The sequence below is a fragment of the Phodopus roborovskii genome, unplaced genomic scaffold (assembly GCF_943737965.1).
Source record: "Phodopus roborovskii unplaced genomic scaffold, PHOROB, whole genome shotgun sequence".
NCBI lineage: Eukaryota > Metazoa > Chordata > Mammalia > Rodentia > Cricetidae > Phodopus > Phodopus roborovskii.
Window position 1 is genome coordinate 11,478,794 of NW_026126546.1, and position 103,600 is coordinate 11,582,393.

General features: G+C 46.8%; 3 protein-coding genes across 12 annotated transcripts; 2 read left to right on the forward strand and 1 right to left on the reverse strand.

Moving 5' to 3' along the window:
- The first annotated feature begins 233 nt into the window (after nucleotides 1–233).
- Nucleotides 234–20,009, forward strand: Nipsnap1 (nipsnap homolog 1). 2 transcript variants are annotated; one of them, XM_051200239.1, is made up of 10 exons: nucleotides 248–446; nucleotides 9,293–9,420; nucleotides 9,690–9,735; nucleotides 9,979–10,073; nucleotides 15,108–15,178; nucleotides 15,309–15,449; nucleotides 15,716–15,747; nucleotides 16,023–16,117; nucleotides 17,366–17,449; nucleotides 19,047–20,009. In XM_051200239.1, the coding sequence occupies exons 1-10, from the start codon at nucleotides 349–351 to the stop codon at nucleotides 19,109–19,111; spliced, it is 855 nt and encodes a 284-aa protein (XP_051056196.1). In that variant the 5' UTR covers nucleotides 248–348; the 3' UTR covers nucleotides 19,112–20,009. The 2 variants fall into 2 exon arrangements, with proteins under 2 accessions (XP_051056197.1, XP_051056196.1); XM_051200240.1 differs by lacking the exons at nucleotides 15,716–15,747; nucleotides 16,023–16,117 and having other exon boundaries at nucleotides 234–446.
- Nucleotides 20,010–20,683: 674 nt separating this feature from the next.
- On the forward strand, nucleotides 20,684–53,153 carry Thoc5 (THO complex subunit 5). Of its 2 annotated transcripts, XM_051200190.1 has the most exons (21): nucleotides 20,684–20,756; nucleotides 23,660–23,773; nucleotides 27,397–27,540; nucleotides 28,615–28,728; nucleotides 28,864–28,961; nucleotides 30,554–30,700; nucleotides 35,213–35,327; nucleotides 36,935–37,067; nucleotides 37,761–37,793; nucleotides 39,040–39,117; nucleotides 40,290–40,330; nucleotides 40,519–40,618; nucleotides 41,208–41,316; nucleotides 43,648–43,749; nucleotides 44,356–44,452; nucleotides 44,971–45,085; nucleotides 46,308–46,411; nucleotides 46,526–46,613; nucleotides 49,359–49,474; nucleotides 50,202–50,392; nucleotides 52,962–53,153. In XM_051200190.1, the coding sequence occupies exons 2-21, from the start codon at nucleotides 23,678–23,680 to the stop codon at nucleotides 53,023–53,025; spliced, it is 2,085 nt and encodes a 694-aa protein (XP_051056147.1). In that variant the 5' UTR covers nucleotides 20,684–20,756; nucleotides 23,660–23,677; the 3' UTR covers nucleotides 53,026–53,153. The 2 variants fall into 2 exon arrangements, with proteins under 2 accessions (XP_051056147.1, XP_051056148.1); XM_051200191.1 differs by lacking the exon at nucleotides 37,761–37,793 and having other exon boundaries at nucleotides 20,685–20,756.
- A 6,345-nt stretch (nucleotides 53,154–59,498) lies between these two features.
- Nefh (neurofilament heavy chain) lies at nucleotides 59,499–70,216 on the reverse strand. Of its 8 annotated transcripts, none has more exons than XM_051200175.1 (7): nucleotides 69,196–70,216; nucleotides 67,051–67,250; nucleotides 65,926–66,050; nucleotides 61,504–61,933; nucleotides 61,288–61,341; nucleotides 61,216–61,233; nucleotides 59,499–61,179 (listed from the first exon to the last, which is right to left on the reverse strand). In XM_051200175.1, the coding sequence occupies exons 1-7, from the start codon at nucleotides 70,076–70,078 to the stop codon at nucleotides 60,025–60,027; spliced, it is 2,865 nt and encodes a 954-aa protein (XP_051056132.1). In that variant the 5' UTR covers nucleotides 70,079–70,216; the 3' UTR covers nucleotides 59,499–60,024. The 8 variants fall into 8 exon arrangements, with proteins under 8 accessions (XP_051056132.1, XP_051056134.1, XP_051056135.1 ...); XM_051200177.1 differs by having other exon boundaries at nucleotides 61,288–61,323; nucleotides 61,522–61,933; nucleotides 69,196–70,215; XM_051200178.1 differs by lacking the exon at nucleotides 61,216–61,233 and having other exon boundaries at nucleotides 61,288–61,323; nucleotides 61,522–61,933; nucleotides 69,196–70,215.
- Between the last annotated feature and the right edge of the window lie 33,384 nt (nucleotides 70,217–103,600).

Genomic DNA, 103,600 nt, shown 5'->3' on the forward strand with positions numbered 1-103,600 from the left:
CACCCTAGTAGGAAGGGAACTGACAGGCACACATAATTTGTATACAATTTTGAGGGTATGCAGACCCTCTTTAGTTTGTCCTCCGAATGTCCAGGATGTTCACATTTACCCAGGTGAATTCTAAGGTACAGAGTGAGGAAAGGGCTGATCAAGAGAACGGAGCCAATTAGCTGCATAGCTCCAGGAGCTCAGAGATGTGGATACAGATTTTTCAGCTATGGATTTGGAGGACTCCCATATGGCTGTGCTTGAAAGGGAGGCTGGTGGGGCGAAGGCGTGGCTTTCTCTAGCCCCGCCACCTTCCACTGGGCTGGGGCGTGGCCTTCCTCCGACCTGCTCCGGTCCAACATGGCTCCGCGGTTGTGCATCATCTCTGCATCGGCCCAGCGGCTGCTGGGGAAGCCGGGACCCCGCGCTGGGGACCTCGCGGCTGCGGCTGCTGTGCGGTGAGAGGCAGACGGGGTCGACCGCGTTCCTGGAATAGGGGCAGGGAAGGGGGCTGGAATGAAGAGCAGACTCTTGGGTTTGGAATTCAGGGGTTAGAGGAGGAGCTGCCAGGATGTAGGCCCGAGGAGTGTAAGAAAGAATGAGGGAAGTGAAAAGATATGGGTAGGATTTTGTTTTTAAACAGGCTCACACTACCTGTGATTCGAACTCGGAATCTCTTGCCTCGGCCTCCTAGATATTACTGGTTGCATTACCATGCCTTGCTGGGCAGGTTCTTTGTCCTGTTTGGGACCTGGGTCTGGGCTGAGAATAAAAAATGAGGTGAGTGGGAGGGGCAGGTTTTAAGCTCTGGAGTGGGGCGAAGGCGGAGGACAGTGGTAGAAGTCTTCTAGCCTGGCCTTTGTGGTTTAGCACGCGCTGGGGGTTCTAGGGCCAGGCAGCTCCTCCCTCAGGAAGTTCTAGGAGGAAGGAGAGGAGGACTGGGGTACAGTGGGAATTCCCAAGGTGATTCCTCACCCTGCACTTTACTGTGGGTCAACAGAAGGGAGTGAGAGTTGTTCAAGGTCAGCCTCCGAGCCATGCAAAGGCTGCTCTGGATGTAGGACCCAGGTCTCATGATGCACCCTGCACTTTGCACCACGTTGGTGGCCTGCTAGGAGAGAGGCTCAGCTCCCTGTGGAGGGCCTGGCTTCCCCTGACTGGCTCTGGGCTGCTCCTCCCTCCTCGGGGCTGCCCTGTGCTACCGACTCTCTGCACTCACCCTGACCACTTCTGACCCCGAGGTAACCTGTCGTTCCCTAGTCGTGTTCCTGTTTTCATAGTCCTGCACCCTCACTGGTTTGAGAACAGAGTAAGTTCAAAGAACATTTGCTAAAGAAGTGAGAACACTTGTCCTCAAACCTGTGGAAAGGAACCCGTGCTCCTCCTGCCCCAGCCAAGGAGTGAAGCCATAGAGTCCTAGATCACTGTGACCTGGGACTTTTGGAAAGCTGAGATAGCAGAGCTGGACACGTGCCCTACACCTCCATGCTTGATAAAGAGGGAGAGGTTGACATTGGAGTGTACCTTGTAAACAGCCTTTTGTGGAGGGATGGCCTTGGGTAGAAGGAAACAGGATGTGTCTGATAGGACTGTTCTGTGTTACTAGGAAAAGAATCCAGGAGCTCAGGTATGCTAGGCTAGTGCGCTTCCCACCAATTAAACCATAACATCTCCAGACCTTATTTGGATTGTTGAGGGTTGAAGAAGCCATGCTTGTGTTACCCATTGCCTATACCTCAAGCAGTTTCTGTCATTGTGAGAGTTGAAAGGGTATCCAGGAAAATAATCTGTTATTACATTAAAAAAAAAATTAGTTCAAGGCAGACAGTGGTGATGCATGCCTTTAATTTCAGCACTGGGGCAGCAGAGGCAGGTGGATCTATGTGAGTTTAGGTCAGCCTGGTCTACAGAGCTAATTCTAGGACTGGCAGGACAACACAGAGAGGCCCTGCCGATGCTTTAAAAAATAGGGTGTAGGTCAGAGGTGGCCTGCTCACTTGGGATATGCCAGTCCCTGGGTTCTGTTTTAGTGCTGCAGGAGCCAAAAATGACTTTTTGTTGTTGTTTTTCAAGACAGGGTTTATCTTTGGAACCTGTCCTGGAACTCTCTCTGTAGACTAGGCTGGCTCAAACTCACAGAGATCTGCCTGCCTCTGCCTCCTGAGTGCTGGCATTAAAGTTGTGTACCACCTTATAAAGGTTAAGGGGCAGATAAGAAAAGGGGTGAAATGTGAAGAAGATCCATTGGGAAGTTAGAAATGGCCATGTTACCTGTACTGTCATGGTAGGCCTTTTCTCCAATAGTCACATTCCTTTACCCCCTATTGTATAGAGAATGGTGAAGCTAAGCTAGCATTAGAACCTGGGTTTGTCAGTAACACTGACAAGTTCTTTAGTCTCTTGAGCACTAATTCTGCTGTGGAATGGAAAGGCGTCTGAATCCACATTCTAGGTCAGGTGCTCTCTTTAATCTATTTGTCTATCTTTCTATCAGTCTGTCTGTCCATCCATCCATTTTGCTTCTATGCCCCAATCCCATTCATTTATTTTCCAAAAATAGAGGATGAGCTGTGTTAACCTTGCTCCAGTTCCTGGAGACACAGCAGAACACAACAGATTCAACCTTGTATTGCTTCATCTGGTAGGAAGATAAACAATAAATAAAGTGTAATAATCAAACAAAACAAAGGTTTGGGGTTTTTGGGTTTTTTTGTTTTGTTTTGGTTTGGTTTGGTTTTGGTATGTGTAATTCTTTTTTGTTTTTCAGTGCTGGAGATGGAACCCAGGGTATCATGCATGGTAGGTAGGCAAATATTCTCCCATGGGTCTACATTCCTACCTCAGGCATGGGGCTGTAGATGTTCCTGTAGAACAGCAGTTCTCAACCCCTTTCACAGGGGTTGCATATTAGCGATTATATTAAGATTCATAACAAGGGGCTGGAGAGATGGCTCAGCACTGGCTGCTCTTCCAGAGGACCTGGGTCCAATTCCCAGCACCCACATGGCAGCTTACAAGTGTCTGTAACTCTGGTTCTAGGGGATCCCGTGTCTTCACACAGACATGCCTGTGGGCAAAACACCCATGTACATAAAGTAAAAACAAATTATTAAAAAAGATTCATAACAATAACAAAATTACAGTTATGAAGTAGCAACAAAAATAATTTTATGGTTGGGTCACCACAAATGAGGAACTATGTTAAAGGGTCTCAGCATTAGGAAGGGTGAGAAACACTGCTGTAGAACAAAACAAGGGAGCAGAGTGAGAAAGGTTGGTCAGGTCAGGGTAGGAGAACAGCAGGGATTCACTGGAAAAGTAAATGTGCACTTGAGGGCTGAAGAGATGGCCCAGCGGTTAAGAGCATTGCTGCTCTTGCAGAGGACCTGTGCTCAGTTTCCAGTGCCTACACAGTGGCTCCTAACCATCTGTAACTCCAGTTCCTAGGGATGTAATACTCTCTCCTAACACCCAGGTGATATACAGACATACATTCAGGTAAACACTCACACAATAAATAAATACATCTTTTTAAGAAAAATATACACTCGAGGGTGTTGGCTTGAAATTGAGACTCACTCCCCCTGGGTCTGAACAAGTCCCTTAGATTTTACCTATATAAAAGATCTTCCTTCCTGTGGTTGGAGAGATGACTCTGCACTTAAGAGCACTGGCTACTCTTCCAGAGAACCGGGGTTTAATTCCCAGCACCCACATGGTGGCTCACAACTGCATGAAACTCCAGTTCTAGGGGACCTGACATCATCTTCTGGCCTCCAGGGAGCCAACATGGTGCACACCATACACACACACACACACACACACACACACACACACACACACAGGCAAAACACCCATATACATAAAGTAAAATTAAAAATCAGTTAAAAAGAAAAGACCTAGGGGGTGGGCTGCTGTGTCTTGCTCACTCAGCGCATTGAGAAGCTGACCTGCAGGAGGAATTAGAATGGCAGGAAGAGAGGGAAGGCTTCAGAGCTGCCGGGACCCTCCTTCCCTCCCAGCCCTGAAGCCTCTGTGCTTGCTCTTCAGGACTGGCCACTGGGTATTTGTCTTGGCCACTCCTGATACTAATGAGTTACTGAGAGCCTAGCTCTGGAGCAAAGGTCTTGGTGGGCAAATAGAACCACTTTCCTCCCTGTCACGACCTGCTGGGGAAGCAGCCCCCCCCCCCCCCACTCAGAGCAAAGGCCATGGCCTTCAGAGCCCACCTGAGGGACTCTGGTTTTCCATTTGACCTTGGCAAGTTCCTGAAACTGTGAGCATGCGCTTCATCCTGAAGGCGGCAGTAGCAGAGCCCACTTGTCATTTTGCTTTTTGCTAAGTGAACAAATAAATGTGCAGTACCTGAAAGAGCCCATGAGTGTAGTGCTTAAGCTAGCATCCTTTTTGCTTTACGAAAATTTAAATCTGGCCATCTGTATCTTCTCTCTCCCAGGTGAGCAGCATAGATTCCTCATTTGCTCTGGGTCACTTGTCTTCCTGTGACCAGATACCTGAGGAGGAGCAGCTTAAGGGAGAAGGGCCTTTGAGTGCACAATCCACGCTGTCAGTCAAAGCCTGATGTGGCTGCTCAAATTGTGTCTGCAGTCAGGAAGCAGAGATGAATTCAGGTGCTCATCTGGCTCCCTTCTCCCTGCTTTCTTTTATTCAGTCTAGGTCTCTAGCCCCTGTGTAGGGAGTGTCTTCTCCGTTAACCCTCTCTTGAAACCCCTCATAGACATGGCCAGAGGTGTGTCCCTAGGTTATCCCAAACCCTGTGGTCGCACAATGGAGATTAGATATTATACCCTTTACTTCTGGCTCCTCTTCTGTAATTTAGTATCTGCTAGCAACTCTTGTCAGAAAATGTGAGATGGAAACTTCCAGAACACTTTATTACAGAATAATTATTTTAGTTTATCATTGTTAATTTCTTACTATGCTTAGCTTATAAATTAAATTTCATCATAATTGTATAAGGTGAAAGAAGATGCATTACTTACAGATTAACTTTATTATAAGTTTGTGCATATAGGAAAGGAACATAGTTTATGCTATATGAAACACTTTTGGGGAGGATGATGGCTCTGCTGTAAAAGAATTTACCAGAGAACTTGCTGAAATACACTGCAAGAAAGCATGAGTTCCCACCCCTGAAAGGGGATAGAAAGCCTTTTTATAATAGCTACAGGGATGCTACTTGGTTTTACCGTCATGAGGCTCTTGTTCAGGTTCATATTGGGGGGAATAGATGGACCTCTTATTCTCTTCTGTGATAGTAAATCTTGTGGCTCAAGTTGTTTATCTTGAACTGGCCATTTGTGTAAGGTTCCATGAGTCATTAGGGATCTGGGCCATAGGGATCTGGGCTGGAGAGATGGCTTGTGGGTAAGAGCACTCACTGCTCTCACAGGCGGCCCAGGGCCTGTTCCCAACACCCACATGGTGGCTCCAGCTGATCAGGTGCTTTCCTTCTGCTCTCCATGGGTGCAGCATGCAGGTGGTGCAGTTACATGCTGGCAAAACACTCATAACCATTCACCAAAATATTGGTGTGCTATCACACACCTGTAATCCCAGCACTGGGGTGTCTGAGGCAGGTGGATCTCTGAGTTCAAGGCCAGGCTGGTCTACAGATTGAGGTCCAGCACAGCCAGGACTGCTCAGAGAAACCCTGTCTCAAAAGACAAAACAAACAAAAAAAGATGTCATAGATCAGGCCAGATTGTTGAGTGGGGATTTTGTTTTTATTTTGGCTGAGCAAGGTCAAGTCATTGACAAGAGATGAAGATCCCTCTTCTGAGCTCTGCAGAGCTAAGTGGGGGCATCACAGGGCCCTGGCTGGAGCTGCTGATTCAGTCACATTAGGACTGCAGGGCAGTAAAGTACAGGAGGCTCTGGAGGCCCCTTTTTGTGAAACGGAAAGGAGTGGCTATCTCAAGAGGTAGAAGTCCAGACTGGCATCATTTGAAAATTAGCAGGTCTTCAGAGGTGAGACAGGTGTGGCTGTTGATGGTGATGGTTGATCTCCCTGAAGACTATACAGTCTGGAGCTTAATGGCCTACACTCTGTAAAATAGTAACTGTACCAGAAGGTTAAGTAAGCAAGGGTCAGAAAAGAAAGGATTAGGCTAGTGAGCTGGCCAAGAGTGATAGTAGCCATGAAAGCCAGCCTCTGTGCCTGAGACTGTCTCTTAAATTCGATGTCTATTGTATCCTTTAACCTGCAGTGTGTACTGTGCTGATGATAGGTGTAGCTGCAGAGTCAGCCACCACGCATAAGTCAAGGACACAACAGGTGTGGAGCATTATTGAAACACCCTGGTCCTCAAAGATTGATGAGATATAGCTCAAGCAGCGAACCCAAGTCTACATCTCCTAGTATCTACTCCTGCTATAATGCCTAGTCCTGGTAGGAGGGGTTTCAGGTGGGCAGCTCTCCTAGGTCAAGAGACCCCCCTAAAAGAGACACAAGAAGGCCGGATGGGTTAATGAAGGCAGGTACCAGTGCAATAAGCCTGAAGATAAACTTTAGTTCCACATAGAAGAATTACTTTGAGGAGCTTAGGTACACGGTGGTGTTTGATGGAAAGTTAATGGTCAGATGTTCCACAAAAGAAGGAGGGATGAAATGAAGTGGAGCCTGACTGTTTAAGGGGGTGTTGGAGCTGAGCTTGTTGGGGGCTGACTCTGTTTTCCTAATACAGATAGAACCATCAGGGATCTATTAGGATCCAGTGTTGGTTATTGGAGAGAGGAGGTTTGGTTTGTCACAGAGATGTGTTGGGACAAACAGTTGATCAGGGGTGACTTGAGTTCAGAGTGTTTCTAGAGTCTCCATCAGGCAGGCCAAAGAGCAAACACCTGTGAGACCTGTACGTTGTCTTGGAATTGGGGGTTTGACAAAGGTACACTTTTTTTTTTGTTGTTGTTTTTTTTTTTTTTTTGAGACAGGGATTCTCTGTGTCTTTGGAGGCTGTCCTGGAACTAGCTCTTGTAGACCAGACTGGTCTTGAACTCACAGAGATCCGCCTGCCTCTGCCTCCTGAGTGCTGGGATTAAAGGTGTGTGCCACAATCAACTGGGTCAGAGGTACACTTTTTATGTCTCTAAGAGAAGGGTAGAGTTGTGATTAAAGAATGCCTATGGGGCAAGTTGATGGTGGCCCACACCTTTAAATCCAGCACTCAGGGCAGAGGCAGAAGCAGAGGCAGGCAGATCTCTGAGTTTGATGCCAGCCTGTCTACAAAGAGAGTTCCAGGACAGCCAGGACTACATAGAGAAACCCTGTCTCCCCCCCCCCCAAAAAAAAAGATGCCTATGGGATAGGACCCTTTGTGACCTCAATTCAAGCAAGCCTGGCTTAATAGGTAGGTTGACATGTGACAAGATTTACACACTAACCTGGTGAGTGAAAAGATTCAAAGAAGTGGATTTATGTTCATGTTTGGCTGTGAGAGTGTTGGAACAGTGTTCTATAGAAAGGTGTATGGAGAGAAATTATTAATTGGGTCCATTCGAATAAGTGGCTGAGTAGGAAATGCACTCTAGGTAGGCGGTGAGGGCAAGCAAAGGCAGCAGCCTTCCACATGGCAGCTCACAAACACCTCACTCCAGTTCTAGTGGCTCTGAAGCCTCTGCTGACATCTGTGGGCTCCTGTAAGCATGTGGTGCACAAACATACACTCAGCACACATGCACATAAAACTAAATATATAAGAATAAAAAGAATTGTTAATCATAAAGAATTGTTAATCAAATAATAACATTACTAACCAAATAAAAAGAATTATTGACCAATAAAAATAAATTAGCCATTTCAGCCTTTTCAGATGATAGAGAGTTGCCAAACAGGCATGGAGATCATACCTAATATTGAGGTTTTCATTTATTCCTTAATACTGAAAAGGAAAGCTGAGCATTGTCAGACTGTAGGCACCATTCAAGAGAACTGTGGTGGCCTGTGAGGGTCTTTCCTCCTCTCTCTCCTCTCCTCGCTTTACAGGAATTTTCTTCTTCCACTGAGTGAAGGTACCTATCTACTGGAACTATTATATCTCTGGCCATCATGCTAGGGGGGAAGTGGGTGAGCTTTATTTGGGCTCTCTGAGAATGTGGAAGAATGGGATTGGGATTAAGATGAAGTGGAAGCCTGTTGATCAGTTTAGTTGTTGTCCTAAGAACTGTCAAGAGTGGGCCTGGCAATGAACAGTGGCCGCTTCAGTTAGAAGCCAGCTAGTAGGGCCAAAATTTCTGAGACATGCTACTCGGCAACATGGGCAGTGAGGAGACCCCTTTTTTTCCAGATTGTGTAGACATGCATTACCTGAAAAAGGAGTTAATTCCTGCCCTTGGTGAAGACAGTTAGTTCTGCCTTTGAGCTTGTTACCCAGAAAAGGCCCAGATTCTGTGACCTCTGTGATGCTATGTCCTGCCACCAAAACTGCCACCATTTGTGAGCCAGGTCTTCTGGGTGTGGGTGTTGTGAGGGGCTCTAGGTGAGATCTGACAGTAAGTTTTGTCCTAAGTTCTGGAGTTTCTGCGGGAGTATGGTATTTGTTGACGCTGCTGAGATCCAGCAGAAGGCTCTTGAACCCCATTGTCAAGGACCTGCTAGAGCATATAGACTATCATCCTCGGTTCCAGAGTTAATTTAGAGGCCTTTCCAGTCAGAAGGGCAACAGCTATCCCATGCCACTGGGTCTAATGACTTGGAAGAGTAGATGGTTGGGCTCTCAGAGGGCCCCAGGATCTGAGTCCAGAATTCTGGGAATTTTGTTCTCTCTTACTCATGTACATTCTGAGAAAAGGGCTTGGCGGGGTAGCAGCTGAGGCTGCTACAGAAGTCCTGTAGGATTTTAGGGGGTAGGAAGGAGCTTGTAACGGTTTATCACAGAACCCAGAAAGGCAAAACAAGAGTCTTGGCTGCTTGTGGGAGTAGTGATTGCCTGCTTGCCTTAGGAGTACCAGGGTCTTTGTCATCACCAGGGTCCTATCTAGTGGGCATCAGGCAGAGCGAGTTTGGGGGTTAATCCTCTTAGCTGGAGAGAGGCAAAAAAAGGCACAGCTTCTCGCCTGGCCTCCTAGGCTACAAGGATACAGATGCGGACTGGACAGCTGGGATGGCTCTAGAAGGCGCTGTGTCCACCCAACTCATGGCATTTCACTCTGTAGCTGCTGTGGGATTCCATGGCCCTGTTTCAGAAATGTAGGTCATCAGGCCAAGGGAGCAGCGTACCTGAGCAGGGGAATTGCTAGGGCTCCTGTGCCTCCACGTGGCCCTCTCAACCCCTCTGTCCTACAGCTTCTATTCCAAGGACAGTGAAGGCAGCTGGTTCCGCTCCCTCTTTGTTCACAAGGTGGATCCTCGGAAGGACGCCCACTCTACTCTGCTGTCCAAGAAGGAGACTAGTAACCTCTACAAGATACAATGTGAGTAGCTGCTAGATTGCCTAGCTGCACCTCAGGCTTATTTTTTTTTATATATATGTGTGGGTGGGTTTGGGGTAAAGAGCTGTGATACTGGAGATGAGAGAATGAAGAGGCCCCATGCTGTCCTGGGAGCTCTGGCCCTATTTGGGGCCTGTTCACACCCGCCCCCTCCACACACACACACAGGCACGCACACACACACACACACACATGTGTGAGTATTGCATGCACTTCTCCTGCTCTCTCTCTCTCTCTGTCCTGTGTTGCAGTTCACAATGTGAAGCCTGAATGTCTGGATGCCTACAACAGTCTGACGTGAGTGTCCTTCATCTACTGTTCCCAGCCATTGCTGGGAGGTAGGCCCTCTTTCCCAAGAAACCTTTAAAAAATCCTCGCCTCATCCTCCTGCCAAAATTAAGGGGTGTAGGCTCTAGAGCTGGAAGCCTTAAGGATGTCTTCCCCCACCAACGCTTCTTAGAGAGGAGACAAGCTCAGCCCTGCGGCCCAAGTTGGAACCTTTATCTCAGGGCCGTGCTCCTCCCTGTGCCCCTCCCACAGGGAGGCTGTGCTGCCCAAGCTGCACCTGGACGAGGACTACCCCTGCTCGCTTGTGGGCAACTGGAACACATGGTACGGGGAGCAGGACCAGGCAGGTGAGTTCCCCTTGTCTCCAGTGCCCCTGTGGGCACCCAGCCTGCGTCTCCAATAGCTCTCAGATCCCTCTGCAGCGTCTCTGGGAACATGGGGAAATGTTGTTTCTTTCCTACCTCATTGCCCTGCTCAAACATCTGCTGTGGCTCCTCAGTGCTCTCAGGCAGCCCATGAGGCCTGTGAGTCCTTCCTAACCCAGTCCACAGCCTTATTCACTACACGCTCTGCTCACTGTTTTGTCCTGCCTCTGACTCATCAGTTCCCCAGACAGAACTGCTCTACTCTCCGCGATAGGTGGCCAACCTGAATTTTTTTTTTTTTTCTTTCTTTTTTTCTCCCTTGCCTACTTTACTTGGTTTGTTTTACCTCTTTTTTATTTTGTTTGAGACGGGGACTTACTGTGTAGTCAGTCCAGGCTGGCCTCTACCTGCCTCAGCCTCCTGAGTATGGAAATGGTTTGATCACTACTCTCTTTTGTTTTGTTTTTCAAGACAGTGCCCTAGCTATCCCGGAACTCACTCTATAGACCAGGCTGGCCTTGAACTCATAGAGATCCACCTGCTTCTGCCTCTCAAGTGCTGGGATTAAAGGCATGCACCACCACACTTGGCTTATTTGCTTGTCTTTTAAAGTTATTTTCAAATTTATTCATTTATTTGGGGTGCATGCCTGTATGTGTGCAAGTGTGTGTGTGTGTGTGTGTGTGTGTGTGTGTGTGTGTGTACAGGTGTGCATGTGCTGTGGCATGCCCGTAGAGATCAGTAGATGGTTCTTGTTTTCACCTTGTTGAGGCAGGGTCCCCTCTGTTTCTGCTGCTGCACTGTGTGTACTCCAGGCTAGATTACAGAAATGCATGTGAGCTTCCGTACTTGGCTTTTCCACTTGGGTTCCAGGGATCAAGCTCCCGTTGTCTGGCTTGTGTAGCAAAGGCTTTTACCTGGCGAGCCATCTTACCAGCCCTTGTCTGTCTTATTGTTTTATATTTTGGTGTAGACATGCACCCTTCTTAAAGACTAGATTCTTTTCATTTTTGGTGGGTCAGGTACTGTCCTGCTGGGTCAGTCACTATCCCTGGCTTTCTAACCTCTATTACTTGCCTCTTCATTCCTTGATCATGTATCCCTGTAGCTGTCTGCATTCTTATCTGCTGTCTCCTATAGGTAGTGAGTTTTGGAAGTCAGGGCTGTATCTCTTTGTAATACTTAATAATCAATATAAATGTTTCCTCTCTTTACTAAATTTATGCTGGGGTGTGGGGTGGGGCTAGAGGGATGGTTCAGTGGTTAAGAGCACTGGCTGTTCTTCCAGAGGTCTCAGGTTCCATTCCCAGCATACACCTGGAGGCTAACAACTGTCTGTAAACCAGTTCTAGGGGAATCCCACACCTGCTGCCCTTCATAGGCACTACATGTGCACAGGCATACATGTAAGCCAAACGCCTATACCTGTAAAATGAAATAGTCCTCAAAAAATTATTTTTAAAAAAATTTATGCTGGGGCCTACAGAGGTGGCGCAGCAGTTAAAACTACCTTTTGCACTTGCAGAGTACCTGATTCATTTTCAGGCATCCGACCATCACCCAAACATCTACAATTCCAGCTCCAGGGGATCTCTGTCCTCATCTGACCTCCATGGGCACCAGTCACACACATGGTGCACATACATGCATTCAGGCAAAGCACTCATACACATAAACTTAATCTTGAAAATTTTTTACTTTGTAAAAGCTCATGTAGCTGACTGCTGTAACCCTAGAATTCTGGAGATTGGAGCAGGATTACTGTGAATGAGACCATGTCTCAAAAAGTTAAAACCAAACTTAACCAAAACATTTCCAGTATGGCAGAGTGCCAGTTTGGATGGTATAGGGTTAGACTGTGGCATAGCCATTACAGACAGCCCTCTCAGCTCTCCATACATACTCCCAACAGTGGGAGCTCACCACCTCAAAAGCTGACCTGCCTCGATCCTGATAAATGTGTGTCTAATTAAGAAAAAATATCTAAGCCTAGCATAGCGGTACACATTTATTTACTTTAGTTTTCTGTACACTGGTGGTTTGCCTACATGAATGTCTGTATGAGGGTGTTGGATCCCTTGGAACAGGAGGTAGAGACAGTTGTGAGCTCCCATCTGGGTGCTGGGAATTGAACCCAAGTCCTCTGGAAGAGCAGGCAGTGAATGCACTTAACTGCTGAGCCTTCTCTCCAGCCCCCGGTGGTACACATTTGTAATCCCAGTACTTGGGAAGTAGAGGCAGGAGGTTCACCATAAGTTCAGGCCAATTTGGTCTACATATCAAGTTCAGGCCAGTGAGGGCTTCATAGAGACCCTGACTCAATAAATAATATCAGGAAATCTGTACAAAGAGAAAGACAGAGCTCTATAATTATCTGTTGTTCTGTGTTGGTGATAGACATTAACACTGATAATCAAGAGACAAGCCATTTACCTTCTACGTAGTACCATGGTTTTTTTCAATCTCTGCTCTTGATGGGCAGTAGCAGAACTTCCTGGATTCTATTAACTAGAGTTTAAAGGTTGTGCCAGGCAGTGGTGGTGCATGCCTTTAATCCCAGCACTTGGGGGATAGAGGCAGGCAGATCTCTGTGGATTTGAAGCCAGAACCACAGAGCTAGTTCAGGATAGCTACAGCTGTTACACAGAGAATCCCTGTCTAAAAAAAAAAAAAAAAAAAAAAAAAGTTTACTGGTTGAGCTAGGTTTGGTGGTTTGTGCCAGTAATTCCAGTTCCTGGGAGGCTGAGGCAGGGGGAGCAAGAGTTTGAGGCCAGTCTGGAACTATTTAGTATAAAACCAAAAACATGCTTGCTAACTGAAATGAATTTTGATTTATAAAGCACATTCTACATGATCTACACCTTGAGATTTATCAACTCTATGTGGAGTCATCTAAGGATCTGGCCATTACAGTCAGGCTCTAGGAGCAGGGCACAGGAATATACATTTGAATAAACTTGTCAAAACCATCGATATGTCTTCTCTAGGGGTCACTGCGATTATTAGACTTCTTTCTTGGCCAGTGGTGAGGTCCTCTTAACGCCTCACATTAAGTTGGCCCCTTTCCCATGGCTCAGCTTTCTTGGTTTGCCATATGACAGACTGCCATCCATACAAACATTAGGTACTTCCCTCTGGAACAGGCCCTCTAAGTCGTAGGGTCAGGCCATTTTGCAAATGGGAAAATCAAGGCACCCATAAAGTCAGATGAAGGATAGGCTACCTTGGGAAGTAACAGAACCTGTTATCCTCACCTCTAGTACGCCTCACTCTCCTGGGGGCCTTCCTCCCTCCACATCTGTGATCCCCACCATTAGTGTTCTGTCGTTCACCAGTTTCTTTCTCTCCTCTTCTGTCTGTCCCACCATCCCCCTCCCTCTTGCCCTAGGGTGGTTGACCTAGGCCTCGAATATGCTAAGTACATGTTCTCTTACTGAGCAACACCTTGGCTCATGGTTATCTTACCGGGAGTCACGTTAGCTACCTAGGGCTGCCATAATAAAAAACCACAGACTCCAAGAACAGAAGTGCATCCTTCAACTTTAGAAGCCGGAGGCAGAAATCAAGACATTAGCTCTGCCTGGGCTTCCTCTGAGACCTCAGGAAGGATGCTTCCTGTCTCTCACAACTTCTGGCTGTTAGGAACCCTTGGCATTCTTTGACATGTGGACACATCAGTCTGAGCTCTGTGTCTCCTGAGTCACATGGTGTTCCCTTTGTATGCACCCTCTGATAAGGACACCAGACTGGTTTGAAGGTCTATCCAGTATGTAGGCTTAACTCAGTTATCTACAGTGATCCTGTTTCCAAACAAGGTCACATAGTGAGGCTCTGGCAGGGCATGGATTTTTGAGGGGCTACTATTCAAGCCAGCAGAGAATATAATAGTACCAAGAGTTCTTAGTGAAAATGAAGAAGCTACCCTCTCAATGGAGGCCCAAGGGGTCTCTTGAGTAACCCCAGGAGATCATGTGTACATTGGCATTTCTGTATGTATCCTCCTACCCCTAACCACATGCTGTTGTATCGAGGTATCACAGTCTTTAGCTTGTTTTTCCTTCTTTTCCTCCTTGCTACCTTCTCCCACCCCACCCCCCTTTTTTTTTGAGACAGGGTTTTATGCAGTTCAGTCTGGCCTTGAACCTTCTGAACCTCCTATCTTTCTGTCTCCACACAAATGTATTTGGGTATTATGCAGGATTGGGGATTTGAACCCAGGGCTTTGTGCAAGCTACCAGCTGAGCTATATCCCCAGCCTGCTTCCTTCCTTCATAATGTGTGGTCTCCCTCTGTTACCCAGACATTGGCTTAAAGCATCATTCGGCATCAGCTTCCCAAGAGCTGGAACTACATGTTCCTGTCTCCAAACATAGCTGCAGGGTTTTTGTTTTGTTTTGTTTTTTGTTTTTTCTTCATTATCTTAAGTTCACTGCATGGAACATTCTTGTTTTGTAATTGTTTGGTTGGTTGTTTTGTGCAGTGCTAGAAATGGATCTCCTCCTATTAGACAAGTGCTCTACCACTGAGCTATGGCATCAGCCACCTCGGAGTGTTCTGTTCATCCCCATGTCTGCTGGTGTTCCTAGGGTGGGAGACACTCATGTCATCTTTTGTTTGGCTTTGTTTGTGATGCTCTAGGTGAAATCCAGGCCCTTCTGCATGCCAAGCACATGTATAATCAGTAGCCACCCCATCCTCATCTCATCCTCTTATTGCTGGTATTTTGAGAATGTGGGTGAAGACATTGAGTCCTAGAGGGGTCACAGGCTGCCAGACACAGCAGAGCTAGTGGTCTCCTGGCTTTGCATCTAAGATAACCCCCCACCCCCCACCTAGTGCTATTCCTCACCAAGACAGAAGGAACCAGGAGCCACACACACACACACACACACACACACACACACACACACACTCTCTCTCTCTCTCTCTCTACTGCCACATACACAGTGCAGCCTTGGTGTCGGTTAGTCAGGTCAGCTCCCTGTAGTTCCTTAACCCTTACCCCTGTCCCCACAGTGCACCTATGGCGATTCTCAGGTGGCTATCCAGCCCTCATGGACTGCATGAACAAGCTAAAAAGCAACAAGGTATCCCAGAACCTGTGTGCATGTTGCTTCCAGCCCCAGCCCTGTGTGGAGGGGAGTGTGGGGGCTGCCACCCACAAAGCACACGGATAGGGCACCGTAAAGCCCATGGCCTATGATGCCCTGCCTTCAGGAGTACCTGGAGTTCCGGAAGGAACGGAGCAAGATGCTTCTGTCCAGGAGAAACCAGTTGCTTCTGGAGTTCAGCTTTTGGAATGAGCCACAGCCCAGAGCTGGCCCCAACATCTATGAGCTGAGGACATACAAACTCAAGGTACCTGGCTTCTGACAGAGCCCCTCTTTCTTGCCTTCTACCTTCCCCGCTGTTGTGTTGCAAGAGCTCAGGTTAGGAGGGCCAGACGCTTCTCCTTATGGGCTCACAGCAGAGGTGTGTGTATTCCTGTGTATAGCTGCACAGGTGTGTCAGGGCCCATGAATGGAGCCTCTGGCACTGGGGAAGGCTAGTTTCCCATCCCTGCCCCTATGGCGTTGGGAGTCGAAGGTGGTGCTCACTTCCTTCTCCCTCTGGATCTCTTTCAGCCAGGAACCATGATTGAGTGGGGAAACAACTGGTAAGTGGTGGCGCTAGAGTTGGGAATGTGGTGGTCCCTGCTGTCCTGCCCCATTAGGCTCCCACGGGGCTTGTCAGGATGCGTTACAGGGAACCCAGCATGCTTTGCTCACCTGAACAGTGCAGATTCTGTAAAGTGCTGCCAACCAGCTGGCAGCTGCACTTCCAGAATCCATTCCCTGGGTCTCACTTTGACCCCGCCCCTAAAGTGTGGCCAAGCAATCAGTCTGCGCCACCTAGGCTGGACCTCTGTTCCATGTTCTCTGCTATCTCCAGGGCCCGGGCCATCAAGTACCGTCAAGAGAACCAGGAGGCAGTGGGAGGCTTCTTTTCACAAATAGGAGAGCTCTACGTGGTACACCACCTATGGGGTAAGTTGGAGACACTCCTGGAGCCTGTCTGTGCCATCACCTCATAAAATGTGGATGCACTGGTGTTCCTATCGCTCTTACATCCCAGCAGGGGGAGATGCACCCTCAGACAAACTAACAAAAAGGACTCAAGTTCACACAATGACAGCTGCTGCAGGAGACTAGGCAGGGGAAGACAGCAGGAAGAAGCAAGGGACTTTTAGTGGCTTGGATAGACACGGTCCTTCTGAAGGGTAAAATGTGACTCCTGAGCTGAATGAAGGGTGAGGAAGCCAGCTGGGGGATGTCACAAGCAGAAGGAACAGTGTGTGAGCCTTTGCTGAGGGTAGGGGGAGGGGAATGGGGGAACGGGGAAGAGTGTGTGTACATGGGATGGACAAGGACAGCCACCAGATCGAAGCAGACCTCAGGGGCTGTGGGAATGGATGTGGTGGGAGGAGGCAGCAGCAGCATGGCAGTTCCCAAGCTGCCATGTGCTTTGCCAAGAGTGCCTGGTGGGGAAGCAAGGTTGGGAACTAGGCACGGGAAGTGCGGGCAGGTGGCCATGAGCTGACTTCAGGCAGTGGCAGAAGCGTGCCCAGACAGATTCATCGCTCTAAAGATTGAATCGGTGGGGCTGGAGAATGAATTGCTGGAGGAGAAAGGAGAGCTGTGTGTTCGTTTCTAAGACAAGGAGGTCTAGGGGAGGAGCTAGGTCATGGGATTGGAGTAACTCTGGAAGTGTTATATTTAGGGTGCCGTTGTTGGGCCAGCCAGATGGTGGTATAGGCGTTTACCTTTACCTGACAGACTGAGTTTGATTCCCAGGACCCACGTGGCAGGAGTAATCTGACTCCTGCAACTCATCTTCTGACCTCCACATAGTCCCCACCTTGAATAAATAAATAAACGCAATAAAAAATTATATGATACAGATGCTCCCAACTTGAAATGTCACATGGGCACCAAATATAGGAGTCCACAGGAGAGTTTGAGACTGGAAATAGGAAGGAGTTGCCAACATACAAATATGCTTCAAAATCCTTACCATGGGGCCTTTGTGCATGCATGTGCTACCACTGCCCAGTTGAAATTCATCGTTTCAGTATGTGTGCCTGAATGGTATTGACGGCAGTGTTTGTTGACAGTCTAAGGAGGAGGTATCTGAGGAGGAAGAGATCATAGGGCAGGGTTTGGGGCAATGGAACGGTCCCTGTGCTGAGGAAGGGATCAGATTCTCTGAGGAATGAGCCTGTGCTTTTCTCACAGCCTACAAAGATCTGCAGTCTCGGGAGGAGACTCGAAATGCGGCCTGGAGAAAGAGGGGCTGGGATGAAAATGTCTACTATACAGGTGGGTGTCTCCTCTGTGGGGCAGTGGCGCCTTTGCAAGTGGTCTTCTGGGAGACTGAGGACTCAGGTCTCTGCAAGGCCAGCTAGCATCACTTGATTACATCCTGTGTGGGAACTCACTGTTCTATTTTTTTGTTGTTGTTGTTTTGTTGTGCATCCTACCCACCCCACCCCCACCTTTTGAACCAGTGTCTTGCTGTATTGCTCAAGCTCATCTTGGGTGGATCTTTTCCCTCAGTCTTCCAAATTGCTGTGACTGCAGGCTTGTACCACTGTGCCCAAGTGGGAACGTCCTTTGACTTACGTTAGTGGGGTTTTGTCTTGGTAGTACACATTCCACGTGATACAATCTGTCCTGAGACTTAGGACTCACACAGGCAGGTGATCCCAGTGTGAGATGTGTTCCTCACAGCAGCTGCATCTTCTTCATCAGATGGTAATGCAGATGCTGTCTCTGCTGCAGGGAGGACTTGGAGAATTAACATATGGGCAGTGCTTTGCCTTGATCTACCATCAAAACACACAGCAAATTACTTGCAATATTTTCTTCAATGTGTCACCACTGCTAGAAGTCCAAAGAACCAACCAGAGTCAGTATATACTGACTGAGTCTTCACTATGTGAAACTATTGGGTGGGTAGCGCAGGCATACACATAAACAATAGTCTGTCCCCAACCTTGATGAGTTTGCAGTTGATCTTCCACACATCTACTTGGTGTGGGCAACAACATGTCTGCTGAGTAGGTGCATGAGCCGTGCTATTATTCCAAGTGTGATCCCAGCTGACAGTACTGGCATCCACTGGATACATCAGAAATGCCTAGTGAGCTTCTCCCAACCTTGTGTGAACTAAACATATGGGGATTTGTACACACATTAGAGTCTGAAAGTTAAGCACAGGAAGCAAGAATCTAAACTCTGAGCTGGAGAGATAGATGGCTCAGTGGTTAAGCATACATACTGCTCTTAGTGAGGACCCACGGTCAGTTCCCTGTACTCATCTTGGGAGGTTCCCAGCTGCCTGAACACCCACACACACAACCCCCCCACTCCCCACCCTCCACCCCCGGGCTCTGAAGTATTCTCTTGGCCTCCATGGGCACTGTACTCATGTGCACATACCCACATATAAAAAAAATCTGACCTCCTGTTTGTTGATACCCCTACTCCCATGGACGTGGCCTCCCTCGCTGTATGAGGGAGAGTTGCACTAAATCAAACCTCAGCCCTTGTAGTACTTTCCTTGCCAGTGTGTACCACTGCAGTTCTCTTTATTTTTGCTTGTTGGTGGGGCTGGGGATTGAACCCAAGACCTCACACATGCTAATCAGCATTGACCTCATCACAGAACTACACCCCAGCCTTAGAATTACTTTTCTTCAAATCTTAAGTTGTCCCTAATGTGCCTTTGTCCTTGCTTTTATATTATTAGGCTTAGTGTGTTTTGTTTGTTTTGGCTGTGAGGCTAGAATCCAGGGGTTCATATATGCTAGGCACTGAGCTACCTCTCTACTTTATGCTAGCTTTTTTCATATACTTAAGAAAATGAATTTTAAAAAAATATTCAGCTCATTACCTCCTAAATCTCTCTCCACAGTCCCCTTGGTGCGACACATGGAGTCACGGATCATGATCCCTCTGAAGATCTCTCCTCTCCAGTGAGCTGGCACTGCCCTACCTCCTTCCCTCTCTCCTTTGGAGTAACCTGGAACAGAGCAGCTTCTAGGCCTGTTGGCATGGCCTTCTCTTGGCTCTGGAAGAATTCTGATGGGTTGTGTTCAGCTTGGAAAAGATGATGTTTTCTTACAACTTACAGTTTTGTCTATACCTGCCCCACCTCTCTCCCATGCCGGAAAGATGTTTCTAATTTCCCTCATGAAGAATAGCAACCTTTTAAGCATTCATACATTTCCCTGAGACTCTTCATCTCTTGGCCATCAAGTCCCCAGCTAACACTGTGGACATGGCTTAGTTTCCTAACAGGTGACTAGTTGTTAAGAGATGGGGTGTGAAGAGATATCAGACCAGATATGGCATCCAGGAACTCCCTGGTCTCTATTTGTTAAAAATGTAAGTTTGAGCCTTAAAAACCTAGAACAGCTGTAAACTCTCAAGTCATCAAAGTCAGGAGGAGACCCAGAATTCCATTCGGAGGGGCTGGGAAGGGAGGAGGATTTGAGAATGTAAGACAGACTTAATGAAGGAATCCTGGAGAAGCTGAAACATAGGACTTAACTTTTGGGTTTGAAATACAGGCTTGGAAGACAGAACTGAGATGATGGAAGACCTTAGGGAGAGGACCCTGAGACAGATGGAGAGGCTTAGCTGTTTTCCCCTACACACCTGTATTCTCATATTGAATTCCTTCTTCCCCAATTTGACATTCTGTCAGCAAACCCTCATTTTGCAGAAGCACCAGGCCTGTGGCATGGGTTCAGTGATTCTGGGGTCTCCTCAGTGACCTCCATACCTCATGAGTCCCTGCCTAGCATGGTTTTGCTACCATACCAAGGAAATGTACTGGGATAGTTGATGGAACAAAATTAAATATTTACTGTAAGTCGTGGTGTCTTCATCTGCAAGGAACCTCAGCAGCTGTCTAAGGCAGGCCAGTGTCCAGTTGGCTGGGGGATAGTGTGCCCTTGTTCTCTCAGGGAAGAGAAGGAACTTTCTGCATAACCAGATGTTCATACACGTTTCAAGGCACCAAACAAGCAGTATCCATTCCAGAAATACCTGGGGTTTTCAAATACTGCATTACAGTAGCGATTTTTGTCTTTGAGAAAATCGAGTTTAACATGGAGAAACACTGATGCACTTGTGTGAAGGGGGATTACATCCGCCTAATTAAGTGACGCCTTTGGTGCAGTGACTATTAGTCAAGGTAGAGCCGGGCGTGGTGACACAAGCCTTTAAGTCCAATGGGGCCGGGACAGGCGGGTCTGAGTGAGTTAGAGATCAGCCTGATGTACAAAGCGTTCAGGGCCAGCCAGTGCTCATCATGAGAGCCTCTCTCACAGTCAGGAGGCAAATCCACTAGGGTCCACGCTGTGGCACAACGACACTCTTGTGCTTTCTTGAGCACACCACGAATTCAAGGGACTCGGCAGAGGCTCCCGGTCCTCAAGGCCGCAGTTTTCCCAGTTTTAGAGGGTCGATTAGAAGAGTTGCCCAGCCGCGCACACGCCCCTTCCTTGCTTCCCAAGCTGCCTTTGTGTTTCACTTCCGGCCGGTAGCTCTTTTCTTCCGCTTCTCTATGGTCGTGAGCCGGAAGTGGCTGCCTGGCTGGAAGGCGTGAGGACCATTGTGGTGAGCGAGGGTAGTGTCGCGGGCTGGGGTTGCTGGTCGGCACGAGGCGCGCGGGGCCCGAGGTGCTGACGACACGACGCGTCTTTCCCGGGCTGGGGTTCTCCCCTGCCGGCTTCCCCGGGGCTCGTGGCTGTCCCCTCCGGGGAACCAGCCTGGCCGCAGCAGCATCCCTCAGTCTCCGGAGGGTGCTGATGGCGGCGGCAGTGGTAGCCTTGCTTTGCTCCTTTCGTGTGTGTGTGTGTGTATGTGTGTGTGTGTGGGAAACGCTCCTGTGTGACGCTTGGGATTTCCCAGGTGTTTGCAGCCGCCTTTGTGGCTTCTGTCAGATGAGCCCGCCACTCGATTAACTGTCACTCACAGCCGCCTGAGGCCCTCTGAGACCGGCGCTCTCCTCACCTAACGCGCCGCAGAAGACTCCAAGGAGTCGTAGCGAAGGGAAATTCGTGCATTTATCGTTGGAGCGTGACGTGTGGACGTCAGGAGAGGAGGGGAGCTTGGCTTTCCTTTCTAATGTCCCCCGTTGTCAGCTAGCTGGCCTGACTTGGTTTAGTCGTTTCACTAAATATTTTACTTATGTTACTTTTAAGGGGAAAAAAAGTCTTTTTTTTTTTTTCTTTAAAAGTTACACTGCAAAGGCCTGGTCAGTGAGAAAAGGTGCCACCTGCCCTGTTCTTATGAATTTGAATGCTGTCACTATAGTCCATTCTGGCCGGTAGCTCCCCCTGCTGGCTGCCCATTCGCGAAGATCTTTCTGCCTCAGTCGCTCAAGTGTGGTTACCAATGTGTACTAGTCTGTCTCTGCCCAGCCTCCCTCCAGTTTTCCCTTGGAGACAGGGTTTTATTATATAGTCCATGCTGACCTCTAACCCTGCTATATATAGCAAAGGATGATCTAAAACTTCTTATCTTCCATCTTCTACCTCCAAAGTGTTATCATTTCAGGCATGTTCCACCACCGTTTTGTAAGGTCCAGGAGTTAAAGGCCTTTGAGTATGTGAGGCACACACTCTACCAGCTGACTTGCATTCTCAACTTCACAGTCACTTTTTAAACTTAAACTTACTTTGGTAGAAAACTTGAGGTCTGTGTACCATAAACAGAAAAATGGTTGCACTTGTCTTATGATAAAGATAGAATTGCCTAATATACATAATATAATGAAAACAGATAGTTTTTGATAAATTCTGTCTTGGTTTCCCCGTCTAAGGCTCTGAGAGAGAATCCATTTCTGTTTTTGTTTGTTTTTCAAGACAGGGTTTCTCTGTTGCTTTGGAACCTGCCCTGGAACTCACTCCATAGACCAGGCTGGGCTGAAACTCACAGAGACCTACCCGCCTCCGGAGCACTGGGATTAAAGGCGTGCTCCACCACGGCTGGGCAAGAACCCATTTGTAAACGTTAACGACAAAGTAGGAAACTACATGTGCTTGAAGCCATCAAAATTTTGTGTGGTTTTTGTTTTTTGAGACAGTGTCTTGGTATGTAGACCAAGCAAACTGTCGTCAACCTCACAAAGATACAAAGGCCCACCTGCCTCACCACCCCCCCATTAAGGTGGTTACCATCATACCTGGCCAGATTTTTTTTTTAATTGGAAAGGGATGGCACAGCATGATGACCCATACTTATAATCTGAGGACTGGTGAGGTTGAGGCAGGAAGGTCTCCCAAGTTGAATTCTGGAAAATCTTGCTTGTTTATTTGAGACAGGATCTCCATGTAGCCTGCTGCCTTTCATTTGCCATGTAGGTAGACCAGGCTGGCCTCAGATTCACAGAGCTCTTCCTGTTTCTGCCTCCTGAGTGCTGGGATTAAAGGTTTGCACTTTCATGCCCAGCTTAATTCTGGAAAACCTTAAAGCTTTATTTATTTTTATGATGTTTGTGAGCGACCCAATGTGGGAACTAAATTCAGGTCTACAGCAAAAACAATACATGCTCTTAACCGAACTGTTGAGCCATTTTCCAATCCCTGACTCTGGGAAATCCTTTCTCTCTCTTAAAGTCTCTCTAGTGAGCCTCCGAATTTCATTAGAATCCACGGGACATCTACTTTTATTTCTTTTCCTTTCTTTCTTTGTTTGTTTTTGGAGACAGAGTTTCCTGTGTAGTTTTGGAGGCTGTCCTGGAACTAGCTCTTGTAGACCAGGCTGATCCATCTGCCTCTACCTCCCAAGTGCTGGGATTAAAGGTGTGTGCCACCACTGCCCGGCCTGTTTTTATTTTTAATGTCAATTAATTTAGATCCATTGGGGCTGAGTGGCAGGACCTGGTGGGACAGAAAACATTCTATACCAGCTGTGTCTCCTTTGGTTAGTTTGGCTAAGATTTTGGCTGTCTGGTTTGTCTTTCTTAAGAATCAGCTCTCTCATTGTCATTTCTTGTTTCTCTTTTTAAAATTTTTACATGCATTGGTGTTTTCCCTGCATGTCTGAGGGTATTGGACTTCCTGGAACTGGAGTTACAGACAGCTATGAGCTGTCATGTGGTTGCTGGGAATTGAACTCAGGACCCCTTGAAGAACAGCCAATGCTCTTAACCACTGAGCCATCCTGCCAGCCCTTTTCTCTCTTTAAAAAAACCAAAACAAAAAACTTTTGATAATTCTTTGAAAATGTCATACAATATATTTTTCAAGTTTTTTTTTTTTAAAGTGTATGTCTGTTTTGCTAACATGTATATCTCTGAACCACGTATGTGCTTGGTATTTGCAGAGATAAGAGGGCATCAGATACCCTGGAACAGTAGTTCTAGATGGTTCTGAACTGTCAGGTGGGTTCTGGGAGTTGAACCTGGGAGTTTCCAGGTTGAACCTGGAAAAGCCACAAGTACTCCTAACTGCAAAGCCATCCCTCTGGCCCCTCTGGGAAATCATTAAAAGCTTTCTCTTCTTAATAGCTCTCTGACCTGGAAGAGCAACAATGTCATCAGAATCCAGCAAAAAGCGGAAACCCAAAGTGATCCGAAGTGATGGAACCCCAACTGAAGGGAAACGGAACCGATCTGACACTGAGCAGGTGAGATTAGCCAGGGTTCCATGCTGCTGGACAACTAGACTGTGACCATGCAACTCCCCCTGAATGTGCAGGAGTTCAGGGGCACGTGTCTAGAGACATACTTTTGGTTGCTGGTACTAGACCAGGTGACTAGAATTCCCATGATTTGACAAAAGGTGAACATCCACGTCAGGGGCAAGCCTATTGGATGTGATTAGTACCTCACAGAGCATATTCCAGCACGCTGTTCCAGCGTTCCCATGGTCCTAACATTTGCACTAACTGCACAGCTCTAGAGCTTCTGGGAGATTTCATTCTTGACACCAGAGTCATATGCCCACAGGACTTCTGCAGCCCAGGAACTGTTGTCATCAGCAGGGTTTTCTATCCCTTTTATCTAGTTCTCTGTCCTGGAATCTGTCAAGGTGATCCATGACTTAGAATGTAGGATATTTTGCTTTATTTTGTTTGTCGAGACAAGGTCTGAGGTAGCCCAGGTTATCCTTGAACTTGCTCCGTAGCTGAGGGTGACATTGAGTTCCTGATCCTCTTGCCTCCATCCTATCCCAATAGGCTGTTCTGGGTTTTTTGGCAATTTTTAAAAAAACATTTCACGCATATAGATGTTTTGCCTGCATCTTTGTTTGTGCACCACATGTATGCAGTGCCCCTGGAGGCCAGAAGAGAGCGCTGAATGCCTGGAACTGGAGTTAAGATGGTTGTAAGCTGTTGTGCAGATGCTGGGACTTGAACCAGGTTCTTTGGAAGAGCACTGATTCTTTTTAACTGTTGGACCATCACTGCAGCCCCAGGCTGATTGGTTTCTGTTGTTTTGAAACAGGGTTTCACCATGTAATCAAGGTTAACTCCAACCTTGTGTCATCATCTAGATATACTGGGATTGCTGGTGTGTGCCACCATAACTGGCTTGTTGTTTGGAGCAGACTGTAGGAAACAAATCAGTTTAAATTTAAATTAAAAAGCAACATGGACTTGTATGCAGCTTGTGTTCAGACTGTGCAAGACCTTGGACTAGAACCTCATCAAGAAACTGAAAACATTTCCTTTTTTTTTTTTTAAGATTTATTTATTTATTATGTATACAGTATCCTGCCTGCATGTACGTCTGTAGGTCAAAAGAAGCCACCAGATCTCATTACAGATGGTTGTGAGTTGCTGGGAATTGAGCTCAAGACCTCTGGAAAGAGCAGTCAGTGCTCTTAACCTCTGAGCCATCTCTCCAGCTCCAGAGACATTTCTTTTAGCATTTGTGTATTTGTTTAACTTGTAGGCATAAACTTATTTTTTTAATGATTTATTTATTTTTGTTTTATGTGCATTGGTGTTTTGCCTGCAAGTATGTCTGTGAGAGGGTGTCAAATCCCCTAGAACTGGAGTTTGAGACAGCTGTGAGCTGCTATATGGGTGCTGGGACTTGAACCCTGGTCCTCTGGAAAAGAAGCCAGTGCTTTAAACTGCTGAGCCATCTCTTCAGCTCAGACAGAAGCTTATAAATAAGTGAGGAAAATAAGTTCCCTTTTACCACCCAGAACTCATTAAAAACAAACAAACAAACAAAAAAGGAAAACCCAAAAACTCATTTAAGCCGGGAGGTGCACACCTTTAATCCTAGTACTCAGAAGGCAGAGGCAGGTGGATCTTTGTTAGAAGCCAGCCTGGTCTACAGAGCTAGTTCCAGGACAGCTAGGGCTGTTACACAGAGAAACACTTTTTTTTTGTTTTGTTTTGTTTTTTTTAAGTTTTTTTGCCTATATCATGTATGTGCAGTACCTGCAGAGACCAGAGAAGGGTACTGGTTCCCTTGGAACTAGGGTTACAGAGAGTTGTGGGCCACTGAAGCTGGGTCTTCTGCAAGATCAATAGGTGCTCTTAATCACTGAGCTATTCATTACTCCAGACCCTCTGAATTGATTCTAATACATGTAAATGGGAATTTATGGAAAGAATATAGTAAAGAGAAAGTGAAACAACTTTTTCCCCCCCTAAGTTTTAGGAAATCAAAATTAATATAGAGATTTTTTTTTTTTTTTTTTTTTTTGCACTGATCAGAGCATTGTTAATTTGTTTGTTGTTAGGGCTTATGCTATAGTCCAAGCTGGCTTGAAGCCAACATTGCCCTGCCTCCATCTTAGTGCTATGATTATAGGAATAAGCCACTATGCCTGTTGAGTAGTGCTTTTTAATTTTTTATGTGTATGTAGGTTAACGTGTGTGGGTGCACGTGTATATAGGTGCACATGTATGTGTGTGTATACACACATTGTGTGTTTGTGTCTGTAGGCTCACAGTTAATATTGGATATCTTCCTTGACTACTCTTCACCTTATTTATTGAGGCAAAGATCTATATTTTTTGGGGGTGAGAAATTATCCTGATCAGCATGGACAATGTGATCCTTTCTTGTTTGAAAATAAAATAAAAAATCCAAAGTATTCACAACGAAGTTGTTTTGGGCTGAGGAGTAAAATTATAGACAATTTTTAAAAATGTGTTGTATTCATTTGGGGTATGTGGCTATGTGACACATACAATAGTGAGAGAACCACTTGTGGTAGTCATCTCCTTCGGGTAGAACTCCTCCAGTCCAGAATTGAGGCATCAGGCTGACCCACAGGCCATGTTTTACTTTGCTTTTGATATTTAATGAATTCTTGGCATCAGGCATGCATTACTCTGTAATCAAAAAGAGACAGAGGTTCCTATTTTATAAATAAGAAAAACATTTTAGAGGTTGGAAAACTGTCTCAGCAATTAAGAGCTCATAGTATTCTTGCAGAGGACCGAGGTTAAGCTCCTAGCACCTGCGTTTGGTGGCTTAAATCATCTAAAGCTCCAGTTCCCAGAGTGTCCAATGTCTTTGGCTTCCACAGGCACAAAATCACTCTCAGATACACATATATGCATAATTTTAAAATAATTAAAAATAAATTATTAAGCCAGGTGTTGGTGGCCCGTGCCTTTAATCCCAGCACTGGGGAGACAGAGGCACGTGGGTCTCTGTGAGTTTGAGGCCAGCCTGGTTTACAGAGCTAATTCCAGGACAGGCTCCAAAGCAATGCAGAGAAGCCCTGCCTCAAAAAACCAATAAATAAATAAATATAAGTTATTGACCAACCTGGTCTACAGAGTGAGTTCCAGGACTGCCAGGGCTATTACACAGAGAAACCCTGCCTTGAAATCTATAAATAAATAAATAAATAAATAAATAAATAAATAAATAAATAATTTTTTTGAGAATTTCTGGGCAGTGGCATGGCACACTTCTTTAATCCCAGCACTTGGGGAGGCAAAGGCAGGTAGATCTCTGAGTTCAAGACCAGCCTGATCTACAGAGCAAGTCTCAGATAGCCAGGGTTATACAGAGAAACCCTGTCTTGAAAAAGCAAATAAATAAATAAGAAGAGGACCATAAGTGACCTGATTTAGAATTTCCTTGTAATGTTTTGTTTTGAGATTCTCGCTGTGTAGTCCTTGTTGGCCTGGGGTCACTGTGTAGACCAGACTGGTCACACACTGGCAATTGTGAAGTTCTTACATATTATTGGAGGTTCTCATTCTTATTGTCTGTGATCTTGGCAGGGAGACTTTTACCCTCTACCCAGGGCCTCTCTTCTTTCCCATAGGAAGGCAAATACTACAGTGAGGAGGCTGAGGTTGACCTGCGGGACCCTGGCAGAGACTATGAATTGTACAAGTACACATGCCAGGAGCTACAAAGGTTGATGGCCGAGATCCAGGACCTGAAGAGCAAGGGCAGTAAGGATGTGGTAAGGAGAAAGGCTAGGCAAACTGAACCTGGTCTACACAGCTGGGGCTCCTTTTGCAGTCACTAGGCCCTTCCTGATCTTGTCCTCTATCCCAGCCATGATTAGAGTTGGGGTCTGGAGGTTCCAGAGACCTGTCTATTAATTTGTTGAGATTGGGCCTAACAGCTCAGTCTCCTATTATAGTAATGAAAGTACGAAATAACTTTTTTTTCTATGACTATAATTTGATTTTTATATGTCATTCATTTTGCTAAGTCTTGAGAAGTATGTACAAGTAAGTCATAGAGCCCAAAATGAAATTATAATGGATGTTAAATGAATTAGTCAATCAGATAGAAAACTAAACAATATATCTAAAAAGTAGACAGATGAATTAAAGAATGAATTTTTCCCAGCAGCCTTACTTATGTTCATAAATGTTGATCAATATTGGTAAGATTATTACATCCTATAGCTCTGTTACTATAATCAAGCTTTATAGTTATTAATTTTATTACTGTCATAAATTATTTATAGAGGCCAAATTTTATGGTAAGGATCTCTATAAGATCAGTAGGTGTAACCAGGTAGTGGTGACATATGCCTTTAATCCCAGCACTCAGAAAGCAGAGACAGGTGTGTCTTTTTGAGTTCGAGACTGACCAGCCTGGTCTATAGAGTGAGTTCCAGGATAGCCTCCAAAGCTACAGAGAAACCCTGTCTTGGAAAAATGAAACCAAACAAAAAGATCAGTAGGTGTAGATATTATTATGCGAGGTAGTTGCATGTGCTTTTTCCTTCCTTCTTCCTTCCCCCCTCCCTCCCTCCTCTCCCTTTCCTCCCTCTGTCTCTTTCTTTCTTTGCCTTTGAAACTCCCTGTGTAGACCAGGCTGGTATTGAACTCTTGCCTCTGTCTTCTGAGTGCTGGGGTTAAAGGCATGTGCCATCATGCTTGGCTTTAGTCTTCCATTTCTTTCATGGTGTTTCTTACTGTTCCAGGCTCCCTGCTTTTGGCCCTGAATGGGGTTGGCTTGGCAGCAGTTAGGGTCTGACCCATCATGTTTTGGTGGTCTTTACCATTTTCTTTGTGCACAGGCGATTGAAATTGAAGAGCGAAGGATCCAGAGCTGTGTGCATTTCATGACTCTAAAGAAGCTTAACCGACTAGCCCACATCAGGTTAAAGAAAGGAAGGGATCAGACCCATGAGGTAGAGTTGAAGTTAATAGCCTGACTTCTCATCTCCCTTCCTTGTCGCTGCTTTGACTGACCCTTTACCTCTTCTCTGACTTTGCTGCTGCTCAGCTCCCCACCCCACCCCCTGCTTACCTCATCTTTCCTTCAGGCCAAGCAAAAAGTTGATGCCTACCACCTGCAGCTGCAGAACCTGCTCTATGAAGTGATGCACCTGCAGAAGGAGATCACCAAATGTCTGGAGTTCAAGTGAGTTTGGGAAGACTTATTCTACATAGACCGGTGGGAGCTATTCCTTTATAGTAGTGTCAGTGGCCTTGGAAGACTGCAGGATTTGGGGAAAGGGCCAGTAGATCATTTTGAATGGGAGAAGCTCAAGCAGTCATTTCAAGTTACACAAAGAACCATGGAAGCCTCTTTGACCCTTTTGAGTTTTGGGCTCAGCACTTGTTAAAAGCAATTCTTTCTCCTCAACATGTATTATTATTATTATTATTATTATTATTATTATTATTATTATTATTATTATTATAGTCATCTGCTGTGGTATAGAATACCAGCACCTACTTGCCCTATTGAAAAAATAATGTACCTGTTGTTTAGCATCTCCCTCTCCAGTGTTATTTGTGACACTGTGACTGTTGAAAAATGTATAAACCAACAAGAAAGAATGTGATGCCCTACTCTATAATTGCTTAGATGGAAGTTGGCGAAGTCAGAATGTAATGGGACTCAGGCAGGTGGCCACAGAGGAGGATCATGGGCTCTGGAGTTAACTTCCAGCCTCTGCTCCTCACTAGCTGTGTGATCTTGAACACATTTGAAAAATGGAAAAAGAGCCAGGCTGTGGTGGTGCTCACCTTTAATCCCAGCACTGGACAGACAGAGGCAGGTGGATCTGTCAGTTCAAGACCAGCCTAGTCTATAGGGTGAGTTCCAGGACAGCCAAAAAAACAAAAAAATTAATAAACAAAAAAGATGGAAAAAATAAAGTATAGCTAAATTATATAATAAGTAATCATTTTAAATGGAGATAAAAATGTCCATCTCTTAAGTACTAGATGAGGTGAGGATAGCTTGTAATAGGTACTTATTTATTTTATTTTATTTTTGGATTTTTCTAGACAGAGTTTCTCTATGTAGCTCTTACTATTCTGAAACTTTCTTTGTAAACCAGGCTGGCCTTGAACTCATAGATCTCCACCTGCCTCTGCCACCTGAGTGCTGGGATAACGGGTATGTGCCATACCACTATGCATGATGCTTATGAATGTATGGTCACTCTGAGGCTTATTTCTCCAGGATCTGATCTCTCAAGTTATGTTAGCCAGGTAGAGAATCAGACTTTTCTTTTATAAGGATATCTATAAACAAGCAGAAATTGAAGCCTCTAGGTTTTTTCCACACCAGTTCTGTTTTTTTCTCATTTTATATTTAGTAAAATGCCTTAAAGTTAGGTATAGACTCTGGTTTATTCCTCCATGTGACATGTCATGTCTTGGTTTCAACATGACGGCATAAGCCTAGGCTGTGGGGCTTCTGAGTCTCTTAGCCAGTAGTTCTCCTGTTGGGCCAGGAGGCATTCCTAAATTCATTAAGCATCCTTCCTTCTCAAGCCTTCAGCTAATTCGTGGATGAATAGGTTGGGCAGCATGGGCAAACGACCTTGTGCTATGTCATTAATAGCCTCTTGTCATACTGAAATGTCTGTGTTTTGCTGAGAGACTTCCAGGATCTCAAGTAGCTATAGGTAGAGCTGCATAAGTTGAACAGCTACCCCTGCTAAGCCACAATTTGGAGTCCAGAAAATGGCGGCCTGATAACTTAGTTTTTGTTTATAGGTCCAAGCATGAAGAAATTGATCTGGTCAGTTTAGAGGAGTTTTACACAGAGGCCCCACCAAACATCAGCAAGGCTGAAATCACCATGGGAGACCCTCACCAACAGACCTTGGCACGTTTGGATTGGGAATTGGAGCAGCGGAAAAGGTAGTGCTTCCTCCTTCCCTTCCTCATCAGCCACACAGTAACCCAGGGTTAGATGGAATGGTCTCCAGGGTGAAATCCCACTTTCCTATTAATTCAGACTTGACTGACTTCTTTCTGGTGGTAGATTTGCCTATCGTGCACAAGGCTCTTCACTTAATTTTCAACACAAGGGAGAAAAAACCAACAGCACTGGAAGATGGTTCAGTAGGTACAGTACTTGTGCGAGATTTGGACTTGAGTTTAGAGCCTAAAAATGTGAAAAAGCTAGATGAAATTGTGTGAGTCTGTGGCATAGAGATGGGTTGGTCCCACAAAGTTGCCAGCCAGCCAGCCCAGCCTAATCAGTGAGCTCCAGGTTCAGTGAGAGACCCTGTCTCAAAAGATAGACAGAGACTAGATAGCTGGATCGATGTCTGGTGTCTACATGTGCATGCATAAATGAGTATACTCAAATACATGTGTGTATGTGCACCCACATACACAAACAAATTATAGATAAGGGGAGAGTCGTAGAGGAAAGCAGGAGTGGCAAATGACAAGCTATAATGACATATATGTATGAAAAAGTCACAGTGAAACCCATTTGTTTGGTAACTGTATTAGTTATTTTCCTTGTTTCTGTGGCAAAATCCACAAACAGAAGCAACTTGAGGGAAAAGGTCTTATCTTGGCTCACCTTTGAAGATGAAGCAGCTGGTACTCACTATGGTCCTAGTCAGGAGGAGAACAACACATTCCAGATTGCTGGCTTTCTCTACTGCTGGCTGTTAAAGCTTTCTGATATAAAACAAACAAACAAACAAACAAAAAAAAAAAAGCTTTTTTGGGGGGGATTTTTGAGATGGGTTTCTCTATCTTTGTAGACCAGGATACCCTCAAACTCACAGAGATCCACCTGCCTCTGCCTCTGCCTCCTGAGTGCTGGGATTAAAGGCGCCTGCCACCACACCCAGCTGCTTTCTGACATTTTAACTGTGTGTGTGTGTGTGTGTATGCATGCACTCTCTCTCTCTCTCTCTCTCTCTCTCTCTCTCTCTCTCTCTCTCTCTCTCTCTCATCATATGCATGCAGGGGTCAGCCAGCAGGAGCCAAAAGAAAGCATCAGATCCCCTCTAGAACTGAAGTTTCGGGTAGTGGCTATGGGCTGCCTAAAGAGGGTGGGTACCTGAAACTGAACCCTGGTCTTCTGCAAGAGCAGAGCAGCAGGTGTTCTTAACTGCTAGGTGGCTGTCCAGCCCTGTTACCCTCTTTTAAAGTGAGTTTTCCCACCTCAGTTAACCTAGTCAAGATTCTCCCTCAACAGTATTCCAGGAGCCTCATCTCCTAGGTGATTCTGACTGTGTGTGAGGGAGGGAGTGCTTACACATGTGGAGGTCAGAAGACAACTTTGTTATTTATCTCTTCTACCATGGATTTTGGGACTTGAACTCCAATCAGGCTTGAGCAAGTACTTTTTACTCACTGAATCATGTTGCTGGCCCTCTTAGGTGTTTCTAGATCTTCTCGAGTTGGGACAATATTAACAACCCTATCCTTTGTCAAGTTGACACCAGGTATATCTCTAGATCTCTTTTAGACTACAATCTCCTATCTCTTGTAATCATAGGCTCATGGTCATTCCATAATGCAAAATATATTCCACCCATCTCTAAATGTCCCCATAGTTTTTAACATTCTCAGCACTGTTCAAAATCCAATGTCCAAAGGCAAGACTTTTCTATATTGCCTAGACTGGCCATAATCTACTGCTCAAGCCATCTTCTTGCCCCAGTTTCCCAGGAGCACATACTAGGATCCCAGTTTAGTTCTATCATCTATATCAGCTAGCTCATACCACCTGTCCCTCCAGCTATAGGGATCCAATGTCTGTTCCTCTTTGGACACCTGTACTTAGGCACATATACCCCCAACAAGCACACACATATAATTTAAAAATAAAATCTTAAAAAATGTTAATAATTGAGGATGAACTCCGTTTTTCCCTTTTAAATGATTACTATTTATTTTGGGCTTTTGAGAGAGGGTCTCTCTCTATGTAGCCCTGGCTGTCCTGGGACTTGTGATGTAGACTAGGTTGACTCTGACTCTCAAGTGTTGGGATTAAAGGCATGTTGCCACCACCATCTGGCATGAACTCCTAATATTGTTTTAAATTTTGCCTGTTATCCCTGTGTGTATGCATGATGTATGTGGGTGTATGTAGCATAATGAGTGTGTGGAAGTCAGAGGACAACTTTGGAGTTGGTTCTCTCCTTCCACCTCTACATGCCTTCTGGATTGATCTCAGGTTATCAGGTTTGCAGAGCAAGCATCGTTATCCAAACTTTCTGTGTAACCAAGGGTGAGTCTGAGCTTCTGCTCCTCCTGCCACCACCTCCCAGGTGCTAGGATTATAGGAAAGCACCTTGACACCTGGATTTATGTGGTGCTAGGCAAGCACTCTACCAACTGAGCTGTATCTTAAACACCTAAATAAGCTCCTGCTATTGTGATAGAACACTGACCAAAAGCAGGAGAGGGGTTATTTCAGCTTACAACTCTCAGGTCACACGCTGTCACTGAAGGGAGCCAGGCAGGAAGCTGAGTCCTTAACTGGAGCAGAGACAATGGAGGAATGCTGTTACAGGATTGTTACTCTTGACTTGTTCAGCCTGCCTTTTTTTATACAACCCAGGACCACCAGCCTAGGGTGTGGCATTGCCCATAGTGTGCTGGCCCTCCTCCAGGCCAATCTGATGAAGGCAATTTCTCAATTGAGGCTCCTCTTAGAGGACTCTGGTTTGTGTCAAGTTGACAGGGGGATAAAAGGGAATCAATCTCGATCTGTCTCTCTCTCTCTGCCTGCAATGCTTTGGGTCCAGTCCAAAGCCTCATGAGTATTAAGCAAGTGCTTTACCACTAAGCTACATCCCCAGCCATGTAGATCTAACTTTGAACTTTGTATTTTCCACATCTGTAAGTGTGTTCCTGTGCTAGCCTTACAAAGCTCTGTGAACATTGTTTCAGAAGGTTGTACCACAATCCCAGGTATAAAAAAATCACAAAACCATTCTTCTTTCAGTCGTTTTAGGTTGTTTCCATATTGTACTGTCATAAATAATGCTCTTTACGAGGTGTTTGTTGTTGTTTTCTGGGGGGGGGGTGGTTACGGATTTTGGTACTGGACTTTGAACTCTGAACCTCACACATGTAAGCAAGTATTCTGTCACTGCATTGCATGTAGATAGCCCCAGACTGTTTACAATTTACTTGGATTTTTTTGGGTTTTTTTTTTGTTTGTTTGTTTTTTTGTTTTTTTTCCATGGGAGACAGAGCCTTGATGGTGATCAAGCTGGTCTTGAACTCACTTTGTCATTCAAGTAAGCCTTGAATTTGGGATCTTCCTGCCTCAGTCTCTTGGGAGGCTGATGTTACTGACTTACACCCTCAACTTTTTGTTGCTGTTGTTGTGCTGGCTAATTTTTTAAAAAATATTGTTTCTGTATGACTTTGCATATTTTAATATTTATATATTATGTGCATTGGTGTCAGTGTGAGGGTACCAGATTCTCTGGAACTGGAGTTACAAACAGTTGTGAGCTGCCATTTGGGTGCTGGGAACTGAACCTGGGTCCTCTGGTAGATCATCCAGTGTTCTCAATCACTGAGACATCTCCCCAGCCCCCTGCTGGCTAATTTTTTGTCAACTTGCTAGAAGCTAGAGTCATCTGAGAGGAAACAACCTCAACTGAGAAAATGCCTCCATAGAATGGCCTGTAGGCAAGCCTGTGGAGCATTTCTTGATGAATGATTTATGTGGAAGGGCCCAGCCACTGTAGTCAGTACTAGCCCCGGTTAGGTGGTTCTTGGGTGTATAAGAAAAAAAAGTCAGGTAGTGGTGGCACATGTTGTCTTAATCTCAGCGTTCCAGGAGGCAGAGGCAAGCAGATACCAAGTTTGAGGCTAGTCTGGTTTACTAAGTGAGTTCCAGGACAGCCAGAGATACTACACTGAGAAACCTGTCTTGAAAAACCAAAGGGGGAAAAAAGGAAAAGAAGAAGGAAATGAGAAAAAAGGAAAAAGAATGATGAAAGGAAAAAGAAATGTCTGTTGCCTGGGAATGCTGGCACACATTTGTAATCTTGTCACTTGGAAGACTGATGTAGGAAACAGTTCAATGCCAGCTTGACCTTGTTTCAAATAAAGGGCCAATGACCGAGCTTATGGGATAATTACTGCCGAGCTTGATGTCTTGAGTTTGATCCCACATGTAAGCCATGATATACATACCCTCTCTCTGCCCCACACATAAGTAAATAAATGTAATGAAAATGTTTAAGTCGACATATTTGAGGATTTATGCAGTTACTAAGTATGATAGTGTTTGTATGTAACTCACCAGAGGATTTGGCACATAGTAAGTATTGGCAGTCACTAGAGTAGTCACAGCTGTTCCAGGTATGGTGTGAGTGAACAGCTATGTTGAGGTATCTCTGCAAGGCCTTTGTGACAGTGCTGTGTGTGTCCCTGTAGGCTGGCCGAGAAATATCGAGAATGTCTGTCCAACAAGGAGAAGATCCTGAAGGAGATTGAGGTGAAGAAGGAGTATCTAAGCAGCCTCCAGCCTCGCCTCAACAGCATCATGCAGGTGAGCATGGCTCTGCCTTCACCTCAGTCAGACCGGAGGCAACAGAGCCTGCCTCACTGTGTGCTTCCCAGCTCTGGCATTCTAGTCCGGTTACACTGAGAATCCTTTTACTGGGAAGGACGGGTTATGTTCCAGAGTAAAGAAATATTGAGCTGCTGTGTCAGGAGCATTCACACATGCCTGGACTGTTGTTTATCCATAACTTTGAGGTAACACTAACAGATTTAAATAAGTTCAGGTAACCCCTTCCCTGGGTGCTCTTCACCTGCCTCCTGTCCCTAGACATTTAAACTTGCTTCCTGAGAACGTCTAGAAGGTTCACTCAGTACCTCAGGAGCTGATAGTGAAAAGTGGATTGATCTCTGAAAAGAACTTGACTCAATTTAAAAAGCTCCTGCTTTACCCATTTAGAATCTCCGTCTCTTTTGCTCTGTCTGTCTATAAAATGTATATGTGTGTATATGATCTGACTTTTGTTTGTTTATGAAGCCAGATTTGGTCTAAATCCTTTTAGTTTTATGAAGCAAGATAAATGGCTAATATAGAGGAACTTTGTAAAAGGATTCTAGAGAAGTTATAAATCCATTTTTCTAGGACTTCACGAGGTCTGCTCTTCTTTCTTATCTAGGCATGGAATTAGAACTGTTAACAAAAATATATTTTTCTTGTAGAACTTCATAATAAGAGAAAAAGAACATGGAGCTTGGCTGCTTGCTGGTGGGCCTGGGAAGTTGAGGCAGGAAGATTGTGAATTTGAGGAAGGCTTGGGCTGCATAAAGGGCAGACTCTAGGCTACTTACTTAGACTACATTGCAAGACAGTTTTTCAAAAAACCAGGAAGCTGGTATTTTGCCTTGAGGTCAGCCAGGTCTGCACAGATGTTCCACTAGCCTGGTCTACATAGTGAGACTGTCTGAAACACGCAAAAGAGAGAAGGGGAGAAATGGAGATGAAGGGAGAGGAGTGTGAGAATGGAAATGAGCAGTTCCGGTTATATTGAACACTCCAGGCCCTCTGCATTGCTAGATAGTATATGCCGTGCAACCTTATTGCCTGATAGGTCATTTGAAGTGTAGGAGCATACCATTCATAGAATAACCAGATAAAAAGAGCTATTACTAAACAATTCTAGTACTGTTTGTGTGTTTCGGCTTGTAGTGTGTCTATATGGAGATTATATGTATGCACGAGTTTTGTGTGTACTTAGTAAAAAACTTGTAGTCACATCAAACCAACTGGGAAGTTTCATTTAATAACATAAACTCGAATATACTTTTTACCTTTTTTCCTTTCCTTTTTTTTTTTTCTTTTGAGACAGTCTCTCTACACAGCCCTGGCTATCCTGTAACTCCCTATGTAGGCCAGTCTGGCCTCCAACTCACAGAGATCTGCCTGTCTCTCTCTACATTCTGAGTTTTTTAGTCCCAGCACTTGGGAGGCAGAGGAAGGCAGATCTCTGTGAATTCAAGCCAGCCTGGTTTGCAGAATGAGTTCCAGGATGGCCAGGGCTATACAGAGAAATCCTGTCTCACAAAAACAAACAGCAAAATAAAACTATTATAAAGCATCCATGTGTGTAGACTAAAAATGTTTTTTGTTGCTTACAGGCTTCCCTCCCAGTGCAAGAATACCTGTTCATGCCATTTGACCAGGCACACAAGCAGTATGAGACTGCCAGGCACCTGCCACCTCCCCTCTATGTGCTGTTTGTGCAGGCCACTGCATATGGGCAGGCCTGTGGTGAGTATGGGGGCTGGGCAAGGAGGGGCTCTGGGAGAAGGAGCTGTAGTGGGGAAGCACTGCGTGCCCAGGAGAGCTCCCCAGCTCTGCCCAAGAGCCCCAGGTGACAGCTGCTGCCTCCCCTTTACTCCTTCAGCATGGCTGCTTGAACCAGCTAGCCTGCAGCTTGACGAATGTGATGAGCCTTTCAGAGGGGATGGCTTTGAATCTTTATGAACCTGGCTGCATAGCTTTGGTACAGTGCCCAGGCCACCTGTGTAGGTTCTCAGGTGCTCGCTCCATCAAGATATACTTGGCAGGTGGATCAGTGTCTCCTTTGTGTTTTGGGGGTGGAGTGCTTGGTGACTTCAGGTCCTAGGCAGCACTCCCAGGCTTTCACGTGCCCTGAATCAGCTTGCATGATTTCGTGGTGAATTACCAGGTGAAAGGATGAGCCCCTAGTGTGCTCAGGACGCCTGAGTCTCTGCTAAGGTTTTTAAAGTTTTTCCATCTACTCCAGTGCAGCTTTCACTTAGCACTAAACTTATCTTCCTTGTTCACATCTTACCCCATGGCATCAGAGAAACATAGACAATACCTGTGCATGCCCCTGCCCCAGCTATGGCACCAAGACATTATTGTGTCTTTTCTTCTGTCTTCTTGGTCCGTCTCGTCCTCTCCTTCCCCTTTGTTCTCTCCCGTTGCCATCATCAGCTCATATGAAACCCTCCCAGCCCCCTAGACAGGGTGAGTAACTTTCTCTTGTGTTTAAAGTTCTACCGTTTCCACTTCTATTTTCCTGTCAAATTCGAGACTAAACTACTGGAAAGAATATTGTAGGTAAGGAGTGTAACTGTGGTAGAGTGATTGTCTAGCATGTGAAGGGTGAATTTGATCCCCCAAGATAATCTCCAGTGCTCACTTGGGGGTAAGCAGCTGGTTGATGCTTGGCTGGACTGGTTTGTGTGTTATTTCCAGGTATAAAGCAGTAGTTGGCCATTGGGGGAGGTTTTCTTTCCTTTTTGGCATAGATAGGCAAATACTATTAGAGTTCCATGACATTCTTACCCTTAAGATGGAAGAGGAGCTGGAGTATAGCTTAAGCCCTGGATTCCATCCCCATCACCATCAGGGGAAAAGTAAAAGGACAGAGAAAGTAGAGTGTAGCTTCTCTTGCTTACTTACTCATAGCAGTAGGACCCCAGAGTTCCACATCAGGCAAAGCATGTGGAACAGATTGTTTACTAAGTGCTTGAGAGCCAAACCCAAGTGAATCAACCTGGAGAGGACTCTGGTTTATCTGTTTCCTGAGTGTGGCTTCTCACCTCACTGAGCATTAAATTTCTCTAAATGTCTATAAGTATGCCCTATGTTGTTGTTGTGAGCTTTGGGAGTATATTTTTGCAGGGCAGTAGTGGTGCACACCTTTAATCCCAGCACTCGGGAGGCAGAGGCAGGCAGATTTATAGATATGGAAACTGAGCCTCAGATCAGCAAGTAACTTCAGGTCACAAATCCAGTAGTGAGTGGGACAGGAGTCAGATCTGGGACCAGGCTGCAGCATCCATGTTCTACCCTACTCTTCTCCACTGCTCTGTGAAGTGAAACAGTGCTGACCAGGGGCTCAGTGACATGCAGAACACAGACCTTTTTTCAGAGAGTGGCCCATCATCTCTGGGGTGTGGATGGGTGTGGGCTTCTGGGAGAAGAGGGCTTTTTAGAACAGATGGTGGAAGGGTTCTGTGGGGTGACAAAGCCAGGGTTTGAGTTCCTGGGCTTTGCACCTGGGAAGCAGTACTCTGGATTATTTGTTCTTAGCAAACCATAGAGAAAAGATTTGTGTTTCTGTCTCCTTCCTCTGTGTTGAATGAGTCTGCCCTCCCCCGTAGTCAGCAAGAAACGGGGGCAGGTGTAGAAGAAACACAGCTGCCGAGTTGGCTTGCACTCAGCAACCTCCCAGCAGCTTTTCCAAGAGGCCTTTTCTTACCTCCAGATAAGACATTGTCTGTGGCAATTGAAGGCAGTGTGGACGAAGCTAAAGCTCTCTTCAAGCCCCCTGAGGACTCTCAAGGTAACATGGTGATTGGGATACCTCACCCAAGGATACTAAGTCACTACCGGAGGACCAAGAGTTCTTTGAGAAATAGCTGGACTGATGCAGTGTAACAGGAGGCCTGACCTTAATGTCAGTTTTAGGGTAGGCCCAAGAGAACTCAGTTTCCAGAGTCACCAAATGCAGCCTTTGGATCTTAACTCTGCCACTTACTAGTACTCGCCAGCACTTTGAGCCTAAGGAAGGCAGGTAACATATTTGAGGCTGTTAACACATTGTAAAAGGTAGTGGGAGCTGGTTACAGGTTAATGCTTATAATACCCAAATTCTGGAGGTTGCAGTAGGAAAATCGCTACAGGTTTAAAGTCATATTGGTCTATAAGGCAACTTCCAGGCCAGCCATGGTAACATATTAAGACCCTGTTTCATTGTCCCCTGCCATGCCCAAAAGAAGGATAAATTCCTCACATAGAATTATCATGTGGATTACATGAAAGAACAGTCTTAACTTCTGCACACAGCAGCCCTCTAATTATACAGGCAGCTGCTGTTATTTATGCTGCTTTTACAACCATACCACCAACAAAGGGCTTTATGCTCCATAGAAATGGCATTTAAAAGACTCTTGAACAACAGGATTGGAGGGCGGGGAGATGGCTCAGCAGGTAAAAGTACTTGCTGCCAAGATGAAGACCTGTGTTCTGATCCCTAGCACCCACATCAAAAAAGCTGGGCTTTGCAGTGCATGCTTTTAACATCAGTGCTGGGGGTGAAGTGATCCCAGGAGCTGGATGGCCAGCCAGTCTAGCCAGAATGTCCAGCTCAGTAAAACATGTGGGCCTGGCACACCTTTAATCCCAGTCGCAGAGGGAGGGGCAGGGGCAGGTGATTCCCTGTTAGTTCAGTCAGGGCTATATAGACCCTGTTTAAAAAAAAAAAAAAAAATGAGGTAGGAAGATGACTGATAAGTGCATTAAGTGCATTCTGAGTATAACCCCTGACCTCCTTATGTGCCCATATGGGCAAGCTCACACACACACACACACACACACACACACACACACTCTCTCTCTCTCTCTCTCTTATGAAGGTCAGTCTGGGTGGCCCTTAGTCTCTGGGGTTGAGGTTTGTCATCAGGGAGCCTGTACAGTTATCACACTTCTCTCACTACCTTCTCTGTGTGGCTTCAGATGATGAGAGCGACTCAGATGCTGAGGAGGAGCAGACCACGGTAAGTGCCATTTCCTGGTATGGGAATATCGTGCAGCCATGCTGATGTTTTAAGTGTCTGCTGGGACAGGAGCCTGGCCGCTGGGTAGCTGAGGCAAAAAAGTCTCAGGCAGCAGTGCTGAGCTCTGGGAAGCAGACATGCAAACGGGAGATTCATATAACTCATGCTTAGGTATTTCTTTTGTCCAGAAACGGCGTCGACCCACACTTGGGGTTCAGTTGGATGACAAGCGCAAAGAGATGCTGAAAAGGCACCCACTGTCTGTCTTGCTTGATCTGAAGTGCAAAGGTCTGACTGTACTCATTTAATTCCCATAGTTCCTAAGAGCTTAGCCAGTTGTTGGTGCAAAGAGTTTAGTAAGCTTTGCCTATAATACTTCAATCTCCTTTGTCTATTTTTCCTCTTTTAAAAATTTTACCATGTTTTTATCACGCGTATGTTCCTGTGTGTGTGTGTGTGTGTGTGTGTGTGTGTGTGTGTGTGTGTGTGTGTGTTGCATGCACCTACCACTGCAGCAAGCACTTGGAAGTCAGAGAACATGTAGGAATTGATTCTTTCTACCATGTGAGTCTCAGAAATTGAGCAGAAATTATCAGGTAGCAAGTGCTTTTACTCCCTGAGCTGTCTCACTGACCATTTTTCATTTTACATGGAGTCTTTTTTTCTTTTTTTATCCTTGTGAGACATGCCAGGGATGGGGGTCTGCTTCACTATGTAGCCCTGCCTGTCCAAGAACTTGCTCTATAGACCAGGTGGCCTTGAACTTAGAGATCCTCTTCCTCTGCCTTCTAAGAGCTGGAATTAAATATATGCACCATCACGCCTGGCTTCTGATATGTTGGTTCATAAATGATCTCTTATCTCCCTGCCTCTCCAGACAACAGTGTGCTTCATCTGACTTTCTACTATCTCATGAACCTCAACATCATGACAGTGAAAGCCAAAGTGACAACTGCCGTCGAACTGATCACCCCCATCAGTGCAGGGTAGGGGGAAGGCACTGGGGACCGGGCATGGTGGAGCAAGGGGTGGTGGTGGTGGTGGTGGTGGTGGTGGTGGAGGAAGCAGAGCCCCTGTCCTCCAACCCTCCCCCTGACTATGAGAGGGGCCTTTGCCATGTTGACCTGTTATTGTATCCTCACGGCATGGGAGTCCTGGCACATCACTGAGATTTAGAAGTGGTCTCTGATTAACATTTGTGAAGCCCTCTTACTACACAGCATATTTTGCTGTGTAGGGCAGAGCCATTGGCTTTTGTAGCCAGTAAAATACATGGAGTTGCATGAAAGAGGTATGGGAGACATAAACCAATGGACAAGTTTTGGCCCTTCTTTTCCCATTTCTTTCCCAAGGTGTCAAGGATTTTAGTTTCCCAGTTGAGTTCAGTCCCCAGGTTTGTCCTTACCTTGGTGGTAAGTAGAGGACCATAAACAGGCAGCGGCAGCATCCCCAGGAAGCCCCTGACCATGGCAGTCCTGTTCTGCATGCAGTCCAGAGTAGGAAGAACAGAGAACAGAAAGAACCTGAAGTAAACTAGCCCACCCTTAGAGGATTACTTCCCTAGCCTGGCCCTACCTGGCCTGGTCCTGCTGTCAGCTGGAGACAAAACGGAAAGGCACAGGCCTGGTGCCTAATGGAGCAGAGCTCTTCCTACCCCTTCTCCTTCTTCCAGATGGGAGGAGTCTCCTGCAATTAGGTCTACACTCTCTTCAGGCCCCTGCAGCCTTTGAGGGGTAGTGTTGAGCTACCTGGGGGCATGCTGGGTGCAGTCGACCATGTTTCCAGCAGAGGGAATCCAGAGCTTCGTTCCACATCTCAGCAGGTTCTTTAGTTCTCTGATCAGTTCTAGGATACTCTTTTTAGAGGGGTGTCACTGTGTAGTCCTTGCTAGTCTGTCTGGAACTTGCTATGTAGACCACACTGGCTCCCAACTCATGGAGATCCTGCTGCTTCTTGAATTCAAGGTAGTGGGGTTCTGGGCAGTTAGTGAGTTCCAGGCTAGGATACATAGTAAGATAAGATCCTTGTGTGTCTGCCTCCTCAGCAATTGTAGGTGTCGGATGTACCTGATTTTTTTTTTTATGTGATGGCGGACACTGAACTCAGGCTATCATGGTTGTGCAGTGATCACTTTACCAACTGAGTCACCTTCTCAGGCCCACTGTATAATTCTGGAGGGATTGTTTGTAAAATGGAGCAAAGCAGAACAAACCAGGAAGATGGCTTATCAGTAAAAGCACTTGGTATGCAAGTCTGATGACCTGAGTTCAGTTCCTAGAACTCCTACAAAAAGCTAGATATGACTGCACCTGTTCTCCCAGAAAGTTGGGAGTTTGGGGCAGGAAGATTAGCTAGAAGCTCACAGCCCAGCTTGCCTGGAGTACACTGTGCATGGCAGAAGCAGGAAGGACCCACCTCAATAAGACAGAAGACAAGAAGTGGCTTGTAGATGGATTTTTCTTTGGGCCACCAGCTCACAAAAAAAAAAAAAAAAAAAAGAGAGAGACTTCTTTTTAATTATAAAAGCTTGGCCTGTAGCTTAGGTTTATCCCACTACCTCTTATAACCTAAATTAGCTCATTTCTATTCATCTACATGTTACCCTGTGACTGGTGGCTTTTACTTCTCTTTCATGTCTTGCTCTCTCTGCATCTGGCTGGCGACTCTACCCTTCTTCTTTCTAGAGTTCTCTGTCCAGAAGTTCCTGCTATACCTCCTGCCTAGCTATTGCCTAGTTAGCTTTTTACTAAACCAATCACAGTGACACATCTTTACACAGTGTAATCAAATGTCTCACAACAGTGACATCTTCTATGTGCCACAGTACACATGCATGAACACAAAATAAAGAAAAAATGCTATCTTTCTGATCAGATAGGATGAACTTTGGCCTCTGTACTTATTAGCATCATGAGCTTCAATGTCCTACCTTTGGAAGCCTTGAGTTTATACCTTGAGAAATGGGATGATAATCCTTTCTGTTTCACAATGTTGTGTGAGTCCACTGGCTTGAAGCACAGGAAGCAGTCAGTGAAAGATGGTGGTAGAACCAGGTGTGGTGGCGTACACCTTTAGTCCCTGCACTGGGGAGGCAGAGACAGACGAACCTCTCAGTTCCAGGTCAGCCTGGTCTACAGAGGGAGTTTCAGGACAGCCAGGGCCACACAGAGATAGCTTGATTTCAAAAACAAACAAAGACAAAAAGATGGTAGTTGACATATTAAGAGCTTAGTGGCACATTGCCACTCCCAAATGCCCAGGTCCATTTTGAGGCACCATGTTGGCTGGCGTTCTCACTGTGGTCTTTTCTTCTGTAGAGACTTGCTATCTCCTGACTCGGTCCTGAGCTGCTTGTATCCTGGAGATCATGGAAAGAAAACGCCAAACCCAGCCAATCAGTATCAGTTTGATAAAGTTGGGTGAGTAAAGCTTTGCATTATTCTGTGCCTATATCTGGTAGTTCAGGCCAAGATGGAGACCTGTTAGGACCAGAGGCCTTGGAGCTGGAGGGGACATCTTCCTTTTCTTTTATAAAAGGAGGGGACGTCATGGAAAGATGAAAACTTGGGGAATATAGGGACATGAGGGTTAGGGATGTGGCTCAGTAGTGGTGTGGTGGCTTAGATCCCTAGTACTGCAAACAACAATAACAAAGCAGTATCAGCAATAAAGCAAGTGGCATTTTAATTCCCTTGAATATTCAAGATTTGAAAGGTATTTTATGAGTGGGTAGAACAGTGAAGAGGTCAGTGACTGCCTTTTTGAGATTTGCTTTATGAGGCAGAGGTTTTAAGGCAAAAAGAGTGACTATTGGAGATGAAGTTCTAGGTAGAGATTTTATGCAGTTAAGGAGCTTCAGCTTGTGGGACTGAGATTGGCCTGTTTTGGGGGCCCTGGGGGGATGCCCCAGTGTATATAGGAGGACTGTGTTGGGGCCAGGCAGTGAGCCTAGGGTCTGTGTAAGGGCTCTGCTCCTCAGCTGCATTCCCAACTCACAAAATTATTTTATTCTGTCTTTTCTGCAGCATCCTGACTTTGAGAGACTATGTACTTGAGTTAGGTCACCCCTACTTGTGGGTACAGAAGCTGGGTGGCCTCCACTTCCCTAAAGAGCAGCCCCAGGTGTGTATTGTGGCCCTGCCTCCTTGGCTGAGGAGCTGTACCTCTCCTTTTCCTGGACAGATTCCAGAAAGGCCCCTGATAGCCTCATAGGGTTTAGATCTAGCAGAGTATCTCCCTTTGCGGCTGTGATCTGACCTCCATCTACTCAGGGCACCAAAATACCCTACCTCGTCTTCACGAATTGAAATGACTTGGCCTTCCCTGTGAGCTTGGTAGCCTTATAAACCAAAGATAACTTGGTCTTGTCGCAGGTATAGCCCAGGAACAGCTTTTGCTGCTACAAATGAGAATGGGTTAAAATCTCAAGAACCAGGGACCATAGAAGCCTGCCTTTTTCAGGAGCTGGTCAAAGCCCCGGTATCTTGTGTTCTTGCCAGTGGGTCAACACTGCCATTCCCAAACAGCACCCACCTTGCCACATGACCGTGCAGTCTGGCTAGTCCAAGAGAGATGGAGAGGTCCCTGAGGGAAGGAAAGGGGAGCTCTCATGTGTACCCTTCATTGTCCTTCACTATTAGCAATCTGTGATAGCAGACCACTCACAGAGTGCCAGCCACATGGAGACCACCATGAAACTGCTGAAGACCAGGGTACAGTCTCGCCTGGCTCTCCACAAACAGTTCGCATCTCTGGGTAAGCTGGGGCAGGAACTAGGGGCTGACAGCCACTTGATCAACATAGGAATGAAAGCCACCTCCTTTCCTTCCTACCTTGTAAGTCCTGACTGTAGATCAAAGAGACCTGTGTTCCTGGCCTTACTGAGCAGTGGATGGTAGGGCCGGTAGGGAGAGCTGCAGGCCCATTCAGGCAGAAGTCTGAGCTCCCTCAGAGTCAGCAGTTCTACGCCAGTCCTCCCAGAGGACACATAATCACTGGCACTAGTTCACAGGTTCGTCAAGGCGGCTTATCCTAGGTCCATGCCTCGCAGACTCATATATGTACTTGGCAGGTATTAATGAGGCTCTAATTCATGCTGGTACCCATTCAGCCTGAAGGGAGGACAACAGGACCCTTGTATTTCCTGAGCTCGCATTCAGCCCACTGATTGTAGCTATACAGGGGCCACCCCATTATCCTTTCCCTAAGACCTACTCAGCTAGTGCTGATTATGATGAGTCACTGACCTAGGGAGTAGCCACATGGCTTCTTTCCGTTCATTCAGTAAAAACTCGTTGGGTATTTACAAGACATTTGTAGGGTGGTTTTGGAAGGAGTCAGATTTGGGGTATTAGAGTCACTGTCAAGCTAGGCACTGAATTTCCAGGACCCAACTGGAGACAAGACCCCTCTTCTCCCCACCTCCAGGCCAGTTGTTTGGTTTCATGCAGACACTGATCTCCAGGACAACATCACCTATCTATCTCTCAGGCCTTGCTCTCCACTCAGCATTGCCAGTATTAGCAAGGTTGGATGGCTGTCGTCCAGACAGTGTTCCCTGTGCTGGCATATTTGTTCGCTGAAACACCAGCAGGGAACTGACACAGAACACTGCAGTTGGTTTTTCTGTCAAGGTCAGCCGAGAAAACACAGCCCTCTCAGCTATTTGATCTAATTAACAGTTCCTGCTGCAGAGACACTGATGCCAGTTATGGCTACAGGGATTTGTTTTGCTAGACATTGTCTGCATTAAGGATAAAGCACCTATGAAAGCAGGCTCTGGGTCTGACCGCAGGCACATAGCCCTGCATGAAGTGGGCTATTCCTGGCATTGATGAGCAGGTACTTCTTGAATAACCAGGTATATGGACAAGTGTCAAGGTCATGGTAGCCCTCTAGCAAGCCACAGGCAGATTCTGATCCCCAGCTGTGGTACCTGATTTCTACATGCAATGCCTCCTGCCTTGCTCTCTTTTAGAACATGGCATTGTGCCAGTTACCAGTGACTGCCAGTACCTCTTCCCTGCCAAGGTTGTGTCTCGTCTGGTAAAGTGGGTGATAATTGCCCATGAAGATTACATGGTAGGTAGATCTGCAGCCCCTGTGACCATGTCACCCATCAGCTCCTGTCCCCACCCTCTGCCATCAGGGCAGAGGCTTTAGGGGAGTAGCAGCTCACCCTGGTTCTTGTTCTAGGAGCTGCATTTCACTAAGGACATAGTAGAGGCTGGACTGGCCGGGGACACCAATCTCTACTACCTGGCGCTTATTGAAAGGGGGACAGGTAGGTGATTGCACGCATGCCTGGGGGTTTCCTGAAAGAAGCAAAAGGTCCTAGACTCCTCCATAGAGATTTACAAACACGGGTGGCCAGGGAACCACCCTTACAGTGAGGACTTGTTCTGCAAAACGGGCACACACCGTGTCATGTTGAATCCTCACATAGTCACTATGGTGATGGGCTCATCCCATCGTAGAGCTGAGTCAGTCCTGGCCAGATCACAAGTTTGATCTCACTTCAGCTTGGTCTTGTTTTTTGTTTTAGTTCCCTGTAGCAGCCTACCTCAATTCTACCTCATATGCAGAAGGGCAGAGCTGTTACTGATTGTAAAGATTGGGTAGCAGGACCTCCCTCCCTCTAATGACACCTGACCATGCTGGGCCTTCCACTGGAGCCCTGAAGATGCCGTGCTTGGGTGATTAGGCTATTATCCCACCCCAGCCTCAGTAGCTGGCACTGCTCACTCGTCCCAACCCCCATCCGCACAGCTGGGACTCCTGAGCTGAGGAGTCTGTGGTCCTGTATTAGTCAGTATTTTGAATGATGTAAAATTCTTGGGCTGGGGATATAGTTCAGAGATAAAACACTTGCTTAGCATACTTGAGGCCTTATATTTATTCCCCAGTATCATAAAAAGAGAAATAAGATAAGTAAAACAAAATTAAATCACCTAAGCTGGAAAAGTTATAAAGGAGATCTTATTTACTCATACACTGGTGAGTATACTTGTTAACAATTTTTGTTACATTTATTTAGTGCATGTGTGTGTGCACTCGGGTCTAAGCAACACACACACACACACACACACACACACACACACACACACTCCACGTTATCAGAGGAGTCAGTTCAGTTCTTTCCTTTAACCTTATGGACTCCAGGCTTAGGAACAGCCACCTTTACCTACTGAGCTATCTCGCTGCCTGCTTGTATGTTTTGTCTTCTTGAGAAAGATTCTCACTGTGTGGCTTTAGCTTCTCTGGAGCGCACTGAGATGTAGACCTAGCTGGTCTAGAACTCACAGAGATCCATCTACCTCTAGAGTGCTGGGGTGAAAATTTTGCACTACCTCATTGTTTTATTTTTGTTCATGAAATTAGCTCAAGCTGGTCAGAAAACCCATTATGTAGTGCAGGCTAGCCTTGAACTCCTGATCTTCTTTCTTAGCCTCCAGAGTACTGGGATTGCACTCACGGGTCACCATGCCTGAGGTAGCTCAAATATTTGAAGGCTAAGAATCCAAGATGACCTAATGACTCTCTAGTGAAGGGCTTCATGGGTGGTGGAAAATACAGAGATGTATGGAAGAAATCACGTGGTAAAAGAAGAAGCTGGAGTAACACCTTTGGGCACTAACCAGAGTCTCATGAGAAATACCGTAATCCTTTCAGAAGTGCCAATCAAAAGATGTCTGGGAGCCAGAAAAGGGGCTCAGTGAGTTAAAGCCTAATTACCTGAACTCAATTCCTGGAACCTACATAAAAAAGCTGAATGGAGTGGTGTGCAGCTGTAACCCCAGAGATGGGAGAATTTTCTGGAAGACCCAATAAGTAGCATAGCTGTGGAAGGAGAGCTCCTGCCTCAAAACAAAGTAGAATGAGAGAAGTGGCCTCTGAGAAACAGTCTTCCGGCCACATGCACCCTGTGGCATGCTCCTGCACTCAAACACATACACACAGTACCCAAGTTAACCTTAACAACAACAACAGGGGTCAAAAGTGTCACCTGGGAAATTAATATATGGAGATATATTTTTGGGATTATGAATGCAGATTTGATGGCAGATAGTTCTGGTTCTACTCAGTCTTGTGCTTTTGTATCTGTTTTATGATAGGGAAGTTTCTGTCAGAGCGTCATTTTCCTCATATATAAATTGGATTTGGGAAGCTGGGAATATTTGCCACCAGTCCTAGTTGGGAATCAGAAGCAAGAGGATCAAGAGTTCAGAGTCATTCTTGGTTAAATGTTGAATTTGAGGCTAGGCTGGGCTATGTGAGACTCTCAATAGCAACAACGAATTCTTTTTTTTTTTTTTCTAAAAATTTATTTTTCCTTTTACATACCAACCCCAGTTCCTCCTCTCTCCCCTTCTCCCACCCCCCTACTCCTCAGAGGGGGCCAGGCTTTCCTTGGGGCGTCAACACAGTTGACTGGCATACCAAGTTTGAGACAGGACCAAGCCCCTCCCCCTGTATCAAAGCTGAGCAAGGCATCTTACCATAGGGGATGGGTTCCAAAATGCCAGTTCATGTACAACAGCAATAACAAATTCCTTAAAGAGGGGTGGGGGTTGCTGGAGAGATGGATCAGTGGTTAAGAGCACTGGCTGCTCATCCCAAGGACCTGAGTTCAGTCTCCAGCACCTACATGGCAGCTCACAACCATCTGTAACTCCAGTCCCAGGATGCATTGCCTTCTTCAGGCTTTGTAAGGCACTGTATACATGTTGGTGCAAAGATACCTGGAGGCAAACAACCAACCCCCCCCAAACACACACACACACACACACACTGTGTTAAAAATTTTAGTGACACTTCTTGAAGTAGACCAGATTTTGGAGGAAGCAAAGTTACTATATCTTATACTCAGCAACCTGGTAGTTCTACTTAGATTCTAAAACAGTTAGTACCAGTATACTTGGCAGTACATAAATTAATAGGAGACATTTGTGTTGGCTTTGGTACAGTGTGGAGACCACCATGGGAAGCTGGGTGATCACTGATTTTTCTCCCTTTCCTCTGTTCCCAGCTAAACTTCAGGCTGCTGTGGTATTGAACCCTGGCTACTCTTCCATCCCACCCATTTTCCGACTTTGTCTAAACTGGAAAGGGGAGAAAACCAACAGCAATGATGACAATATTCGGGTAAGGCCCTCACGTGTGCTGGGAGGGACAGAGAGCCCCTAGAAAGGGGTAGTGCCCATGGCTGCACCTAGTGAGGCCATGGGCCTCTGTAACTTACAGGAGTTATAGAATGTGCTAACCCCTTAACTTCCCTGAGGCCCACAGCTGTTTTTAGTCACCAAATAGCATTGTTGACTGGGTACAGCCTCCTTGGACCTCACTGAGGGCAGTGAGGGAGAAAAGACAGACACACAAAAGGCCGAGAAAGCTGGAATCCAGTGGTCTCAGTTGGAGAAATCTTAGTCCACCCCTAAACCCAGCATGTTTATTACATAGCGTTGAACATGGAAGCAGGGTCATGGTACACAGATGGACCAAGGAGGCAGGTTTAGATAATCCCAGTAGGAGCAGGCTCTGTAGGGAGCCTGGCCATAAATATCCAAGGGGTATAAAGTTATAGTTGACATTTTCTGAACACACTGTCAACATCCACTTGGATCGGAAGGGAAGGCATTGCCATTCCTCAGCCTCATGTTGGGGAGGGGGAGGTTTTGTCATACCTGCGTGGGTCGGAGGTTAGGGTCCTCACATAGACCAGCGTGTGCATGCTTGCTCCCACACATGCACTGAGGTGCCAAGTGTAGGTCTTGTGGTGTCCTCAGGTACAGCTATGAGGTAAAAGCCTGGCCAGTGTGCCTAGCCATACTTGGGAGGGAAATGCTGATGTGCTGGCTCCCCACCCACACAGGCTATGGAGAGTGAGGTCAACGTGTGCTATAAGGAACTATGTGGCCCTCGGCCCAGCCACCAGCTCTTGACCAACCAGCTGCAGAGGCTGTGTGTGCTGCTTGATGTCTACCTGGAGACAGAGAGCCATGATGACAGTGTAGAGGGTCCCAAGGAGTTTCCCCAGGAGAAGATGTGCCTGCGGCTTTTTAGGTGAGTAGAGGGCTGGTCTCTAGCAACTCCTCATGAGGACGTGAACAAAGATCAGAGTTCTCCCAAAGACTGGGTCTCATTGGACAGGGCCTGGCACAGAGGGCACCTGTCTTCATTCATAGCAGAAAATTGTCCTGCCATATCTCCAGGAAGAACTTGTTTGCTCCTTCCTGAGACTTCTCTGCGTCTGGCTCACCTGTTCTTAGTTTCCCCCTAGAGAAGGCCAACAAACCAAGGGAATTGCACCAGGCCATGGGAAAAAGTTTTGGCTGAACTTTCAGTGTTTTCTGTGGAAACAGCAGGGCCTGTTTACTTTTGATACCCAAGTGAGCACTCACACAGCGCCCCATAGTCCTAATGAGCTTGCTGGCATCTTTGAGTGCTCTTCCCTCAGTGAGAAAAAACAGTGGACAGCCAGGTAGCATAGAGAAAACAACAAAACAAAACCACTTCTAGAAGGCTGGGAGGTGAGCACACTAAAGACAGAGACAGAGCAGTCTGTTCTGCTGAGCCCTGCGCCTAGGCCTGAAGAGGAGGAGGAAAACCTTCCATGGGGCTAAGGGTGACTCAGATCATTTGTGTGAAGTTTCCAGACGATTCCTGCTCCAAGTTAGGGCCTCAGAGTATGTTAGCAGGTCTGAGCAACGTGCTGTTTAGAGTGTCTGGGCTTGCAGTATCTCAAGCTGGTTTTCTATTTTCTTGGTTGTTGGGGTTTTCTTTCTGTTTGTTCCCTAATGTTTTATTATTATTATTATTATTATTATTATTATTATTATTTCAAAATTCTAGAGATTACTTTTAGATCTCCCTTCTCTCTTGGGCAAGGGAGTGAGGAAGGTGGGAGTGTTTGGACTATAATTCCTTATCAGGCCTGATATTATGGCTCATGCTTAAAATCTTAGTACTTGGAAACTGGAGGCAGGAGCATTGCTATGAGTTCCTTTGGCTATAGAACAGATAGAACAAAAGAGTTCTCACCTTGCTCTCAGTCATGTTCTTGAATAGACAGTTCTGACATTCGAGAAGTATCCAGCCTCTTCTTTCGGGTCTGGCCCCTCCACTGCCCAAAGGAGCTACAAGGAAGCAGAGCTGAGCACCAAATGCCAGTCTGAGGCTTGTTCCCTCCAGTGGGTCTGTGTGAGATCTAAGCTCTTCCCACCTCTCTGCCTACTCTAGCACATTTGCAGGATGGAAGCCCCACACAGCCTGTGCTTATTTTCTCTTAAATGGTTCAGAAGACTCATTTCCTGAAGTGTTGAGCTCTGCTAGTGCTCTGGGAGGTGATAACATAATTGATGGATGGGGATGCAAGGTCTTGACCGAGAGTCCAGCCGACTACAAGTGCAGGATGCTGGCTGGTGTGAGCAGTAGTAGACCTGCAGCTTGGCCTGAGACCTGGCCCCTCTGCCTAGGTGTACCCTCTGGTTGGAGGCTTATAATGCCATGGATGGGTCCTAGCTCCCACATATGAGATAAGTGTCTCTGACCTTATCCTTCAAGCAGTACATACTACAAGAATTGATGGAAAGATTAAATTGAGATGGAGAATGTTACATGCCAGCACAATGCAGGCTGGATAAGCCCTCTGCCACTGAAGAAAAGAGGGTTTAATAACCTTCAGTCCCTGGTGAAGAATTAAAACTTTCCTCATCGCTTTCCACTCCCCACTGCTAACTCACATTCCCCTAGTTACTTTTCTGTTGTGATAAACATGTGGCCAAAAGCAAGCTGGGGAGGAAATGGTTCACTTCAGTTGTAGTCCTTCCCAAAGAGAAGACAGAGAACTGAAGAGAACTGAAGCAGAGACCATGGAGGGATGCTGCTTACCACTTGCTCACTCAGCTTACTTCTTCCCATTTGACTCTGACGTGTGTAAGCTGACAAGAACAACTATCCTGTACCCATCCTTACCCTCGTAGACCAAGTCCCAGAGTGTAGCTGTTGTTTGGATGTCAATCATAGACAAACATGGAGAAGGAAGACGTCCTTTTTGTAGATGTTTGTCTTTGTGGAGCTGTGACTCTTTGTCTGAGGACCTACCTTCCTGCTAAATCTTCACAGGCTGGAAGTTTGAACATAGGTCTTGCTCTGCCCGGCTGTGACTCAGTCTTCCTGGAACAAATAGGCTTTGGTATCAGACCTCTGGTTTTTGTGTCAGTTACTTCCTGGCCATATACTATTGTGCAAAATTTTGCCTCCTTTGCTTGTGTCTTCAACTTTAAATGTTCTCTTCATTTTTTCAATTATAGCAATCTAGTGTTTGATGATAAAGTTGTAAACAGTGATCCAAAAAATGAGAATGTTCATGTACTGTCCCCAAAATGTCTGCTGCATTGAGGAATCTTCCAGGGTCACACATTTGCAAGTATATAGAGGCACTTTTACAAAAATGATATCACACCTTCACCATTGTGATCTGATTTTTCTCACTGTGCCCTGTGCCTGAACCATGCAATTCTGACATCTTCCCCCATGACAGCTCCATGGCGTTCTCTTGTGAGTAAGCTGTAATTTGTTTTATCAGTTCAGAAGGCACATTATTAACAGTTCTCTTTTCTTGTTTCTCTAGGGGTCCAAGTAGGATGAAGCCATTTAAATATAACCATCCTCAAGGATTCTTCAGCCACCGGTGATGTCCCTCTCTACCTGTCATTCTCCAACGCCCAACCCTGGGTCCTGTGTCTCTGCTCTTTGCTCTGGACACGTGTAGTTCTTCATATTTTCCAAAGACACCAGCTGATTAAAATGTTACCTGACCACATAGCCTTTGTTTGTACCTACTTGGGCTGTCTGGAAGAGCTGGTGGGACCAAGGCAGCATAAGGACTATTTCTGGATTTTTTTGTTTTGTTTTTCAAAATAGGGTTTCTATGTGTAGCCCTGGCTGCCCTGGAACTTGCTTTGTAGACCAAGCTGGCATCGAACTCAGAGATGCCTCCCGAGCACTGGGATTAAATGTGTGTACCACCACCACCATCCTCCAGCTTGAATGAGCTTTTTAAAGGTGGCTGAGGGGTATTGGTTCTAGAGAGGTGTCGCCTGTTTGTCCACATCTACCTTGCTTAGTTTTTTAGGGACAAAGTATCTCAATGCTTATTATCCTAGATCTCTACTTATCAGGAAGTTATAGGAAAAACCAAAGTCAGCAGTTTGTTTCTCAACCCTCACTCTTTCTGCTAGACCTGTTTTTGTCCCTTGATGACCTAATACTTGGCAGTTGGATGTTTTAAATGCCTAACATTACAACAGCCTTAAATAGAAAGCAGATAGACATCACAGAGAATAATTCTAAATATTTTGATTTTTATGGTCAGTGAGACCAGTGTTGGAGAGTCTTATGCAGATCTACTGACCAGTGAGTGACAATACCCTGTCATAGCAAGACTGAGGCCAGTCTTTGGCCACACTACCCTGGACATGCACAAGCATATCCGTGCTCAGAAATTAAGCAAAGTTAGGCATAATTAGCACCTATGGATAGGAGAGTGAGACCAGGTAACCCTGGAGGATTTTTATGACAGTGACTTGATTATCTCTTTACTTCAGGACTTCAGACGTGGAGACAGGCAAAGGTTCCCAGTGACCCTTGACTCCCGCATCCATGTCAGGCGGCTTACAACCACCTGTACCTCTAGCTTCAGGGGAATCCACTGTGTCTGGCCTCCACAGGCACTGATACCTATGCACACACCACCACCACCCTACACACACTTAAAGATAAATTTTTAAGACACACTGGGAGACTCCAAAACCTGCCAAGGTTCCTCATTCCAGCAAGAGGAGATTGGTACCTTAGGGTAGCCTTAAATGTCTAGCACCACTCAACACTTCTCCACCCCACACAGACTTTTCCCTCTGACTACCAGAGGAAGACACTCTCTGACAGAGGCTCTCAAACTACAGAGGACTTACCTGTCTACAAGCTGACCAAAAAGCATTTTCCCAAGAGACCAAAGATGGGCCAAGGAAGTATATTTTAAATGAGTTCCCCAAATGCATTTTGCCCTCACCTTTCTTTGAAGGCATTGTACTTTTTTGTCCCTTCTCATCCCTCATTTTTCTTGGTGAGATGGAACACAGGAGAGCCAGTTTTTCTAGGCAGCTCCTTCTCTGCTGTCTTAGGTAGCTTGAGCATCTGGGTGCTTCTTTTCCTGACCTAGTTGCCTTTGCCTGGGAGTTAGTCCCTCCTGGCATATTCTGGGTCTGGCTGCTTTCAGGCCTCTATCTCACTGCCTGTGCTGAATAAGATTAAAATAGGGCCTAAAATTAGTCCTTTGATGGCCCCTGCATTGCAGCCACCTCTTTTGGTCTTGTCTGGAAGATGGCCAAATTGACTCAGCACAAAAACTCACCTCTAGAAAGAAGCAGGGACTGTTGCAAAGACTGCGGGTGAGTGCTGGGGAGTGTTTGCTAGTTACAGTCTGCCCCAAGAGCAGGCAGAGCAAAGGAAGCTCAGTGTTTGCTAGTTACAGCCTCCTAAGAGCAGGCAGAGCAAAGGAATCAGTGTTTGCTAGGTACAGCCTGCCCCAAGAGCAGGCAGAGCAAAGGAAGCTCAGTGTTTGCTAGGTACAGCCTGCCCCAAGAGCAGGCAGAGCAAAGGAAGCTCAGTGTTTGCTAGGTACAGCCTGCCCCAAGAGCAGGCAGAGCAAAGGAATCTCTTGGTCTTAGTGGAGTCATCCATATCTATAGTGTATAGATGGGAAGAACCTCTCAGCTACAATAGTCTTTGCAGTTTCTGAGCTGGGGCACACCCCAAGCTGCAGCCCCAGCCAGCACTTTCCCTGCACCAGGAAGCCCCATTCATGTTCCTTGCCTTTTCTTTATTGTAGTGCCAGGGATCGAATAACACAGGGCATCGTGCTTATTAGGCAAGTACCACTGAGCGGCACCCCTCAGCTCATCTGCCTTAGTTAGGGTTCCTGTTGCTGTGGTGACTCACCATGACCAAAAGCAAGTTGGGGAGAAAAGGGTTTATTTTTATTTAACTTAGAATTTCACATCAGTGCACATCATTGAAGGTAGCCAGTACAGGAACTCAAACAGGGCTGGAACTTGAAGGCAAGAGTTGAAGTAAGGCCGTGGAGGGGTGCTGCTTACTAGCTTGTTCCTCATGGCTTACTCAAGCTGCTGTCCCTCCTTCCTCCCTTTTTTTTTTTTTTTTTTTTTTTTTTTTTTTTTTTGTCTTTCGAGATAGGGTTTCTCTGTGTAATAGTCCTAGATGTCCTGGAACTAAGCTCTGTAGACTAGGCTGGCCTTGAACTCACAAAGATCTGCCTGCTTTCTGCCTCCCAAGTGCTGGAATTAAGGAAATGCACCACTGCCCGGCCCCTTCCTCCATTTTTATAACAGAGAAAACTGGCTCAGGATGGAATAACTGTCCATGTTCCTATGTCTGTGGAGCTCTGCCCCAGGTTTAAACTCAGATCTGTTCACATCTAAAAAGTCTTACTCAGTAGCTGTAGGCTACAGCTGGGCTGTGAGACATTTCAACAATACTGTTCATGTCTGTATACTCAGAGGAGCCTGGTGGTCAGGAATTATATTTTAGTGTCATGATGGCCCACTGGGTGCCTTTCACCTCTGAGCATGCTTGATCCTGGACAGGCTGTCCAGTTCATCTTTGGTGTTGGGATGAATCCCCATTTCCAAACGGAGATAGCTGTTCGGTGGTTGTGAGGATTAGGAACCCACTTTTAGGGACTGCCAAAATAGCTCAATGAGGTAAAAGTGTCTGCTCTACAACACTAGTCACCTAAGTTAAATCCCAGAGGAAACTGACTACACAAAAAATATCCTGTGACCTCCTCATGTATGTATGTCCAGTGGCCAATGCATGATGATTAGATGGCTCAGTGCTAAAGGCACTTGCTATACAAGTCTATTGTCCTAAATTTGATCCCTAGGACCTACATTGTAGAAGCTGTGGACTGACTCCCACCAGTTATCCCTAGACCTCCACACCAGCCCTGTAACACACATGTTTATACATGTACACATACATGCAAAAACAAAACAAAAAAACATAATATTTGTTGCTTTGTGTTTGTGTGAGACAGGGTCTCACCTTGTAGTCCTAGGTTGCTTGGAACTCGATATGTAAACCAGACTGGCTTTGAACTCACAGAGATCCTCCTGCCTCTGCCTCCCCTGGGATTAAAGGTGTGCCGCCATGCTGCCCCGACAAATCTACTTTTAGTATTATACCCAGCGTCTAGACTGTAAGGGGAGAGGCCTTGGAAAGAGGTCTGTAGGTGAGGAAAGATTGCTGGGTGCCCTGTACCTCTTTTCATTATTTTCTAATTTGTGAGCATGAGCAGTCCCATATAAGTTTATGAATCAGTAAAAATGTTTAGCAATAAAACTTTAATTACTATTGTTGAATGTGTGTGTATGTGTGTGCGTGCACTCGAAGGTGTGTGAGAAAACAACCTTTAAGAGCTTGTTCTTTCCCTCCAACTTGTGGGTCCTGAGAATAGATCTCAGGCTTATCAGACTTAGCTGTGACTGCCTTGACCCACTAAGCCATCATCACTGACCCAGGCATGAAAATTTTGATAGGGACTGTAATGAATCTGTAAATTACCCCTGGTAGTATTGTGCTTTAAACAATATTAAGAGCAGGGTGTGTGGTGCACACCGAAACCCCAGCACCTGGGAAATGGGGGTGGAAGCTGGACTAAAAGGCCATCATTGTCTTCGTAGTGTTTGAGGCCAAACTGCTATGTGAGACCCTGTTGTGTATTTGTGATACACAAGTACAGGGTGTAGGCTGGGCTGGTCTCACACTTGCATTGATCTACTTGCCTTTGCAAATGGCTCTTTTAATGCTATTATAATTTTTTTTTTTTTGATTCTCTGTTCAGCCAGATGTGGCAGCACACCCCTTTAATCAGTGCTTAGGGAGTGCTTAGGGATAGAGTGGATCTTTTTGAGTTCAAGGGTCAACCTGGTTTCCATAGCAAGTACCAGTCCAGCTGGGGTTACAGGTGAGACCCTATCTAAAAATAAACAAAAAGCCTGTTCAGATTGTGTGTTGCTGGTGGGTCCAGTGTGTCTAGATTGTGTGTTGCTGGTGTGTCCAGTGTGATCAATTGTGTGTTGCTGGTGTGTCCAGTGTGATCAGATTGTGTGTTTGCTGGTGTGTTTAGTGTGTTGTGTTCATTACTAGTAGTGAGTAGACACAAAATCAACTCAGTTGTTCTTTTTCATTTTTTTTCAGACAGGGTCTCAACTGTCTCCAGCTTCTTAAAAATTATTTTTGCTTTATTTTATGTGTGTGAGTGTTCTATCTGCATGTATGTTCTATCTGCACATGTGTGCCTAGTGCCTGTGGCCAGAAGAGGGCATCAGATGCCCTGAGACTGGAGCTATATATACATACAACTATAAGCCACCATGTGGGATCTGGGAATGGAACCTGAGTTTCTCTGCAAGAGCAAAAGTACTCTTAGCCACGCAGTCATCTCTCCAGCCTGTCCAACTTCTTGGGTAGTGCTAGGACGACCTTGAACTTCTAACCCTCCCACCTCCACCTCTTGAGTGTTGGGATTACAAGTGTGCACCACAAACCCAGGTTACATATGTGTACCTTGAAGCTTTGGTGAACATAAATTTTATTAACTAGTAATTTTTTAGAATTCTAGAATTCTAGAGTTGAATCCTGGTTCTAACATCAGTGTTATTGCAATATTCTGAAAATCTCTCTCACATCCCGAGAATGTTTGCAGCACCTCACAGTTAATAGCACACCTTGCAGTCACCTAAGACTGTTCTAGTGGGGCTGGAGAGATGGCTCAGAGGTTAAGAGCACTGGCTGCTCTTCCAGAAGTTCTGAGCTTAATTCCCAGCATCCACATGATGGCTCACAACCGTCTGTAATGAGATTTGGTGCCCTCTTCTGGCCCACAGGTGAACTTGCAGACAGAATATTGTATACATAATAAATAAACCTTTGGGTCGGGCAGTGGTGGTGTATGTGTTTAAAACCATCACTCAGAGTCAGGCTGATCTCTGTGGGTTCAAAGCCAGCCTAGTCTACAAGAGCTAGTTCCAGGACAGCTTCCAAAGCCACAGAGAAGAAAAATGGGATCAGTGCTCTCTTCACTGGTAGCACAAGCCCCGGATTTGACCCTTGGGACTACATAAGCCAGGGTGGTGATACACACGTGGAGCCCAGCACTTGGGAGGTTAAGAAAGAAAGATCAGGAGTTCTATGTCATTCATTCTCTATGTAGTGAATTAGAAGTTAGTCTGGACTACTCAACAGCCCATCTCAGAAGAATGGTACACACACAGACCACAGATCATTTAGGTACTATGGATATTTCTTAACATGGTACTTGCCATCATTATAAGAAATTTGGAGATATTCAGACGCTTGTAACCTTTTAAGGCAAGGCACATGGGGGAGAGCCAGGCAAGGTGGCCCATGCCTGTAATAATAGTACTCAGGGCAAGCAGAATAAGGGGTCATGCCAGTACCACCAAGGATTTAACAGTGAGGGTGCCATGGAAACCTGTAGGAGGACCACCGCTTTCAAAATTACTTCTGGAGCCAGGGATAGTGGAACATGCATGCAACCCCAGCTATTTGGGAGGGAGAGACAGGTTCAAGATAAACCTAGGCATTTAAGCAAGACAACATCTCAAAATAAAAATACAAAAGGGGTGGGAGTGGAGTACTGAAAATAAAATCCATGCCCAGAGAAGCAGATTGGCTATAAAGTAGGTAATTATTGTAGTCTTCACCATGTGTGACCTTATACGCCGGTGCTTTTCGTCTAACATGCAGAGTCATTGGGCCGTTCAACATCCTCCTGGGGCTCACTGTTCCCAGGCATCAATGTTCATTAGGGTGCACTGGGGTTTGGCAAAGTGTGTACTATGCCTCCCCCTCAGATTGTGATGTCAATCAACAGTGTGGAGTCTGGAGTCTGATGAAAGTGCTCCAGGTCACTGGCACAGATCTGCTGTGACATCTAGACCTCCTGCCCCTGCCCCTAGCCTTCCCAGGGGAAGGGAACAAACAAGAACTGCCCCAATTTTATTTTAGAAGCACTTGGTTTTATTGCATGGAAGCAATTGAAAGTGGACTCCAGTGGAAAGTGCGCTCTGGCATGGTTCAGTGGCCCTGGCCCTGATTCGCCTGCTGCAGCTCCTCCCGGATAGAGTGCTGGGTAAGGGCCTGACCACTCCTTTGGAAAACAAGAAGGCATTCAGGAATAGGTTACAACATCTCAAGCATAATGCATTTCTAACTGCTCATTCATTATTGCGATCATCTGTCAGTTGTACATACAGGAAATAAATGCACTTATTTGGAAAGGACGGGACAGTTTTTAGTCAAGTGGTTTTCATGTAGCATTCAGCATATGTCACATTCGGCTACAATAAGCTATCATAATTGTCCATCACCTGGGGTGGGTTTGGGGCATCGGGGGCCAGGGCTGAGGGTATCTTCTCTTGCTAGCTTAATCCTAACAGAAATTCCTGTTTGGTGAGGGCAGGCCCATCATCTAAACAGTGTTTCTTCTTACAGAAAGGAAAGGAAGGAATAAAATTTATTACACTGACTCTTTAGTACTGGGACCCTCCGAGTTTCTTTGGCTGTTCCTGGATGAACATGTCGTGGCCTTACTTCTCCCCCTTGGTGGCCTTGTCCTCTGTGGCCTTCTCTGCAGGCTGGCTGTCTTTTTGGTCTGTGCTAGAGGATTTTTCAGCCTTTTCTGTCTTGGGTTTGCTGGGCTCTTTGGGAAGGCCCTTGTCGTCCTCCTTGGCCTTGGCCTCCGTCTTGGGCTTCTCCTCGGGCTTCTTGGACTCTGTGGCCTTCTCCTCCTTGCCGTCTCTCTTCTCTGGTGCTGCCAGCATCTCTTCCTTCTGTGGCCTTTCCTGCTCTGCAGGTTTGCTGGGTTCTTTGGCCTTGGTGTCATCCACTTCTGTCTTGGTCTCTGTCTTCTCTTTGGATTTAGCCTCTTCCTTTACCTCCACCTTGGCAGGAGTCTCCTTCTCTGGGGTCACTGCTTTCTTCTCTTCAGACTTTTCCTTCTTGGCTTCCACTGTGGAGTCCTTGGGCTTTTCTCCTGGGATTTCCTTCTTCTCTTCCACCTTGGGCTTTGCAGCTTCCTTCTGGGGTGGTTCATCTTTCTTGATCACCTCCTCTTCTGTCTTTGGTGTAGCGGTGGTCTTCTCCTCCTCTACTTTCTTTGGGGGTTCTTTGGCTTTCACCTCCTCCTTCACAGGGGACTTCATCTCTTCCTTCTTGGAAACTTCCTTCTCAGAAGCCTTGGCATCTTCCTTCTCAGGGGACTTGGCCTTCTCAGGGGACTTGACCCTCTCTGGGGACTTGACCTCCTCCTTGGCAGGACTTTTGGCCTGCTCGGGAGATTTGATGTCTGCGGAGTACTTTGCTTCTTCCTTCCCTAGAGTCTTGGCTTCTGGGGATTTTACATCTAGAGTCTTGACCTTCTCAGGAGACTCTGATTCCTCCTTCACTGGACTCTTAGCCTTGTCAGGGGATTTCACCTCAGCTGGAGGCTTGACCTCTTCCTTCACAGGGGACTTGGCCTTCTCAGGAGATTTGACTGCTGCTGGTGATTTAACTTCTTCCTTCTCTGGAAACTTGGCTTGGGCTGGAGATGTTGCTTCTTCCTTAACTGGAGACTTGGCCTTCTCTGGAGATTTTACTTCTGCTGGGGACTTCACTTCTTCCTTCACAGGCGACTTGGACTCCTCAACTGGGAATTTTGCTCCTTCCTTTAGAGGGGTCTTGACTTTCTCTGGAGATTTTACCTCAGCTGGTGACTTGGCTGCAGTTGGGGACTTGGCCTCAGCTGGAGATTTTACCTGAGCTGGTGACTTGACTTCAACAGGTGACTTGGCCTCAGCTGGTGACTTGACCTCAGCAGGAGACTTGGCCTCAGCTGGAGATTTTACCTGAGCTGGTGACTTGGCCTCAGCTGGTGACTTGGCCTCAGCAGGAGACTTGGCCTCAGCAGGAGACTTGACCTCAGCAGGAGACTTGGCCTCAGCAGGAGACTTGACCTCAGCAGGTGACTTGGCCTCAGCTGGTGACTTGGCCTCAGCAGGAGACTTGGCCTCAGCTGGTGACTTGGCCTCAGCAGGAGACTTGGCCTCAGCTGGAGATTTTACCTGAGCTGGTGACTTGGCCTCAGCTGGAGATTTTACCTCAGCTGGGGACTTAGCTTCTTCCTTCACAGGAGATTTGGTTTCCTTTTCTGGAGATTGGGCCACTTCTGCAGGGGGAGATGTTACATCTTCCCCTCCCTCTTCTGTTTCATCTCCTCCTTCCTCCTCTTTGGCCTCTTTCTCCTCCTCTTCTGTCACTTCTTCAGTCACCTGGATCTCTTCTGTCTGCTCCTCCACAATCACAGTTTCTTTCTCTGATTTTTCTACCACTTTTATCTTCTCTTCGCTTTTGACTTTTATGTGAGTGGATGTGGAGGGAATCTTCGGGAGTCCCTCAGTAAGAGAGAAGGGACTTGGACCAAAGCCAATCCGACACTCTTCGCCTTCCAGGAGCTTTCTGCAGAATGGATAATGAAACACACCATTAACGCAGAGCACACTGCAGGTTTGGAATTTTCCTTGGTTTTCCAGAAGCTCCCCTGCATTCAATGACAGGGTTTGGTGAATGAAGGATATGAATGAAATTTCACTTTCGTTTCCTTTTTTCTTCTTTCCTTTCTCTCTCATTCCTTATTTCTCTCTCTTTACTTATTTTTTTCTGGTGCTCAGGATTGGGTCATGCCAAGCACACACTCCCCACTGGTCACAGCCTCAGCAGGAAGCACTTTGAGAATAGGGAACATTACTTAACAAAGCGTTCTGGTGACCACATGCAGAGCCTGATCCCCAGGGGGCTGCACTGCTATTTATGAAAGGAAACGTCTCCCTAAAGAATGGCCCTCAATAGAAAAACTCCTACAAAACTTACACTTATTGCCCCTCAACTAAAACCCCATTCAAGAGAAAGCTGGAGGTCTGGGAGTGTGGCTCAGTGGTTTATTGCTGGTCCAGTGTATATGAGGTCCTGAGTCTGGAAAAAGAGAGACATAACTACTATGACTACTGAAAGTTATACCCTGCGCGCGCACACACACGCACACACACACACACACACACACATGAAAAATAAATCCCTCCCATGGCTGAGAGAAAAAAGCTGAGGACAAGCAAGCCGATACTTATAAATGTAGTTTGAGAGCTTTGGGATATTGCCATTTGGAGCTGTCCAATCACCTTTGCAGCCATTCTTTGGGATTTCTTCTCTCACTTAGCTACTCACTAGCTGTGAGCTTCTCTGAGCTACCCAGACTCTGAAGGCCTCCCTTTACCTCACTGGTAGAGAGATGACCACCAGAGTCCTTACCTCAGAGGGCTGCTTCTGTGAAATGGTGAATGTTAAGAGCTTGATAGAGGGTCTGCCTGAAGAAATATAGGAGGTCCCCCCCCAACAGTGTTTTCCAAATATAACAACTGAAACATTGCCCTGGCTCTAATTAAACTACAGGTCTCAATCCAGCAGCCTGGGCCTGTCTTTCTAACTCAAGGATCACTCTGATTCCTGGCTAGTGCACTGTGCTGAGTATCAAGATTAGACCAGAGCCAGGAAGAAGACACAGTCAAGGGGGGGGGGGCTCATCTTTGGGGACTGGTCTTCTCATGGCTCCCATTCAGTGAGACTGTGTGACTGCCCAGAAGAACCTGTGTCAGCTGGATTTCCCTATGAACAAGACTGGCTCAGCCTCCCAACAGCCCATGGCATGCATGCTGTTTTTATCATCTCCATTTATTTTTGCAAGGAATGAAAGCCTAGTAAGCTAAGAATGGGTTTATGATGGTCCCTGACTGTATGTCCCAGTCAGAAAGAACACAAGTCACTTGAGCCAATGAGATAGCTCAGCAGGTAAGTATAAGTATACCTACCATTGAGACCAAGGACTTGGTATTTTTTATACCTAGGACCCACATGGTGGAAGCAAAACACCAACTCCCCAAACTTCTGACATGTATATACATGTGCATGCAAACACACACACACCCTCTAATTTCCATTTGTGTGCATTCAGACACACACACATACACACATAAGTAAATAAAATGCAATTAAAAGAAAATAAGTCAGAGATGCCCCTTAACTGAAGAATGGATAAAAAAGATGTGGCACATTTACACAATGGATACTACACAGTGGGGGAGGGGAACCAATGGAATCTTGAAATTCACAGGCAAATGGATGCAACTTGAAACCATCCAGAGTGAGGTAACCCAGTCACAAAAAGAGGAACATGGTATGCACTCACTCATATATGGATTTTAGACCTAGAGCAAAGGATCACCAGCCTACAATTCACACCGCCAAAGAAACTAGGATACAAGGAGGAACCTAGGAGATTCATACAAGGTCCCTCACAGAAGGGGGAAGGGACAAAATCGCCTGAGCATATTGGGAGTGGGGGGGGGGCAGTGAGTGGAGAGGGAGCTAGGAGAAAGAGAAGGGGAGGAGAGGAGAACATGTGGGACTAGGAAGATTGAGTCAGGGGACGAATAGACAAGAGCAAAAATAAAATAAAATAAAATAAAAAGAGATACTATAATACAGTTAGCCATCAAAGGTTTGAAGAGAAAACTGAGTATACAGAAATGTTTAGAGACCTACAAGGATGACCCCAACTAACAATCTGAGCAACAGTGGAAAGGCTACCTTAAATGCCCTTCCCTGATAATGAGATTGACGACTAACTTATATGCCATCCTAGAGCCCTCATCTAGTAGCTGATGGAAACAGAAGCAGACACCCACAGCTAAACACTGAGCTGAACTCCTGGAACCCAGATGCAGAGAGGGAGGAGTACTAAGCAAAGGGGTCAGACCAAGATACAGAAACCCACAGAAACAGCTGACCTGAACAAGGGGGAGTTCATGGACCCCCAGACTAATAGCTGTGAAACCAGCATTGGACTGACTCAGACCCCCTGAATGTGCGTCTCAGAAGGCCTGGGCAGTCTAAGGGACCTCAGACAGTGGAACCAGGATGATCCCTGGTGCATGAAATGACTTGGGGAGCACATTCCCCATGAAGGGATACTCCCTGAGCTTAGAGGAAGAAGGGAGGGCCTAGTCCCTACTCCAAATGACTTGACAGATTTTAATGATCCCTCCTGAAGGCATCACCCTCTCTGTGGAGTGGGGGGGGGAGTGAGATGGGGAGGCACCCGGGGGCATAGGAGGGAGGGAGAGGGAACTGGGATCCATATGTAAAATAAGAAAAAAAAATGAATATATAAAAAAATAAGTTAGCCTCAAGAGTTCTGTCTCTTGGGAAGTAGAATATTGTCAGGGCTGAGGGCAGGGGCCAATGAGGAATCTGGGATGATAAAAATAGCTCTGGAAATGGATGGGGATGAGTGCTGCATATGCAAATGTACTTAATACCACTGAATTGTTTATTTAAAATGGTGAAATGGCAAATTTTAAGATATATATTTTAAAATTCTCTAATTTTATTGTATGTGTGCATGGGTGTGGTTACATGTGTGCATGCAAGACAACTTTCTGGTATCCGTTATCTTTCTGCAGTAGATTCTGGTGATCAAACTTAGGCTCTCAGATAGCCCTTTACCCACTGAACCATCTTGCCTTATTATACAGAATTAAATATATTTTTCTATAATGAGGACTGGAGGGATAGCTGAGCCCTTAAAGGTTCAGGTTCACAACTGAAATACTTTTGGCTGGTAAGATGGCCATGTGGGTAGTGATGCCTGCTGCACAAGCCTGAATGCCTGAATCCAATCCCCAGAACCCATGTAAAGGGGAAGGAGAGTACACACACACACACACACATACACATACACACACACACACACACACACACACACAGAGAGAGAGAGAGAGAGAGAGAGAGAGAGAGAGAGAGAGAGAGAAGGGGGTATTTTTGTCTTAGGTAGGCTGAGGTGGTGCACACCTTGAGTCCCAGCACTTGGGAGGCAATGGTAGGTGGGTCTCCATGAGCTATAAAGCAGCCTGGTCTATATAGTGAGTTCAAGGCTAGATAGGGCTACATAGTAAAATCTGTTCCAAAAACAAAAGAAGACAAAGACAAAAAAAAAAAAAAAAAAAAAAAAAAAAAACTTTTGTCTTTAAAAAGTAGCAGGCTACCTAAACACAACTTGAAACTGGAGACTTATTGCTTCATTGGAACACAGGGCTCTATGCAGCCTCGAGGATCTGAGAACATAGGACTCCATGCAGCCTCAAGGATCTGAGAACATAGGGCTCCATGCAGCCTCAAGGATCTGAGAACATAGGGCTCCATGCAGCCTCAAGGATCTGAGAACATAGGGCTCCATGCAGCCTCAAGGATCTGAGAACATAGGGCTCCATGCAGCCTCAAGGATCTGAGAACACGGGCTCCATGCAGCCTCAAGGATCTGAAAACATGAAGCTCTATACTGCCTCGAGGCTCTGAGAGCATGCAGCTCTGTACCGCTCAAGACTACTGGGCTGCCTCACCTGTAAGCAGCAATCTCAATATCCAGGGCCATCTTGACATTGAGCAGGTCCTGGTACTCTCGGAGCTGTGCTGCCATCTCCCACTTGGTGTTTCTCAGCTCATTGTCCAGCTGCTGAATAGCATCCTGTGGATGGCAGATCAGTCAAGTCATCTGTCAGCTGGTACCTGGCCCTCAGTTCCAGATAAGCTGGGGCCACCCTGCTCAGCCACCTGGCTGGGGACAAAGCTCCACCCTGACAAAACTGCAAGATACTCATGTACAGACATGGAAAACTCTGGATTGAAAATCTTAGCCTGAGGAAAGATCTGGAACGATATATAACTGATACTGGCTCACTCAGTATAATGATGGGTGAATATTTACAGATGCCTTAGAAAGTGCTCCATGAAAGGGTTGAGGTGTAGCCCAGTGGTAGAACACTTGAGTAACATCATACACAGGGCCCTGGGGAGAGAGCAGTTTTAGCTACTTTGTTTTCTATTCTTTCCGAAAGTGCCTGTAAATGTCAGTTCTTGGCAAGTGTCTGCTCTTTGATTACCTGGCAAGCCAGAGGGTCCCCAGAAGCTATGCATAGAGATGAGACACCTTCCCACTGGGGCACGGCCTAAAGTGAACCTTTACAACTACCTTTTATCTCTTGTGTTACATTTCTTCAGTTCCTAATTTCTCTGTAATCATCACATTACTTGTTTATGTGATTCTAAGAAAGTACACTTTTCTCCCCAATTGTTTTTAACTGAAAAAACCTGCCAAAGTTGCCCCCAGGCCACACCCACAGACACTGGTGACTACAAGAGATTAACTACTCTAACCAAGATTATGCTGAACATTTACATTTAAGTAGTAAATTATTTATAGGTGCTAGGATGGAGCCCAGGGCCTCACACATAGTAGGAAGGAAAGAACTCTACCACTGAGTTATCCCACACACACACCCCGCACTGGTGACCTTCACATCTCTGCAGCGCAGTGGTTTTTGTTCTTGTTTTTCCTTCTTCTCATTTCAGAAAAGACATTTTAATCCAGATAGGCAGATAAGTCTCCAGGTCCACAACAAGGAACAGTGTCTGACTCAGAGTCCAGGTCTTTCTCTAAGAAGGGAAGTGACGGTTCCTCTGCTCACCTGATAGGATGCAATGTCTGCCTGATGACGGTCTTCTAGCTCAGAGCGCTGCCTCTCCAGTGAATCTTTGGTGCTTTTCAGCGCCTCCAGCTCCGTGGTCCTGGCCTGCAGCTGCCTCCGGTACTCGGTTATCTCCTCCTGTGCCGAGCGCATGGCATCTGTATTCACCTTGGCCGCCTCTGACAGTCGGTCCAACCTCACTGAACAGGGGAGGAACCAGGGCACAAGGTTAGGCACATCTGAAATTGGTTCCAATACTCAGATTTGGAAAGTGACACACATTGGTTGAAGATGTACCAACATGTTAATCCATCCCATCCTGTGACAGTCAAGTCACTCTTGTCCAAAGCCACCCAGTTAGTGAGTGGCAGGATTCAAATTTAGTCTATTTGGCTTTGAAAAACAGATTTGTCTCCCTCAACTTGATCCATAAACCACTCAGGAGAAAGGAAGGTCCTGTTCCTGGTGCCAGTGCCTGGCAGAACTCCTTACCAAAGGTCTGGCATACTGGGGAGGAGGGGGTGCAGGTGGGAAATCTAGCATGAGGCCTTATGCTCAGCTGGGGTCTGCAGGCTTGTGGAAGTTAATATGCCTGTGATCTCACCAGGCATGAAAGCTGTGGGAGCGATCAGTTACAATGTAGCCATGGCAACTTCCTTGCAGGTTTCTGCAGAATCCAAGGTCACAGGGGAGCCCATGGCCTGTGCACCAGCCCTTTGTCCCTTCCTCTACCTGACTTCATCCTCAGGCACAGCTCCTGAGCCAATGGAAGCCATACATTGGCTCTGGGTTCTCAGATCTTCCAGTAGAAACCAGAAATTGGTCTTAATCTCCTGAAAGGGAACACCCCACAACCAAGAGTTGATCCTGGTGGAAAGACAGAGGCCAGCGGGTGGGGACATATCCTTGGATGCTCTGCTTGGGTAAAGGACAAACCTAAAAGAAGAGAAGTCCCCACTGGGAGGAGCCTTGCTGCAGAGATGGGGGAGGGACAATTCACTGCCGCTGCAAAGGAGTGGAGCTTAAAAGAGGGAATTCTAAGCATCCAAATCCCAGTATTCCTGGCTTTCCCTGGTGTTAGCAAACTTAAAAACCACCCAAGTGAGGAGTCTCAGCTATTATGGACATCAGACAACCTTTGGAAAACACCTGGACTCTGCGCTCTCCTTCAGAACGATGCACAGGTTTATAGCTGATGTCAGGAAGGATTCTGCATCTGAGACTAGGAAACTCGGTTACTCCATGTCAAAAGAAACATGAACCAGAGAAAGCCAATGTTGGTCAAGGTCACCCTGCAGCTACTGGGCAGTGTGCTTCAGGGCAACTGCAGTCTAGCTGACTCAGAGCCCTCCAAATTGGAGGAGAAAGGGAGATGGGAAGTCCCAGTTTTTGTTTTGTTTTGGGGTTTTTTGTTGTTTGTTTGTTTTTTTTGTTTTTGTTTTTGTTTTGTTTTGTTTTTGTTTTGTTTTTTTGAGACAGGGTTTCTCTGTGGCTTTGGAGGCTGTTCTGGATCTAGCTCTTGTAGACCAGGCTAGTCTCGAACTCATAGAGATCTGCCTGCCTCTGCCTCCCGAATGCTGGGATCAAAGGCATGCGCCACCGCCGCTCTGTGAGGTCCCAGTTTTTGAGAGAAGGATGGGTATATGAAGTAAGGCAGTGTTGCCTTGGCCAATGGCAGTCATGAGGTCCACATGCTGGTTCCATACTGAACGAGTAGTGGGGAGAAGAATGGTAGGTCAGCAGAATACTCCTGCTCCTCCCTCTGCACACGGTGCAAGAAAGGCTGGCCAGAGTTGGCAGGGCAAGTGGGTGCTGAATACCCTGGTCTAGATGGGGCTTGTCTGTTCGAAAAGCAGACCAGTCTGAAACTGGGGTCTGCTTAACAGTGTGGAAAGCTGAGGGGTTGGCCCCGGCGTTTAAGTACAGACATAAATAGTGTGGAGGGCGGCAACTAAAGGAAAATCCAGGGTTGGGTCCCCCTAAGGGAGGGCCAGAGTAAAACTGCTATTTTATGTGGTGGCATGCACTTTGCAGAGGGTCCAACTACTTTTGGGAGGACTCCTACCATCTAGTTGGTGAACGCATCAGCTGCTCACTGCCCCGCCAGGAGGAGACGACCCCTTCCCACCCCAAGCGCCCGCGCACCTCGGAACCACTCCTCTGACTGCAGCGTGCTCTGCACCGCATGGCCTTCGAGCTGCGCGCGGATCTCCCGCAGCGCCGACGTCACGTCGCACTTGAGGGCATCGCGCGCCTCGACGTGCGCCTGCGCTTGGGCGGCACCGCAGCCCTGGATCTGACCCAGCAGCTCGCCCACCTCCTCCTGGTGGTGGCGCCGCAGGTAGCCGCACTCCTCCTGCAGCGCCTGCGCCTTCTTCTGCAGCTCCACGCGCGCCGCTTCCGCCTCCTGCGCGAAGCGCGCTAGAGCGCGCGCCGCCGCCTCTGCTTCCTCTCGTTGCCGGGCTTCTTCGTCCAGCCGCTGTCGCACGTGCGCGATGTCCTCCAGCAGGTGCTCCTGCTCCAGGCGCAGCTGGCCGCGCGCCGCCCCCAGGCGCAGCACGGCGCCGCGCATCTCGCGCACCTCGCGCTCGTACAGCTCGCCCATGGCGGCGCGGCCGGCTTGCTGCTGCCGCAGCGCCGCCGCCTCGCCCTCCAGGCTGCGGTTGTGCGCCTCGAGCTGCCTCACCTTGTCGATGTAGCCCGCGAAGCGGTCGTTCAGAGCCTGCAGCTGCTCCTTTTCGCTGCGCGCTGCCGCCGCCGCCACCACGCAGCCCTCCGGCCCGTTGCTGAGTGTGTCTAGCGAGTCGGTGCTCGAGGCGGCGCCGGCTCCGCGGAAGCGGCTGGACGAGGCGGACACGGAGCTCACGGACGTCCGCGCCCACGAGTGGAAGCCGCTGGAGGAGCCGGCCGCGGAGCGCGTGCCGCCGGTGCCGGACTTGCGGCCCAGCGCGTAGTGCAGGCTGCCGCCTCCGTGCAGCGGCGCGAACGGGGCGCCCAGCAGCGCATCGGCGCCGCCGAAGCTCATCATGGTCGAAGCAGGTGCGGCCGCCGGCAGAGCAGGAGCGAAGGGCCGGGACGGGGCGGGCAGCACTGCGGCAGCTCCGGGACGCCCGGCTCTTTTATATCCGCGGTGGCCGGGTCCGGCCCCTCGGCAGTGGGGGGCTGGGGAGCAGGGCCCCGCCCTCTCCACCTCCTCCCCCGCGGCCCCGGGCGGACCGGCTCCGCCGCAGTGAGGTGGGCGGGGCTGGGGGGGAGGACCCAGGAGTGAAGGGGAATCGTCGCATCGTCAGTGAAGCCTCCGGAGGTCAGACCAAAGAGTAAAGGACTTCCGGAGCGGACAAGTGCAGACCTCCAGGTGCACGTAGGAAGACCCTCTTGGTGTGCTCAGAATAAGAGAGGGCACTCGAAGTTGGGAGAAGGCTTGAGAACTGATGGGGCTGGGTAGCTGCGACTCTGCAGAGCTGCGACTCTGCAATGATTAGTACGCAGGATCCCTTATGAGAGGCGACAGAAGGTTCCCTAACAGTTAGAGAGGACCTTGAGATGAAGACCGCAACCACCCACGAAGGGATTCTGAATGGTATTGCACGATGGACGCTATCCAAGATAGATGGAGACCCCTTAGCTGGGTCAATGTTTCCCTGATGCTAGTTAGAGCGGCCACTCTGGAGGGGCTTATGGAACTCTACAGCTGACATCGGGGTAGGAAAGGGGGACGAGGAGTTTGAAAGGAGTGCAGAGCTACCCTGAGGGAACAAGGGAAACTGCAGAAGGAGAAAGGAAATGCAGGATGGGAGGGGAACTTGGCGCTCTCCAAAAACTCTAATGGCTAAGACGAAGTGGAGACTGCATCTTGCCAGCAAGTGAAACTGTGGGCGAAGAAGCAGGGGTCCTTGAGTAGGCAGCAAGATGCTGCTCTAAGTGTGGAATCAGAGAACACCCAAGCCAGGTTCTGCAAACAGGGCGGGGGAGGGGGTCAGCGCTGTGCTTTGCTAGCCGAATGACCTTGTGCAAATTGTGTTCTCTCCTACTTGGTTTTCGCTTGTGTGCAACAGAGACAAGATGCAATTCCAAACCTCCAAGTAGCCCCAGGAGCTTCCAGCTTGGAGGATCTCTGGATTAATTTTGGGAAGGGAGCCCACATTGCCAGTGGTTACCTAGCACCCACGTTCCCACACCTGAGAAGTTTGTCTTTCTCCCTTCCTTGCCTGATTTTTCTGTTTCATCTTGTCATCTCACTCCTATCTCCGCAATAGCCAGTACCATAGACATCCCTTCATGATCCCGAGGAAGGGGGGGGGCGAGTTTGTCAGTGTCAAAGTCCAACGCCCTCATGAGCCCCACAGAGCATTCAGGCTCAGACTACGACTCCTTCTTGGATTGGTTTTCCCGTCAAAGGGCGTGTTAGTGGAGGCTTCCCTGCCGCCATCACTTCAGCACCAGGGACAGAGACCAGTGGGAAGGGCTGATCTAAGTCTCACAGAGTAGGGAGGTTAGAAGCTCCCAAGCTTCAACCCCGTGCTGTGCGGTTGGGAACTGAGGGGGAGTAGATGAGTCACACACCCTTGCACGTAAGTGACCCACCCCTGCATGTCCTGTCCAGTTCCTGTCTTTCTGTGTGAAGCTCTCCCTGCAAACCGTCTCTACCGGAAGCAGAGAGAAGCCCACTCCAATGCCCACTGACCAGCGCTATACTTCTCCCAGGAATTACCTCAAGTACCACTACACCCCAGTTTACTGTGGTTTTCTTTCTAGAGGGATGGATCCTCAAGACAGACAAACTGCAGACTGACTAAAAAAGACCCCTGCCTGCCCCTCTCCTTGCCCTGTGTTTTATCCCCAGCCCCTGGCCGCAGTCTAACCCTTTTAGCTAGGGAAGTGATGGCACTGTCCCTTTAACCACGTTTTACTGGAAGGAGAGTGCACTAGGGAGGAGGGGGGAGGGAGTTTCTAGTTTTTCAAGGCGAAGCAGAACATGATGAAGCATTTTCCCAATTTAAAGGTCCAGTCACCCTGCTGTTTGCAGGGGCATGAATGCTAGTTGCAAATGTTGAGAGGGTGAGGCAAGTGGCTTTTCTGAGACACTGAAAAATGTCATGGGCAGGGGGTCTGGGTAGGGATGCCCCTTGCATCCAGGCTGCTCCCCTTTTGTCTCTCATCCTGCTTGGAATTTCACCACTAGATCCTTGTCCCTTTGAGTCTCTTCAGCTGTCTGCAGAATGCACATGCTTTTTCTTAGGCGTGGGAAATCTGATAAGCAGTTGATAGCAAAAAGGAATGAGGGGGATGTGGGTGAAGGGGGACCATCAGATTGTAACATGTGAATTCTAAGAGGATGGCTTTTGTGGCTATGAAATGGACATGAATGCTGAACCCTTGGTCAGCCCTTCAGACTCACCTTCAGAAAGCTGTCTGTGGCCTCCATCACTCTGTGCTAAGGTCAATTTCCCCTCCTGGGTTCTGTGGTTCCCAGTGCTAATCCCTAGCAGTATTGTTACCAATTTATCATGTGTACTGAGGTTCTGTGGTCCCCATGCAATAATCTCTGCAATATCCTCACCAATCTGTCCTTGTGAGTGGATGGATAGATGGATGGGTGAATGAATGAATTCTATCAGTTTTCTAGTAAAACGTGTGATTCAGTGAGAACCAAGAATGATTCCTGTCTAAGACCTTGTGGTTTCAGATTACTTTTGCTTACTTTCCTGAATTCTTAACATTTATCAGTGAATAAGACAATGTCTAGCCATACATCCCTTAATTGCTTACTAAGCCTCTGTTATGTGTGATAGGCACACATTAGATGATGGTATCACTGAATCCCATAAGTCCACGTTCCCATGTGTCTCCTTGGGACAATTCTTAATCCTCCTTAGATCTCAATCCAGAATGTCCCAGGGTAGCTTTAAGGAGATTTCCAGGTATGACTTGAACCCTGAATATTCTATGTTAGAAGTTCAGTTCCCAGGAAGTTGCCATTGGAAGATGGTGAAAATTTTAATCAATTACATCCTACTCAGGTCTTTAGAAACCATGTGCATGCCCCTGAAGGAGGCTTGTCCCAGGTTCTCCTTCCTCTGCTCTTCCTCCCATCTTCCCCCTCCCTCCATCCTTCCTCTCCTCTTCCTCTTCCCCTTCCTCTCTCCCTTCCTCCCTTCCTCTCCTTTCTTTCCCCTTCCTCTCTCCCTTCCTCCCTTCCTCTCCTCTTCTTCCTCTTCCCCTTCCTGTCTCTCCCTTCCTCCCTTCCTCTCCTCTTCTTCCTCTTCCCCTTCCTCTCTCCCCTCCTCCCTTCCTCCCTTCCTCTCCTCTTCTTCCTCTTCCCCTTCCTCTCTCCCCTCCTCCCTTCCTCTTCTCCTCTTCCCCTTCCTCTCTCCCCTCCTCCCTTCCTCTTCTCCTCTTCCCTTTCCTCTCTCTCCCTTCCTCCCTTCCTCTCCTCTTCTGCTTCCTCCCCTCCCTTTCTGTGTTAGTGAGAGTTTTACTACTGTGATGAAATACCATGACCAAAAAGCAACTTGGGTTTATTTCAGCTGACACTTCCACATTGTAATCCATCACTGGAGAAAGTCAGACAGGATGGCAGAGGCAGGAGCTGGTGCAGAAGCCATGGAGGCCAGATCCTTACAGGCTTGTGCCTCATGGCTTGCTGAGCCTGCTTTCTTATGGAACCCGGGACTGCCAGCTCAGGGGTGGCACCACCCTCAATGGGCTGGGCCCTCCCCCATCAATCACTAAGAAAATGCCTTAGAGCCAGATCTTATGGAGGCATTTTCTCAATTGAGGTTCTCTCCTTTCAGACAACTCTAGCTTGTGTCAAGTTGACATAAAACCATTCAGGGCACTCTCCTTTTTTCGTTTTAGACAGGGTCTTGTCACATAGCCTAGGCTAGCTTTAAAGTCTGTCCTCCTGTCTCAGACTTCTGAATGTTGGTATTACAGGCATTTTTATTGGTTTATTGAGGCAGGGTATCACTATGTGGCCCAGACTGGCCTTGAACTTTCAGTACCCCTATCTCAGCCTCCTGAGTGCTGGTATTACAGTCATTTTTGTTAGTATTTGATAGGGTTTTAACTTTTCAACCCAGACTGTCTTTAAACTCTTGACCTGCCTGCTTAAGAGACTATAGGCGTGCACCACCATGACTGGCATTTCCTTTTCTACCTGGCGGAGCCCAAGGTGGGGGACTCGGAGGTGCCTCACCCTCTGCTGTCCCAGACCTGCTGCCTGAGTCCCATGGAAAGGTGATGCTACTGTGAGTGCCCACCCGGTACCGTTGTCTCCGTTTCTCTCATTCAGTATTGCTGGTGAGCTCGATAACTCCGAAGAAAGCGGCTCCAGGGGAGGGGGCCCCTCCTCCCCGGTGTGTACAGCAGAGAATTTTCACACCACAGGGTTCTTGCTGCCACCTCAGTGGCACTCCTCTGCTGTGCAGGGACCCTTCTTCCAGTTTTACAGACAGGTAAACTGAGGTCTGAGTGGCGGGGGGCTTATCTGAGTTAACTCAGTAACAGAACCCAGGGTCTCAAATCACCCGTGCCGGAGCCAGTAGTGCACATACCCACTTCTCCTCCACGGAGGAGGCCCAGAAGTCTCACGGGGAAGCAGTGAGAGGTCCTAGGATGACAGCTTTCAGGAGCTGAGCCCGGGAAGGGGTAGGGCCCATGCTGTGAGTCCTGTGACCCAGCACCAGTGTGCCCTGGCTTACGTTTTGTTTTTAGTGTCATGCCTGTCAAGCACACCTTCTTGTTTAAAAAAAAAAAAAGTATTACATTTTGTATTAGCTGCTTCTCTGTTGCTATGAAAAAATGACCAAGGCAAGTTATGGAAGGAAGGGATGACTTGGTTCAGTCTAGAGGAGCGAGTTTGTCACCGTCAGGGAGTCGTGGCAGTAGGGACAGCTGAGAGCTCCAGTCTCAAGCCACAAGCAGCAGACAGAGGTGAGTGGGAAGGGCTCATGGTTTTTAAAACCCACGGGACACCCTTTCTCACAGCGAAGCCGTCTCCTAAGCCTCCCTAAATGGTGCCACCAACTGGGGACCAAGTATTCAGGTTTCCAAAAATATGGGGGACGTCTCATTTGAAACACCTCACGGTTGCCTACTTCTTTATTTATTTATGTGTGTGAGAGTGTGCAGGTGCCATCCACATGCCACAGCATCTGTATGGAGGTCGGAGGAGAACTTGGCTCTCTCTTTCCATCATGTGGGTTGCAGCACTCAAACCTACCTAACCCCCTTTTCTTCCCTTCCTCTTTCCCATATCTGGCAGCTTACACTGGCCTTAAATTTGATATAGAGCTGAAACTTGACCCTGAACTCATGAGCCTTCTGTCTCTACCTCTCAAATGCCTTTTTCTCTTCCTCAGGGGTGAGTGAGTGTGTGTGTGTGTGTGAGAGAGAGAGAGAGAGAGACAGAGACAGAGAGAGTCAGAGATAACTTTGGCTTGGTAGCAAGTGCCTTTCCCACTGAGCCGTCTCACCAGCCCAGCTGTTTCTCTTTTTCTAACTAAGGTGTACCTGGTCTTGTGCCTTACATTACCATACAACATAAGTTTTGTGCAGAGAATAAAACTGTCCATGTTTTCCACTGCTTATTTCCTCCGGTGCTTGGAATAATGGTTGCATACTGTATGTGCTTAGCAAGGAATTGTGGAATGACAGCAACGCTCTGTCTAATTAACAGAAACATTTCAGCACCAGGCGTGCGGACAGTTTCTGGCCTCACATTCTTCTAAGGCTCAGGACCTGCCCACTCTGCCACCTGTGGACTCCCCTTTCCCCATTCAACAATTTTATGTCTGTGAAATCTGATAATTTGTTTTGTTTCTCTTCAGTGGCCATAATACCCTACATGCTCCTTTGACTCTGTCCTTTGTCCCTTTCTCTGCTTCATCCCCATTCCCCTCCTTCCTTTCCCCTCTTCTCCCCGCCTCTCCCCTTCTCTTCAGTCTCCTCTCTCCCCTCCTCTCCCTTCTCCTCCCCTCCCCTCCTCTCCTCTCTTCCTTTCTACCATGCGCCTCCTCCTTTCTCTTTAGCCTTCGTCCTTCCTGTCCCTCTTTCCCTTCCCAACCTCTCATTTCTAAGATGCATCCTCATTTTGCCTAATTTAAGTATGATTCCTAGTAAAGATGAGGTAGCCTCCCCACCCCTACACTCTTGAGGAAGCAAGCTGCAAAGACAGAATTGCACACAATTTTGCATCTTCCCCTACTCCCACAGCCTCTGGACCGCCTAGTGCTGATGAAGCCTTAATCATCCAGCCCACACATCTGATGCCCTGGGACTCAGTGGAGAGGGAAGCTGAATTCTGCCTGGGTGCTGGTAGGTGGGTTCACAGGTCTGGCTCACACCATACCCACCAGCTCCAACACCTATTCTGGGCTGTTTTGGTTGAGTGGCTTGCTAATTATGGCTTCTGAGATGGGGAGTGAAGCTGTTTGTTTATCCTGAGGGACCTCTATCTAGAGACACAGTGGGGCTTGCTCATCACAAGTCCTTTGTGGCTCTTAGGACTCTCCTTACCTAGAGCAGCATATGTGAAGCTTGTAGTTTATGGAAAGGGAGGGTGGTATTTAACTATTTGTTTATGCTAAGAGTCAAACACAGTGGCCTTGTTCATGCTAGCTAGCAAATGCTCTGCCTCTGAACTATACCCCCAGCTCTAGGTTTTATTTATCTTTTATTTATTCTATTAGTTCATGTTGAGTGTTTTCTGTGTGTGTCTGCAGTGTGTGCCTGGTGCTTGTGGATATCAGAAGAGGATGAATGATCCCCTAGGCTGATCTGCAGCCTAGGGGTCTGAGTCCTCTAGAGGGGCAGCCAGTTCTCTTAACCTCTGGACCTCTCTTGTTTGTTTTTGTTGTTGTTGTTTTGTTTTTTGTCTTAAGCAGGATCGTACTGCCTCTGCTTTTATGTCTGCCCTTTCATACCTCCAGCACTAGCAAGTAGATTCTGTTAGTATACCTACTTATGTTCTGAGAGATTGAGTAACTTGCCCCAAATCACACAGCTAGAATATGGTGTGAACTGGGATCAGAGTCAGTGTCTGGGCTGTGCAACAGGTATGCTCAACTGTGAGACTGCCAGCACACTCTACTTTCACAGGAAGGCCCAGCCAGCACTTCCCTAGTTCATTACAACTGGCTGGAGGCTTTGCTCTGTGGGTCATTCTGGCACCGGCTGGGAGCAAGGGGGTTTGAGAAATGGCTTTGTGCTTTTTGCATTTAGGTTTTTATCTCTTCTAGGTTGTCTTGGGAGGCATGGGAGAGGGAGAATTCCCAGATGGCAGAGTCAGGAAGTCAAAATGGTGATGAGTTCAGCTTTCTGATATGCCCAGTCCTGGGGACGCCTAAGTCAAAAGTGATGATGAGGGAATGATTGATTTTCACAGTGTAAATCTGAGTCACCAAGGAAGCAGTCAGACAGGGTCAGGATGTGAGCACCAGCTTGCTTGTTCCGGCTGCTGACACATGAGGTACTGGCGGCAGCTCTGCTGGGTGTGCAAGGCTGTCCTCCTGCAGAGTAGGACACTGAGGTCAGAGAAACAGTGTGCCTGCCGAGGTTGCAGCCAGAGGGGCTGGAGAGGTGGTGGCCACACCACACTGATGCTTCATCTCTGTGCCAGAGGAGGAGGAAGTCCACAGTCCAGAATAGTCAGAGTTTAGAGGGACTTGGTGGAACTGGAAATAATTAACTTAGGCTTAAAAGCTCATTCCTCGCTGGCCATAATGGTATACTTGGGGGGTGGAGAGACCAGCCCAGTCTACGTAGTGAATTCCAGGACAGTCAGAGCTACATAGTGAAATGCTGTCTTGAAAACAAAATACAGCAGAACCAGACAAACAAACAAGAAAGTGTCATTCTTGATGGTCAGGTTTGATAGGTCAATGAGGTGAGGCTGAACTTTGAGCAAGGTTTTTGGGGGTTAGGGATACAACTGGTCCCCTGCTCTATCTCATCTGGGCATAGTGGGCATGTCTGTAATCTCAGCTCTCGGGAGATAGAGGCAGGAGGATCAGAAATTTAAGGTCATTCTCAGATCACAACAAGTATGAGGATGACCTTGGATACATTGGACCCTGTCTCATACAAATAAATATATAAGACTGCAACTCCAGGCTGGGTGCTTGTCCTTCCCGGGACAGCACACTCTGACTCGTAATTCTGCAGTCAGGCTGTGTGAGGACATAGACAGCAGTGTGGCACTTGCTCAAAGGCAAGAGATACCAATGTGGAAGACATTTTCCAGGAAAGCGTCTAAAGCCTGCCGTTCTCACCACACAAGCCCCCCCACACACACAAATGCAGCCATATGTGTGCACACACATACGCAAAATACTCTCCCACTTCAATTGCCCGTTATGCTGAGTCCCAGGCTCCTTCAGGTCATCTAGATCAGAATCTCTGGAGCACTCCTAGGGATGTCTCTTCAAGTCCAGGGTCCCTAAAGCAGAAGTTCCTTTGCATCTGGTCTCAGCTACCCATCCAGATGCCGTAAATGACCATGGCATTAAGTCTCATGCACACTTTACTTTGTTTAGATGCCACAACAATGTAGCAAAGAGTTGAAGCCAACTGGGTTTGGAAGAGGTTAAGTCACTTGCTAGCTCAGGCTGGGAGTGTAGCTCCGTGGGAGAGTGCTTGCTTGCACCCATGAGATCCTAAGCACCATCCTCGGAAGTGAAGAAACAGCACCTGCCCTGCCGAAAACAGCTAGAACCTGAAACTTCACAGCCTGGCTTCGGAAGACCCCTGGCCCACTCAAGAGCTTGTCTTCTCCCAGGATGCCTTCCTCGTCCTCTGTGCACCTCCTCCCTGGTGCTCATTTCCTGTGTGTATCCTGTGGCCTAGGCAGTGTCATGTACTCCAGTACTGGTGCCTACATCTTCTGATCCTTCCCAGCCCATGAGCTTGTGGGAGCAGGGAGTGATTCTTGAATCTAGGGGCCCAGGATTTGGGCATGGGTGGGCACGTTAGTGAATGAATGGTAGGATATCCCAGCTGCAATGCTCCCACAAGACTGGCCTCTGGGCAAGCCTGTAGTGTATTTTCTTAGCTAGTGATTGATGTGGGAGGCCCCAGCCCACTGTGGGCAGTGCCACCCCTGGGTTCTATAATAAAGTGGGCTAAACAAGCTATGGGGAGCAAGCCAGTAAGCTGCAGCACTCCTCCATGGCCTCTGTATCAGCTCCTGCTTGCCTCCAGGTTCTGGCCCTGACTTTCCTTAGCAATGGAGTATGTCCTGAGATTCAGGGGAAATAAACTCCAAGATGCTTATGATCAAGGTGTGTGGTCATAGCAACAGAAACCCTTAGACATCAGTGCTGGGTTTACAGGCTTGTACCATCATTCTCCATTCGCTGTGTGTGTGCATGTGTGTCTGTGTGTGTGTCTGTGTGTGTATCTGTGTGTCTGTGTGTGTGTGTATATCTGTGTGTCTGTGTGTGTCTCTGTGTGCGTGTGTCTCTGTGTGTGTCTGTGTGTGTGATGTGTGTGTGTGTATCTGTGTGTCTGTGTGTGATGTGTGTGCATGTGTCTGTGTGTGTGTGCGTGTGTCTCTGTGTGTGTGTGTATCTGTGTGTCTGTATCTGTGTGTCTGTATGTGTGATGTGTGTGCATGTGTCTCTGTGTCTGTGTGTGTGTGTACCTGTGTGTCTGTATGTGTGATGTGTGTGCATGTGTCTGTGTGTGTGTGTGTATCTGTGTGTGTGTGTGATGTGTGTGCATGTCTCTGTGTGTGTGTGTGTCTGTGTGTGTCTGTGTGTGATGTGTGTGTCTGTGTGTGTGTGTGCGTGTGTCTCTGTGTGTGTCTGTGTGTGTGATGTGTGTGTATCTGTGTGTCTGTGTGTGTGTATCTGTGTGTCTGTATGTGTGATGTGTGTGCATGTGTCTCTGTGTCTGTGTGTGTGTGTACCTGTGTGTCTGTATGTGTGATGTGTGTGCATGTGTCTGTGTGTGTGCGTATCTGTGTGTGATGTGTGTGTATCTGTGTGTGTGTGTGATGTGTGTGCATGTGTCTGTGTGTGTGTGTGTATCTGTGTGTGATGTGTGTGTGTGTGTGTGTGTGTGTGTGTGTGTGTGTCTGTGTATATACCGGGGGCTAAGATTGGGATCTAAGGCCTCATACACACAAGTATCTTACCACTAGGCTTCATCCCCAGCCAGCCTTCCATCTTGAATGCTTTGTGGATGATAAGACAACCTGAGATTCAGCAAACTACATCCTCTGAGCATTTCTCTTCCTCCTCCCTCTCCTCTGCTCCACTCCTCCCTCCCCCACCTTGCTCTCTCCTCTCCTCGCTTTTCTTCCCCTGCTCTTCCTGCTGTTATTCTCTGTCTATAACCCCTTACCTCCACCACCACACTACTGGGCATGACCCCTGGAACTCACACATGCTAGCCAAGCTCTTTCCCCAGATCTGAGAATTTCTAATGAGTGTAAGATTTTCTCCCTTACTCAGCAGATCCCTGGTGACTCCAGAAGCATCCAAATATCTGCACCTGCAGTGACTGGAATGCTTGCTCTCCATGTGATCTAGAGCCTCCCTTTGAAGTAGTGCTGGGTGCCAGAACTATCGCTTCTGGCTATGCACCCTAGGCACCGCCTCCTTTCCGGATCTCAGTTTCTGCCTTTGTCAAGTTGAAAAATTATGATTCCAGTGAGAATCATTGGTGTCACTGAATTTGGGGAGAAAACTCTCAGGAAACGAAACTGCTGGTGGGTGGGGGTGTCTATATTGTCTGGGCCCTGGAGGAGTCTGCACTCCCTACTCCTCCCTCTGGGACCATAAATGATGGTGTCCCAGAGAAGGAGGAGAGGTGGGGTTCTGCTGAATCTGTGGAAGATCCAGATTTGGTGCTCAGGCCACCCTGGCCTCTGAGGCTGCAGGTGTTCTCTGATCAGCCTGGGGTGGCTGGCTGGCAGCAGGTTTTGGGGAGGGGTCCCAGCTGTATGAGGTTAGAGTATGGTGTTTGGATGACTGTACTGTGTTCACAGCAAGCACACTGTGAAATCTGCCACCACATTCCTCCGTCCATGAGCCGTGTGGGGCGAGGGTCTCCCAGAACTGCAGGATCATATGTGTGGATTTGCAAGAGGTGTAAGTTGCCTTACTTGTTGCATTATTTACTGAGACAGGGTCTCATTGAACCTGGAGTTTGCTGATTCAACTAGCCGGCCAATAAGCCCCAGGAATCTTCCCACCTTCCCTGCCTCAGGGCTGGAATTATAGGTATATGCCACCATGCCAGGCTTATACAAATTTGGTTTAGGTTTAGTTTTTCAAGACAGGGTTTCTCTGTGTAGCTCTGGCTGTCCTAGAACTTGCTTTGTAGACCATGCTGCCTGGGACTCAGAGGTCCCCCTGCCTCTGCCTCTTGAGTACTGGGATTAAAGGTGTGTGCTACCATGCTCGGCTGCCTGACAGACCCTTAACACATCACAGAGACACTTATACATCTGAAGTTTATTACACTATGCACAACAGCTGGGTTATGAGTTATGGAATCAGCCTTGCCGTTTATGTCCCCAGCAAATGTGAAAGAAAAGAAAATGGCCCATACACACTGTCTTGGTCACTGTTGTATCTCTGTAAAGAAACACCATGACCAAGACAACTTATAAAAGAAAGAATTTAATTGGGCATATGGTTTGAGAGGGTTATTGTAGGAGGAAGGGAGGGGAGGGAGAGAGCACTAATTGGGCTCGACATGGGCTTTTAAAACCTCAAAGCCCCCCACCCCGACACACCTCCTCCAACAAAGCCATGCCTTCTAATCCATCCAAAGCAGTTCCACCAACTGGGGCCCCAATTATCCAAATATGTGAGTGGGGAGGCCGTTCTTCTCAAATCACTATAAACACAAATGACACCTACTTCAGCCTGAAAGGAGAATGCACTTATGTTGTAGCAGGAAAATGGATGGGACTGGGAAACATGTTAAGGGAAACAAACCAGATGCAGAAGGACTAATACTGCTTATTTTCTCTCATTTTGTAGATCCTCGACTTTGATTTTTAGGATTTGTTTATGTTTTGTTTTTGTTTGTTTGTTTGAGACAGAGCTTCTCCCTGTAGCCCTGGCTGTCCTATAATTCACTCTGTAGACCAGACTGGTTTCAAACTCAGAGATCCACCTGCTTCCTCCTCCATGAATCACCACTGCCAAGGGCCTAGTATTTATTTTCGTTTTCTTCTTGTTGTTGTTGTTGGTGGTGTGTGTGTGAGAGAGAGAGAGACAGTGTGAGAGTGAGAGATTATCCATTGATATGGATAATCACAGAAGCCAGAGAAATCAGTTAACCCTGGAGCAGGAGTTAGAGGCCATTAAGCTGCCTGATGTGGGCTCTGGGAAATGACCTCATGTCCTCTGGAAGAGCAGTAGGAGCTCTTAACCACCACGGAGGCATTGTTGTAACCCTGGGTCCTAGACTTCGTGTAGATGTATAAAGTCATTTATATATAAGTGAAGTCAAATGGAGAAGGAAGAAGACTCGAGAGTTGGGAGGAGGGAGAGTGTGGTCAAACTTCATGCCGTTCTTGAATAAAAAAGTATAACACTCCTCACTGGCCAGGGAATGCTGATAACAAATATTGCTAGAATTAGATGAAAAGCTACATGAATTAACTCTAACCGTCCATTACTCTGGTGTTATATAGATAGCCCTCCTGCCTCTGGAGAAGTCTGAGAGGAGGGGAGGGGCCTGGCCTGCTATCAGCTGCAGGGGAAGGAGAGGGAGGGCAGGTGAGGTATAAGCCCTCCCTGGGATTTTTGTTCTGTGGGAATGTAAGTGGCTTTCCAGGTGCTGGCTAGATCAGACCAGATCTTAGTTAGCGACTGACGTTCCTCCCTCTACCCAGCGGTGGCTTCCTTCATCCCTCATTGCTATTCTCTAGGGGCTAATGTCGTTCGAGGCTCTATGCATGAAACAGAACAGGGCCTCCCTGCTGGTTCTTGGAACCCTGGAGGAGGAATATGGCAAGTTCCCCAGGCACTGCGATGGAGACACGCTACCACAGCCATGTAGACCATCATCGCATTACTCAGGCCTTGGTTGCCTTTCTGTAAGAGGGGTTGACTAGAGTCCCTTTGTCAGGTTGTGCTGGTAGTGTCTGTACTTCAGTACCTATATTCTCTGCTCCCTGTTCCACACAGAATAATATTCTCAATTGCTGTCATAAAAGTCAGCATCCATGAAGTGCCTTTTGTGACATCACAAATTCATCTTGTCAGTGAATAATGGTCACAGGCTTGTCCTGGATTGTCCACCTCCCCTTTGACCTCTCCCACGCAGCCCTTCCTAGCCAGAAGCCCCAGCCTGCTTCTAGTCTCCGTCCAGGGCCAGTTGTGGAAGTCAGGGCCAAAGGCCTTCCTCATGCCTTCCCTTCTACCCCACAACAGGGGACATCACCAGGCAGCGCCTAGGGGCCCTGGGCTCCAGATTCACTGAGCTGGAGCCATGTGAGCCCAGCTCAGCACCAACTTGCAAGTCCCTCCTTCTGCAGAGGCAAGGCCGCCAGGGAGGATTGCTGGGCTTTGGGGCCTGCTCCCTGCATTGCACCAGTAGCCTCAGTTCCCGATCTATGGCTCTGTCTGGGCTCTCTCCAGGAAAACTGCTGGCAAACCAATCCTTTTGGAGAGTTCTGTTAGGTCCCTGTGTGCAGACAGTCAGGTTGTTCCAGACCACAGCCTGGGTCGCCCAGCATGATTCCAAGATGTTAGGGCAAGTTGTCCCAGCATAAGTTGGGCTGGGTATCTTCCACTGTAGCGGGCAAACACTCTGTGCCTCAGTTTCTCTGTTTGTCCAGGGTAAATGATTGGGAAACTGGCTATCTACTGATATCCATACTTCTGATTACCCACCATGTCCCCTATCCACAAGTCCTTTGACTGAATCATTTTTGTGTCTGCATGGGGACCATGAAAACCAGGCATGCTGGAGTTGACTAGAAAGAGGTATACAAGTATTCCAGGTGACCCCAGCTCTATGGCAGGAAGAAGAAAGGGACATTGGAGTGGGTCCCAACACTGGGGGTCTGTGAGGAGGGCATGGGACTGCCAAGCATTTGACTGGGGAGGGCAGTCCTACAGAATCTTCCTGCAGTAACTTGTTCTTAGACACTACTTTGGCTCATTTAACACAGAGGTTACTCAACTGGCCCAAGGTCACCCAGAAGACAGGTGGTTTAACCAGGATCTGAAGCCCAGGTTGTAGGGGGTCACCTTCAACTGGCTACTTAACCCCCTCCCACCGAGGATGAGCCCCTCGCTAGGACTCTCCACTCTCAGAGGACAGAAATCAAAAGGCCTAAATCTACTTGAGGACTAGAGGAAGCACTTCCTAAGAGAAGACTCAGTTGCTTTAATTACAGAGACCCTGGGCTTTTCCAGTGCCCGGTTTGTATCTGATTCTTGGAGGCATCAGTGCTTGGAACCCGAGTTCTAGGCTGGTCAGTGGTGGCTCACTCCTTTGCTCCCTGAACTCAGGAGGCAGAGGCCAGATTGGTCTACAGAGTGAGTTTCAGGACAGCGAGAGCTGTTATATTTATATAGAGAAAACCTGTCTCAAAAATGAGAGAGAGACTGCATCTGAGCATACATCAACAAGATGTGGATTTTGGTTATTGTCATTATTGCTGTGCTTTTACCTGGTATCCTTAGGTGTGTGGACAGCAGAGACCCAGAACACCCCACCCCCTCCCAGCAGGTGACACTCAGTGGGTGAATCAAATGACAGCAATTACTCTCACCTGGAGAGGGGGCAGCAGTGGGTGTGCGCACAGGCATCGAGAAGACAGGAGGAGCTAACCAGAGAGCCAAACTTTGCAGGTCAGGAGTCAGGCTTCTGGGCCTACTTCTTTAATTTCTCAAGAGCTTTGAGCCTGCCTGAGCCTCAGTTTCCACCCCCAGTGAAACAGGCTTTATCTTTCCTCTCACATCAACCCTGTGGGATTTGGGGCGGTAGAGGAAGGGAGGGTTTTCCACCTGCCAAGCAGAAGTCAGGAGCTGTGTTCACAGGGTTTGGAAAATTGATGATTGGGGGCAACATGAGCACTGTGGATGTTCATGCTGCTGCTGACGTGGTCTTAAAAACTAATAAATAATTTACCTAGAGACAAGATGTAGCAAGCACGGCCTTGATTCTGCAGTCTCTGCCTTCCATGCCTGCTTTATTCCATGCTGGGGACCGTAGCAGGGCTTCGTGCATACTCTGCAAACACCAGCTAAGCGGCATCCCAGCCTGAGACGGTCTGTGATGCAAGATGAGTTCCACACACACAGCTATTTTATACAAAATTTTATATCATGTATATGTGAGAGGAAGGGATTTCAAGTAATTGCTTTGTGAGGGAAACTGCTCTTTAGAGAGCTTAGTAGGGGCAATTGGAAAGGCCCAGCCCAATGGGAGTTAGATAGGGGGCCTCTCTGTGTGTCTCTCTCTGTCTCAGTCTCTCTCTGTCTCTCTCTCTCTGTCTCTGTGTGTGTGTGTGTGTGTGTGTGTGTGTGTGTGTAGATTGTGTGCCCCAGATCTAAGCTCATTGGAACTGGGGAACTGGGATCAGGAAATCCTAGCCCCTACACATCCAAGCCAGTACAGGCCTCTCCATGTTTCCCTTGACTAGACCTGACCAGAGAAGGTTGGCAAAGGAGCTTGGGGAATGAGGTTTGCAGAGGTGAGCTCTCAGGAGGCTGAGCATGCAGAGGAAGACCAGGCAGTGGGTCTGAGACTAACCAAATGGCAGGACAGTTGCCACCATTAACTAACTGAGCAACCAAATGCTTCTGAGAGTAATGCCAAAGTATTCAGGATAGGGATTCAGACCTTAATTCAGACAGGAATTCCCCTTGCAATTTGAAGGAGACCAGCAGGATGGATGTGATACAGTCCTGTAATACTAGATACTAAGAAGGCTGGGCCAGGAAGATAGCAAGTTCAGGACCTACCTGGGCTACATAAGAGAGAGGAGAGCTGTGCTCACATCAGAGGCCTCTTGGCTCCTGGGAAGCTGAGACCTCCAGCTCTGGAGTTACTTAGTTTTACTGCAAATTCAGACTGTAGCCAGGACCTAGGCAAGTTCCTATATATCAGGAAGCTGGTTCTCAGGAGACAGGGAAAGCAACACGGGGTTACAGGGTTGCAAGACAGGGATAAAACGGACTGTGCATGCGAGTCGGACTGTCATGGTTACCAAGAGGAAGTCCAGGGCTACTGTGCTGCCTGTCTACCATGTAACCCACAAGAGGAGAACTCTGAAGGTCCCCTGTCCTGCCCCCCACTCGTCTCCCAGGCAGCACACTGGCAGGAGTTTGTCCTCTGGAAGGGGAGGCAGGGAAATGCTCTCTTTTTGATGAGACAGCAATGAGGTGATGTCTGGGTTTTTATAGCCCATGGCTGAGCTGGTGCCAGATGCCAGTCCAAGCCAAATCCCATGAGCTATATTTGTCCTTTGTGCTCCTGGCCTTGGGGAGACCTAGGGGTCTCCTTTGAGGTCCAGCCTTGGGGGAAAGTTGCCTGAAGTAAATAAAACCTATACCCTCCGCTGGGGACCTGGACAGAGTCCTTCAGTCTCTCTCTCTTCCCCTGTTCCCTCTTTCTTTGGCTTTTTGAAGTAGGGGCTCCCATGGCTCAGGTTAGCCCCAGACTCAGTATGTAGCCAAGCATGACTTTGATCTTTCTCTCTCATCTCCAAATTTGAGTCTTTTCTTTAATAAATAATAACTATTTTTATTTCATTTTACCAAAGTAAGTAAGTCTTTGAAGTATAGGAACTTCCACTTGCCCCTTTGGAGGATAAACTGAGACATAGATGGGTTTATTATCTTCCCTTTAGGGACCCAAGGCTAAATGTCAAATCGTGGCTTCACACTATTGATGAATTGTGGGTCAGACTTCAAGGCCTGAATCTTCATGGTTATTCTGGATCCCTTGCTGACTCCCAATGTGCTCCACGAAAAGGATCAATGGCCTAGGGAAATTGAAAGTGTTAATAATATTATAAGGACATTTCACTCTAAAAAATTGTTTTCTTTTTACGCTACTTTTTTTTAAAAACAGGGTTCCCCATGGTAGCCTGGAACTTGCTGTGTATCCCTAGCTGGCCTCAAACTCAAAATCCTACTGTTTCTGTCTCCCAGGGGCTGGGAACACAAATGTTTGCCACCACGCCCAATCTAGGATTGCATTTTAGATGGAGAAGAATCCCCAAAAGAAACATGTGCCTAGTAAAAGGAAAATCCCATGCAGAGTGTCTGCCGGATGCAGTGAGAGCTCATGAGGCTCTTCTCTCCACAGAAAAGCATGGACTACCCATCTTAGGGCTCCTCCAGGCTTCCCTCTGCAAGTACAAGTGAATGTTAAAACTTAGGGTTTTAAGCTGGGCAGTGGTGGCTCACATCTTTAAATCCAGCACACAGAAAGCAGAGGCAGGTGGATCTCTGAGTTTGAGGACATCCTGTTCTACAGAGCAAGTTCCAGGACAGCCAGGGTTACACAGAGAAACCCTATCTGGTGGTGGTGGGGGTTGAGCTTAAGTGTTAAACAATAATGCTGTATTTATTCTGTTTTTGCAATCTGCTTTTTGCAGAAAGTAGTAGCTCTTTAGGTATGGAGATGATAGACCATTTGCTTAGCATGCTAAAGCTTAGGGGGGCCAGAAATCAAAAACCCAAACCTATCAAAAAAGAGAAGCTCTTGAAATACAGAGATTTCTGGGGAGGGGCAGTGTTTCCAATACAGATTTCTCTGTGTAACAAACAGTTCTGGCTGTCCTGGAACTCACTCTGTAGACCAGGATGGCTTTGAACTCAGAGATCTGCTTGCCTTTTCCTCCCCCAAGTACTGGGGTTAAAGGTGTTTGCCACCACAACCTAGCTGAAATGCAGAAATTCTTAACCTGGTAGGTTCATGGTGAAGTGAAGAGTAAACTATAAAATAGCGTTTTGGGTGCATCTGTGAGCAATTATTAGGGGCAGTGGCCATGACCCTCTTCTAAATTTTGAGACTGATCCAGATCTTGTCTTTTAAATGGAGAAAGAGAGGTCAAGATGGAAAGATGAGGCAAAGATGAGGAGCCAGCCCCTCAGATGGCCTTGAGATCAGTACCAGAACACTGCAGTCGCCTGGACCTGGGCAGCCTGCCCTGGTCTCATCAGGGAGCTGTGTGTCCTGCAGAGCCAGGAGAGTGAGGGAGTCAGCCTGCTCAAGCTGCCAGGATGAGCCTCTGCAGTCCCTACTGAGAGATTTACAGCTGCCAGGTACTCACAGAGGTGACAGAGGAAAGGCCTTATGCAGCACCGGGGACTCTGCTGCGCCTGTGGGAGGCCTGGCTTCTCCAGGCTCTGGGCAGCTCTCCCAGAGCTAGCGTTGTAAACTATGAGCATGAGTGGGTAAGGGGCCCCAATCAGCAGAACCTAGCATTGGACCCATCCCCTCCTTTATTTTGGTTGTTTTTGTTGTTATTAGTTTTGTGGGGTCGTGTGTATACTAGGCAAAGGCTTATCCACTTACTAACTATATCCCCAGCCTGTCTGAGAATGATTCATTAATACAGACAGGCAGCTCTTGTGGAGCTTGGATACACAGGTTTTTCCTAGCTGCAGCAGGATGGTTTCATATCACCCAAACAAGCAGCCACTATCACTGAGTGAGTCTCTTCTACTAAGCGTGGCACCACACCACACCCCGTCCCACTCACCCACGCACTCATCCTTCAGCTAGCCCCAGCCAAGCGGCCTTAAACCCAAGGGGGAGGCTCTGTTACTCCCCCCACTCATATGGCTCAGAGAGCCAAAATGCTCACACAGTGACTGGAGGTACAGCTCAGTGAGTGTTAACAAAAACAGAAGCTTGCACAAGACCACTGGGGTCATCAGATGTGGATTAGAACCTGGAATGCCAGTTCTGAAATCCCCAGCTTTACTGACAGGCTGAAGATGACAATGACCTTGAATTGATCCTGCTGCCTCCACTTCTTGAGTGTTGGGATTATAGGCATGCACCATCACACCTGGTTTTACACAGTGCTGAATACCCAGAGCCTTGTGCATACTAGGTAAGTCCTCTACCAAACAAGCTACATTCATAGCCCCTTTAATTCTTTTTGTTGTTATTTTTAGGGAGAGAGAGAGAGAGAGCATATTTGTGCATTTATATACAGATATGCTCTCAGAAATGCACCTGGGAATGATATAGCGTATGGCTGAAAATCTATGACAAAAATTCAATAGCTAGGCAGTGATGGTGCATGCCTTTAATCCCAGCACTCAGGAGGCAGAAGCAGGTGAATCTCTGAGTTTGAGGCCAGCCTGGTTTACAGAGTGAGTTCCAGAACAGCCAGAGCTACAGAGAGAAACCCTGTCTTGAAATACAAACAAACAAACAAAAAAAAATTGCACCTGACACAATCCCAAAAAAGAATAACAACCTCCCCCTTTGGTGGCATTTCACTCCTCTTCGGGAACAACAGTATCTTCAGAGAACAGCATCTACTTGGTACCCCAGGAGGTAAATAAGCGGGGCCAAGGGGGTCAGCCAGGCTTGCTTTTCAGTTACTGTGATAAAACACTGACCAAAACCACCTTGGAGAAAAAGAGTTTATTTCATCTTACAACTCCCAGGTCACACCCCATCACGGATGCAGGGATGCAGTTCAGGGCCCAGGCCACACCCCACCACACGTGCAGTTCAGGGCAGGAACCTGGAGGCAGGGACTGAAGCAGAGAGCCTGGAGGAACACTGCTGACTGGCTTACTTTTCCTGGCTTGCCCAGCTTGCTTTCCTACATAGCCCAGGACCAGCCACCTAGGAATGGAACCACCCACACTGTGCTGGGAGAAAATGCTCCACAGACTTCGTCAGGCCAACATGTAGGCGATTCCTCAGCCGAGACTCCCTCTTCTCAGGTGACTTTAGTTTGTGGCAAACTGACAAAAACTATCTAGCACAGGGGAATTTCTTGGTGAGGAACTGGGCAGGAGCCCAGGGGCCAGAGAACACCAAAGCGGCCCCTTCCAAGTGGCAGGTTCCTGGACACTGAGTTTTAAGCAGGTAGGTGCCTGCTCACTTAGTCACTGGCTTAGCTGAAGAGTATTCCTCTGATGCCGTTGTGTCAGAGCCCTGGTCCCCAGCCTTGGGGAAGTGGTGGAACCTTTAAAAGGTAGGACCAGTGGACATCTTTGAGTCACTGGGGATTTTGGGACCCTGGTCTCGTCCGTCCTTTTTTTTCCCTCGTGTGCTAAGGGGAGCAGATTTGTTGTACCTTTCATCGTGCTATGATCTATCTCACCATAAGCCCAAAGCTGTGGCTTTTGAACTACGAGCCAAAATAACCCTTTTCTCTTTATGTGTTGCGTGTCTCAGGTGTTCTCACAGGGATGGAGAGCTGACTGATGTATCACCACAAAGTTTTGTCTCCCCCTGGCCTGTGTGGTCACTCTGCCACCCTAATGAGACCCTGGGGGTATCGCTTGGCTTGTTCTTGTGGACCCTGGAAGATTTGTAGCATGATCTCTGTACCAGCCATGTGCTGGTCCCTTTAGCCATCTCCTGGTCCACAGCCTGGGATGCCCTGGATGGCAGTGGGCTGGAGAACCATCATACCTGTGGTGGACCAAGAGGCTGAACCTGGGCAGCTGAAGGAGCAAGTGAGCAGATGGGAAGAAGGGACGGCACAAGGGTGAGCAGGAGCCACATGTTCTTGTGCCTTCATTGGAGGCATCTTTGTGCCCTCGGCATTTTCACACTTGGGTTTTTGTCCCCATCTTGCAGCCCGTCAGGTGGAGAGGTGACTTTTATCCCCATCCTACAGAGGGCAGGAAGGAGGTACCAGAAGGTTTAAAACTTATCTGACTGCTGGGCACAGTGGTACACACGTGTAATCCCAATTTGTCTGGAAGCTGAGGCAGGGGAACCTTGAACCCAGGAGTGTGAGAGCAGCTGGGCAACATAGTGAGACCTTCTGTCCAAAATAATAAAGTAATACATTTTAAATGAGAAGTGAAGGAAACTAGCCCAGTGTCACATAGCTAAAATCAGCACTGCCATTTACATCCTCTTTCCGTTTTGTTAATTGACATACGGCCCACTCAGCATAGTATATTCACCATGTTAAAGTACAGAGTTCAGTGGCTCCGTCACAGTCTGTCTTCGTTAGGGTTCTGTTGCTGAGAAGAGACACCATGACCATGACAACTCTTATACAGAGAACATTTCATTGAGGGGGTGGCCTACATTTTCAGACATTTAGTCCATTATCATCATGGCTAGGAGCCTGGTGGCTGTGAGTATGGTGGCTTACTGGCAGGCATGGTGATGAAAGATTCAACATCTTGATCCAAAGGCAACAGGAAGTGAACTGTCTCACTGGCATGGCTTGAGCATATATGAAACCTTAAAGCCCACCTCCACAGTGACACACTTCCTCCAATAAGACCACACCTACTCCAGCAAGGCCACACCTCCTAATAGTGCCAGTCCCTCTGAGGGCCATTTTCTATCAAACCTCCACATAGTCACAAGCTATGCAGCTATCACCTAATCCCAGCGCACTTTATCTCCTCAAAAAGAAGCCCCCTACCCTCTGGCCATCCTTCCCTGTGAGTTTGGATAAACCATATCCCCCAAAAGGCCATGTGGGAAAGTTTGGTCTCCTGAGTGGTGGTTCTGGACAGTGCTGTGGGCTTTAGAAGGTGAGAGGTCATTTGGGATATGGGATTGGATTGTGAGACCCCACATATCTGTCTGTCTGCCTGCTTGTCTGTCTCCATCACCCTCCCCTCTCTGCTGCTGGCTTATGACATTACAACTTGGCCCAATGAGTTTCTTCTCCATTGTTCTTCACTGTCTCCTCAGAGACTGTCTTAGTTACTTTTCTGTTGCTGTGATAAAACAATGTGATCAAGGCAACAAATGAAAGAAAGGGTTTGATTGGGCTTATGGTTTAAGAGGGTTAGAGACCATGATGGTAGAACAAAGACACAGCTTTGAGCTCACATCTTGATCCACAACCACAAGGCAAACAGAGACTAGGAAACTCACAAAGTCTTTTGAAACTTCAAAGCCTGCCCCCCATTGAGACCCCTCCTCCAACACCACACCTTCTAATTCTTCCCAAACAGGTCTATCAACCAGAGGCCAAGTATTCACATCTATGAGCTTATGCAGGCCATTTTCATTCAAACCACCACAGAGACCATAAGCAACTTACCCCTGATCTTGAATTTGCACTTCCAAACTATAAACTAACCTTTCCTCTTTATCACTTGACTGCCTCAGGTCTGACTAACATAACACTACAGTTTCTCCGTTCTCTATAGTCCCAGACAACCGCTAAGTCATTCTTTATGGATTTGCCTATTCTGGGCATGTCAATAAATGAGATACATACAATTCTTGCCTCTTATGTGTGACTTCTTTCGCTTAGCAAGTTTTCCAAGTTCGTTCACATTGTAGCATGACTTGGTACTTCATTGCTTTGTGTAAATGCGAACATTTATCCGGTGTGTGGATGCAGACATTTTTCTCCATTCTCTCATAACCCAGGTCATTTGGCCCCCAAACCCAGCGCTTTTTTGGGTGGCTTCAGTTCCAGCCACGTGGCCTTAAGATCTTAGAAGCTATGTCATTGCTAATGTCTCTCTCATCTTGCATATGACAATGTTATGCAGATTAATGACTGCACAGTTGATGATCTAAAGTGCTACCTGCCTAGCAGATGGGGCCCTAAGTTCAATTCACGATCTGGGAGAATAAAAGAGGAGGAGAAGGCAACGATGGTGAGAAATTGACCAAACGATGTGTTTTTCAAGGCCCCTAAAGTGGGCCTGCCAAGACTCATGTCTTACACCATAGTGGTTACACTTAGACTCGAAGTGAAGTTTTCTGAGAGATGGCCTCAGAACCACTCCTTAATGTTGGTAATGATAATAGTTTAAGAGTACTAACTTGCTGGGGGCATAGCTCATTAGATAGACTGCTTGCCTAAACATTTGTAAGGTTGGACTCAATCACCAGCATCACATTACCTGGGAAACATGGTGAGCCATGATTGTATTCCCACCACTCAAGAGGTAGACATTCATGATCATCGTCAGCTATATGTTGAGTGTGAGATGATCTAAAAAAAAAAAAAAAGTACTAATATCAATTGTGAAAACTCAAAACAGAGCCAGCCACTTACCTGGCTAGCTGGCTCATCTCTTATGTACCCACTGAGCACCTACCATCCACTGGGAGGTTGGGCTTGGATGAGAATAACTAACTTCACTGTTCACATTCATAGCAGCAATTGCCGGGAAGCCACCTGAGTGAATGGAGGCCTAGGGAGCTGAAGAGACTCAGCAGGTCACACAGCTATTAATCACCACCTTCCCCCTGGGTGGTGGTGGCAGAGGCAGGTGCATCTCTGTGAGTTTGAGACCAGCCTGGTCTACAAGAGCTCGTTCCAGGACAGACTCCAAAGCTACAGAGAAACCCTGTCTCGAAAAACAAAAAACAAACAAAACAAAACAAAAAAAGCCCACCACCAACAACACAAAAACTTGGCAAGTGTTGCTTTGCACCTAAGGGCAAGGCCTTACACAGCAATGTACTTTTCAGAGAGCCCTCACCACTCTGTTGTACTTTGACTTTATTATCTGAAAGGGCTTGGTCCCAGGAGGCAAGTGGGGCCCAGAGCCTGACAAAAAAGCCACACACATTCATTATCAACTGTGAACAGGACGATCTGGTTGGAGCTTAGTTATAGTGCACCCGCTCAGCCTGCGTGAGGCTCTGTGTCCCAGCCCCAGCATTGAAGAGAAAAGAACAAAATGATAAAAATCCAGGAAAATTCTGTTTTGTTTCAGAGGGACTGAGGCATGCTGTTCTCTTCCTGGGTCCCGTGACCATCCTTTTCTCTGGATGAAGGCAAATAGCATGGTCAGCAACTAACAGGTGACATGACACAGATTTGCATAATGTTGGTGTGGTTCTGGGTGGTCCAGCCTGGTATAGATGAGACCCTCCCTCAGAGAAGTATGAGATGTTGCCTGGTAGAGACACAAGGAGAGACAGAAGGCTGGTTAACAGCATTGGAGTAGAATCCGGTATTCAAATCTTATCTCTAGTGCCCCTTTAATCCCAGCATTCAGGAGGCACATCTCTGAGTTTGAGGTTAGTCTGGTCTACAGAGCCAGTTTCAGGACATCCAGGGCTACACTGAGTATGGGAGGGAGGGAAACAGGAACAAATCCTGTGTCTGTAACTGAGGGAGGTGGTGTGTGGAAGGCTCTGACATGGAGCACAGAGCATCTTGGTGAAGGAAAGGTGAAGAGCATCACATCCATTGCTGATTCATTCCCGAAGATTCCAGAACTGGCAGGGTGAGCAGTTACCATCAACAGCTCGGGCCCACGGGACACTCAGGACAGATAGCAGTTCTTGGAACTGGGAAGATGGGACTGCTCCTGATGGGCTAAGAGAAGTGGACTCCAGCAGGGCTCGCAGAGGATGATGAGAGGGTTTGGTAAAGAGACAAGAAGAAGAGACTGGCTGCCAGGAGGTCATGGTAGGTGGAGAGGCTGCTGGCCAGGACGGGGGAGAAGGCCTGGAGCAGGCAGCTTTGCTGGCAGGCCCGTGTGTGGGTCCTCTAGGGGAAACCTGAGCTTGTCATGAAATCCTAGTCCCAGACTAGGTTTCCTGCTGCCTCAAGGCCTTACCTACGGGGCAAGGGGGAGGAGGTCCAGGCTATGCAGTGAAATGGACTGTGTTTCAAACCCAGGCCACAGACAGAGATGCACTGAACATACTACACTGATTGATGTCTCTTTGTGCACAGAAAGGATTTGTGCCTTGCTCAGGCTCACACAGCTCAAAACAGCAGGTCCTGTGTCCAGGATGCCCAGGCCCATGTAATCATGGCTAGACCCTTTCCAGAAGTACTGGCTTCCTCCCAGCACAGATCGATCCAGAGCCATGTGTGTCTTCATGAAATGAGGATAGCAGCTTTGCTTATCCCAACAGTCTAAATGAAGGGATGTATTTGTAGACTACACTCTAGAGCAATTGTTCTCCATCTGTGGGCCACGACCCCCCACAGGGCTGTATATCAGACACATTTCAATTCATAACAGTAGCAAAATTACCCTTATGAAATAGCAATGAAATAATTTTATGGTTGGGGGTCACCACAACATGAGGAACTGTATTAAAGTGTTCTAGAGCATCACTCTAGAGCATAAGTTTTAGACAAATGATTGCACTGTCATCACTACCATTTGCACCTTTACTAGGAAGATGGAAGGACGATTCAGCCCAGTTACTGCACAGGGAAGAAACTGATGCTAGACTGGGTATGTGGATCATGGCTGGTAATCAGAAAAGAAACTTCTGAAATCCTCTGGTATGAAGCCTGTCATCTCCAGCCTCCTGCCCTGGCTGGGCCGCAGGGAAGCCCAGACACTGCCAACCCTACTGTGTCCTCCCAGTTGCACAAGGTGGACCACAGGTAGCTGAGTTCTCACCGGCACAGCTGACAGCCTCTGAGGGAAATCTGCCCTCTAGATATCGGAGACCCCCCAGGCAATTTAGCTGCCTCCCACCCACCCTTTTACAGGGATTAAGCCTCTTCACAGTGGTGGTTTTTTGTTTAGTTTTGCACTCTTAGGGAGAGACTGCCTTCCTAGACATGACTTTATTGCCATCTAGTGGCCAGCACAGGGTAGAACTAGAGAGTGCTTACCCTGGGGACCCAGCTCAGCTCAGATGGGATGGAGCTTGTTGTGCCTGTAAGCCAGCTGGAAGCAGCTGCTCAAGTGGGACTCCAGTACCAGACCCACTCCAGGGGAGCTATACCCCTAAACTGGTGGGGCGAACTGGCTTGCACACACCCAAAAAGTCCTCTCACATTTTGTTCCTAGGATATACCAATTCCAGGTACCCCACTTATCAAAGCCCCTGTAATGGGGGGTTTTCATTGCCTGGGGAGCCAGCCTCCAGCAGCAAGGCTCAAAGGGAATGGCTGGCCATACTGTGACTTTTTTCTATCTGAGGGGGTATGGAGAAAGACACCCACACACTCTCTTGATGGTTTTACTTCAGATCTTTATTCTTTTCTTTTTAAATTCTGATTCTGTATTCAATATTCTCTTTTCTTATCTCTATCCAGAAATGTCCTTTCTGTCTCTCTTGATGTTTTCCTTCTAATTTTATCTTTATTCTTCCTTACTCTCTCGCTCTTGATGTTTTCCTTCTAACACTCTGTTTTTTCCCTTACAGCTTATATACCCCAGCAAAATCTTTCAGGCAATATAAAAATTACAGTGTGGTTACATTCTATTTTTCAAGTGAATGATTACAATGAATACAAGTAAGGAACAGCATGTTTTCCATATCCTTTAACAAGATTTTTACATACTACAGGTGAAAACAAATTATCCCCAAGAATCCATATGCAATCATACCCAAGAGACTCATTATAGATTAACAGAGTGTAAGCAAGCTGTTATGTCAGGTCTTTTACTGGCAGGCTAGGTTTTGTAGTTACTTATCTTTATTTTGTAAGGAATCTTAAAGGAATCACAAACCTAAACTTTCATACATGAAAAACAGTCAGCTTTACTTTAAATCTTTAGGGTGCATACCCACTCATCAATCGTTTTTTTTCTATCAGGAGATTGAGTACAAAAAATGGGTGCAAGGAATTAATCATCACCTTTGGCCATCAACCAATCCTAGCAAGAAAGGCGGGTCATCTATTGATAATTGGGCTGCTTTGTTCTTGTTCTCTGACCTTACAGAGTTTCTCATTCACTGTGCACTAAAAGCTATTTAACCAAAACATTTTAGTCTAACTTAAAGTTATTTTCAAATCCTTGTTTCAGCTATGATGCACTCGGAAACCTGTGACCACACCTCCCACAGTTAAGATTCAAAGAATTTAAGCTATCTGGGCTCCTGGGACTCAATTGTTTTCCTTAATCATTAACCTAAGCCACAGTCTATGTGTCTCTTCAATAGAAACACATGTGTTCTAGCTGTGTGACAGCAACTTGTTTATATTTTTAATCATCACAACTCTATTTAAACCAACATTATGATCAATTAGGCATTCCAGCTTAGGAAGAAATGGTCTTCATAATAATCCACAGGCAAAAATGCCCAATAGAATAGAATATTTCCATGAGATAAATATACTACATTACAGGCAGTGAGGATCTCCCCACACCCATTCACACCAGATACTAAGAAAGATCACAATGGCAAACATGTAAACATTCTGGGGTCTCTGGGCCTTGCCTACCTGAGATTCACCCATCAGGAATTTTCCTCCTGGTGGGCTGACACCTCAAACTTCAGTTGCCACCTGCTGCTGCTCTGACATGGCCACCGGCAGGGGAAAGTGACATTTTAGTAAGAGAAAGAGGGATCTCCCTGTTTAGGTCAGGTTGGCCTCAAGATCCTCCCTTCTGACTCAGCCTCCCCATTCACTGGAGCTACTTATATATGCACCACACCCAACTAGGATTACAGGTTCTTAAAATGCATTTAATCTAGTATTAGATTAAAAATAAAGCTTTTTAATCTAATAAACTTTTACCTAATAGAGTGTTATCAAAGTTTATTTTAAACCTGGGGTGGTGGTGGCACACACTTTTAATTCCAACACTTGGCATAGAAAAACTTTGTCTCAAAAAAAACATGGTTTATTATAATCTAGGATTATAAACCTTTAAAGTTTATTTAAAAGAGAAGGTCTCCTGCAATCCATGCTGGCCTTGAGCACACTGAGTAGCCAAGGATGCCCTTGAGCTCTACATCCTCCTATCTCCACTTCCCAGAAAGATAGATATATGCTACTGTATCCATCTCCCTTTCATTTTGTTTGGCCCAAGGTTCAGCAGGTAACTGTAGCTTTTTGTGTAGTTGGAACCTGCTTGGGCAAGCTCACTCCTGCAGACACTGAAAGTGACAGGGAGCTGGGACAGAGGGAGCTGAGCAGGCCCTTTGAGAGGCCTTGCTGCTGATGGCTTGTGGCCCAGAACTCTCCATGCCTGCTTCTTCTGACCCAGTGCAGCCACATTGATTCAGTCAGGGTTCAGAATCCGGAGGCAGAATCAATCCTACCATCACAGAATAAAGGCTTAACCCAGGTGTTTGAACTCCTGTGGTTGTGGGAGCTGCATAAGTACTTTCTGGAAGGCTGTTGCTCTTTAGTCTAATGTGAGAGCTTTAAGTCCACAGGAAGACAAGAGACGAGGGATTTAAAAAGGGAAAGTATATGCTGGAACCACAGAAAGGGGCAAGAGCCTGGTGAGTGGGCAGAACCCCAAGTTGACCCCTGCAGACCTGGGTGGGATGTGTGGTGTCTTAGAGAAGCAGGACTCCTTCCCGGAAAGCTGCACACACTGTCATGGCCTGGGAGCCCAGGCAATCCAGGGGAAAAGAGCATCAGTGGAAAGGGCTGCAGCTTCCCACCAACAAAATGAGATAGTCAGAGGTGCCAGAGCCACACCCAGTGCAGTGGCTTCATCCCTGCCCTCCGGTCCTGCACATGCATCTTTCCTATGTCCCACCAAGAAAGGAGACATGAGGAATGTCAGTCCAGCCTAAATGGTATGTTAAAAATCCACCGGGAATCCACGTGTGGTGGTCACACCTGTAACCTTCGCACTGGGCGAGGTGAAGAGGCTAATCTCAGTGAACTCAAGAACAATCTGGGTAGCAAGTTCCAGGCGAGCCTGAGCTGCATTGTGAGACCCTGTCTCAAAAAAAACTGAAACCAAGCAAAGAGCAGTCCTCTGGAGGCAGAGAAGACGGCTCAGCTTGTAAAACCCCTGCAGTTCAAGTGTGAGGCCTGGAGCTTGATTCCCCAGAATCTGTATGAGAAACAGGGCATGGTGACAAGAACCTGTGACCTCAGTACTTGGAGGGAGTGGAATTCTGGTGTAGCCTGTCACGTGGAACTCCAGGCTTGAACAAGCCTTCACCTACTGAACCCCCTTGCCAACCCTCTGGTTTTTCCTATTTGCAGGCCTGGAGATTAAGGCCTGGGCTTCAGACATGCCAGGTGGGTGCTCCACCACCAAGATGTGCTTACCCAGCCCTTCTGTACTGTGACTCCACCTGACTTATGGCAAGGAATACAATGTAAATGCTATGGAAAGAGTGGTTAGACCAGTGGTTCTCAATCTGTGGGTCACGACCCCTTTGCCAAACCTCTGTCTCCACAAATATTTACATTACAATTCATAACAGTAGCAAAATCGCAGTCATGAAGTAACAATGAAAATAATTTTGTGGTTGGGGAGGAGGTCACCACAACATAAGGAACCGTATTAAAGGGTCACAGCATTAGGTTGAGAGCCACTGGGTTAGGCCATATTACTAAGGAAGTAATGAAGGACAGAGAGTTCCTGTGTGTTTTCTTTTGTCTTTTGAGACAGGGTTTATTTCTTTTCTCTTGTGTTTGTTTGTCTTGTTTTGTTTTTTGAGACAGAGTTTCTCTGTATAGTCTTGGCTGACCTAGAACTCCATCTATAGCTCCAGATAGTCTCAAACTCACAGAGATCCACACCGCCCAGCTTTTTTTTTTTTTTGTACACATCTTTTTCTGAGGTATGTGTGGGTGGCTAAGCCCATGGATGTATAATCCGTGAATGTACATGAGGTTCGTAGGATGGTAAATCCTAGCTTAGTGTTTTGCAAACTTGACAAGCTAGAGTCATCTGGGAAGAGGAAACCTCCTTAGACTGCCTATAGGCAAGTCTGTGTGGCATTTTCTTGATTGGCAATTGATGTGCAAAGGCCTAGCCAACTGTGGGCAACACCACCCATGGTCAGGTGGTTCTGGGGTGTATAAGGAAGCAGGCTGAGCAAGCCAGTAAGTAGCTTTCATTCCTTCATTTTTCTTCAGCCTGCCTCCAGGTTCCTGCCTGGAGCCACTGCTGACTTCAAGATGGACTATGAGCTGCAGGGTGAAACAAGCCCTTTCTTCTCCAAGTGGCTTTTGGTCATGATCTTTGTCACAGCAATAGAAACCTAAGATACCTGGTAACCCAATTAATAGTAATCTGGAAAAGTTCAATGAATAAATTTAATCTAAGCCAGGTGATTGTGGCACACTCCTTTAACCCCAGAGGCCGAGGCAGGCAGATATCTGAGTTTAAGGCCAGCCTGGTCTACAGAGCGAGTTCCAGGACAGCCAGGGCTATGTAGAGAAACTCCTACTTGGGAAAAACAAAATAATAAATTTAATCTGTACTTAGTAAGACCCCATAATAATTTCTATCCCAGGAGCTGGAGGTATGACTCAGTAGTCTAGTACTTGACTAGGATGCACAAGGTCCTTGGTTCAATCCCCAGCACTGCAAAAACAAATGAATAAATGTAAACAGACCTATACAAGTAGATTCATGTAGAAGAAATAATACATGAAAAGGGGGCTGAAGAGATGGATCAGACATGAAGAGCACTGGGTTCAATTATTGGAGGCTAATTGTTATAGTAACTCCAATTCCTGGGGATTCTGGCTCCCTCAGGGAAAGCATGCATGCAAGTGGTACATAGACACACATTCAGGCAAAATGCCCATGTACATAAAATAATTAAATATTTCAAAATATGAAAATCATATATGTGAAACCTAGCCTGCTACATGTAAACTGATTAGTCATAGGCATGAGCTGCTCAATAGCATCAATGTAGGTCCCCATTTCCTCAAGCTCTGGAAGGATCTGCTGAGATATCCTGCCATGTTGGTTTCTGACCTGGTCTTCAGAGGTCAATAAATGTCAGTGTTGTGGGGTTTTATTTATTTATTTGTGCTTTACGTGCATTAATTAATTTATTTGGTTTTTTTGTTTGTTTGTTTGTTTGTTTTTTTGAGACAGGGTTTCTCTGTATTGCTTTGGATACTGTCCTGGAACTAGTTCTATAGACCAGGCTGGCATCGAATTCACAGAGATCCACCTGCCTCTGCCTCCCGAGTACTAGGATTAAAGGTGTGTGCCACCAACGCCTGCCAAGCATTAATTTATTTATTTAGTTATTTGTATTTTTATGTGCATTGGTGATTTGCCATGGGTGTCAGGTCCCAGGAATTGGAGTTATAGACAGTTGTGAGGTGCCATGTGGGTGCTGGGAATCGAACCCAGGTCTTATGAAAGAGCAGTCAGTGCTCTTAACAGCTGAGTATTCTCTCTAGGGCTATGTTGTGTCATGTTCTGCTTGTTTGCTTCATAGAAAGAGACCACAGCTTTTGTTTCATTCTTTTATTGAAAGCACTTGCATTTTAAAATTTTTAAAAAAGGTTAATTTTATTTTTAGGGGTGTGTGTGTGTGTGTACATGAGGTCACAAGTATAGGATCCCATGCAGCTGGAGTTACAGGAGAATATGAACCACCTGATGTGGGTACTAAGAATTGAACTCTGGTTTTCTGAAGGAGCAAGCAGTAAATAGTCTTTTATTTCATAATGATTTATTTATTTTTATTTCACGTACATTGGTGTTTTGCTTGCATGCATGTCTGTGTGAGGGTGTCAGATCCTGTGGACCTGGGAACTGAATCCAGGTCCTCTGGAAGAGCAGCCAGTGCTCTTAACCACTGAGCCATCTCTCCAGCCCCCAGCAATAAATGCTCTTAAGCATTGGGCTATCTCTCTAGCCCATGTTTTTTGTTTTGCATGTATAGTATGATCTTCCTGTTTCTGCCTCCAAGTGTGCCCATCATAACCACATTCCTTGGATCATTTGTCACTTAAAAATGAACTCTTTCTAGCAGGGTGCTTTTAGGGCATTTTTATTGTATTGTTGTTGAATACTGCTTCTATTTTCATTTAAAATTCCCAGTGACATTTTGTTTTCTGTATGACTGTCAGCTGCCAACCTTTCTCATTAGAGAAGTTTTCTCCAGACACCTGCTATCACCATATCACCAGGCAGCATGATACATGTTCATACACAATCATTCTAGGTATGCAGAAGAAGAAACCAACCTGCTCTGAACTGTGAGAAAAATGTTTTCGTTGACACTTTTTATTTTCTTAAAAAAAGGATTTTTAAAATGGAATAAAGTCTGTGACTGAGGTAAAGATTGTTAGATTTTTGGAGGCACAAAGCAGAATGAGATTAGAATCTGACCTTAGTAGATGAGACTGTTTTCATTAGCTCGCACAGCGGGGGGGGGGGGGCAGCTTCTCTCCAGAGGGAATGGAGGAGAAGTTGGCTGAGACCCCTTATAAGGGCAGGGAAGGAAGGGGCTTTGGACTCAGAAAGTTGATGCAGTTTTTCAGGCTGTGTGCAGGTCTGTAATCTCTCTTTCCTGTAATTGTCTGCATCAAGTAAGACAGATAATCTTGGGAGACAAGCTGTCTCTTCAAGCATTCTTCTCTGGGCTAGGCAAGGTCAGCTGTAATCTCATATAAATCCTGTTTTTCAAACCAAGGCACTCTATTAAAGATATTTTGCCAATGACAACTTCCTGGTGTTAATATTATCCTACATATATTCACCATTGAGGGAAGCTGGTATTATTTTTGTTGTTTGTTTTTGAGACAGTGTCTCACTATGTAGCTTTTGGTTGGCCTGGAACTTTCTATGTAGACTGGGTTGGCTTTGAACTCACAGAAATCTACCTGCCTCTGTTTCCCAAGCGCTGGAATTAAAGGCATGCACCATCACTGCCCCTGCAAGATTTATTTATTTTTATTTTATGTTCATATGAATGTGTACCTTGTGCAGGTCAGAAGAGGGTTTTAAATCCCCAAGGATTGGAGTTACAAGATGGCTGTGAGCTGCCACATGGGTGCTGGGAATTAAACTCAGGACCTCTGGAAGAGCAGCCAGTGCTCTTAACCACTGGGCCATCTCTCCGGCCCACAGCCAGTGTTCTTAACTGATGAACAACCATCCCCCCAGCAAATAGGATTCTATTTTATCTTTTTTTTTTCAATTTGCTATAATGCTACAGCTTTTAAAAAGTTTTAAAGAATGTTAAAATGGCTGGGTGTGGTTGTACACACATTTAACCCTAGCACTGGGAGACAGAGACAGGCAGATCTTTGCTTGGTTTTCACAGCATTCCAGGTCATCCAAGGAGAGAGTAACTCCGTTGTTAAAGCTTTTGCTTAGGGTGCCCGGGACCCTGAGCTAGATCCATAGTGCTGCATAAACAAGTCATGGTGGTACATTACTGTAGCCTCAACACTGAGGCCAGCTTGGGTTATATAGCAAGTTCCTGTCTCAAAAACAATAACAAACACACAGATGAAAAAGTAAAAAAAGTCAGAAGATGTATCACATCTAGGTTTAATAACCAAGTATTAAAAAGTGATTACCTCAGAAACCTACATGGTTTTTGGGTCTTCTTTTTTCTTACTAGTATATTTCCTGTTCTCTGCAATCAAATATTATTGATTCAATAAAAATGTTGGAATAGAGGTTTTATAATTTTTTAAAGGGGATGAATACACATTATCTAGAAGAGAGTGAAAATTAGTAAGACCAAAGTCAAGAATGAAATAGCTGTATCACTTGAGGTCCTGACCAAGAGGAGAGTTTATATGCCTTAGCTCACT

Bases quoted from the DNA above. Each gene is read 5' to 3' on its own strand.
- Nipsnap1 (XM_051200239.1), top strand. From the start codon at position 349: ATGGCTCCGCGGTTGTGCATCATCTCTGCATCGGCCCAGCGGCTGCTG. The intron at 447-9,292 runs GTGAGAGGCAGA...TCTGTCCTACAG, and splicing joins GCGGCTGCGGCTGCTGTGCG to CTTCTATTCCAAGGACAGTG. The intron at 10,074-15,107 runs GTGAGTTCCCCT...CTGTCCCCACAG, and splicing joins CGGGGAGCAGGACCAGGCAG to TGCACCTATGGCGATTCTCA.
- Thoc5 (XM_051200190.1), top strand. From the start codon at position 23,678: ATGTCATCAGAATCCAGCAAAAAGCGGAAACCCAAAGTGATCCGAAGT. The intron at 40,331-40,518 runs GTAAGTGCCATT...TCTTTTGTCCAG, and splicing joins CTGAGGAGGAGCAGACCACG to AAACGGCGTCGACCCACACT. The intron at 46,614-49,358 runs GTAGGTGATTGC...CTCTGTTCCCAG, and splicing joins GCTTATTGAAAGGGGGACAG to CTAAACTTCAGGCTGCTGTG.
- Nefh (XM_051200172.1), bottom strand. From the start codon at position 70,078: ATGATGAGCTTCGGCGGCGCCGATGCGCTGCTGGGCGCCCCGTTCGCG. The intron at 67,251-69,195 runs GTGCGCGGGCGC...TCCCCTGTTCAG, and splicing joins GTCAGAGGAGTGGTTCCGAG to TGAGGTTGGACCGACTGTCA. The intron at 66,051-67,050 runs GTGAGCAGAGGA...TGCCATCCACAG, and splicing joins CAGACATTGCATCCTATCAG to GATGCTATTCAGCAGCTGGA.